Genomic DNA, 144179 nt, shown 5'->3' with positions numbered 1-144179 from the left:
AACCAGGAGGGTCAATATATGACTATCGTGGACTTGAAGGATGCATATCTTCATATTCCTATCTACAAGGATCATCACCAGTTCCTAAGGTTTGCCTTCCTGGACAAACATTTTCAGTTCATGGCTCTTCCCTTCGGGTTGGCCACAGCACCCAGGATCTTCACGAAGGTTCTAGGGTCTCTGCTGGCGGTTCTCAGGCCACGGGGCATTGCAGTGGCACCTTATCTGGACGATATTCTGATGCAGGCGTCGTCTTATCAGCTGACAAGGTCTCATACCGACATTGTCCTATCCTTTCTAAGGACTCACGGGTGGAAGGTGAATCTAGAAAAGAGTTAATTAATTCCACAGACAATGGTTCCTTTCCTGGGAACTCTAATAGACTCTGTATCCATGAAAATCTTTTTGACGGAAGTCAGAAAGTTAAAGATTCTGAATACATGCTGAACCCTTCAGTCCAATCCTCGGCCATCAGTAGCTCAGTGCATGGAGGTAATTGGATTGATGGTGGCGGCTATGGACATCATTCCGTTTGCTCATTTTCATCTCAGACCTCTACAATTGAGCATTCTCAGGCAGTGGAATGGAAATTATGCAAATTTGTCTCCTCAGATAGATCAGGAGACAAAAGACTCTCTTCTTTGGTGGTTGTCGCCGGATCATCTGTCCCAAGGGACGTGCTTCCGCAGACTCTCATGGGTGATAGTGACAACGGACGACAGTCTACTTGGGGGACGGAAAGGGAGGACCCTCCTAGTTTGGTCTCTCTCAGCTTGTCTCTCCTGAAAGCAGGAGTCCAGGTTGATACAAAGTGCAATAAAGACATCCAAAGAAGAAAGGATATCACGATAAGTGAGTTCATCTTTGATGCGTTCATGCAGACCCCTCCTAAAGGCCGCCTTGAGAGCACTGCCATCTGAAGTAGTTTCAAGTGCCAAGGTGCGAAACTCAACGGCAAACAAAGCCATGGTTCTGTTTCCCTGGCGAAGATCCAGGAAGGAATATTCTGCAGCAGAGGTACGACCAGAAGCCCCAAACACAGCAGAAAAAGCAGAAACTAAATCATCAGCATCATGCAGGAGAGGTAGCGTAGTAAGACAGGCAAGGTTTCAGCAAAAAAATATCAGTTCAGCAGATGATCTGTCACTCCCAGGAGCACAAGAAGTAGTATCTATACTTGGGCAGTGACTGATCGTCTGCTGCCTGTTTAAATAGGCAGAGGATTGGCGCCACAGGACTGGCCAGCATCAGGAGCGTGCGGTGATGACGTCAGCGACGCATGCATCCAGAGCCGACACAGCCCTAGGCAACGAGCATGGGGAAGACGCCGCGTCCCTAGCAATGGCGCGGCGTGACATGATCATAGTGTACGGAATCAAAAGTCTTCTCGGCATCTATTGTAATGACATCCGAATACATTGAATTCTTACCTTCCTCTGTGTTTCTGAAATAGTCTATAGTCTATAGTCAGAAAAAGCTCTCTAATTTTAGCTGAGGAATTTCACTTCTTTAGGAAGCCTGTCTGATCCATATGTATAATTCCTTTTAATTCCTTCTGTAATCTCTCAGCCAGAATAGACGTAAATATTTTGTAATCCGTTTTGAGAAGTGCTATCGGCCTATATGACTTTTTAGATGGATCTTTCCCTTGTTTAGGAATTAATGTTGTAAAAGAAGCTGCAAAAGATCTAGGGATTTGGTTATTTTCTATATAAAAATACAGTAGTTAAATAAATAAACTAGATGTATAGCAATCTTAGGGGCAAGGATCTTATAATATTCGTTTGGTAAAGCATCCGGGCCAGGTGCTTTATCTCTCTGTAATGCCTGAATACATCGGGTGACCTCAAGAGCAGTAATAGGAGCATTAATTCTAGCTACTGCTTGATCATTCAGAGTCGGTATTGAGATCCTTCCTCACTATTTAACTTATCCGATGCTTTAAGAGCATAAAGATTTCTTCTGAAGTTTTACATTCCTCATCCTTATCTTTAATTAGATCAATCATGGAGGTTTTCTTCCGATTTCTGACTAAATTAGCTAGTAACTTCCCGCCTTATTCCCATACCTAAAAAACTTCAACTGAAGTTTTAAATCCACATGAGGCATGTTGTTTAACAAAAAGGTATCTCTCAATTTCTTGGCTTTTATATATCTAAGCCAGTTTTCTTCAGTATTTAAAAGATAACGGTTGTAGGAGTTGATCACTGCTTCCGTAACGTCTCTTTCTCTGGTTCTGTTCTTTTTTTTTTAAGCTTACTACATAAGCCGTGATCTCCCGCTAAGAACGGCTTTAGCTGCCTCCCAGAAAATTGATGGTTTATCCAATGATTCTTGGTTAAAATACATATATTCCTTGGTTTTCATATTAAGCCAGTTCTTAAATTTAAGGTTTTTAGATAAGAATTTTGGGAAATAAAAGCATAGGGGTGTAATTTGTGGTTTATACATTGGTATTTTTAATATGATCGGGGCATGGTCTGATATGGATATTGGTGTTATCTTTGTCGTTGCCCCTAACCTCCATGCTTTCTCATTAATCAAGAACATGTCGATTCTGGAAAGGGATTTAAAAGTTTTCGACTGACACGTAAAGTCTCTTGTCTCAAGATGTTGCAACCTCCATACATCCCTTACTGCTAAGTTTTAAAAAAATAGTTTTAAACATTTTAGATTCTAAGGCATCTCTTCTAGTCTTAATTTGCTTTACCTTGGTTCTAAGTCTGTCAAGGGGATGTTGAGGGGACATATTAAAGTCACCGGCAAGTATAAGACAGCCTTCCATAAATTGCAATATGGTTGACTGGAGAGAGGCCCAGAAATTAGCGTTGAAATTATTTGGGCCATATAAATTGCAGAATGTGTAAATAGAGTTTGCTATTTTTACTTTTAAAATTAGAAATCTGCTTTCTGGGTCTAGTAATTTCCCAAATAGAATTGCAAGCCGTCTTTTCCTGTTTAGACTTGGAGTTGCTCGAATTTCCCCAACCCAGGATGTTCTTGGCAGCTTCAGTCATATTTAGATGTGTTTCCTGTAGGAAAGCAATGTTGGTTTTTAACTTTTGAAGATGTGAAATTATTATTTTACGCTTTATTGGGGAAGTAATACTGCCGACGTTCCATGATGTAAGGGTAATATTACCTAACATAGGTAGTATTACCTGACTTAGCCATTACTCATATATATTGTCTATAGTCGACTTGAAAATGTTGGGGAGAGAGAAGGAAAAAAAAAAAAAAAAAAAAAAGGCGGGGGGGGGAATGAGGAGAGATTAGACTTAGAGGAGGGTACAGGATCATCTGATTTATACCTACATTCTAAAAAACCCATATTGGGAAAATACCTGTTATATACATCCCAAAAAGACAGAGAGAAACATTTATTTTTCTACTAATAGTTTATCTTCCTGTAATTTCTTCGCCTCTAATGCTGAATCAAAAAAATGGTTTTGTCCTTTTATCTCTACTCTTAGTTTAGCAGGGTATAAAATTGTAGCTCTAAGTCCCGCTTTGATCATATCCCCACAGACTGGGGATAGCTCTCGCATTTTTAATGAAGTTTCAGCGGAAAAATTCTGAAACAATAAAATTCTAGCTTTATTGAGAACAACTGGTTGATTTTTGCGAAAATACAGTAAAACATTTCTTTATCTGTGAATAGGTCTAGGTTTAGTGGGGCCATTTGTATTATTGAACAATTTCCCCAGTCTATGTACTCTTTCAATAACAATTGGTGCCGGGGGGGGGGGGGATTTAACAGCTGTACAAGTGAGTGAGTTATACATTTTGGAAACAAAGTGTGTGTGAAGGAGTGCTTCACAGGAGGCTGTAGTACGTTACAATGTTAAGCTATATGGTGAACAATTTCAACATTTATATAATAAAACAGATGCTGCATGGGATAGTTATTATACTGAATGCCAAATATTTGACAAATCTATGCCATAGAATAAGTAATAGTTGGTAATGTAATATGCATATATGGGCTACTAAGTAGCAGTTTGGTTCAAAGAGTAAAGTGTGAAAATAAAGATATGTGTCGCAGAATGCTATACACCATTACATTTTTTTATATGTTTACTACAAAGAATTAAAAAATCATAGAAAACAAAGATACAGATTGTACTGGCAAGATACAGTAAAGGCAGAAGGAAACTTTATGTCCTATATAGCTCGAAAATAAGTCTAACATATATATTAATACATGTTATATTCCAGAATAAAAAGTTGTATGTATTATACGTCTCAAAGTGATACAAATATATCTAGAATATTGTAAATATCAATATATCAACTAGTTAAAAAGGTATTGCGCAATCCTTATATAGACCACAAAATATAAAAATATATATAAAAACCAATGTATTAGGCTTGAGGCTTACAATTGTTGTCTCAAAGTTCTATGACTGTTTGGGGAGAGCAGAGCAGTGGTGATCTGAGTCAGGTGTGTGTAAAGTGATCTCTGACTGGTAGTAAATATTAAATAGTGAATGTTAAATAGTGAAACTGTAGCGATGTAACTGATACTTTAGAGATCGTTTTAAAGCGTGTTAAAACAGACTCTTATATCTCTATAAGAGAAAACAATGTTACAACTATAAAAAGAGGTGAACAGATATTGTTTTTTAGGTTAAAAAACTAATAGAGATGTCTCTTTAAAAAATACATAAGTGTGAAGAAAAAATATATATACAATGTGCTAGAGGATATCCTAATATATTAGTATAAGTATATCAAGTGTAGAGGATTGGCCAATCCGTGTGCTAAATACAGTAAAAATATATATCCAAAAGTGATGTCCTTTAAAAAATGTCCTTAAAAAGTGTCCTTAGATGAAGAAATAAAAATCTCTCTTGGATATGTTCAGATGAGTAAAAAGTCTGGTGATTCCAAATATTCTATGAGGTTTGCGTCCCTTATCCAAATTAGAAAAAATATAGAGTGAATATGAAAACCTGTGAAGAAAGACAGCAAAAAAAATATAGCAAACTATATAACTGGTCTGTGCATATATGAAAATAGGCTCACCTTTCAATGCAGAAAACTCATGCTGGTGCAGGGGAGGGAACATGTTCCGGGTTCTATACTACGCGAGCTTTGTAGAAGTAGCTCTGGATATATGTCCGATACAAGGAATTCCCAAAGATTAGAAGGATTAATAGGCAGCACCAGTAGAGTTGTAATAAAATTCCAAGACTTTATTTCTTCGAGTAAAAATGTCCAAGCACACATTACAGTGAATACACCCTAGCACACAGGAGCTGTTCTCCGACGCGTTTCCTGCTTACAAAAAGCACTTCATCATGGTTTTAAATTGCATATGCGATTAATTGTGCAGCCCTAGTGCATATACTAGGCCCTTTTCAGAACTGCTTATTATCGCCTGCTAAAAAATGAGCAAACTTTCCTTTGATTTAGGTCCCCTCCCTGCTTTTGAGGCCAAGAGTTTCTATCCCATTGTGCTGCAGAGCATCATTGCAGTAAATAAATCATATCTTTTTGAATCAATGCAAAAGAAAGAGTCTGTTTGTGGGTTATCTGAGCTATTTCTTCCCAGTCAGCCATGTTGCACACAGTCTCACATCCCTTCGGCTTACCTTACAAATATTAGGTACATTTGTTTGAAAGTTGAGGATTTCTGAATTTAAATAAGGGGTCACACATTTGTCTATTTCTTGTGGGTTGTCACATAAGGGATACCCCAGCCCGCCCCAATGGTTCTGTGAGGTGTTCACTGTTGCCACAGTGATCAGCAGATAGCCAGCCACCTGACCTCTCCATTCAAAGAGCAGCCACTCCCCTTTCAAACGATGGGTTACTTGTAGTGCCGTTTATAATGCCCAGTGTGCTATTTCTATGGCAATTATCTGCTCCCTAAAAGGGTTTGAGACCCCTCATTTGAAAACAGGCAACTCCCTCTTTCATGTAAAGGGGTTATTGTGTGTATGTTTTGTTGTATGCTGTCTTTAGGGGAGAAAGGCTGTTTTGGAGCCACTGCCCTACATACAGTAGTGATATTAGCTTGGCGATTACGTTAAAGGGATATTCCAGCCAAAATTGAAAACCACATGGGTGCATTTCTGTATTGAACATAAGCAAGTTTGTAATATACATGCGTTAGCAAAAATGCTTTTAATAAAAGCTATAGCTCTTTCAAAGGTGTATTTAAGTATGCTCCGTGCACCAGCATTTTAAACACAATACTTGTTCGGAGAACCTATGGTGTATGTACCATCTGGTAATGACTCAATTTGTTAATTGCTGACATGATACAAGCCCTACTGATGATCTGAGCAGCTGCAGTATTTAAAATGTGGGTGCAGTGAAAATATATAGCTATGTTTCACATGCACATGCAGACAAAAATGTAAACACTAAAACAGTGATAACTCTTACTAGAAGCAGTTTTGCCAATACATCTATATTGCAAATATGTTTCTATTCAAATATGTAATAAATCTATGTGCATTTATATTTTGACTGGAATGTCCCTTTAATGCCAATCACCTACTAATGACAGGTGTATAAGACCTCACATAAAAAGAGGGGTACGTGGGGCAAGTGATCAGCATGGTTACAGGGAAAATTTGAGGCGGGTAATTACCCCTCATTTCAAAGAGGGGAATTCTTCCTTTTACATGAGGGATCTCAAACTCATAGTGTTTGTAAACAGAGCTTCCTCTGTAGTGTTTTTAACAGTGGTCAGCTGCATCCTAGAGGGATAAGTGACTCCTCATTTCAAAGACAAAAGTCTGTCATTTCAAATGAGGGGGTCACTTTTCCCTCAAGCCCAGACAAGGGGAAGTTTGCAATACTAGGTGCATTTCTGTATTGCTGTTTCACTAGACAGATACAAGAACATGAAAAATTTGATGCCACAGCTGGATTCAACGACTCGGCTACTGCTTGCATGAATGCAAAGCTTACATCTTTTCCCTAACTTGTCTGATGTTAGACCATTGGCATGATTTTGCTCCATGCTGGTTAGTTTTTGATTATCAGGCATGTAAGCAGTAAAGCGATAACTTGCTCATAATGTTTGAAAAAACAAAAGAAACAAACAAAACAAACCAAAAAAAGTTTTGGACAGCTAGTTATAAAATATGACCAGAAGGACATGCAACGTAAGAAATTGGAAGCCATAGCCGGGCTGAAACTCACAACCTTTGGTTTGTGAGGCAGTTGACCTAACTACTGAGCCACAGCAACCCCCGCAGAGCAAATGCTTGCAGGGTCAGTAGCAATTATTTTGCTGGTTTTACACCAGCAATGCAAGAAACAGTATATGAGTAGCAAAAAGTCTTGCTATTCTAAAAGATGACAGGTCAAACTCCTATTATTCTTCTAATCCAAGAAACAATGTACACATGCAAAGAAGTAAAGAAAGATAATTTACGGCTAGATTACGAGATTTTTACGGTAAGATGAAAAAGCAGCATTAACAGGTCCTAACGCTGCTTTTTCACTACCGCTGCTATTACAAGTCTTGCAGGTTTAGGGGCACCACACACTTTTTTGGCCTTACCGCAAACCGACTTACGTAAACTTCGTAAACCCTTTTTTCTATGGGACTTCTATAGCGCCGGTATTACGAGTTTGTCCTGGGAGGCCAAAAAGTGAGCGGTACACCCTCTACCTCCAAGATTCCTAACGCATTCTAAAGTCAGTAGTTATGAGTTTTACACTACAACGCCGTAGCATAAAACTCATAACTAAAGTGCTAAAAAGTACACTAACACCCATAAACTACCGATTAACCCCTAAACCGAGGCCCTCCCGCATAGCAAACACTATAATAAAAATTTTAACCCCTAATCTGCCTCTACGGACATCACCGCCACTAGAATAAACATATTAACACCTAAACTGCCGCACTCCCGCCTCGCAAACACTAGTTAAATATTATTAACCCCTAATCTGCTGCCCCTAACATCGCCGCCACCTACATTATACTTATTAACCCCTAATTTTCCGCTCCGGACATCGCTGCAACCTACATTATATTTATTTTTCCCTAATCTGCTGCCCCCAACATCGCCGCCACCTACCTACATTTATTAACCCCAAATCTGCCGTCCCCAACGTCGCCGTCACTATTCTAAATGTATTAACCCTTTAAATGTAAGTATAATCTTAACCCTAACACCCCCTAACTTAAATATAATTTAAATAAATCTAAATAAAATTCCTATCATTAACTAAATTATTCCTATTTAAAACTAAATACTTACCTATAAAATAAACCCTAAGCTAGCTACAATATAACTAATAGTTACATTGTATCTAGCTTAGGGTTTATTTTTATTTCACAGGCAAGTTTGTATTTATTTTAACTAGGTAGAATAGTTACTTAATAGTTATTAACTATTTAATAACTACCTAGCTAAAATAAATACAAATTGACCTGTAAAATAAAACCTAACCTATGTTACAATAACACTTAACACTATACTTTAATTAAATAAATTACCTACATTAAATACAATTAAATAAATTAAATTAAATTAGCTAAATCACAACCCCCCCCCACTAAATTACAGAAAATAAAAAACAAATTACAAGATCTTTAAACTAATTACACCTAATCTAATAGCCCTATCAAAATAAAAAAAGCCCCCCCCCAAAATAAAAAAAACCCCTAGGCTAAACTAAACTATCAATAGCCCTTAAAAGGGCCTTTTGCGGGGCATTGCCCCAAATAAATCAGCTCTTTTACCTTTAAAAAAAAAAATACAAACAACCCCCCCAACAGTAAAACCCACCACCCACACAACCAACCCCCCTAAATAAAAGCCTAACTAAAAAAACCTAAGCTCCCCATTGCCATGAAAAGGGCATTTGGATGGGCATTGCATTTAAAAGGGCATTTAGCTCTATTGCAGGCCCAAAGCCCTAACCTAAAAAAATAAACCCACCCAATACACCCTTAAAAAAATCCTAACACTAACCCCCGAAGATTCGCTTACCGGGAGAAGTCTTCATCCAAGCGGCAAGATGTCCTCAAGGAAGCCGGCAGAAGTGGTCCTCCAGACGGGTAGAAGTTGTCCTCCAGACGGGCAGAAGTCTTCATCCAGACGGCATCTTCTATCTTCATCCTTCCAACGTGGAGTGACTCCATCTTCAAGACATCCGGAATGGAGCATCCTCTTCAAACGTTGTCTTCTTCTTCTTCAGAATGAATATCACTTTAAGTGACGTCATCCAAGATGGTGTCCCTTAGATTCCGATTGGCTGATAGAATTTTTTCAGCCAATCGGAATTAAGGTTGAAGAAATCCTATTGGCTGATGCAATCAGCCAATAGGATTGAACTTCAATCCTATTGGCTGATCCAATCAGCCAGTAGGATTGAGCTTGCATTCTATTGGCTGATTGGAACAGCCAATAGAATGTCAGCTCAATCCCATTGGCTGATTGCATCAGCCAATAGGATTTTTTCTACCTTAATTCCGATTAGCTGATAGAATTCTATATCCACCACCAAAAAAATCTTTGGACAGCTAGTTGTGAAATATTACCAGAAGGACATGCAACATAAGAACTTAGTAACTGCAGCCAGATTTATTGAGTTGCATTAATGAACCAAATAAAATAGAATACACTTTTGAATTATTAGCTAAAAATGATGTTACTAAAAGGCCCACGCACCCATAGCTTGTTTCAAAGCCTCTACCTTCCTCTCCAAAAGCAGCTGCGATAACCACTAAGTTGCAACACCATCAAGTAACGGGTGTCGACAGGTCCAGTAAACTTAATTGTTCTCATTTTAGACCATAACAAATAGAATTAGTACATAAGCAGTGAGTTGCTTTAAAGGGACATTCCAGTGAACGGGGGGGAGGACCCAACTATCATCGAGACAAGACGCACATTTCAAAAGCTCCTGATATATACAATAATTTTAAAGGCTTTAATACCTGCTTTCCCCACTTTTGACCTTATTTTGGAGGTGCGCATAGAGAATTAGCTTTTTATTCCTTTCAAGGATCTTTGTAATGCTCAGTGCTCTAATTCTTACAACCCATGCTCTCCAGCTTTCATTGGCCTAAAGTGAGGGTATGAAAAATATGGCCGCGCTCATTTTGAGTCAGATAATTGACTTGCTAGAACACCACAACAAAATTCTCTTGGATGCGGTGGATGAGGCTTTCAATTCTCTCACTACTCATGCTGCCTCTTCAATTGCCCTAACTGCTTGTGAAAAGGAGTGTGACAACACAGAAGGTGCAACAGAGCCCCAGCAGCCGCCATCTTTAATACCAAGACCGGTGCATACTATATTATATTGCGACACACTTGTGGTCAGGAAGATCAATATTCTGGATACCAGTAAGAAGTTGGAAATAGGGGCCGAGCTGCATGACTTGCAATTGGATATGCTGTATAAAAACTTGGGAGCAACGCCACAGGCAGATACACTTCAGTGCACTAAATATGGGATATGGGCGCTGAGACCTTTTATTTTGGGTTCAGAACTCTGGACAGCACTTTTTTATTGGTGGGTGAATTTATCCACCAATCAGCAAGAACAACCCATTTTGTTCACCAAAAATGGGCCGGCATCTAAACTTACATTCTTGCATTTCAAATAAAGATACCAAGAGAATGAAAAAAATTTGATAATAGGAGTAAATTAGAAAGATGCTTAAAAAGTCATGCTCTCTCTGAATCACAAAAGAAAATATTTAGGCTCAGTGTCCCTTTAACCCTTTGAGTGCTAAGCACTTTCCCACCTGGGTGCTAAGCACATTTGAGGGTTTTTTTTAATTTTACATTTTTAATTTATTTATTTTTTTACTTTTTTCTTTTCTTTTCAAATCCCCAAGACTTATACCATTTGAAAGGTTAGGCGAATACCTTTCCAATGGTGGGTCTTGGGGGTCTGTAGCTGCTTAGATGCCTGAGATACAGGCTTCTAAGCAGCATGCCCCCTTTCCCTATTTTGTCCATTGTCTTTTATACATAAAGTTGCGTGGTGACGTCATCACGTCATTACGCGTGACTCACCAAGCAAAACGGAAGCCCCGGTGATGCCTGTCACTCTACAGACACAATCGCCGGGGTAGGAGCGGGTGGGAGCCCCCAGATCTCCCTCAAGGTGGGACAGTGCTAGCGACGGCTCTGAGCCGTCGTTAGCACCTGAGTGAGAAACTCTGCGACGGCTCAGAGCCATCGTTAGCACTCAAGGGGTTAAAGCAAGATAATTCTTGATTTCCTTAAAGCGCCTCAAGTAGCAATCCCTTAAACTTACCACTGGACTGCACTTCCCCTTTTTTAATTGCTTAGCAGCAGGCTAATCGTGTGGATGTCATTGGCAGTTAACGCCACAACTCTTCATCTTATGTTAGTTAGGCTGGTCTATCTTAATATAGTTAAGCTTGTTAATCTTATGCTTATTTATCACAGCTATAAGGTTCTTGGTTACAATTTGAGCTTAAAGGGACACTGAACCCACATTTTTTCTTTCATGATTCAGATATAGCATGCAATTTAAAGCAACTTTCTATTTTACTTCTATTATCAATTTTTCTTCATTCTCTTGGTATCTTTATTTGAAATGCAAGAATGTAAGTTTACATGCCGGCCCATATTTGGTGAACAACCTGGGTTGTTCTTGCTGGTTGGTGGATAAATTCATACACCAATAAAAAAGTGCTGTCCAGAGGTTCTGAAACAAAAAAACGCTTAGATGCCTTCTTTTTAAATAAAGATAGCAAGCGAACGAAGAAAAATTGATAATAGGAGTAAATTACAAAGTTAATTAAAATTGCATGCTCTATTTGAATTACAAAAGAAAAAAATTGGGTTCAGTGTCCCTTTAACTTTATACTGTATTTATATTTCTATCATATAGACAGAGGGTGTTCCCATTTTACAATTTTAATCATCTAGGATAGGGTGTCATATGCACATATTTAAATCTAAGCTATAGCAGGATCCAGTTTCTCATATTCTCCTCTCCCCTGGTAAAATGTGTTAGTGGTATGATATTTCTGTTCCTGGGTGGGGGGGCCCACATCCGGCAGACAGAGTACTCTATTATCCAGAGGGGAGATATTCAACGGTTTAATTAAATACCCTTGCATTTACCTACTTATATTATGTCTTAAACTTGTATAGCCTACTTAATACCCTATTCCTCAGTGCCAATTGAAGACTCGTGATGCTGGTGGATGTCACCTTTATTCTGTTCACCCCGTTCATTTACCATTCAGTACCTTGGCTAACACATGTCCTGATTTAGTGTAAAGTACATGGTATTATCCTCACCCCACATTTAAAAGCTAGAGTTTGTGTGGTTGGCTTCTCACATTACCTTAAAGGAACAGTGAACCCAAATTTTTTCTTTTGTGATTCAGATAGAGCATGCAATTTTAAGAAACTTTCTAATTTACTCCTATTATCAATTTTTCTTCGTTCACTTGCTATCTTTATTTGAAAAAGAAGGCATCTAAGCTTCCTTTTTGGTTCAGCACTATGGACAGCACTTTTTTATTGGTAGATGAATTTATCCACCGATCAGCAAGAATATCTCAGGTTATTCAACAAAAATGGGCCGGCATCTAAACTTACATTCTTGCATTTCAAATAAAGATACCAAAAGAATGAAGAAAATTTGATAATAGGAGTAAATTAGAAAGTTGCTTAAAATTGCATGCTCTGTCTGAATCACAAAAGAAAAAATTTGGGTTTAGTGTCCCTTTAACCCCTTAATGACAACTGACGTACCAGGTACGTCATGCATTAACAAGCAGTTAATGACAATGGACGTACCTGGTACGTCAGTTGTCAAACAGAGTGCTGGAAGCGATCACAAATGCTTCCAGCAGCTCTGAGGGTATTGCAGTGATGCCTCGATATGGAGGCATCCTGCAATACCACTTTACAAGCCTCCGATGCAGAGAGAGCCACTCTGTGGCCCTCTCTGCACCGGTAGCGATAGTGCCGGGTGTGGTAGCGATAGTGCCGGGTGTGAGTGTGCACGTGCGCGCGCGTGCACGTGCACCCATTAGCCACACTGACACCAATGAATGAGGGCAGAAAGGGGAAAAAAAGAGAATTTTTTTAAAAAATTTTTTAAAGGATCTGGGAGGGGGTGGGGGTGGGGGTATTGTGGGGGGCTGCTACACTACAGAAATAGTTTTTTAAATAAAATAAAAATACTTTTTGGGGCCAAACTGGGTACTGGCAGACAGCTGCCAGTACCCAAGATGGCGGTAATTAGGTAGGGGAGAGGGTTAGAGAGCTGGAGGGGGGATCAAGGAGGTTGGGGCTAAGGCAGGGGTCCATCACAGCTAAAATACTTTATTATTTTTATTTTAAAAAAAAAAACCTCTTTTATTTAGTACTGGCAGACTTTCTGCCAGTACTTAAGATGGCGGGAACAATTGTGGGGTGGGGGAGGGAAGAGAGCTGTTTGGGAGGGATCAGGGGGTGGGATGTGTCAGGTGGGAGGCTGATCTCTAAAATTAACCCTGCAAGCTCCCTACAAGCTACCTAATTTAACCCCTTCACTGCTGGGCATAATTAACGTGTGGTGCGCAGCAGCATTTAGCGGCCTTCTAATTACCAAAAAGCAATGCCAAAGCCATATAAGTCTGCTATTTCTGAACAAAGGGGATCCCAGAGAAGCTTTTACAACAATTTCTGCCATAATTGCACAAGCTGTTTGTAAATAATTTCAGTGAGAAACCTAAAATTGTGAAAAAAAAAAATTTTTTTTTTATTTGCTCGCATTTGGCGGTGAAATGGTGGCATAAAATATACCAAAATGGGCCTAGATCAATACTTGGGGTTGTCTACTACACTACACTAAAGCTAAAATTAACCCTACAAGCTCCCTACAAGCTCCCTAATTAACCCCTTCACTCCTGGGCATAAAACACGTGTGGTGCGCAGCGGCATTTAGCGGCCTTCTAATTACCAAAAAGCAACCCCAAAGTCATATAAGTCTGCTATTTCTGAAAAAAGGGGATCCCAGAAAAGCATTTACAACCATTTGTGCCATAATTGCAGAAGCTGTTTGTAAATAATTTCAGTGGGAAACCTAAAGTTTGTGACAAATTTTGTGAAAAAGTGAACTTTTTTTTTTTTTATCGCATTTGGCGGTGAAATGGTGGCATGAAATATACCAAAATGGGCATAAATCAATACTTTGGGTTGTCTTCTAAAAAAAAATATATACATGTCAAGGGATATTCAGGTATTCCTGACAGATATCAGGGTTCCAATGTAACTAGCGCTAATTTTGAAAAAAAAATGGTTTGGAAATAGCGAAGTGCTACTTGTATTTATGGCCCTATAACTTGCAAAAAAAGCAAAGAACCTGTAAACATTGGGTATTTCTAAACTCAGGACAAAATTTAGAAACTATTTAGCATGGGTGTTTTTTGGTGATTGTAGATGTGTAACAGATTTTGGGGGTCAAAGTTAGAAAAAGTGTGTTTTTTTCCATTTTTTCCTCATATTTTATTATTTTTTTTTTAGTAAATTATAAGATATGATGAAAATAATGGTATCTTTAGAAAGTCCATTTAATGGCGAGAAAAACGGTATATAATATGTGTGGGTACAGTAAATGAGTAAGAGGAAAATTACAGCTAAATACAAACACTGCAGAAATGTAAAAATAGCCATTGTCATTAAGGGTAAGAAAATTGAAAAATGGTCCGGTCATTAAGGGGTTAACTAGTTAAATATGACATGGCAAGCTGAATCCAGGCCTTTATGTTAAAAGATGATAGGCGAGTACTCATACTTTATTATTTGTCTCAACTTTAACCCTTTGCATATATAATACTCTGGCACTTCTAGAGGTTGACCAGAGGCTGCTTTTGCAAATTACAATCCCCCCCCCCCCCCCCACACACATAATAAACCTCCTTATTAGGAGGGTTAAATACACGGTTTATCTAGTCTATGCTGCACCTTAACTACCTTTGAACTTAACGCAACGTACCTACATATTTCACTATATTACTCATTCATAGGAAAGCATTCCTCCTGTATAGTACTTTAAACTTTTCAGGATCCATGAGTGGTCCCTTGTGTTATTGAAGGAAATTACACTTGTTAAAAAGAGGTTCTAAATTCATTGCATACTTTAACATTCATGCTGTTCTACATTTTTTCTTTATTGTTAAGATTAGCAATATGTTACTCCTAATATTTGTTGTACATGATTATAATATTGTATTTGTTGAAAACCTTAATAAAAATATAAACAGCTAAAGGGACATTCCAGCCAAAAATGGAATCCACATAAATACGTTTCAGTTTTGAATAGAAGCATTTTTATAATATACATGCATTAGCAAAAATGCTTCTAGTAAAAGTTATAGCTGATTCAAAAGTGTATTTAAGTATGCACCGTGCACAAGCATTTTGAACACACCACTTGTCCAGAGAGGCTAAGGTGCTTGTACCATCTGGTAATGACTCAATTTGTTAATTGCTGACATGATACAAACCCCACTGATGATCTGAGCAGCTGCAGTATTTAAAATAATGGTACACCAAGAATACTAGTTATGCTTCACATGCACGTGCAGAAAAAAATGCTAATACTAAAACATTGATAACTTTTGCTAGAAGCATTTTTGATTATACATGTATATTGCACATATGTTACTAGTCAGAGATGTAATTCAACTATGTGCCTTTATATTTTGACTGGAATGTCCCTTTAAGGAAATAAAATGGAATAAAACCTACAAAGATCCAGCACCCTTAGCAGGAATCAGACACACAACCGCTTGCTTAAAAGAAAATGAACCAAACCAATCCAGCGCAATGGCTAATAGTAAAATGCTAGTAAAAATCAAAGCATAACATCAGCCATATGCTTCCATAGCAGGAATCAAACTCTCTAGCCTATGTTTACAAGGCTGCTGTCTAACCCACTAAACCACAAAGGCAATCTCTGGGCAGGGCTGAAAATGACAGTACCCATTATATCCATCTTTGACAAGGCCAGCCCAGTACACAGTACACCACCAGGAAGCTATGGAGCAGTGGTAAAGTTGGTGGGCTAGCAAGAGTCAGCGGTTTGAGCCTACCCAGTGACATACATGTGTTTCCAAAAATTGGAAACTGGCCTGCTTAAATTATGGGGTTAATCTGCCCATTCTATATGGGGTATGATCCTATAATATGCAAACTAAGGCCTAGATTTGGAGTTTGGCGGTAGCCGTGAAAACCAGCGTTAGAGGCTCCTAACGCTGGTTTTAGGCTACCGCCGGCATTTGGAGTCAGTCAAAAAAGGGTCTAACGCTCACTTTTCAGCCGCGACTTTTCCATACCGCAGATCCCCTTACGTCAATTGCGTATCCTATCTTTTCAATGGGATCTTCCTAACTCCGGTATTTAGAGTCGTGGCTGAAGTGAGCGTTAGAATTCTAACGACAAAACTCCAGCCGCAGAAAAAAGTCAGTAGTTAAGAGCTTTCTGGGCTAACGCCGGTTTATAAAGCTCTTAACTACTGTGCTCTAAAGTACACTAACACCCATAAACTACCTATGTACCCCTAAACCGAGGTCCCCCCACATCGCCGCCACTCGATTAAATTTTTTTAACCCCTAATCTGCCGACCGCCACCTACGTTATCCTTATGTACCCCTAATCTGCTGCCCCTAACACCGCCGACCCCTATATTATATTTATTAACCCCTAATCTGCCCCCCACAACGTCGCCGCCAGCTACCTACACTTATTAACCCCTAATCTGCCGTCCGTCCGCACGCCGCCGCCAGCTTATAGCTATGTACCCCTAATCTGCTGCCCTAACATCGCCGACCCCTATATTATATTTATTAACCCCTAATCTGCCCCCCTCAACGTCGCCTCCACCTGCCTACACTTATTAACCCCTAATCTGCCGACCGCAAAGAGCCGCCACCTACATTATAGCTATGTACGCCTAATCTGCTGCCCCTAACACCGCCGACCCCTATATTATATTTATTAACCCCTAATCTGCCCTCCCTAACATCGCCGACACCTAACTTCAATTATTAACCCCTAATCTGCCGACCGAATCTCGCCGCTATTCTAATAAATGTATTAACCCCTAAAGCTAAGTCTAACCCTAACACTAACACCCCCCTAACTTAAATATAATTTAAATCTAATTAACTCGTATTAAATAAACTATTCCTATTTAAAACTAAATACTTACCTGTAAAATAAACCCTAATATAGCTACAATATAAATCATAATTATATTATAGCTATTTTAGGATTTACAGGGAGTGCAGAATTATTAGGCAAGTTGTATTTTTGAGGATTAATTTTATTATTGAACAACAACCATGTTCTCAATGAACCCAAAAAACTCATTAATATCAAAGCTGAATAGTCTTGGAAGTAGTTTTTAGTTTGTTTTTAGTTATAGCTATTTTAGGGGGATATCTGTGTGTGCAGGTGACTATTGCTGTGCATAATTATTAGGCAACTTAACAAAAAACAAATATATACCCATTTCAATTATTTATTTTTACCATTGAAACCAATATAACATCTCAACATTCACAAATATACATTTCTGACATTCAAAAACAAAACAAAAACAAATCAGTGACCAATATAGCCACCTTTCTTTGCAAGGACACTCAAAAGCCTGCCATCTATGGATTCTGTCAGTGTTTTGATCTGTTCACCATCAACATTGCGTGCAGCAGCAACCACAGCCTCCAAGACACTGTTAAGAGAGGTGTACTGTTTTCCCTCCTTGTAAATCTCACATTTGATGATGGACCACAGGTTCTCAATGGGGTTCAGATCAGGTGAACAAGGAGGCCATGTCATTAGATTTTCTTCTTTTATACCCTTTCTTGCCAGCCACGCTGTGGAGTACTTGGACGCGTGTGATGGAGCATTGTCCTGCATGAAAATCATGTTTTTCTTGAAGGATGCAGACTTCGTCCTGTACCACTGCTTGAAGAAGGTGTCTTCCAGAAACTGGCAGTAGGACTGGGAGTTGAGCTTGACTCCATCCTCAACCCGAAAAGGCCCCACAAGCTCATCTTTGATGATACCAGCCCAAACCAGTACTCCACCTCCACCTTGCTGGCGTCTGAGTCGGACTGGAGCTCTCTGCCCTTTACCAATCCAGCCACGGGCCCATCCATCTGGCCCATCAAGACTCACTCTCATTTCATCAGTCCATAAAACCTTAGAAAAATCAGTCTTGAGATATTTCTTGGCCCAGTCTTGACGTTTCAGCTTGTGTGTCTTGTTCAGTGGTGGTCGTCTTTCATCCTTTCTTACCTTGGCCATGTCTCTGAGTATTGCACACCTTGTGCTTTTGGGCACTCCAGTGATGTTGCAGCTCTGAAATATGGCCAAACTGATGGCAAGTGGCATCTTGGCAGCTGCACGCTTGACTTTTCTCAGTTCATGGGCAGTTATTTTGCACCTTGGTTTTTCCACATGCTTCTTGCGACCCTGTTGACTATTTTGAATGAAACCCTTGATTGTTCGATGATCACGCTTCAGAAGCTTTGCAATTTTAAGAGTGCTGCATCCCTCTGCAAGATATCTCACTATTTTTGACTTTTCTGAGCCTGTCAAGTCCTTCTTTTGACCCATTTTGCCAAAGGAAAGGAAGTTGCCTAATAATTATGCACACCTGATATAGGGTGTTGATGTCATTAGACCACACCCCTAAGACAACATGCATAAAGAGTGGTCAAAATACTCATTTGCCTAATCATTCTGCACTCACTGTATATTTATTTTACAGGTAACTTTGTATTTATTTTAACCAGGTACAATAGCTATTAAATAGTTAAGAACTATTTAATAGCTAAAATAGTTAAAATAATTACAAAATTACCTGTAAAATAAATCCTAACCTAAGTTACAATTAAACCTAACACTACACGATCAATAAATAAATTAAATAAAATACCTACAATTAAACCTAACACTACTCTATCAATAAATTAATTAAATACAATACCTACAAATAACTGCAATGAAATAAACTAACTAAAGTACAAAAAATAAAAAAGAACAATTTTAAACTAATTACACCTACTCTAAGCCCCCTAATAAAATAACAAAGCCCCCCAAAATAAAAAATGTCCTACCCTATTCTAACTTACAAAAGTTCAAAGCTCTTTTACCTTACCAGCCCTGAACAGGGCCCTTTGCGGGGCATGCCCCAAGAAATTCAGCTCTTTTTCCTGTAAAAAAACACATACAATACCACCCCCCAACATTACAACCCACCACCCACATACCCCTAATCTAACCCAAACCCCCATTAAATATACCTAACACTAAGCCCCTGAAGATCTTCCTACCTTGTCTTCACCTCACCGGGTATCACACCGATCCATCCTGGCTCCGATATCTTCATCTAAGCCCAAGCGGGGGCTAGACATCCATCATCCGACGGCTGAAGAAGTCCAGAAGAGGCTCCAAAGTCTTCATCCTATCCGGGAAGAAGAGTAGATCCGGACCGGCAATCATCTTCTTCCAAGCGGCATCTTCTATCTTCATCCGATGAGGACCGGCTCCATCTTGAAGACCTCCTCCGCGGACCCATCTTCTTCCGACGACGACTTCCCGACGAATGACGGTTCCTTTAAGGGACGTCATCCAAGATGGCGTCCCTCGAAGAAATCCATCCTCGGGTTGAAGTCGGAAGTCCATCATCTGGGTGAAGTCTTCTATCAAGCCGCATCTTCAATCTTCTTTCTTCTGGAGCGGAGCGGAACCATCTTCTTCCAAGCCAATCGGATTGAACTTGATTCTGATTGGCTGATTCCATCAGCCAATCAGAATATTCCTACCTTAATTCCGATTGGCTGATAGAATCCTATCAGCCAATCGGAATTCGAGGGACGCCATCTTGGATGACGTCATTTAAAGGAACCGTCATTCGTCGTCTAGTCGTCGGTTGAAGAGGATGTTCCGCGTCGGCTTGGAAGAAGATGGTTCCGCTCCGCTCCAGAAGAAAGAAGATTGAAGATGCGGCTTGATAGAAGACTTCATCCAGATGATGGACTTCCGACTTCAACCCGAGGATGGATTTCTTCAGTCGCCGCTTGGATCCACACTTCAGCCCGAGGATGGACGTCACTCTTCAGCCCCCCGCTTGGGCTTGGATCAACACTTCCGAGGCTTGGATCAAGACTTCCGAGGACGGATCGGTGAACCTGGCAGGGTGAAGATAAGGTAGGAAGATCTTCAGGGGCTTAGTGTTAGGTTTATTTAAGGGGGGTTTGGGTTAGATTAGGGGTATGTGGGTGGTGGGTTGTAATGTTTGGGGGGGGTATTGCATTTTTTTTTTTACAGGCAAAAGAGCTGAATTCTTTGGGGCATGCCCCGCAAAGGGCCCTGTTCAGGGCTGGTAAGGTAAAAGAGCTTTGAACTTTTGTAATTTAGAATAGGGTAGGGCATTTTTTTATTTTGGGGGGCTTAGAGTAGGTGTAATTAGTTTAAAATTGTTGTAATATTTTTCCAATGTTTGTAAATATTTTTTTATTTTTTGTAACTTAGTTCTTTTTTATTTTTTGTACTTTAGTTAGTTTATTTCATTGTATTTATTTGTAGATATTGTATTTAAATAATTTATTGATAGTGTAGTGTTAGGTTTAATTGTAGGTAATTGTTGGTATTTTATTTAATTAATTTATTGATAGTGTAGTGTTAGGTTTAATTGTAACTTAGGTTAGGATTTATTTTACAGGTAATTTTGTAATTATTTTAGCTATTAAATAGTTCTTAACTATTTAATAGCTATTGTACCTGGTTAAAATAAATACAAAGTTACCTGTAAAATAAATATAAATCCTAAAATAGCTATAATATAATTATAATTTATATTGTAGCTATATTAGGATTTATTTTACAGGTAAGTATTTAGCTTTAAATAGGAATAATTTATTTAATAAGAGTTAATTAATTTCGTTAGATTTAAATTATATTTAACTTAGGGGGGTGTTAGGGTTAGACTTAGCTTTAGGGGTTAATACATTTATTAGATTAGCGGTGAGCTCCAGTCGGCAGATTAGGGGTTAATGTTTGAAGTTAGGTGTCGGCGATGTTAGGGAGGGCAGATTAGGGGTTAATACTATTTATTATAGGGTTAGTGAGGCGGATTAGGGGTTAATAACTTTATTATAATAGCGGTGCGGTCCGGTCGGCAGATTAGGGGTTAATAAGTGTAGGCGACGTTGTGGGCGGCAGATTAGGGGTTAATAAATATAATATAGGGGTCGGCGGTGTTAGGGACAGCAGATTAGGGGTACATAGGGATAATGTAAGTAGCGGCGGTTTACGGAGCGGCAGATTAGGGGTTAATAATAATATGCAGGGGTCAGCGATAGCGGGGGCGGCAGAATAGGGGTTAATAAGTGTAAGGTTAGGGGTGTTTAGACTCGGGGTACATGTTAGAGTGTTAGGTGCAGACGTAGGAAGTGTTTCCCCATAGCAAACAATGGGGCTGCATTAGGAGCTGAACGCGGCTTTTTTTCAGGTGTTAGGTTTTTTTTCAGCTCAAACAGCCCCATTGTTTCCTATGGGGGAATCATGCACGAGCACGTTTTTGAGGCTGGCCGCGTCCGTAAGCAACTCTGGTATCGAGAGTTGAAGTTGCGTTAAATATGCTCTACGCTCCTTTTTTGGAGCCTAACGCAGCCATTCTGTGGACTCTCAATACCAGAGTTATTTTAAAGGTGCGGCCAGAAAAAAGCCAGCGTTAGATACGCGGGTCGTTACCGACAAAACTCTAAATCTAGCCGTATGGGATCCTGTAAAATATAGGGATTAGATAGAAGGGGAGGGAAAATAAACTAGGATAGGGAGGAGTTGTAAGAAAGGAGGGGAAAGAAACTAGGATAGGGAGTAGTTGGATAGAAGGGGGAGGAGAAAGAAACTAGGATATAGAGGAGTTGGTAGAAGGGGGAGGGGGATAAATAGTAAGGCAGTGTCTTTTCTTTCATGTAATTAACAAGAGTCCATGAGCTAGTGACGTATGGGATATAAAATCCTACCAGGAGGGGCAAAGTTTCCCAAACCTCAAAATGCCTATAAATACACCCCTCACCACACCCACAATTCAGTTTTACAAACTTTGCCTCCTATGGAGGTGGTGAAGTAAGTTTGTGCTAAGATTTCTACGTTGATATGCGCTTCTCAGCGTTTTGAAGCCCGATTCCTCTCAGAGTACAGTGAATGTCAGAGGGATGTGAAGGGAGTATCACCTATTGAATGCAATGGTTTTCCTCACGGGAGATCTATTTCTTAGGTTCTCTGTTATCCGTCGTAGAAATTCATCTCCTACCTCCCTTTTCAGATTGACAATATACTCTCATATTCCATTACCTCTATTGATAACCGTTTCAGTACTGGTTTGGCTATCTGCTATATGTGGATGGGTGTCTGTTGGTAAGTATATTTTTATTACTTAAGACACTCTCAGCTATGGTTTGGCACTTTATATATTTATATAGAGTTCTAAATATATGTATTGTACTTATATTTGCCAAGATTCAGGTTTTCAGTATATTTACTTTTGCAGATTGTCAGTTTCCTATCTGGGAAATGCATTTTTTAGGAAAAATGTATTTCTTACCTGGGGTATAGTCTTTTTTTCAATTGACTGTCATTTTAAATTCACGGCAGAATTAGGCTTGCGAGGGCGCAAAATGCCAAAGTATATTGCGTCATTTTTTGTGCAAGATTTTTTGGCACGAAGTTACGTTCGATGATGCAAATTCGTCACTTCCGGCATCTTAGTTGAAGCCGAGTCCTTTCACAAGGTTGCGTCTTCAATGATGCTAGTGTGTCATTTCCGGATGTTGTTAGCGCCAAAAAAAAAAATTCTGCTTGTGTTGTACATCATACTTGGCGCCAAATATTTTAATTATTTAAAACCCCATTCCTATATGCCTCTTGCCTTTTTTCTCTATCAGAGGGCTATGCTGTTTGCATTTTTTTCTCATTCCTGAAACTGCCATATAAGGAAATTGATAATTTCGCTTTATATGTTGTTTTTTTCTCTTATATTTGCAAGATGTCTCAATCCTGTCTCAGAATTCACTGTTGGAACCCTGCTGCCTGATAACAGTTCTACCAAAGCTAAGTGCATTTGTTGTAAACTTGTGGAGATTATATCTCCAGCTGTGGTTTGTAATAGTTGTCATGATAAACTTTTACATGCAGATAATGTGTCCATCAGTAATAGTACATTGTCTGTTGCTGTTCCTTCAACATTTAATGTACAAGATATACCTGTGAATTTAAAATACTTTATTGCTGATTCTATTCAGAAGGCTTTGTCTGCCATCCCGCCTTCTAATAAACGTAAAAGGTCCTTTAAAGTTTCTCATAAAGTTGATGAAATTTCAAATGACCGACAACATAATTAATTATCCTCCTCTGATGAGGATCTATCTGATTCAGAAGATCCTTCCTCAGATATTGACCCTGACAAATCTACTTATTTATTTAAAATAGAGTATATTCGTTCTTTGTTAAAAGAAGTGTTGATTACATTGGATATTGAGTCCTCTTGATATTAAAACTAGTAAACGTTTAAATTCTGTTTATAAACCTCCTGTGGTTACTCCAGAGGTTTTTCCAGTTCCTGATGCTATTTCTGATATTATTTCTAAGGAATGGAATAGGCCTGGTACTTCTTTTATTCCTTCTTCAAGGTTTAAAAAATTGTATCCTTTGCCAGTAGTTACATTGGAGTTTTGGGAAACGATCCCCAAAGTTGATGGGGCTATCTCTACTCTTGCTAAATGTACTACTATTCCTATGGAAGATAGTACTTCTTTTAAAGATCCTTTAGATAGGAAACTTGAATCTTATCTAATGAAAGCCTATTTATATTTGGGTCATCTTCACATGCCTGCAATTTCTTTGGCTGATGTTGCAGCTGCATCAACTTTCTGGTTGGAAAATTTAGCGCAACAAGAATTGGATTCTAATTTGTCTGACATTGTTCACTTGCTTCAACATGCTAATCATTTTATTTGTGATGCAATTTTTGATATCATCAAAATTGATGTTAAATCTATGTCTTTAGCTATTTTAGCTAGAAGAGCTTTGTGGCTTAAATCTTGGAACACTGACATGACTTCTAAGTCCAGATTGCTATCCCTTTTTTTCCAAGGTAGTTATTTGGTTCTCAGTTGGATTTGATTATTTCAACTATCACTGGGATGAAGGGATTTTTTTTTGCCTCAGGATAAAAGACCTAAGGGTAAATCTAAAGCTTCTAACCGTTTTCGTTCCTTTCGACAAAAAAAGGAACAATAACCTAATCCTTCCCCCAAAGAATCTGTTTCCAATTTGAAACCTTCTTCAAATTGGAATAAATCCAAGTCATTTAAGGAACCAAAGCCAGCCCCCAAGTCCACATGAAGGTGCGACCCTCATTCCAGCTCAGCTGGTAGGGGGCGGATTTAGATTTTTCAAGGATGTTTGGACAAATTCTGTCCAAAATCAATGGATACTGAGTATTGTCTCTTAGGGGTACCGAATAGGATTCAGAGTAAGACCTCCTGTGAGAAGATATTTTTTCTCACGCATCCCAGCAAATCCAGTCAAGGCTCAGGCTTTCCTGAAGTGTGTTTCAGACCTGGAGTTTTCAGGGGTAATCGTGCCAGTTCCGTTTCAGGAACAGGGTCTGGGGTTTTATTCAAATCTATTCATTGTCCCAAAAAAAGAAAATTCATTCAGACCAGTTCTGGATCTGAAAATTTTGAATTGTTATGTAAGAGTACCAACTTTCAAAATGGTGACTATAAGGACTATTCTGCCTTTTGTTCAGCAAGGGCATTATATGTCCACAATAGACTTACAGGATGCATATCTTCATATTCCGATTCATCCAGATCCTTATCAGTTTTTGAGATTTTCTTTTCTAGACAAGCATTACCAATGTGTTGCTCTTCCTTTTGGCCTAGCGACAGCTCCAAGAATCTTTTCAAAGGTTCTCGGTGCCCTACTCTCTGTAATCAGAGAGCGGGGTATTCCGTTGTTTCCTTATTTGGACGATATCTTGGTACTAGTTCAGTCCTTACGTTCTGCAGAATCTCACATGAATCAACTAGTGTTGTTTCTTCGAAAACATGGTTGGAGGATCAATTTACCAAAATTTTTTTGATTCCCCAGACAAGGGTCACCTTTTTAGGTTTCCAGATAGATTTAGTGTCCATGACTCTGTCTCTAACAGACAAGAGACGTTTAAAATTGGTTGCAGTCTGTCGGAACCTTCAGTCTCAATCATTCCCTTCAGTAGCTATGTGCATAGAAGTTTTAGGTCTCATGACTGCAGCATCGGACGCAATCCACCTCTCCAGCTTTGAATGATAAACCAATGGTGCAGGGATTATACAAGGATATCACAATTAATATCCTTAAATCCCTATGTTCTACTATCTCTGACTTGGTGACCAAGGTTATCCAACCCTGCTCCAGTCACTTATTTGGCACAGAAAGGGTTATCAGACCCCTTCTACTCTCAATAATATGTCACAATCTAGCCACACCAGACCAGCTTGTGATTTAGTTCAGTGGGTGCAAGGGTTAACAACACTCTCCAGTCTATACTAGATGTAAAAGAAATGCCCCAAAACTCCTCTTTAATGCCACCCACACTAAACTAACTACAATATCTCAGCTGCCACCACTTAAAATTTATTAAAGGGAAAATCCTAAGGAAAAACCCAGACTTACACATTAACTCTCTGAGTACAATTTAGCAGAAAATAACCTAAATTATACAGTTCTAATATTCCAGTCTATTTCAGTAACGTGGTTCAATTATTAGACAAAGGCCAAACTTAATAAAATGATTATTTATTATGCCAAAAATATTATGCACAATGCATTATTAATAAAAAGATGTTACAAATAAAATTACACATTAAAAAAGAAGAAAATTAGAAACCTTACACTGTACTAGTCTTTGGAATCTGTTACCAGAGAGATGGCATGGAGAACTTGGGTCCTTACTCTGTGTTGTCACAGCCTCCCTTGTAAGAATGACACTGTTACATGTTGAAACATCAAACTTTATACATATTTTCCAGAGATCACGTTGCCTGACCACACCCTCCTGGGCAGGCTAAGGAACCCCCTGTCCTTTATGACCTTCAATAAACTAAGTTTTTGCCTGACATTATAGAACCCATTATAATTTCTGCTAGGTAACTCTATTTCCATATATACATATAGGGAATCTCTTAGTTTCATTGGGAGAATCGGTTTGATATCAGATATGACATAGGTTGTCATATTTACCTTCATTTAATGTCATAACAGTTTAAAGCACATATATATATATATATATATATATATATATATATATATATATTATACCAATGTCCTTTTAGTGACCTTATCAGTTTCTGTGACTGAGGCCCTGTTTTGCATCATGTTGACAGTACTGACAGTCTAAGCCATAAAACTCTATCCTGTGTATCTCTGGAACTAAAAGCTTTGAGTGGCTTTATGACTCAATGTATACACAATAACATCTGGAGGAGTGAGCCTTAGAAACTTTTTATGAGGCTCCTGGCACTTCATAGAAAACACAAACAAACCCAGTACACAGCTATTTTTTAAAAAACAAACAACTGTTCTTAGTTCACAACTAAACAGAATTAACCCCTTAGCAGCTACATCCTGAGATATTCATGACAATCACCATCGTATAGTTCTAGGGGCCTCTTTTGTTCGTCCAACCTGGACACAACAGATGCGAGTCTTTCAGGTTAGGGAGCTGTTTGGGGATCTCTGACAGCACAAGGGGTTTGGAAATCTCAAGTGGCGAGATTACCAATCAATATTTTGGAACTCTGTGCGATTTTCAGGGCTCTTCAGATTTGGCCTCTGTTGAAGAGAGAACCGTTCATTTGTTTTCAGACAGACAATATCACAACTGTGGCATATGTCAATCATTAGGGTGGGACTCACAGTCCCCAAGCTATGAAAGAAGTATCCCGGATACTTGCTTGGGTGGAATGCAGCTCCTGTCTAATTTCTGCGATTCTTATCCCAGGTATAGACAATTGGGAAGCGGATTATCTCAGCCGTCAGACTTTACATCCGGGGGAGTGGTCCCTCCATCCAGATGTGTTTTCTCAGGTTGTTCAGATGTGGGTTCTTCCAGAAATAGATCTGATGGCTTTTCATCTAAACAAGAAATTTCCCAGGTACCTGTCCAGGTTCAGGGATCCTCAGGCAGAAGCAGTGGATGCGTTGACACTTCCTTGGTGTTATCAACCTGCTTATATTTTCCCGCCTTTAGTTATTCTTCCAAGAGTGATCTCCAAAATCATCATAGAGCAATCGTTTGTGCTGCTGGTGGCTCCTGCATGGCCTCACAGGTTTTGGTATGCGGATCATGTTCGGATGTCCAGTTGCCAACCTTGGCCACTTCCATTAAGGCCGGACCTTCTATCTCAAGGTCCGTTTTTCCATCAGGATCTCAAATCATTACATTTGAAGGTATAGAAATTAGTTTAGCTTAGTGCTTAGTCATATAGGTTTCTCTGATTCTGTGATTAATACTATGTTGCAGGCTCGTATATCTGTTTCTAGAAAGATTTATTATCGAGTTTGGAAGACTTACATTTCATGGTGTTCCTCTCATAAATTCTCTTGGCATTCTTTTAGAATTCCTAGAATTTTACAGTTTCTTCAGGATGGTTTGCATAAGGGTTTGTCTGCAAGTTCCTTGAAGTGACAAATCTCTGCTCTTTCTGTTTTATTTCACAGAAAGATTGCTAAGCTTCCTGATATTCACTGTTTTGTTCAGGCTTTGGTTCGTATCAAGCCTGTCATTAAATCAATCTCTCCTCCTTGGTTTTGAAGGCTTTACAGGCTCCTCCATTTGAGCCTATGCATTCTTTGGACATTAAACTACTTTCTTGGAAAGTGTTGTTTCTTTTGTCCATCTCTTCTGCTAGAATTACCTGCTCTCTCTTGTGAATCTCCTTTTCTGATTTTTCATCAGGATAAGGCAGTTTTGCGGACTTAATTTAAATTCTTTTACCTAAGGTTGTGAATTATAACAACATTAATAGAGAAATTGTTGTCCCTTCCTTGTGTCCTAATCCTAAGAATTCTTTGGAGAGATCCTTACATTCTTTGGATGTTGCAAGAGCTTTGAAATATTATGTTGAAGCTACTAAAGATTTCAGGAAGACTTCTAGTCTATTTGTTGTCTTTTCTGGTTCTAGGAAAGGTCAGAAGGCTTCTGCCATTTCCTTAGCATCTTGGTTAAAGCATTTGATTCATCAGGCTTATTTGGAGTCGGGTCAGGCACCGCCTCAGAGAATTACAGCTCATTCTACTAGATCAGTCTCCACTTGTGGGCTTTTAAGAATGAAGCTTCAGTTGATCAGATTTGCAAAGCAGCAACTTGGTCTTCTTTGCATACATTTACTAAATTCTACTGTTTTGATGTATTTTTGTCTTCGGAAGCAGTTTTTGGTTGAAAAGTTCTTCAGACAGCTGTTTCAGTTTGATTCTTCTGCTTATGTTTTAAGTTTTGTCCTTTCATTTATGAGAATAAACTTATATTTTGGGTTGTGGATTAATTTTCTTCAGCGAAAAAATAGCTGTTTTTTATTTTATCCCTCCCTCTCTTGTGACTCTTGTGTGGAGTTCCACCTCTTGGGTATTGCTATCCCATACGTCACTATGCAAAAAACAAGAAGATAGAGAAGCGCAAAACCGCATCTAACTGCAGACGATAGGTGATATGTATTATAAAGCCCCTTCCAAAGAGTGCTACTTACTAAATTAAAATGTGTACCGTTCACATCAGTTGTATACAACTATGTTACTTGCTTCCTTCAGCGTCTGGCGTGTAAAAGGACCGCCTCCTTCTGACTGCTCCCAGCTGATTGAATCCTCAGCACGTAGACCGTCTGACAGCTTAGTTAGGCTCATAGATACCAGGTGTTCCTGTTGCTTTGGGAGAGATAAGTTTGTCCTTGTTCTTGAAATTTTTGTTGCCACAGATCCTTTGCATAAGCAATTGCTAGTGCAGCTGCATCACCAACTCTTGAACCGTTCTGTCTTTGCCATATGTTACTAGCTCATGGACTCGTGCCAATTACATGAAAGAAAACATAATTTATTTAAGAACTTACCTGATAAATTAATTTCTTTCATATTGGCAAGAGTCCATGAGGCTTACCCTTTCTATGGTGGTTATGATTTTTTTTGTAATAATGCACAATTATTTCCAAATTCCTTTGTTGATGCTTTTTACTCCTTTCTTTAACACCCCACTACTTGGCTATTCGTTAAACTAAATTGTGGGTGTGGTGAGGGGTGTATTTGTAGGCATTTTGAGGTTTGGGAAACTTTGCCCCTCTTGGTAGGATTGTATATCCCATACGTCACTAGCTCATGGACTCTTGCCAATATGAAAGAAATTAATTTATCAGGTAAGTTCTTACATAAATTATGTTTTTCTGCCATCACCTAACCTGACTACTGACCATTAATGCCACTCCACTACTCTCCCTTCCAGTCACAGAAACTATTTTTCCTATCTACAACCCCCACTCTCACCTCCCAGAACCCTCCCTCAAACTATTTAATGGGTACTGTCATTTTTATCCCAGCTCACATAAAGCTATGATGGTTTAGTAAGCAACCTTGTAAACGCAAGGTTTAGAGTTTTAATCCTGCTGGGGGAACAGGTCTATTGTAGTGTATGATCATCCAGGGACATACAACAAATAGCTAAACAATGTTTTTTTTCCTGAAAGCAACTCATTGCTGATATATTATATGTGTGTGTGTGTCTAAAATGAGAAAAATAACATCTACTGGTCTTGTCAGCATGTTGTTTCAGCTGCCTTTGGAGCATGAGGTTGATGGTTCAAATCCAGCTATGCTTGCCTGGTCAAAGTCTTTAGTGCTTAAATACAATTTCTTGCATTAATGGTCTAAAATGATTAAAATAATGGGTAGAGGTCCTGAAATCAGCCTACCAGTGTTCCCCTGTGGGTCAGTGGTTTGAGTGGATAACCCATGAACCGAGAGTTGCAAATTTAAGTCTGCCTGCAGTCGCTCTTTGCTTATGTTGAACAACTAGCTTTCAAAAGAAGCATATACAAGTGATTTTATTAATCATTTTACAAGGAAATTGTTGGATTTAATGTAATTTGAAAAAATATAACAATAATTAATATTTAGCCATTTATTTACAAGACAGCTCTTCAACATATGTAGGTATTAAATATTCAAAGGATGTATAAATCATGTGGAATAATCCACAGTGTCTGCAAATATTTAATTATTTAATTTTGCCTCAAATTTCCTAACATCAATGCTTCATTTTACATATTGTTTTTCGATTTATTTTCCCTATGCACCTATAAAAAGCAGAAATATTGGTATCTGAGAATTTACACGCTATAGAGTGATCTATTTTTAATTTCCCAATTCCAAGAAGGATTTTTTTTACAAACATAGAAACAATAGCCCATTTTTCCTCTCATTCTTTCAATAAAATTGTAAAGAGAAAATCCATGAAATATGGCAAGTTTTTTTTTTTTTTTTAGGACAAGAAAACATTGGTTTATTCAGGACAGGAACAAATGTTTGTTATTTTTTCTTTTTAAAAAACAAACAAACTAAAAAGGAAATATACTTTGACATGTCCTCTTTTAGTTTAAAGAAAGAAAAATATTAATTATAATATCCATTGAAAAGGACATTTCAGTCAAAACTGAACAACCCTTTTTTTTTTTTTCCAAAACAGCTTTATTAGACAAAAAATCCAGTTACAACTTGAAAATGACAATAACAAAAAAAAAAGCTCCATTACACCACGAATTCCAAGTGCAACTATAATAGTATGCTGTTATATTTTACAAATATATGTATCAAATAATAATACAAAAAAGAAAAAACTATATAGCTCGTTCAGTCAGAATAGTTCAACTGTATTCCCTTAGAAAAACATTCTAATGGAAAAGGTTAAGTCACTTAATTTTAGTTTAAGTCACAACTAATATAGAACACTACTAATTCGTGGGGTCTGGGGTATGTTGTTTGGTTGCGTTAGTAATGTAAGTCTCCCAAGTAGCCCTCATCTGAATATAGTTATCTAGCTTATTGCTTTTCATGAAGGCATACTCCTCCAAGTCCAAAATGTAATTCAATTTATGCTGCCACTGAACTAGCGTAGGAACTTCTCTATTCTTCCATCCCCTCGCCACTAATAATTTAAAACTGTTGCTTGCTACGTTTAGTAAACTCTTTTTATGGCCACTAAATTTACCATATGTAATATTAAATAACCAAATTGTCGGGTCCACTGGTACCTCCATTTCTAACATGTTTGAAGTTTCTTTTGCTATCTTCTCCCACATTTTCTGAAGAGGGGGGCATGTCCACCATATGTGTGACATGTTTCCTGGTGAATCCCCGCACCTCCAGCACCTCTCATTACTGGAAGGGAATATTTTATCGATCCTTGAAGGTGTAAAGTACCACCTCTGTATAATCTTCAGATTTAATTCTACTATCCTACTGGAAGCGGAGGTCTTAGTTATTGAGGTGAACATGTGCGACCTATCTGTATGTGACAATTCAATATTAAGTTCCCTTTCCCAACTGTCTATATAGTTTGGTGTGGTCGAGGTCAGTTGTAAGATAGAGTATGTAACTGAAAGAGTTCTCTTAGTCGGAGTAGATGATTTACACAAGGTTTCGAATGGAGTTAAAGGGCGTAGGAGATTCCTTCTATCTTTATGTTTAAAAATATATGAGTGACATTGTCTTAATAGAAACTAGTTGCTAAAAATGGTAAATCCGTCCTCTGTCAATTCTCTGGCGGATTTCAAATTCTGCTCACACCCCAAATGATACATCATTACAGCTCTCTGGTTATTCATGAATTGGGGGTCCCTCGAAATACTATCTCCCAGGGAAAAATCCACATTATCAGTAAAGGGAGTCAAGGGCGAAAACCTCAAGGAGACATGTGGATATTCTATGATGATTCTGTCCCAGATCTTAATTGTTTCCAAAATTATTTCATTTTGGGATATACTGGTTGGCAGCAAGGCCCGTCTCTGCCAACACAAAGTCTCCAGATGTTTCTGCTCAGAGATGTCATGCTCTAGGTTTACCCAAGCTTTGTTATCGAAATTCGGAAACCAGTCTATCACCCTTTGCATAAATACTGCCTGTCTGTACTTTTTAAGATTAGGAACACCTAGTCCTCCATTCTTGATATGTTAATACATGAGTCTTTTGTTAATTCTGGCCCTACGTCTGTCCCAAATGTAGTCAGAATTAGTGTTCTGTAGATTCATCAAATAGTTTGAAGGGAGTGGAATGGGTAGAGTTTGGAATAGATACAGTAGTCGTGGCAGGATGATCATCTTTATCGTATTTATTCTACCTAACCAAGTGATGTGTTGGGACCTCCACAACGACATGTCTACATCAATGGAATTGAATATCTGAAATGCTTGTGTTGGTTCTTATTTTTGATGCCAAGGTCTCCACCACGCAGGCAAATAGCAGAGGCGATAATGGGCACCCCTGCCTGGTCCCATTAGAAATATGAAATGACTCTGATAGTATACCAATCACTCTCACCCTTGCCATTGGGGCCGTGTAGAGAGCAAAGATCTTAGATATGAAGGATTTGTCTATTCCAAATTTTTGTAATGTTTGGCGTAAGAATGTCCAACCGACACAGTCAAAAGCTTTTTTTCTGCGTCGGTTGAGACCACCACTGCTGGTATCTTATGTGTTTGTAAATGGTTAATTAAGTGGAAAGCCCTCACTGTGTTATCTTTCGCTTCCCGTGAGTAGATAAAGCCCACTTGATCATTGGAGATTATATGGGGGAGTATATTAACTTAAATCTGTTTGCAAGGACTTTTGCATAGATTTTTATGTCCGCATTAAGCAGATATATAGGGCGGAAATTTTCAGCCCTATCTGGGGGTTTGCATATACAAGTGATTTTAACTCTTGCAATGCTGTGGAAGCTAAATTGTAGAGTTTGGAGCAGTCAGGGGAAGTGTATACAAGTGATTGTAATCTTTGAAATGCTGCAGAAGCAATATGGGGGGGGTGGACCAAATCTGATGAAAATAGGCAATTTGTTATCAGAATCCTTATCACCTGGACAAAAAGGGTCTGAGGAGAGAAGGAACAGTGTGGTGTTGTAGCCATGTGTGGCACAATCAGGGAAAGTAAATAAAATGATGTTTAACCCTTGAAAAGCTGTTGCAAAAAAACAAAAACTTGAGACTGTCAAAATGTTTGTTCAGTTTGTGTATTTTGTGTTTGAATGTGGGAGATATGATAGTATAGTGATATGGGTTGCTTCCTGGCAGACACACAAACATAAATATATATATGAATAGATATATTTGTAAAGATTTCTATATTTATATTTTGGAGTTGTATGGCTTATAGATATGAGCCAGAATGCAAGTCAATTTACGGTGTGGTAACAGATTATGTATCTCCATCAAATCCTGGCTCGTGCACTAGCGTTCAAAGCTCAACCTGTCTCTTTCTTAGTCTCTGGATATTTATTTAAGGAGGTAATTCATGCACATACATACAAATATATTATAAAGATGTCTTTTTTTATTTTAAATCGGGTACATCCTTATTTTTTTCATTTTAAAGGGCCATAATACCCAAATGTTTAAACACTTGAAAGTGATGCAGTATAGCTGTAAAAAGCTGACTAGAAAATATCTCCTGAACATCTCTATGTAAAAAAGAAAGAAATTTTACCTCAAAAGTTCCTCAGTAGCCACATCCCATTGTAAAGGATTTCTAAGCAGCATTTTAGTGTGTCTGTCCTGGGACAGCTTAGGGGACTCGTGCACTCTCATATTATTTCCCTATTCAGCTTACTATCAAATCTCATGAGATTACAGTAAAAGAGTTCATGACCTCAGCACTGCTGATTCTGATTGGCTGCTGTTCATTTCTTCATTTATTTATTTTTTTACCTGCAGCTGGGAGCAGCTGAGTATAACTTTTTACACAGAACTTACTCTGCTGAGCTGAGGAGATTGTGAGGTAAAATATCTTCCTTTTTTACATAGAGATGCTCAGGTGATATTTTCCTGTCAGCTTTTTACAGTTATACTGCATCAGTTTCAAGTGATTTAGCATATGAGTATTATGTCCCTTTAAGTAAAGGAGATCCATACTTTTATAAACATGCATGTTTCATTAGAAATGTATTAAACAGTTATTTAGTAAGATAAGATGTTTTTATTTTTTTATTTATCTTTATTAGTTCCAGCGACAAAATAAACACATATCAGGTGATACTTCATTACGCCACACAGGGCATTCATAAATGTACTAGGATATATAAAAAAAATAACAATAATAAATAATACCAAAAAAGCAGGACAAGTATATACCAATAACTGACATTCAAAATATAGCTAAATACATTGCTCGAAATGTTATGGATATTAAACAACTACTAAACAAACTAGCAATAAAACAAGACAAAACAAAACAAAACAAAACAACACCAAAAAAAATAAAAAAATCCTGTGTCCATATACTTTCTCTCCTTTCTCTCTTTCTCCCCCCCACTCTGCTGCTTCCTTCTCTTTCCTGTCCTACCCCCTCTCTTTCTCTCCTACTATTCCTTCATTCCTATCTCATATAGATATCTCCCGAGAACCGGATACCCACATTGAAGGAAATAATTCCAATATAACCAGTTCTAAGAAAGCTAAAGTATTTAAAAAGGGCTGCAAAATACGCCTTTGAATCTGAAGTGGGTAAGACGTAATCAACGGAAGCCAATCCAGAAGGAAAGCTCTGACTCTAGATTCAGCTGAGAATTTAGTATGAAAAGATTCAAATAAAATTTGAAACTGAATTTCTTTAAGGAACCCTATAACCCTGGGAGCTGTATGATCTTTCCAACCCTTAGCAATTAATTGTCTTGCAGTTATAATAATTGTATTAAATATCTTTATCACTCGTTTAGGACGTAAATCAACATTAGTTAAAAATACTATCTCATCAACAGTAAATGGAGCCATATCTTTGTAATGTTTACTATACCAATATCTTATCTTTTGCCAATATTGTTGGATCTTAGGACAAGACCAAAATATATGAAGAATATCTGCTCTATCCAAAGAACACCGTGGACAGGCATAATTCTGGGAAGGATAAAATCTAGCCATTTTATCTGGAGAAAGATAATAATTGTTGACTAATTTCAGGTGTGCTTCTTTCCATGATATAGAAACTTGTAATTTTTCTAACTCTAGGAAGCTTCGCTCAATCCTATTCTCCTCCAGTTGAGGAAAGTATCTCTTCCAATAGTTGTATAATTTATCTACACATAATTCCCCTTGTCTAGACAAATATCCTCCTCTGAGATGGGTCTATTGAGCTCTAATAAATTCTCCTCCGTAACACTAGGGAGATTAACACTCGCCCAAAAATTTGATGCATTATCCAAATTAACCTCTGTCTCTGAATAAAGCCGTTGAAATACATTAAAAAAAACCTGGCTAATATCCTCTGTATTAGAATACTTTACGTTGTCCACTTTAATAGCCGATATAAGATTCTTACTTTTCGTCACCTTCACTACTCTAGCCAAAAATTTGTCTGAGTTCCCATAATGTCCTCTAAATTGGTAATTTATTTTCAATTCTTCTTCTTGTGACCTTTGTTTTAGATAAATGTCTCTTTCCCTTTTCAATTTACAATATCTATCCCAATTATCCCTTGTCTTATCTGTATAAAACTTCCTAAGAGCATTTCTTACTTGAGCTGCTAATTGTAATTCCTGCTCCAACATTTTCTTCTTCCAAGTAGATAGATAAAGTTTAATTTCCCCCCTTAATACGCTGCCTCCCAAAACACCTTTGGTTTACTAAATTGCCCTATGTTAAAAGTAACATAATCCTTCCACTTCTGTTTTAACCAATTGCTGAAACTTGGACTGTCAGTCATGAACCGCGGGGAAAAAAAATGACGTATTCGGGGTCTTGGGGGGGGGGAGATAGCCATCAATGTGAAAGAGATTACTGCATGGTCAGAAATAACAATATCATAGATATTCGCTTCTGATCTACAAAGAGGAAGTGGTTTAGAGATTAAGAACATATCTATTCTCGAAAATGTCATGTGAGATTTAGACTCACAAGAGAAACTACGTTGCTCTGGATTTTTAAACCTCCATATATCAATTAATTTTAATTCATGACAAAAGGATTTAAAGTATTTTGCTACTTTGTAGTTTTCGCGTAAATTTTTTGTAGACAATCTATCCAATATAGGGCACAGCATCATATTAAAATCTCCCCCTAAAACTAAATTAGCTGCTGATGATAGAAACAATTACTTCTAATAGTATCCCAAAAGACAGGAGAGAAAGAATTGGGGCCGTATATGTTACAAATGACAAAATTACAATTATTAATCTGAATATGTAGTATCAGATATCTTCCCTCTGGATCGGCCTCCGTCTTCACAATGTTATAATCTAAATTTTTGTGTAGCAAGACTGCTACTCCTGATTTTCTTTTAACCCCTGGAGCTGCGACACATTCACCCACCCATTTGCACTTCAGTTTCGTAGCTTCTGCCATATTAAGATGTGTTTCCTGTAACATCACAATATCAGGATTAAATTTCGCAAGATATTTAATAATTAACTTACGTTTTCTGGGGGACGTAATGCCCCCTACATTCCAAGAGAGAATATTAATCCTAGCTGTCATCAGATAGATTTAAGATATTATTAACATCTTTAAACTAAGTATATACCCAGCGGTGGGAGGAGAGAGAAGAGAAGGAGAAAAAAAAAAAAAGATACTGCCCATCCTAAACCTGGGAAATATTTAAACTTAAAATAGTAAATAATCAACTCTAATATAAATTCTTTTTCCCTTTTAACTCTATTAATGCACATTATATCCAACCAGCACACATCTAAAGTAATAAAAATGAAAACAAGCAAACAGCACATCAGTCTCATTTAAAACAAATTTTTCATTCTGGTATGAATTAGTTTCCCTAATATACTACAGGGTACTAATAAATTTGTGGGCCTCTTGGGGATTATTAAGAGCTCGTCTAACCCCATTCTCTTCTAACATGATCTTTGCAGGGTACACAACCCAGGCTTTAAACCCTTTATCGATAATCTTAGTGCATAACGGGATCATCTGTTTTCTTTTAGTAGATGTCTCTATTGAGAAATCTTGAAACATTAATAACTTGTTTTTTTTTCAAAAACGAATTCCCCCATCTTTCTATATGCTTTTAACAAATCTACTTTGTCCTGGAATCTAAGTAGCTTAAAAATGCACATTCTGCTTCTATTACCCGTAGACGTATTTGTTCTGCTATATCCAACCCTATGAGCTCTTTCAACCGCCAGGGGAAGTTGTTGTTCAGGGAAGCCTAGCGCTTTAGGCAGTAGTAAAGAAGTAACTTTTCTGAGATCCTCGTACTCAGGGGACTCAGGAAGTCCAATAATTCTAATATTATTCCGTCTGGAGCGATCCTCAAGATCCTCCAGACGGGATTGTATACCAGAAATCTTGCCTTCATGATCTTGAATTACTTTGTCTTGGACATTAACCCGGTCCTCCAAGTCAGAGATCCTATTTTCCGCCTCCACTATCCTTGAGGCAAATTGCTTGACCTCATTTGATAAAGAAATAATGTCTGTAGAAATACTGCTAAGCTCCTTCTTGATAATATCGAATTGAGGGGTAAATACATCAATTAATTGAGATACTAAACTGCCTATGTCTAGATGAGCTATACCCCCCTCCAGAGCGGGATCCAATGAGGTGTCTGCACTCCTAACCTTTTTATCCTTACTTTTAGGTGGCATTATGGGGGAACCCTGTTTCATGTGTATAATGAATCTTTCCATATACCCTGTGATTGCAAAAAGTGAGTGTGAAAAATAAGACAAATACAAAAAAAGTGATCAAAACTAAGGGGAACTTGTATCCCTCACGAAAAAAGAGAAACTATTAATCAAATTTCGATTTGTGTAAGTGATATATGTGTTTTTTTGTTTGTTTTTTTTCCCTTTTTTTTTAAGTGACTATTTTAAGCTATAAGTGTAGACTTAGAATGGTTAGTGATATTACGGCCTGTTGGCTTAGACAATTTATAGTTATGGAAAGCGGACACCTATATAGATAAGCAGTTACAATGTACAGATAAAAATTAATAGGGGTTATATCCTTTAACCTCACATGTTTTAACCAGTATATCTTTGGCAATATGATATATCATTTCTCAAAAAAAAAAAAAAAAAAAAAGCAGAAAAATTGCATATACAGATCTATGCCAACATGGAAAAGCATCAATTTGCTGAGTTAACATTAAGCAGTCACTTAACAAATTATGTCCCTCTTTTTCCCTTCTTTTCTCCCCTCCTCTCTCCACTTCTTCTTTTCTTCTTTTTTGCTTTCTAAGAGGTTAGAAAGACAATAATAGCACAGGGAGGAAACAGACTGTTAAGCGAGCAACAGATATATAATCCACGGCACATATGATGCAAAACATAGGAAAAGTAAAATTGCACAGGCCCAGCCTCTAGCTCACTGTAGGCCTCCAAATAGCATGGGGGTAATCTAGAGAATGGGAACGCCAACTCCAAAGCAAACAATAACCAAAATGCTGTTGCTCCTTGTATCTCAAAACAAAGGTCCCTTTTATGCAGTAATTAGGGCAGCTCTAGATACAGTCAGCTCTGCCATACTGTAGTATCCGTTGCAAACATACGCCATATTCATTCTTAAAAAGTACTTCTGCCACTTATTGCCCAGAAAACATTCGAAAAGAAATAGGCAAAAAGGAGAGGGCAAAATAGAGATTCGCAATAAGCCACTTCTCACTGGCTTACTTCCACTCAGTCCCCTGAGAGAACCACTAGCACCATAGACTCCCTGCAGATCTTCAACTCCCAAAAACAGGAATACCCAATGTATAAGGGCTGTACATATAGGCCAGGTATGTCTTACCAGCTGTAAACAAACTTTTGGCAGTCCGCCTAAGAAACCATAGAAAGGTAGAGCAGGAGTTTCTTCCCACCTTCGATCAGACAAGCGTGACGCTCTTCACCGCGAGGAGGGAGCGCTGTCCACAGATCTCTCTGCAGCCAAACTACCCCCTCCTACAAGCGGTTACTCCAGTCAGCGGGGCCAACCACTTCACGGGTGATGTCTTGCTTACCCGTCTTTATTACCCCTCTCCTCCGATCCGCCGGCTTCTTTTGCGGTAGTTTGCGGTATCCACCGCCGGGCTTTACCGCCAATAAAGGGCTTCCACTGCTCAGACGTAGACTCCGTCTAGAAACCTGCAACCAGTCCCCGAAATTCCGGGTAACGCAGGCAAATGTGCTGGGGGAGATTTCCTAGCTCCTTCTCTCCAGAGCGCCGTGAGCTGTGCAGCGTGTCTAACAGCTCCGTCCCCACCGGAAGTCCCAAAAAAGTAGTATTCCCAAGATAAGATTTACTTGTAAGCACTTATACATAAATAAATATATACTGGGTCCACAGAGAAATCAAAATGAACCAGTTGATTACCAGTGTGTTGCAAATGGGGAGTGGGAAAATGCTAGTTCAGGGAATGGGTATTAGATAAAATGCAATGAATGGCAATAATGCTGTCCCCTAAGCCTTAATTTGGACAACACAGATCTATAACAAACCTTTAAAGGGACAGTATACACTCATTTTCATATAACTGCATGTAATAGACACTACTATAAAGAATACAATGCACAGATACTGATATAAAAATCCATTATAAAACTGTTTAAAAACTTACTTAGAAGCTCTCTGTTTAGCTCTGTTGAAAAGCTACAAGTGGGAAATAAGACACTCCCCCCTCCCCCTTCTTTTGCATATGAAAAAACCCTTTACACAAACAGGATCAAGCTAAAGTAGGTAGCTGACGGTATTCTCATAAAACTTTGGGGCTTGGTTAGGAGCCTGAAAATCAGAGCAATGTTATTTAAAAATAAGCAAAACTATACATCTAAAAAAACAAAACTTTATGGGCTATATAAATAGATCATCTACAAAACATTTATGCATAGAAAAAATGAGTGTATAATGTCCCTTTAAATAATTATAAGGAAGCTCTACCCCTGGATACATTGAACTTTTTGGTAGCCAAATCTAAATGTAAAATTGATGTGAAAAATATTCTCGAAGCAAAACTAAGATCTATAAACATAATTTAAGATGTATAGACTGTTTGATGAGCTCTATGTTCCTATCATCTCTCTTGTACTTTCTGATGACTTTGTGTACTATACTATAATGCAATAGGTCAGAGATTATAAATAGGTTCTCTTGTACCAGGGTTTATATTAAATCCAGATGAAAATATCCTGCTAACAATGTTCTGGCGTTTATCAGTTTATCAAATATTGAGTGTAATAAGTGTCCCCTATGACAATAGTGATTATGATCTACAAGGTACCAACTATAAACTATATATATATATATATATATATATATATATATATATATATATATATATATATATATATATATATATATATACTGTATATATATGACCCAACACCCGAGACAACAGTTTTCTCTTGATTTAGCTATAAGAGAAAGTAGCTTTAGTTGCTTAATAACATTTGTGATGAAACAGAGTATTGAAGTATGCACTGATGCTAGTCCAATAAAAAAGTACCCCTACATACGTCAATACTCTATATAGGTTCCTGAGCTAACGTCTGATCCAGCTAATCCACCTTTACTGACAAACACCTAGATTACAAGTTTTGCACTATAGAGGGTGCGAAACGAACACAACAAAAGTTGAGTTATTTCACCCTCCATAGGGCTGCCATTACAAGTTTTTGAAAAGCCGCCTTGTGCGTGTGATATGGTTGCGATGAGCTCCATACCACACAAAATCCAAGGGCTGCTTTGATGTGCTCGTGCGCTTTCCACATAGACATCAATGGGGAGAGCGTGTTAGAAAAAAACCTAACACCTGAAGTGCGGAATGACGATCGCCGTAACGCAACCCCATTAATGTATATGGGGAAAAACATAAACCCCACGTCTAAGTACCCCTAATCTGCCGCTCCCGACATTGCCGACACCGAAATAAAGTTATTAACCCCTAATCTGCCGCTCCCGACATCGCCAGCACCTAAATAAAGTTATTAACCCCTAAACCTCTGGCCTCCCACATCACTGCCACTAAATAAACCTATTAACCCCTAAACCACCAGCCCCCCACATCGCAAAAAACTAAATTAAACTATTAATCCCTAAACCTAACAACCCCCTAACTTTAAATTAAAGTAAATAAAAACTTACCTGCGAAATAAAAAAAAACTAAGTTTAAACTATATATTAAACAAACAACCTATAGACAATCATTCTGAAGACGAAACATTTTGCAGCTTTCTTGTTCTTAAAGGGACACTGTACCCAATTTTTTTCTTTTGTGATTTAGATAGAGCATGCAATTTTAAGTAACTTTCTAAGTTACTCCTACTATCAAATTTTCTTCATTCTCTTGGTATCTTCATTTGAAAAGCAAGAATGTAAGTTTAGATGCCAGCCCATTTTTGGTGAACAACCTGGGTTGTCCTTGCTGATTGGACAGCACCAATAAACATGTGCTCTCCAGGGTTCTGAAACAACAATTGGCTGGCTCCTTAGCTTAGATGCCTTCTTTTTTAAATAAAGATAACAAGAGAACGAAGAAAAATTGATAATAGGAGTAAATTAGAAAGTTGCTTAAATTTGCATGCTCTATATGAACCAAGAAAGAAAAAAATTGGGTTCAGTGTCCCTTTAATGTTCACTCACAGTGGTTTATGCTGATTGTCATTTATAAGGTAACCACTGTGAATAAGAAACAAGAAAGCTGCAAAATGTACAAGGCTGAAGTTGGATTCTTATTTAGTCAGCTTCTTATTTTGCAACTGATTGCAATTTGCAAAATAAAGATTTATAAACAAAATATCATTATTTTTATTCTAAATAAAATAATACACTTTCCAAAAACTTAAACAAACTTACATTTTATAAAAAAAAAATCATCCTATATTGCAATAAACAGATGGCAAACATGGCATAATTTTGAGTAACTGATATTTTAAATGGGTTAAAATCCTGTGGGCCACTCATTTATATGTGGATATATACAGGGTGTGAACCCCATCATACAACAGACATGTTAACAGCCTGCCCCAACGCTCTTTATGGCAAACAAATTGGTGACAACCTTGTCACTTCATATATTTTGTAATCCCCCCCAAAAAATAAAAATAAAACCACTATTTGGCACACACTTAAACACATAGGTAGATCCTCAGAAAGGGAGCAAAAAAAATAAAACTTAACTTTTACTGTCAAATTGTTGAGGCTCTAAGAAAGCCCAGGAGAAACGTGCGTAAGGCGTTCGCCTGTCTGTGAGTAATCTGGACATGGTTATACTTTATTTGTGTGCTGTCTGTGATTGATATACAGGTAATTCTGGTCATTCCTTAGTCACTGCAAGCCCTTACTTTTTCACAATAGCAGCTGCCTACCAAGAGATAGTCTGATAACCCCACCCTTCACCCACCTTTGTGGGAAGCACCAAATCATAGTCAGTAGTTTATTAGGGATTTTTTTCTATTTCGGTGGACATCTTACAAAGGGCCTCTGACAGTGTTGGAATCTTAGAGCCTCAACGATTATTGTCTTATTTTGAAATATACAATTGTAGTGTGTTTAATCCAGATGCTCCAATATTTGTATTTTAATATTTGACAGTAAAAGTTGTTTTATTTTTTTGGCTCCCTTTCTGCGGATCTACCTATGTCTTTAAGTGTGTGCCAAATAGTGGTTTTCTTATTTCTTTTTCTTTGGGATTACACTGTATACCAACCACTAGGAACCCCCTGAACTCCCCTATGGAATATGAGTGTATGGGTTATAGATGGAACCATCATTTGATGAATAAGGCAGTTCTATACATATCTCATTGATATACCCTTCATATATTTTACCTTTTCTGAATAACTAACTGGTATTTTAAAAGAGTTAAAATCCTTTGGGCCATTAATTTCTACGTGGATACATACAGGGCGTGAAACCCTTCATAGGATAAACATGTTTTCAGCCTGGCCCAATGGATTATATGGCAAAAAAACTATTGCCAACCTTGCCACTTCATATATTTGACCTTTTCTAAATAAATGACTGGCGTTTCAAATGGCTTAAAATCCTTTGGACCACTCTTTACTGTGTGGAAATATACCGGGAGTGAGCCCCTTCATAGGATAAATATGTTCTTAGCCTGGCCCAACGCTTTTTGTAGCAAACAAACAGGTGACAACCTTGCCACCTCATATATTTTACCTTTTTCTAAATAAGGAATCAGATATTTTAAAAGGGTTGAATTCCTTTGGGTCCTTATTACTGTGTGGATATATACAAGGAGTGAGCCCCCTTCATAGGATAAACATGTTTTCAGCCTAGCCCAAAACTTTGTGTAGAAAACAAACGTGCCAATATGGGCATCTCATACATTTGACCTTTTCTGAATAAGTAACTGGTATTTTGAAAGGGTAAAAATACTTTGGGTCACTCATTTCTGTGTGGATATATACAGAACGTGAGCCCCATCATAGGAGAGACATGTTCTCAGCCTGGCCAAACGCTATTTATGGCAAATAAACTGGTGCCAACCTTGCCACTTTATATATTTTACCTTTTCTAAGTAAGTAAATAGTACTTTAAAACGGTTAAAATCCTTTGGGCCACTGATTTCTGTGTGGTTATATAGGGCGTGAGCCCCTTTTATACAATCCACATGTTTTCAGACTGTCCCAAAGATTTATATGGCAAAGAAATCCTTTCAAAATAGCAGTAACTTATTTAGAAAAAAGAAAATATGTGATTTGACAAGGTCGGCACCAGTTTCTTTGTCATAAAAAGCGTTGGGCCTGGCTGAGAACATGTCTGTCCTATGTAGGGGCTCACGCCCTGTATATATCCACACAGAAATGAGTGGCCCACAGGATTTTAACCCTTTTAAAATACCACTTATTCAGAAAATGTAAAATATATGAGATGTCAATTTTGGCACAAGTTTGTTTGCTATAAAAAGCATTGGGCCGTGCTAAAAACATGCTTATCCTATGAAGGGCTTCATGCCGTATATGTATCACACAAAAATTAGTGGCCCAAAGGATTTTAACCCTTTTAAAATACCAGTTACTTATTCAGAAAAGGTAAAATATATGAAATGGCAAGTCTGGCACCAATTTGTTTGCCATAAATAGCATTGGGACAGGCTGATAACATGTCTATCCTATGATGGGTTCAGCGTAGGGTTGCCACCTCAGCCATGTTTTCCTGCACACTTATGAGTTACACATGCTGCAGGGTGTGCAGGGAGGAGCATGTATTGTGTTTCTGGACAGCACTTTTTATATACATTATTCATATTCCTCCCTGCACACCCTGCAGCATGTGTAACTTATAAGTGTTCTGTATTTTAAGGGACAGGTGGCAACCCCCTTGTATATATGCACACATAAATGAGTGTCTCAAAGGATTTTATCCTTTTTTAAATACCAATGACTTATTTAGAAAAGGTAAAATATATAAAGTGGCAAGGTTGGCACCAATTTGTTTGCCATAAAGAGCGTTAGGACAGGCTTATAACATGTCTGTCCTATGGTGGGTTCACACCTTGTATATATACACACATAAATGAGTGTTTTAAAGGATTTTATGCTTTTTTTTAAATACCAATGACTTATTTAGAAAAGGTAAAATATATAAAGTGGCAAGGTTGGCACCAATTTGTTTGCCATAAAGAGCATTGGACAAGGCTGATAACGTCTGTCCCATGAAGAGGCTCACACCTTGTATATATCCACACATAAATGAGTGGCACAAAGGATTTTAACCCTTTTATATTATCAGTTACTTATTCATAACAATCAGAATTATGCCATGTTTGCCATCTGTTTGTTGCAATATAAGATGATTTTTTTTTTTTATAAAATGTAAGTTTCTTTAGGTTTTTGGAAAGTGTATTATTTTATTTAAAATAAAAATAATGCTAGATATTTTGTTTATAAATCTTTATTTTGAAAATTGCAATCAGTTGCAGAATAAGAAGCTGACTGAATAAGAATCAGCATAAACCACTGTGAGTGAAAAAGAAAGCTGCAAAATGTTTAGTTTTCAGAATGATTGTCTAACTATAGGCTGTTTGTTACATTAAAGTTGATTTAAAAAAAAACTTTGAGTGGAGGTCACATGTTTCCTGTCTAGAGTGGAGCTCCAGTCTGCAGCCAGCTAGACTCCTTTGGTGTAGGTGACGTTCTCAGTCTCATGTGATGCGGAAGAATGGGGGGAGGATTGTGAGTGACAGCAAGATGGGGCCAGAGTAAAGAAAGGTATGAACTGACTGCTGAATAGATTGTGCAAAAGAGGTTAACGCTAGGATGATGTGCTTGGGAATAAGATGAACAGAAAAGACGGAAAAAAAATGCACAGAGAGAATGTGCATTAATAAGCTGTGAATGAATGGGAGGGATATTTTTGGATGCAAGGTGTTATGTTTTAATTGTGTCATTAAAAACTACTTGGACAATGGTGAAAAGGAAGTGAATAGCATTAATGATTTGGGAGTGGAGAAAACGTGTGATATCTAATTGTCACTTAAAAATAAGCTGGGGGAAAATTAGTAGATACAATGTGATAGAAAAGTTCTAGTAGTAGGGGGTGGAGGGCATGTGAAAGGGAAGATATAAGGAAATACAATTGTTGCAGGAGAATACCTGAAAGGGAAATGCAAGTAATTAATAAAGAGATCAATGCTAATAGTTCAGGAAATAACTTCAGGACAGGGAGAGGTTATAAAGCAGTAAAAGGAGTTAAAGGGAGTGGTTGCAGTGTAACAGGAAGATTGAAAAATCAAGTGATGATGAGTTGTAGAAAGTGGGAATCATGGGAAGATGCTATATGGGCAATACTATTATGTATTGTATATATTACAATACACTATTAATAATTGTATATATTTATATAAATATTTAAAGGAATAGTCTGGTCAAAATTAATCTTTCATGATTCAGATAGAGCATGCAATTTGAAGCAACTTTCTGTTTTACTCCTATTATCATTTTTTCTTTGTTCTCTTGGTATCTTTATTTAAATGTAAGCTTAGGAGCCGGCCCATTTTTGGTTCAGCACCTGGGTAGCGCTTGCTGATTGGTGGCTACATTTAGACACCAATCAAGAAATGCTACCCAGGTGCTGAACCAAAAATGGGCCGACTTCCATGCTTACAGTCTTGCTTTTTAAAATAAAGAGAACAAAGAAAAATGTATAATAGGAGTAAATTAGAAAGTTGCTTAAAACTGCATGCTCTCTCTGAATCATGAAAGATTAATTTTGACTAGACTATCCCTTTAAAGGGCTATTATACTATAAAAACATTTTTTATATGCGCCAATCCTTTAGAGTATGTCATTTTAAGATTATCAACCCTAGACTACTGTGTGTTTAATAGGTATGGGCAAAATTTGTTATTCGCATAATAATTTGCCATACAAATTCCAAATATGACCACAGGTTGCAGCATTTGTCTATTTTCGGCATCAGATATATTCATGTTAAAGTGCAACTCACAAAGATCTGGATTTCCACTTTAACACTAATATAGCCGGCATATGAAAATAGCCAAATGCTGCCAACCCCGGCTGTATTTGCAATTCGTTTAACAAATAATTTTGCTCATACCTAGTGTTTAACCCCGACAAAGTGGTTAAACACATAGTAGAAATGCTACTAAGGACCTGTAGAGCACTGCTGGTCCCAAGCAGAAAACAACGCTGATCCAATCAACAGCGCTAGCTCCACCTCTGAGTCTTGCAGCTGGTTCTGCTTATTGGATCGCTGCGAGTCCCAAACAGTATTTCTACTGTGTGGTTATAAACACAGTAATCTAGGGTCGATAGTCTTTAAAATTACATGCTCTAACGCATGTCATTTATTTTTAGTATAATGGCCCTGCAATAGCTAGAAGCAGTATTGCAAAATATAACGTAAAGGACACAAGAAATGTTATGCATGTATGACTGATATTGAGTGTATTTATGTTGAACAGAGTTAAATTATAGGGCCATTATAGTCGATAAATTATATTCTCTAATCCATTAGAACATGTAATTTTATGATTATCAACCCTGCAATACTGTCTGCTTAGCCCACTGCAAAGGAGTTAAACACACAGTAGAAATGCTGCTTGAAATCCACAGAGCACTGCAGGTCCCGAGTGAGACTTGCTGCTGATCCAATCAGATGTGCAACTAGCCCTGCTGATTGGATCAGTGGCGGATTCCATTCGGGACTTGCAGTGCACTGCAGGTCCTGAGCGGCACCTCTACTTTGTGTTTAACACCTTTGCAAGGTTTAAGCACACAGTACTGCAGAGTCAATAATTTTAAAATGACATGCTCTAACAGGTAATTTTTTTTTACTATAATGGCCATTTAAATTATAGTGAGAGATGATATGGGGAATTATAAACAAATAAAGTGGGAATAATTTAGTACATTTGGAGGTGTTATAGGAATAAGTTATACAGAGTAATAGGAAGAGTTATAGCTAGTGGTTATATAGAGTAATGGGTTAGTTAGAGAGCGATTAAGGGGTATAGGGAACAGTTTTATGCAGCACTAGGATTTGCTACAGGGTGTAATGTAAAAAATAATTTAATAATAATAAAAAAAATATATATATATATATACATACATACATACAAAACCAATTATCCAAACTTGGGACCAGAAAAGGTTTGGATTTTGGAATATTTGCATCTTTAATAAGAGATAGTTTGGAGAGTGTATTGAACCAAGTGTAAACAAATATCTTATGTTATTTAGGCAATATTTACATATCATAATACAGATTATACATGTAACCTAAAGGTAGTTTTATAACATTTTTAATACTTTTGTATAAATGGTACCCTCAAAAAGATAGTACTGTAATCAGAAAGCTAATATCTGTTGTTTTAAATAAATATAGACTAGTATTTGCATTTAAGAACTCAAGAAAAAGAAACCAGACACAGGCAGGGAAGATTTTTGATCATTTTATTTGTTTTAAATATATTAATTCAAAAGTTTGGGGAACAGTTACATGCAGCGTTAGGGTGAGCATATATATATATATATATATATATATATATATATATATATACACACATATATATATATACTGGTAGAAAACCATTTATCCAAACTGCTTGGGGACAGAAAAGGTTGGTTTGGATTTTGGAATATTTGCATCTTTAAAATGAAACAGCTTGGAGAAGGGATGGAACAAAGTGTAAACAACAATATCTTATGTCTTTTATGCAATATAAACATGTCATTATGCAGCGTATACATATAACCTAAAGGTAGTTTAATATCATATTTAATATTTTTGTACAGTACTATAATCAGGTAATATTTGTTGTTTTAGATAAATATAGACTATTATTTGCATTTTAGAACACAAAAAAAAAAAAAATAAGCCAAAGACATAGGCAGAGAAGATTGGCTGCTTACAGGCAGGGGGAAATAGTAATTTTTGATCATTTTATTAAAAATATTAATTAAAAAGTTTTGGATTTTGGCATTCTGGATTTGTGTATATATACATATGTGTGTGTGTATATCTATACTATAATCGCGTTTGTAATGTGCCCGTCGCAGGTTGTGCGCAGCCAAATCCCTGCAGCGCAAGACGGTTTCAAGAAGCTCCAGCACTCTCAGCTGTTATGTTACAGCCGAGAGCGGGAGCTCCTGAAGCTTCAGGCATCTTCCGCATATGAAGCCAGAGCGCGATCGGTGCTCTACCTCCATATGAGAGCAGATGCATGATCGTTACAGACGGTGACACTGTGCGTTTCACCGTCTGTAAAGATCTTCTGCTGGTGACGGACCAGGTGGGAGGTGTGGGCGGGAGGGGGTAGGGAGTGGGAGGGCCCTAGGCTACAGAAATTAAAGGAACAGGGAGGGATGGGGCAGCTACACTACACAAAAAGGATGCGGGTGGACTAAATGGTAATCGCGGGAGGGGGGGAGGTGATGGGACCATTATACTACAGAAATTTAAAATAAAAAAAGGGGGTTATAGGTACTGGCAGACAGCTGCCAGTAGCTAAGATGGCGGCAATAGTTAGAGGGGGGTGTTAAAGAGCTGTTTGAGGGTGGATAGAGGGATAGGGACAGAGGTATAGGGATAGATGATAGGATAGGTACATTTCTTTAATTAAAGGGATACTAAACCCACATTTTTTCTTTCATGATTCAGATAGAGCATGACATTTTAAGCAACTATCTAATTTACTCCTATTATCAAATTTTCTTCATTCTCTTACTATCTTCATTTAAAAAAGAAGGCATCTAAGCTAAGGAACCAGACAATTTTTGGTTCAGAACAATGGACAACACTTGTTTAATGGTGGTTGACATTTAGCAATCAATTAGCAAAAAAAAAACAACCTAGGTTGTGAACCAAAAATGAGCAGACATCTAAACTAACATTCTTGCTTTTCAAATAAAAATAGCAAGAGAATGAAGAAAAAATGATAATAGGAGTAAACTAGAAAGTTGCTTAACATTGCATGCTCTATCTGAATCACAAAAGAAAAAATTTGGGTTCAGTGTCCCTTTAAACATTTTGGCCCGTGTACACGGGCTTCATACTGGACCGGGTACACATCCCATTATATATATATACAGCATATTTTAAGACTGTAGATAACTTGTATAGAATTAATAAGAGTTCTCCTTTTTCCCCCTTACACTGCCAGCTGTCTCGTTCAGTTATTTTCCTTTCTTTACAATGCCGGAGCATAACGATGCCAGTCTGCCCCCTGAGGAGAGGGTCCGAGCCCTTGGCCTGCTTGGAACATCGGTAGATGTATCTGATGATATTCCCCCTAAACGATATTATCGATCTGGAGTGGAGCTGATCCGCATGGCCAATGTGTATGCAGGAGAAGGAAATGTTGAACATGCGTATATCTTATACAACAAATATATAACGTAAGAGAAAGTCTGACAGTATTGTGTTGTACGATATAACCATAGAATGGTATCTAGAAATAGCTATGGTTTTCTGTAAAATCATTAAAGGGACTTTCCAGTCCAAATTTAAATGCTCATAGATTAATTACATCTTTGATTAGAAACATATTTGCAATATACATGTGTTGGTAAAAATGCTTCTAGCAAAAGTTATCACTGTTTTAGTGTTCACAATTTTATCTGCACGTGCATGTGAAGCGTAGCTAGATATTCTCAGTGTGTCAGCATTTTATATACTGCAGCTGCTCAGAGCGCCAGTGGGGCTTGTATCATGTCGGCAATTAACAAATTGAGTCATTACCAGATGGAACTAGCACCTTAGGCTCTCTGAGCATGTGCTGTGTTGAAAATGCTGTTGCACGGTGCTTACTTAAAGTGAAGGTAAAGTTACCTTATTGTCGATGTATTATAGCATTCTTTTTGTCAAATCAATATGACTTTCATTCATCATTTTTCATATCATTGTGTGTATATATGAAGTTATTCCCGTTATAAAGCAATTCATAATTGAACCACCAATTCAACCGTTTTTTGTGTTGATTCTATTCCAATTAAAATTCTGGCCGTTATGCGGCTGTCAATTCAATACTTTTACTATGGGTTTAAAAACGTAGCATTGCAGGGTCACTATTTCTAAAATTACATTCTCTAACAAATGGCCAGATTAGGATTGGGGCTCCAACGTTTGCGTGCGAGGGATAAGGGGATTATAACGGGTGTTTGCGTGCATCAGGTTTATCGCTTGTATTACAAGTTGAAAGTAAACGCGATTGCTTGAGTGCAATTCAAGTTGACGCTCTTCGGGTTAGCGTGTCCTCAGCGCTCTGGTTAACTGTTTTGTGAAACAAAGAAATCTCACAAAACACATGAAAAATACATTCAAAAGTACAGCTACAATCATAACACCATTTAATAAAAATTATTATTAAAAAAAATATTGCACACAAGTTATAAGGGCTCAAAAATGTGAGGTCTCATATATATATATATATATATATATATATAAATATATATATATATATACACACATATATAAATACATGTACACATATATAGACGTGTGTGTATATCTATATATAAAAAAAAAAGCAATAGTTGTGGGATTAGCACTCTCGCCTCCTCAATGAAAGGCTAGGGTGTCAGGAACAGTGGTTATCAATAGTACAAAATAGATCTGCACTCACTGGACTTTGAAAAACAAAACGTGGTTTATTGTTGAGACGTTTCGGAGCTCAAACTGTCCCCTTCATCAGACCAAATGAAGGGGACGGTTTGACCCCCGAAACGTCTCAACAATAAACCACGTTTAGTTTTTCTAAAAAAAAGTCCAGTGATCTATTTTGTAATATAACATTTTCTTTCATGATTTTATTAGACCATATCGTTTTAAAAAAAATTCCAATTTACTTCTATTATTAAATTTGCTTCATTCTCTTGTTATCCTTTGCTGAAGAAACAGCATTGAACTACTGGTAGCTAGCTAAACTCATCTTTTAGCCAATCACAAAAGAAAAATATGTGCTGGCACCAATCAGCAACTAGCTCCCACTAGTGTAGGATATGTGTGTATTCTTTTTTTCAACAAGGAAAACCAAGAGAACAAAGCACATTTAAAAATAGAAGTGCATTTAAAAGTGTCTTAAAATTACATGCGATATCTAAATCATGAAAATGGATATTCCTATATCTATCTATCTATCTATCTATCTATCTATCTATCTATCTATCTATCTATCTATCTATCTATCTATCTATATCTTTGTATATATCTATATATAATCAGTTTACTTTCAAGTCATAATACGAGCACAACCCGACGAACGCAAAAAGCTTTTATCGCAGTTAACACTCGAATGGGAGCTTCATTTTTGCAAAATAATGTGCCTTTAAGTCTTAGAATGGGCTGGTCTCATCTAAATTGTCACTGCCTTTGGTCTTCATTGATTCTTAAAAAGGAAATCCTAGTTTGGTTATTATCTAAAATAAAATGTTTCAAAAAGATACAATAAAATCAACAGAATGAATCAGAATAATACAAAATAGCCAATGTACTAGAGTATTTGAGAGCATTAATAGGATTGCTAATTGCAAAAAATACATAAAATGGTTTCTATTCATAAAAAGGATTAAAGGGACAGGAAAAACACAATTAAACTTGCATGATTTAGATAGAGCATGTCATTTTAAGACCCTTAAATTCACTTCTATTTTCAAATGTGCTTTGTTCTCATGGTATCCCTTGTTGAAAAAGAATACACACATATTCTACACTAGTGGGAGCTAGCTGCTTATTGGTGCCTGCACACATTTCTCTTGTGATTGGCTGACTAGATGTTTTCAGCTAGCAAAGGATAACAAGATAATGAAGTAAATTTGTATGTTCTATCCAAACCATAAAAGAAAATTTTGGGGTTTCCTATCCCTTTAACTCTGTCCAATATCTTGAGTAAATCTTTGAACAACTTTTATATAAGGAATCAGTACCTCAAAAGAAAATCAAATAAAGGGCAATATTGCCAACTCACACATTCTTGAGCTACAGTAAGCTTGTGACTATAAACGCACACAAACACAACTTTTTATCAGAGATAAAACTATCTTCAAATGTGGTAAAAGAAAATCAAACTTCTTTATTGAAATTTTTATCACTGACAATGACCGATAGAAACATAAAAAATATTCTTATAAGTTATTCAGGGCTAAAGTTTCCAGTCCTCTGAGAGCATTAAAGTCACGTGAAACCCAACATTTATCTTTTTATGTTTCAGATAGAGCACACAATTTAAAAAAAAACCACCTTTCCATTTTAACTTCCGTTATCAAATGTGCTTCATTATCCTGGTATCCTTGGTTGAAAGTTCAGCAATACACTACTGGGAGCTAGTTAACCCTTTCGTGACTGGGTTAAAGTGTCTACATCAGAAACAACTGTTCCGATGTGGACAAATTGAAATCACGCGATCGTGCACACGATCGCAAGATTTCAATTATTGGATCAGATCTGGGAGGGCGTCCCTGTAACCCTAGGAACGCCCTCCAGACCGCGATCAAATCCAGGAAGCACAGAAGGTTTCAGGACAGCCGTTGGCTATGACGTTCTATTCCGTCATAACGGCTCTAAAGCCCAGTGTAATTATGACGGATTCGAACGGCATAACGGCATTAAAAGGTTAAAGGACCAGTAAATACAGTAAATTTGCATAATCAACAAATGCATGAGAAAAAGACAATGCAATAGCACTTAGTCAACTTCAAATGAGTAATAGGTTTTTTTTTTCCTGACAATATTTCGGTTATGTCTATTTCCACTCCCGCTGTACCATGTGACAGCCATCAGCCAATCACAAATGCACATACGTATAGTCTGTGAATTCTTGCACATGCTCAGTAGGAGCTGGTGACTCAAAAAGTGTAAATATTAAGACTAGACATTGTGTTAATGAAAGTAAATTGGAAAGTTTAAGATTGCTGCTGTTTAATTTTGACTTGAGTGTGTGTCCCTTTTAAATTACAAGTTGATGCAATGACAAGAAGCCTTTATGTGCAGCCACCAATCAGCAGCTAGATACTAGTAGTGCATTACTGCTCCTGTGAACCTACGTTGGTATGCTTTTCAACAAAGGATACAAAAAGAACACAGCAAATTAGATAACCGAAATATATTGAAAAGTAAAAAATCTTTATCTGAATCCATGAAATAAAAAAAAATTGTGTTTCATGTGCTTTCTCCTTTGTTTTGGTCTGGCTCTTCCTCCTTACCATAACTTGTATCTCTGCTATAAAAGCAAACAAGAGTCAGCAAGAATGCTTTTTAAAGGTACCACAACTACAGGCCAAATTATGCTTGGGTGGGAAATAAATATAGGTGCCCTTTTAATGCATAACAAATGTTCATTTTGCTGTACAAGTGTAGTTCGCTAATTTACAAGTAGAAAAAATGTTTTCAGGTCTTGTGGTGTAGTGGAAAATAAAGGGTCACTAAACCCAATTTTTATCTCTTTCATGATTCAGATAGAGCAGGCAATTTTAAGCAACTTTCTAATTTACTCCTATTGTCAAATTTTCTTTGCTCTCTTGCTATCTATATTTGAAAAAGCCAGAATGTAAGCTTAGGAGCCTGCCCAATTTTTGGTGCAGAACCCTGGGTAGCGTTTGCTGATTGGTCCCTACATTTAGTCATGAAAAATGTGGGTTTAGTATCCCTATAACTAAATATGTTAATTCTAGGTGTTGAGTTCTCTATCTGACAAATAAAAAAAACAATAACAAAAAAAAACATGACTTTGAGTACTCACTAATGTTAATTATCTCTGCAGGCTATACCTAACCTTTGTTGCTTAACCGGTCAAGAGGGTTTTTTCTTCTTCTTGTCTATGCATGTAGCATATACAGGGGAAAATTCCGAGTTTAAAGGGACATTATACATTTGATTTTTCTTTGCATAAATGTTTTGGAGATGATCTATTTATATAGCCTATGCGGCTTTATTTAAATGTTTTTTTATAGTTTAGCTTTTTTTTTTTTATTTTTTATTTAAATAACGTTGCGCTGATATTCAGACTCCTAACCAAGCCCCAAAGTTTTAGTAGAATACCAACATATACCCACTTACCCTGTTTGTGTAAAGAGTTTTTTCATATGCAGAGGGGTGTCTGAATATTTCCCAGTTTCAGTGGGTGTTCAGTGGATTTTTAGATCAGTATCTGTGCATATTATTCTTTATAGTAGTGTCTATTACATGCAGTTATATGAAAATGTGTGTTTACTGTCCCTTTAAAGGCATAGGACAGTCATAATTAAATAGAGCATGTTATTTTAAGACACTTTAAAATTCCCTTCTATTTTCAAATGTACTTTGTTCTCTTGGAATCCATTGTTGAAAAAAGAATATGTACACATCCCACACTAATGGGAGCTAGCTGGTAGTTGGTGCCTGCACACATTTGTCTCTTGTAACTGGCTGACTAGATGTGTTCAGCTAGCTCTCAGTAGTGCATTGCTGCTGCTGCTTCTTCAGCAAAGGATATCAAAAGAATGAAACAGATTTGATAATAGAAGCAAACCGTAAAGTTATTTAAAATTATATGTTCTATCTGAATCCTGAAAAAAAAATAATGGGTTTCATGTCCCTTTAAGTTAAGAAATTCCGTCAGTGAACTTTCAAAGCCAGTAGTTCCCTTGCCTTTTTCATGTTTGAGTGAAAACTGAACCTTTAAAGTCCTGTATGTCTTACTGATTAAACGCCATAGTCATTACACTATAGTTTTAGTTAACTTAAAACAAAACATATGTTAAGAATTCTCTTATTAAAGTTAAATATAAAGAATTTTTTTTTTTACTCTTCCTAGATTGTTTCTGGAAAAGCTTCCAAAACACCGGGACTACAAAACCTCTTGCCACCAGGAGAAGAAGGATACAGTGAAGGTGAAACTGTTTTTTTAAACTGAATCATGCAGAATGCCCGTACATTACAACTGCTAGATATTTTGAGGCAATTCTGTTATTTTAAAAAGGGGTTTAGCACATAGGTAAAATTCCATTTTGGAGCGACAAGCATTGTGGCTCTTGAGCATAAACATGGACAATGATTGGTGGATGTGTGCAACTACTGCTCCTGATTGGCTTACAAGTGGTTTCCAGCTTGGGAGCTGCAATGTTTGAGTCTTCCACACAGGACTTTTATCTATGTGTTTAACCCCTTTGTTAGTATTAAAAACACGGCAAGCTAGGGTCAGTAATGTAAAACAAATCTGAGCATCTCACTTTTGCATGTGTCTTTAAAAGGCCAATATAGTGGGAAAATATAATGCACTGATTCATTAGAGCATGTCATTTTAACACTATTGACCTTGTAATGCTATGTATCTAACCCTTACAAATGGGTTAAGCACATAGTTAAAGTACCACCCGGTAGCTGCAGAGAATTAATTGTCCTGACCAGAATCTGCCATTGACCCAGTCAGCAGCAGTAGTGTAAATATTATATTCTCTGACAAATTAAAGCATTTAATATTTCCATTATAACAGCCCTTTAAAGGGACAGTCAACACCAGTATTTTTGTGGTTTTAAAAGATAGCTAATCCCTTAATTACCCATACCTTAGTTTTGCATAACCAACACAGTTATAATAATACATGTTTTACCTCTGTGATGACCTTGTATCTAAGCTTCTGCAGACTGCCCCCTTATTACAGTTCTTTTGACAGACTTTCATTTTAGCCAATCAGTCCTCACTTCTCGGTAAATTCCCATACATGAGCTCAATGTTATCTATATGAAACACATGAACTAACGTCCTCTAGTGGTGAAAAACTGTCAAATGCAGAGGCAGCCTTCAAGGTCTAAGAAATTAGCATATGAACCTCCTAGGTTTAGTTTTCAACTATAAATACCAAGAGAACAAAGCAAAATTGGTGATAAAAGTAAATTGGAAAGTTGTTTAAAATGACATGCCCTATTTGAATCATGAAAGTTTTTTTTTGTTGGACTTGACTGTCCCTTTAAATTGAATGTGCAAAATATCTTAGAGATTTTATTGGACACTAATATATTTTTCAGAAAAAAATTTTCTAGATTACGTTTGGGTTAGTTTGGAGGGTTCTACTTTTTGAGCATGTTTTTATTATTTTAAATGTTTCACATTTTTGCATGTAATAAATGCTTTATACTTTTTTTTTTTAACTGCCTTTAAAGGGACATAAAAGAGGTTGAGCTCTGTGCATATCCTAAAAGGACTAATTAAGTAAAAAAATAGTTTGCATTAAACAATTATTTAAAAATTGCTGGCAAGTATTTTAAAACAAGTTTAAAAAATAAGCAAAATGATTTCCATAGCCATGCTGCCTGGAGAAGTCTGCTCCACCCCCCTTATCAGTATTTAGCCTCAGAAACACAGGCTCTGTATTTCACAACAACTTATTTGCTTCTAGGCATGCTCCAGCAGATAATCACGGTGCACTTCTGCATTCTACCAAAGCATGGTAGATATAGATACAGCCAGAGAAGGAAATGTGGAGGGGGGGAGTTAGAGCTGTACAATTCAGAAACTTAAAAGAAAGGGTTAATAGAGAGGCACTGCTGTATTATATTTGCAGATAAAGTAATAAAAGTACATATTATATTTTGTCTCTATCCCAACTTGTTTTATGTCCCTTTAACATCTATCTTTCAGAAGCTGAAGGAAGTTGCATTTCCAAAGGCAGAGGAGCTGAAAATTGAATTACGTAAAAGATATACCAGAGAGTATGAAGAGTATAGAGAGAAAAAGGCAAGTTTTTAAAGAGTGATTTTGTGTCCATAGTGTCACATTAAGGCCAAAAATTAAGACGTCAGCACATAACCTGTATAAGGTTAAACACCTGTCGCTTTAAAAAAAATATATGCTTTTCCCATGTTCCCTTGAGAGGTCAAAAAGAAAATTATGAAACCTGCAAAATCAAAGCACTTGAAAACCTAGGTGACAGATTTTATATTTTGGCCTCTTTAGGAAGCATAGGACAAAGCACAATTGTTGTACAAAAGCAAGAGGTATTTAATGTCCCTTTAAAGGGAAACTATAGTAAACGTTTTCTTTGTTTTGTCGAATTTGTTTCAACGTATTCATTTTTTTTTTTATATAAACTCATGTTCCTGTCCAGTCACACTTAGAGGTGTGTCCTTCTCTACCAGAAAAGCAGTGGCAGTTGTTATCAGCCGATGTGTATATACATTGCTACAGTGATTACCTAGCTATTCAGACTAAATGTTTTTTTAAAGGGGTTTAACTATAAAATAAACTTTATTGCTGGTCAATAATTTTTTTTGGGGGGGGGTGCTTGGTGCATTTCAAGACCACCATAGATTTGAAAGAGCAGTTAAAATAAATTCCTCCCTTCCATCTACCTTGCAGCTGTCTTGACTCCTCCCCTTTGTGACAGCCCCACATATTTGTGGCATTCCCATTAATCGGCTATCCTACTGCATGATGAGAACAGCTTGTCATGCATATTAAATCAGTTAAATAATTCTCTGGGAATCCTTTGTTGAAGGAGCAGCAATGCTTTACTTGGAGGTATATATGTGCAGCCACCAATCGGCAGCTAGCTCACAGTAGTGCTTTGCTGTTCCTGAGCCTACCTAGGTATACTTATTTTTTGTTAACAAAGGTTACTAAGCAAAGCAAATAAATTAGATAATAGAATTAAATTGGAAAGCTGTTTAACACTTTAACTGCTGAGCCTTTTCTACCCCTGTGATGAGCTGTTTTGCAGTTTTTAGAAGCTCTACTCTAGGCCATTTTTCTTCTTAAACTGGAAGAGTCCACAGCTGCATTCATTACTTTTGGGAATTCAGAACCTGGCTACCAGGAGGAGGCAAAGACACCCCAACCAAAGGCTTAAATACTTCTCCCACTTCCCTCATCCCCCAGTCATTCTTTGCATTTCGTCACAGAAGGTTGGCAGAGAAGTGTCGGAAGATTTAATTATATAGTCTCTTATGGAGGGTAGTACTCTTCGAAATGGGACTGGAGTTTTAAGTAGTCCTGTCAGCCTCTCAGTGAGAGCTTGGATGAATGTTAGAGTCCGGAGATGCAGGGAGAGTCTTCCTGCGAAACTATCCCAACTGATGTTAACAGCTCCTTAGCAATTAGTGTTGATGAGTTTTGCTGCCTACTTTATTCTCTCAAGTCAATGTCAGAAGCGAGGCTACTATCTGTCACACTTGAAGGGCCGTGTTCCTGTTCTACTGTGTTGATTCCGGTAAGATCGTTTCATTTTACTTCGATGATGTGAAAAAGTAATGTAAACAAAGAAGTCAGGGTCTCAGTGGGACTCCTTTATCTTTATAAGGAATCAAGGGTTAATATCTCCTGAGGGGTGTTATTGAACAGGGGGGACTTTAATCATGTTTGTTATGTGATTCTGTCTGCTAATGTGTAGTGTTACTTGGGCTCGTGGCTAGATCGGAACATAACGGCCTTTTCTTGTCAGGCTGCGTAGCCCTTGTAGGCCTTGGCGCACTTTTCTATGGCCTGCACAGTGCACCTTGTGACGAGGCGTGGTCACGCTTCTTTGCTCCATTTCCATATTCCTGACTGCGTGGCGACAGAGATAGTCTGTTTCGCTAGCTGTCTGGGTCTCAGGAGGTGGTGAGTGCCCCAGCCATTGGGGGTGTAAGGTGCCATTTTTTTAATTTTCTGTCCATAATTTCTATATACCAAGTTATGGAGGATTTTTACTTTTTGGAGACAGATGTCTTGATTCAGATTCTACTTCTTGTGAAAAGTATGAAATGGCCTGGGTAATCCATGCCCATCAGTTATGTCCCGAATGCTGCTCTAGAGTGCTCTCTTCTCCCGTTACAGGGAACTTAGAGTCTGCCGAGCCATCCGCCCCTGGGGATCCCATATCCCATGCGGCGCTTCCCCTAGAACCTTCTTTGGCTATGCAATCATGTGGCCCTAATGCCGTTACCCCTTCTCCGGAAGGCGGCTTGTTTCCTCCAGAGGTTACGACACGGTTCCGTGTATCTTCCAGGGGAGGTGTTGCTGAGATACTGTCCGTGTTATGCTAACCGGGGCTTGTCAGGTGTGGGAACGCCTGGGTCAGATCAGCCATCTGGTGAAGTGGTCTCCTCTAAAGCTTCAGGGGCCCAACCCTCAGTGTCGGGGTTGTCAGTTGCCCCGGCGGAGTTAACTCTTGCTTTTTGTTATAGACTTGCGCGCCTCCATGTCCTGCTACGGCATGTTTTGGCGTTGCTGGAGGATCCCAGTACTAATAGGTTAAGGGATCCTTGGTCTTCTCTTCCAGACGGCAAGCTGGGTTAGACGTGTGTGGATGAGGTTAATCTCCTGGTCGTCTTCAGTTTTCCTTTCTTTTTTGGGTATCTTATTCCAGTTCTGAGCTGTGGAAGAATGGGGTTTCTGATTAGCTGGTCCCGTTGGTGTACCCATTAATCCTGGGTCTTCACCTGCGGGTGCTGCTCTTCTTTTATTTAATCCGGTTAGGATGTATTTTATTTATTTTTTAAGAAGCTCATGTCTGTTATGATTTCTCTGTTGGTTAATATTTCTTCTCTGGAATTTGATACTAGCGATTTTGTGATCGCTTGGGCACTTTCCCGGAAGTAGCATGTTAAGGTGTTAGTACATTGTTATGTCTTTAAATCCTATTATCAAATCATTGTGAGGGTCTCAAATTTTTGTGGCCTGGTTCAGTTTGGAGTACCTTATGTAGCAGACTGGTCCTTATAGGGCACTATTTCTGTTCCTTACGGTCTATTTCTTCCACGTGGTGCCGGAGTAGCTGGCTGACCTGGCTGGGTGGTGAGTTGCTCTCTCGGATAAAGAGTTTGTTATCTTGGTGTCTCTTCAGATCGAATAATGCTTTTTGCTAAGAGTTTCGTGAAGTTAACCTTCCATGAGCTCCACACATTTTTTTTTTTGTGGCTCTGCCCTTGCAGGGCTAAAACATGGTAGAGGAATTATGCTTACCTGATAATTTTCTTTTCCTCTGACGGGAAGAGTCAATAGCTCCCCCGCCTGTGTTCTATCATAAGGGGCGGCTGTATTTTTTGTTCTTCTGGCATTTTTTTCACCCTGATATTTCTCCTACTGTTCCTTGTTCCATCGGCAGAATGACTGGGGGATGAGGGAAGTGGGGGAGGTATTTAAGCCTTTGGCTGGGGTGTCTTTGCCTCCTCCTGGTGGCCAGGTTCTGAATTCCCAAAAGTAATGAATGCAGCTGTGGACTCTTCCCGACAGAAGAAAAGAAAATTATCAGGTAAGCATAATTTAAGTTTTTCAGAGAAAAACCCACACAAATAACAAAATATTATTTTTTTCTCAGGAGACCCAGCAGATTCAAACTAAACAATTTTTTTATGTATATATCATGACGTGTAAGAAACCTGCAACAAAAAGTGTGAACAAAATGCGTTTTTAAAAAAAAAAAAAAAATGTATTACAATTTAAAAAAAACAAGGTTATAAACATTAGTGTTTGTGTTTTTATCCCATAAACTCTATAGTAAAAAGAAGGGGTTATCCTCATATAAATAAGGGCCTTTCAGTATAGTTGTATGTACATTTATTCACTCCAGGCGACCACTATTACCACAGTGATCACCTGACTATTAAAATTTATATTGGCGGCTTTATTTTGAAAATAGGGTTTTAAAACAGCAGGTCTTAAGAGGTCTCTAGGCCTTTTTGATGGCCTATTTGAAGGGTATTTTATATGTGTAGTGAACTAAAACAAGTGCTTTTTTATTTTTAAAAAGTGCTTAAATTTTAACCCCCAAGACACACACCATTTGAAAGAGCATGTGAGTTTTTTTAAACAGTGGGTCTTGGGGGTTTCTAGAGCTTAAAGGGATATGAAACCCAAAACGTTACATACCATTCTAAAAAAAAAAAAAACTTGCTTCGTTCCCATGATATTCTTTGTTGAAGATATGCTTAGGTGGGTGTCTGAAACACAACATGGCAGGAAATAGTGCTGCCATCTAGTGTTCTTGCAAATGTATAATGTGGATCTAGTGCTCTTGCAAAACTGCTTCCATATAGTGATTGATGCACATGCATCCCTGTTTTTCAATAATAGGTACCAAGAGAATGATAACATTTGATAATAGAAGTAAATTAGAAAGTTGCATGATGTACCTAAATCATGAAAGAAAATTTTGGGGTTTCATATCACTTTAAGGGAGTTGAGATCAAGGGGTTTGAATACTAACCGCTCCCTTAAAGGGATACTAAACCCACATTTTTTCTTTCATGATTCAGATAGAGCATGCAAATTTGAAGCAACTTTCTAATTTACTCCTATTATTAATTTTTCTTCATTCTTTTGCTATCTTTATTTGAAAAAGAAGGTATCTTTATTTGAAAAAGAAGGCATCTAAGCTAAGGAGTCAGACAATTTTTGGTTTAGAACACTGGACACCACTTTATTGGTTGGTGCATTTCGCCACCAATCAGCAAGCATGTGAACCAAAAATAGGCCGGCTTTTAAACGTACATTCTTGCTTTTCAAATAAAGATAGTAAGAGAATGAAGAAAACTTGATAATAGGAGTAAATTAGAAAGTTGCTTAAAATTGCATGCTCTATCAGAATCATGAAAGAAAAAAAAATTGGGTTCAGTGTCCCTTTAAGCACTACTGTCCTTTTCCGGCAATTTTGTGGTGACGTTACCACATCCTCGGATTCTGGGCAATGCCGGAGCCCAAGAAAGTGGCTCCCCTGGATGACATGTGGTCGTCGTCTGCACTAAATACATTATGCAGATGACAACCATGCTCTCTCGGAATCAAGATAGAAACAATTGGGGTTTTTATATCCCTTTAAAGGGACAGTAAACACAAAACAATTATCCATTTTCTAGAATTAAATATTTTTTGCCAATATCAAATCTTACATTAAATAATTTTTTATTATTATATTGATTGCACAGTGAGCCTTACAATCGCGATCCACAGTTTATATGTGGTTTCTATTAGAAAGAGTAAAGGTAATTTTGATTAATCCTTTGTGACATTAAAACAAGCAAAACTTTATTAAAACACTAAAAGGTAATTATTAACCAGCAATCATGCATGCATGGGAAATGGATGTAGGGCTCCTTTCTCGTGGGCTGTGCCACTCAGCAAACTTTTATGGGAGGTCTAATAATGCTGACCGGCATCAAGTTTAGAGTAAATTTCATTAAAATATATTGGTTAAGTTTTTTATTTTTTTAAACATTTATGTGTGTAATGCAGTACTTTTTACATACATACCTTGTATTAATTGTCTACTGCCACCTTTTTGTTGTTCATATGCAGAAGCGCGATGAGGAAGAGAATGTCCGGCGACTTGCCTTACAGCAGCAGTTGGAAGCTGAAAGGCAACGAGTGGCTCTCTTGAAGCAGCAGAAGGAGCAGCAAGAGCAAATCTTGGCCTTCGAGGAGATGATTCGCAAGAAGGAGCTAGAGGGAGAGCGACTCCGTATCATGCATCAGTTTTCCAAAGAAGTACCCAGCCCTCCGTTTTCCGAGGGGCCCTTAATTCCAGGAGTAAATGAGCCACCTATCAATCCTCCACCCCCATCCTTTGACTCTGTCCTTCCAAAACCACCTGTTGTAGATAGGTCCCTGAAACCAGCTACTGTCAACAACCATGGAGTCTGTAAGTACATTGTGAGCAGTGTTGTGTTCACACGGTCCTCAATAAGTTAAGTCCGTATTCATTCTAAAAGAGTTTGTAGCCTTTACATGATTAAAAAAAAAAGTCAGATTGAAATGAGTTTGGCATAAACATTTGCTTGCTCCAAAAAAATAGAGAGAAATGTATTTACAAAAGTGATGAAAGTGTGATTCATACAAATGCAGTAAATAAATTAACAACAATTTTTTTTTTTTTTTTTTTTTTAATAGAATAATTTTTATTGAGGTATTCAAAATCACATACAGCTTATGCATTATGAGTTGAGGACATAACATTATAACATCATAACATTAAAACATAAACTTTGTTTCTAGAGATGTAACAGCACCTCTATTCTCATTGTAACCTCGTTTTTACAGAGGCCGTTATTCAGGAACTCTTCAGGCTTTACCAAAACTTATGATTCATCTTAGTAACAATATAATTGAGACGGCCATTAAATTAGCGGATCTGTCCGCTAGGGTATCTTGATAATCAAACACCATAGACCTTGCTGGGCCACAAATAATGAAGGTTCTTATGGCTTACTAGGAGAGACGCGGGGTTCAAGAGAGACCGTGTATATTCATCCGGGGGCCTCTCTCTCGCCCCTAGGGGCGTGGTCGAATTCTGTGTTAATCAGGGTAGTGGGGGAGAGGGGAATCAGTCTTCCAAGCTGCCCCTGTCTCGTTAGACTAGTCCATTTACGTGGGTTTGTGAGTCCAATAGGAGTCCCATGGATCCCATGTTAGGCAAAAATCAGTCAGTTGTCTGCGTTCTCTGTATACATAATTTTTCATATTTTTGATATGGTCAACACAGTCTATTACCCCTTGCCACCTTGGGGGTTGTTTTTTTTTTCCAGTTCCTGGCCACGAGTACCTTGGTGGAAGTAAGGATGCCTATAAGCAAATTTCGTTTGAATCTGGAGAGAGAGTCTACTCCCAGGTGTAGTATTGCGAGGGCTGGGTAAAGCGTTTCTACCAGGCCTAGATCTCTGCACAGTGCCTCCACTCTCTGCCACAGACTATTCAATTTCGGACAGGCCCACCAGATGTGAAGTGGGGTGCCCTGCTCTCCACAGTCCCTCCAACAAATAGGGGAATGGTCAGGATATAGTTTCTGGAGTTTAGTAGGAACAAGATGCCACCTCGTGATAATTTTAAAGTGTAGCTCATAAAGAGTGACACAATGGGTAGCTTTTTTTTGTGTGGCTAATTGCTTCCTCCCAAGCATCAAGGGGGTATACAAGCTGTAGGTCGCTTTCCCAGGCCTCCATGTGGATTGTTTTGGAAGGGATATTATCCTCAATTAAACATTTATAGTGCGCTGAGAGGGGCTTATATAGCTGAAGATTTGCTTTCCAGCGGGATTCCCAAGGGGATAGATTGCAAAGTTGATCTTCCAGTAATCCCCGGGATCTCATTAGAGATCGGATTCGCAGTAGGTCAAAATTAAACCTTGGAGTCAGCGAGGGTGAAGCTAGCATAGCAAGATGTGTCTTTAATTGTTTATTTTCGTAAAAGTCTTGCAAGGAGCCGATATCCGTGGTGGGCCACGAACTGGTGTGGGCATCGGGCAGTCCAAAGAGAAGCCCTCGCATAGAGTGTACTGGTGAGGGATGAGGGGCGATAAGCCTGCTGTGTCTTAGTTTCAGCCATCTCTCCTGACACCTCTTAACTATGTTATTGGAGATACAGATTTTTGACTGTCAATGCGGGGGCAGCCAGAGGAGGTCCTCCAGATCCACAAATGCCAGTAGCGAAGCCTGCTCTAGCTCTTTCCATCTAGTTGCAGGGAGGCCATTACCCTATGCCGAGGTGTGGGTAATCATCGCGGCTTCATGGTATTTCCAAACACTTGGAAGGCCTATACCACCTCTTTCGACTGGGGCCTGGAGGATGTGAGCCGCAACTCGAGGTCTCTTGTTGTGCCAGGTGTAGGCATTAAAGAGGGTCTGGAACTTTCGAATCAGGGGCATAGAGATTGTGATAGGGATACAACGGAAAAAATACGTAAGCTTGGGCAGCACCATCATTTTGAGGGCTGCCACTCTGCCCAGCCAGTAGATCTCACCGAACCTCTTGGAGTTAAGATCCAATGTAATCTCTTTCAGCAGGTTCTCGTAGTTTTTCTTTAATGGTTATAGTTTTGGAATGGGAGAGGAACACTCCTAGGTGTCGCACACCTCTAGTGGACCATTTAAAGGAATAAAGGAGTTGAATTTTGTTTTTGTCTTCAACAGGGATGTTTATAGAATATACTTCAGTTTTACTGACGTTAATTTTGTAGTATGAGAGTTCGCCAAATCGCCTTAATAGCCGGAACAATGGGGGAAGGGAATCTAGGGGGTCCTTGAGGAAGACTGTAAGGTCATCCGCGAACAGGGCTAATTTCTGAACAGTGTCGTGAAGTTGGAGTCCCTGAATTGCAGGGCATCTCCTGATGGCTGCCCCAAGGGGCTCGATTGCTAGAACAAATAGGAGAGGGGACAGGGGGGGCACCCCTGTCGAGTCCTGTTTATCTTTATTTGGGGGGAGCAAAACCCTAGTCCCCTAACCACAGCGGTTGGAGAAGAATATAGTGCCATGGCAGCCCTGACATAAGTGTCAGGCATACCGAATGCTGTGAGAGTTTGGAATAGATATTCCCACCTCACCCTGTCAAACGCCTTCTCGGCATCGAGCGACAGAGTGAGCATGGGGAGACCCAGGTCGGCTGCCTCTGTGTAGATATTTAAGAGGCGACGGGTGTTATCTGAGCCTTGTCTATTAATAACAAATCCCACCTGGTCAAGATGGATAAGGGTCTGAAGATTGGAATTTGAAAAGATACCAATGGCACTACTAACGTATGAGACCTTGATTCCTACACTTATTCAATAGTTTGTCAGGATGTGGGTGCTGTGTATAAAACCGTATTTAGCAAAGAAAGAGAAAGTATACACTTCTAGCACTCCTAGGTCTAAAAGTAAATTAAATCTAACTGGATGATACAAATTATTCCCTAAGGAATAAGTGGAAGGGGAGAAAACAGATTGCAAATTAAAATATAACTTTTATTGGGTTACGTTTAAAATAGGAATACACTTAAAATCACACTTAAGCACCGATTTTATTGATGTCAGCAAATAAGTACAAGTTAGGGTTATTGCTCCTAGTACTTTAGTGTTAAATGTGGGCTGGAGTAAGGACTGCTATATACTTGTATCTGCAGATCTGATACACCAAATTATGTAAGAATTAAGTATATAATGTATTCTTTATGTCTCCATAGTAATATATCTTTCTATGCGAAGCTTGATTAGAATTGAACAGTGGGTATATAATTTTAAATATTTCTGCTTGTTTCCAGCTGAGATTATATATACCCCACTTATTATTAGGATTCTAAATAAAATCTCTTAACTTGTTCAAAATAACTCCGCTTTTGTATTAGCAGTTGCCTACCAAAAGATTAAAGTGTAGGCTATTCCCTCCACAGTATCAAAAGCTAACTTACATAAGTGCTTTTAGATTGTATATAAATAATTGAACTGAATTATAATACAATTGATGTTTATTGAAACAATGTATATCGTTGTTCAACTTAATAGACTTTTATGTGTTTGGTTTCTCTGCTAAAGCTGTAGTTCAGGATATGCCTGAGTGGTATATTACACGACTTGTGAATCATACATAGTTTTGATGTTATGAACGAACTTCGGTGAAATTTATCTGCTCACAGTTTCTTTTAATGCCAGTTTAAGTAGCTCTCTGTGATGCGGCAGTTAAATAATCTTATATGTTACAACAATGGAGCTTATTTGTTCCTATCATCACAGATTTAATTGAGTACCTATTTGGATAACTCACAGCAGTGATGTGCAGTCACTAGAGGCAGGTGAGGCAGTGCTTCACCTCTCATATGGGCAAAAATATATATTTTTTTTATTGGCTTTAAAAAAAATTTTTAATTTTTTTCCCCCAGCATTTTTTTTTCTCACAGCTACATGTTGTGCAATGGAGAGGCACAAGCAGGTCTGCCCACCATTACACAACATGCTGCGCCATCTACTGGATGAAGTGGTTAAGATCATTGCATGGCCCATTAACTGCTTATTTGAGGCAGTCCTATTTGGGCTGAACCAATCCAGCGAGAGGCATTAGTAAGTGGAACATAGGGTTGGGGCTGGATGTTAAATCATATAAAACAAAACAAAACCGGAAAAAAACAACTTTCATATATTTTGTTGCTGTCCTGTGAACCTGCTAGCTTTGCTAAAGTGAAAAAGAGAGTTCTGTTCTTCCCCTCTAAGTGCAGTGGAATCCTTACAGAGCAGGAAAAGAGGCACAGAGAGCACTGCAGTGTTTCAGCCACATCTTATTAAAGTAAGATTTTACTGAAAAGGATTCTGTTAGTGAAAATGATAATTTAATGAATGTGGTTTAGTGTTTTTTTACTCTTTTACAGCAGGGTCATTTTTGTATTTTGTTTACTCAAACTTTACACCCACTAACTTAGCAGCTTGCCTCTGTACTTCACACTAAATTATAGACTAATTTTCTGAACTCTCTGTAGCTCTGCTGTTTTATTACTTTAAAATGCAGTGGCCCCTCCCCCCTTGTGTGTGTGTGTCTCTCTCTCTCTCTATCCATCTCTCTCCTTATGTTTTGTTCTCCCCCATGGTCTCTTTCTCTCTCTGTCTCTCTTCCTCCCCCTCTGACTCTCATCCCTTATGTAATGAAAGAATCTATAAGCATAATTTGCAGCATTAAAGTAAAATGTATGTTTTAAACATATTTTAATGGGCATGGATTTCTAGATCTCATAATCAGAGCAAGCATTGTGTTATCTGGCAAGAGTTTCTGTTACAATCCTTTTAGACTAAAATCAGATGTTTACTAAGTTGACCAGTTTTCCAAGACACTATTTAAAGGGACATGAAACCCATATGAAACCCATATGCAAATTTAAATAACTTTCCAATTTACATCTAATATCTAATTTTCTTCATTCTTTTGATGTCCTTTGTTGAAAATCATATCTAAATATGCTCAGTAGCTGCTGATTGGTGGCTGCACATAGATACCTCATGTGATTGGCTCACCCATGTGCATTGCTATTTCTTCAACAAAGGATATCTAAAGAATGAAGGTGTATCCTAGCCACTGCCTCACCAGCCTCTGACATCACTGCACGTCACTGACTCACAGTGTACCGGTGATTAAATAGTGTAGTTTCTTAGTACAATGAGACGTATCTGTTCTCAGTGACACCAGAGTTTTAGCAGATAGATGTACAAAAGTTCCGCTTGTATTGTGAGTCTATGGAGTTAAACCTACTGTTCGTTTGAATTTCCACACTCGCAGCTAATTGTACTAGTCTGTGTACATTCCACCTTGCATACAAACAGGATTACCACAGATTAGGTTTATGCACTGCTCTGTTGTATAAGCCGTATTAACGGCGGAAATTATGCTTACGTGATCAAGCTGCACTTAATAATCTAACCCAAGGCTAATATAATAGCGCTCTAAATATACTTTGTGCACCTTGGTTTTATAAAATAGAGCTATCTTACAACAAGCGGTATTGTGAATGTATACCCAGTGCACCTCGAGGTTGATTTTAAATTATTAGGAAATAGCCCCAAACAAAATTCTATTATTCAGTGTTTGTGTATTTTACATATTAAAGTTAGCTATTATAGGAGGGATAGTACTTGCAACAATATTCGGTACCAGCACCATATATTAACACGATTAAATCTGAGCGTCCATTATTAAGTGAAACCGTGGCTGACTACAGTAATTTGCGGTAGCTTAAGGCTGTCTAAAAACACAGGAGCTCCTAGGACTCCTCACCATTGCCCTATCGTCCCTAACATGTTTTGCAACTTAACATTGCTTTTTCAAAGGGTCTGAAGATGTTTGTTCAACCTATTGGCTAGGATTTTGGCATAAATGTTGGCGTCTACGTTGATAAGGGAAATAGGCCTATAGCTTGGGCACAGAGTAGGGTCTTTGCCTTCTTTGTGTATTGTAATAATATTGGCTTCAAGGAATTCCGGTAGGAATCTGCCTGTCTGAGCCACGCTCACGAAAAATCGGAGCAAAATTGGAGATAGTGCAGAACCCAGGGCCCGGTAGAAGGTGACTGTAAACCCGTCTGGTTCTGGGGCTTTGTGGGGGTATAAACCAGCTATGGCAGCCTTAACTTCCTCTATTGTGAATTGTTTCGCCAGTGAGGTTTTGGCTTCCACCGATAATGTGGGTAGATCTAGACTCTCTAAAAGCTTACTAATGTCTCCAGAGCTGGCTCTATCTGTTGTTTCTGATGTTGCGATATTATATAGGGAGGAACAATATTTTTCGAAGGCTACTCCTTTTTCTTTGGGCGAGTGGACTGGGCCCTTTTGTGTGTTGATGGAGGCTATCCTACTCTGTTGTGTGCGTTTTCGTAATTTATTTGCTAGCAATCTATCTGCCCTGTTGCCTTTGTAGTAATATAGCTGCTTGAGCCTGTGTAAGTTATCTTGTACTTTCAGAGTTTCCCTTTTAGCAATTTCCTCTCTGATTAGTCCTATCTGTTGGGCTATTTGGGGTTCAGGGCATGACTTATTAGCGGTCTCCATTTTTCGTAGATCTCCGTACAGTTTGGCAAGCGGGTGGCCTCCTGATTTGCGGAGGTGGGCCGATTTTTTGAGAAAATATCCCCTAAGGTAAGCTTTGAGCGCTGTCCAAACTGTGTCCAAGTCTGTGGCGCCATTGTCATTATGCGTCAAAAAGTCGGTAATTGTCCTAGTGAGCGCTGGGAGTTCTCCCTCAGCTAAGAGCTGTTCAGGAAGTCTCCAGGGGGGTCTGGTGGTTAGGGACTGCAGTTCGAAGAAGTCTATGTATACCATATCGTGGTCTGACCACGTACATGGTTGGATTCACGCACTTATCTAGGGACCATGAGTCACATAGAATATAATCAATTCTCGAGTAAGAATTGTGAGCTTTAGAGTAATGCGTGAAATCTTTTTGGGTGGGTGCTAAACATCGCCATGCATCATATAGGCGGAGTTAAGCAGAGAAAGGTCATGCTTCCCGCCAGTCTTAGAAAACATTAACAATTTTGCAATATAAACATTAATATAGCATACTTAGTAACATTAACAGTACATTAAACAATGAACGAGACTGAAATGTCAAACCAGGGAGGGATTCTAAGCTGTCAGTGAAATAGGGTGCTCTATCTTTGAGAAGATGGGGTGTGACGAAGCAGTCTTATTCTACAGAGACACCAGTCTTTGATAATCAATGGTGGAAATAGCGGCGTCAACCACTGCACCTGGATGAATGTAGACGGTCCGTTCAGGCTGTTAACTATGGTCATGGCTTGTTTGATGAGTCGTTAGTAGGTTGGACTAGTCGTGGATTTGGTTGGGCTATGTTAGTATGTGAGGGCTAAGCTGAAAAATAGTCCTTTGGTCAGAGTAGTGTGGAGGTAATCTGGGGGTACCGTTTAGAGCCAGGTCAGGACCTAAAGGTGACGTCTACTAGTCAATAGGTAAGATATTTCCTCTGATAGCTTACAAAAAAGAAGACAACAGATTTCAAATGTACAGTTTCTTTAGGCTGCTTACTTAATCTTAAACATGTCTAAACTTAAACAAACCTAGTCATAACATGTCATATCTAGCAATATTCTAAACATTAATCTGAGCCATCAGAGGAGAAAGCAATTAAATCTGGTGCTGGTGAGGTTGCATGAATAACAATTAATATCTAATCTGCTGAGCGCAGAAATATAAAGTCATTTTGGGGTTGACCATAAAAGTTCTATAAATCTCACCCGTCTTCTTCTGTGTTCTTGAATCCTCTCTGGGGGGATGTGCGGGATTATCCCACAAGTGTCTCTAAATTTACAATAGGGGTTCAGTTGGACTGTGATCTGATAACTATGATCTATAAGCAGGTTCCCTATGTGTCTTCAGATACGGATACTTCTCTGGGTTCCAGAGACCTTTTTGATGTGGGAGCAGGTCTTTGTGGGAGTGGTTTCCATACTGGTGCTGAGGCCCTGAGTCCGTTCCCTCTATCTGTTTCAGAGGTTGTATCTTCTGGATCCGCTGGAAGCAGGCCCCATCTCTGTAGTAGCTCCCATACTTGTTGTGGCGAGGTGGCTATAAATTGTTGACTGTCCTTGGTTATGAATAATCTCACTGGGAATCCCCATCTGTATTTCAGGCCCTTTTATCTTAGTAATCTTGTGAACGGTTGGTAGTGCCTGCGTAATTGGAGCGTGTGTGGTGAAAGGTCTGGGAAAGTCTGCAGTTCCGCATACTTGCCCGGTAGAGACTTTTCCTTAGCTAGAGCTCTGAGGATCTTTTCCCTGAACGTGTAGTAGTGAAGTTTGGCTATGACATCTCTGGGTTTCCCCTTATCTGCAGATCTGGGTCGGAGCGCTCTGTGTGCTCTATCAATGAGGGTTTCGCTAGTCGGTTCTGATCCCAGTATTTCTTTGAATAGGCCTTGTAGATATACTTCTAGATCCTGAAATGTGACCGACTCTGGGATCCCTTTGATCCGTAGGTTGTTGCGGCGTGAGCGGTCTTCTAGATCCGCTAGCTTAAGTTCTAGATCTGAGATCTGGCCCGCCAGACTTTGTGAATAGGAAAGGAGGATTGAATGGTCTATGGTGAGATCTTCTTGTCTGCGTTCCAACGCATCCGTGCGCTCTCCAATGATACCAATGTCTCTCTTTAAGTCAGCATGAGATATCTCAAATTTCTTTGACAGAGAGTCGTGGTGAGACTTCAACAGTGATTCAATAGAGTCCATTAGATTGTTGGAAGTGCTATCCATTGCTGGTAGACAAGAGATCCGTTGAGTGAGAGACTTGTCGGGTTGATTATCTGAAAGACTCCCCGTGTCAGAGCCTTCATCTTCGGATCTCACGTGGGCCGGCCTGGCCGGGTGTTGGAAATGATCTACCACTGTTCTCTTTGGTGTATTGTGGGGTTTTTGTTTCCTTTTGTGAGGTTGAGACATTCTGAGATGAGGTCGGCAACTTTGGTCACAGATGGCTCTGTTTTATATCGGTGGGAACCTGCTTACTCCTGGTATGGTACCAGAGTTTAATCGACTGACTGGAGCACACACCTTGTTGTGTTAGTTTACATGTTGAGGTTCATCAGGAGATCCAGATAAAAAAAAAAAAAAAAAAAGGACACACCTTGGGTTATAGAGAAGCTCAGACCGCTATTCTTTCATAGGGGGTCTGTTAATTATTCTCACAGAATGGAGCAAGTGGAATCTCTCAGGCTCTAGATCCCTCTCCTGGAGAGTTGCCCCCTCTGGGCGATGCTGGAAAAAGGTATCTGGGATATGACCGCAGGCAAGAGGGCCGGCGGGAAAGGGAGGAGAGGGACCTAACTTCTGTTCTTGCTGGATAGGATTAGTTTTGATACCTTATACGAGGAGAATATGGACTACAGTTCACCCCCTATTAGGTGCTTGGAGCACTGGGGACCTAGGTTGGAAGTAGGAAAAACTTTATTGGGCAAAAGGCTCCCCTAAAATGCTCTTTTTGGTAGATCCTGCATCAGCAGATCAAGGGGCACTGGATGTGGTGCAGGTGTTGTAAGAGTTATGAGGAACCTGGCTTCAGCTAGTACTCAGTCCTAATAATCCCTCTGTCTTTAGTTATTCACTTTTGTTACCATGGGGGGGGGGGGGGTGTGGCAGGTCTGTTCCTAGGAGGCAAACAGGGGTCGCCTCTGACCACTATTTCAAGCGTTGTTAGCCTGGTGACAGGTCTCTAAGTGGGATCTGTAGTGCTGCTTTGTTGGTCTCCTTTAAGCTCTCCTCTTACACTTTCCCTGCTGCCGTATACTGTATATTCGCCAGGGCCCACAATTTGTACCTAAAGGACCCCCCTCTGATATTGGGTTTGAAAAGTCCAGGATTAATTGCCCAAAACTGCCGATACTCTTAATGTGTCTCTAACTGTGCTCTGTGCGCTCTGTAAACTGCCCCTTAATCGCTCTCTCAGAAACCCTTTGCGGTATGGAGTAAAGAGGCCTGTCTCCGTCTTTCACTTCCTATCCCCACAGGATCAACAGGATTTTGTACTATGGTGTGGGCGGGAGGCAGTTTAATGATTAATAATGCCCTAGGTGTGCGTTGGACATGCACAGAAGTGTGCGTGTGAGACCGGACAGTCTAAGTTTATGCAGGAGGGTAGTTGGGGTGTGCATGCTACAACAGCGTCTTACCGGTGAGCAGTTAAGAGGTGGGTAAGCCCAGGTTGCTCTTTCTGTGATTGCTTCTTGTACCATCCGTTGTCCTTGCAGCTTTCTTTGCAGGGATATGGCGCCCCTAACAATTTTTATAATGCTTCTCTCCGGTCTGGACAAGGTATTATTAAATCACAAGTAAAAGTTATTATACTTAAAGGGACACTGAACCCAATTTTTTTTTTCTTTTGTGATTCAGATAGAGCATGACATTTTAAGCAACTTTCTAATTTACTCCTATTATCAAATTTTCTTTATTCTCTTGGTATCTTTATTTGAAATGCAAGAAAGTAAGTTTAGATGCCGGCCCATTTTTGGTGAACAACCTGGGTTGTCCTTGGTGATTGGTGGATAAATTCATCCACCAATCAAAAAAAAAGTGCTGTCCAGAGTGCTGAACCAAGAAAAAAAGCTTAGATGCCTTCTTTTTCAAATAAAGATAGCAAGAGAACGAAGAAAAATTGATAATAGGAGTAAATTAGAAAGTTGCTTAAAATTGCCCTTTAAAGCAACATACATATTACTTACTAAAAAAAACTTAATACTATTCCTCATTTATAACTAGTTTAACCCCTTCCTGTCTGTACTTATTTGTAACAACAAAGTTCTGATGTAAACAAATAAGTAAAGAATTGAAATCGCGCAGTCGTACATGTGATAGGGCGATTTCAGTGATGGGATCGTGTTTGGGGGGAGTGCCTATGACACCAGGCACGCCCTCCAGCAAGCAATCCCAGTTGGGAAGCTGCAGAGGCTTTAGGACAGCAGAATGGCTAGGGCATTCCATGCCGTCCTAATGGCGCTAAAGCCCAGCACGGTTAGGACGTCATGGAACGTCCTAACTGCTAGAAGGGGTTAAAAGACTGAATTTATTTTTGTTTGCTCTTTATTTTATACAGAGAGAGAATTTCTTAGATGAACAATTATCCTGTTATAAAAAATATTTCCCTGGCCATTTTAAAAAGACAGGGGTTATGGGTTGACTGTAGTTAAATGGCTGGTGGTAACATTAGATATTTATAAAAATGTGTTTATACCAAATCAATAATAATAATCTATTATACAGACCAAGAATTGGAATAGAAAGTGTTAGTCCTTAATGAGGAGTCCAATTCAATCTTTATTGGGAATTCTAATCAGGATCAACCTCAAAGAGAACAAGAAACAGATACATCCATAGCGTGATTCTGCTTTCAATATCATTCAGCACACTTTTACTTTGCAGTGTCTCTACTCACGTGGTGCAGAGCTCCCATCACCTCTTTATAGCGCTCTATTTAAAAAAAAAACTCCAGCTAACAAGTTTATTAAAATATACAAAGGTATATTAATCACTTAGGGAATTACAGCAAGCAAAAACAGCTACTGAACATCTGCAATGTGTGAGTCTCTATTGTAAAGCACTTTTAATCCACACAGTGTCCGAGCTGCTGCTGTCATGTAGTGCAGACCCTTCCTTGTGATTCATCTGCTGACAACTACAACAATCATTTCACTATTTGTTTATCCTTGATAAAGCTATAATAAATAGGGAAACTATTGTTTAACCATTTCATGACAGGTTTAATTTGTCTACATTGGCACAACATTCTGATGTAAACAAATTGAAATCCTGCGATCGCGAGGTTTCAATGATGGGATTGGGTCAGGGGCCGTCCCTATGATGCTAGGCACACCCTCCAGACAACGATCGCATTCTGGAAGCGCCGTTGGCTTCAGGGCAGCCAAACGGTTAGGATGTTCTATTCCGTCCTAACTGCGCTAAATCCCGGCACGGTTAGAATGGAATAGAAGGTCAGAACGGCCTTAAAAGGTTAAATAGAGTGCTATAACCAGAGCTGATTATTATACTTTATTTATAAAGCGCCAACATATTCTGCAGTGCTGCCCATGCATACAATTCATTTAAATGAAACAATGATACAAAACTTGTAAGAGACAAGACAAAATTTGACATACAAATACAGGAGGAATTGAGGGCCCTATTCCTGTGGAAACTTACAATCTAGAAGGATAGGAGGGTGAGGACTGCAAGGGTGAGAATGATAAAAACTTTTATTGTAAATTGGATTCAATTTTATGAAAATCTATGTAGAATGTTTTTTCTTCTTCTTCTTAAAGGGACAGTCTACTCCAGAATTTTTATTTTTAAAAAGATAGATAAACCCTTTATTACCCATTCCACCGTTTTGCATAACCAACACTGTTGTATTAATATACTTTTTACCTCTGTGATTACCTTGTATCTAAGCCTCTGCAGACTGACTCCTTATTTCAGTTCTTTTGACAGGCTTGCATTTTAGCCTAGCAGTGCTAACTCATAAATGACTCCACGGGAGTGAGCACAATGTTATCTATATGGCACACATCAACTAGCGCTGTCTAGCCATGAAAAACTGTCAAAACTCACTGCCATAAAAGGCGGCCTTTAAGGGCTTAGAAATTAGCATATGAGCCTACCTAGATTTAGCTTTCAACAAATAATACCAAGGGAACAAATCAAATTTTGATGATAAAAGTACATTGAAAAGTTGATTCAAATTGCTTGCCCTATCTGAATCATGAAAGTTTGATTTTTGACTAGACTGTCCCTTTAATACACACTGATCTGCCACCTATTTGTGTAGTTTTAAAATTCATCTCATATTTGTTGTTAGAGTATGATCTACTTATTTTCTGTATGAATCACATAGTGGTGCAAATGATTTTCGTTTTACCAATGTTTATTGAAAAGCATATGTACACAATGATAAATGTAGATCATAGTGTTTTGTTTGACATCTACTCACATGATTTTTACTTTGGATGCAGTAGAATATTGCAAACAAAAAAGTAACATTTTGCATTTCACATTTGTGGACTTTAGCAAATTAAAGTATATGTCAGTAACTTATTGAAAATGATGTTTAAATGCCCCGGAGTGTGTGAGAGTCACACGTGTTTTACCTTTTCTCAGATGAGTCTTCTGGAGGCTTACGTCATGTTAGAATTCCTAGGGATTTATGCCTGAAGTTCCTGAAACTAGCACAAAATAACACCCAGAGAGCGGTGGAGACCTGCGGAATCCTGTGTGGGAAGCTGGTACGTGTGAGAGATCAATTGCATCTGCCTCATTTGGTGGAAAATATACCATAGTTATCATTTATTAAGAATAAAGGATTTTTCAGCATAAATGTCAGACGTTACAATATGATTACATGAGTGTATTTCATCTGCCCTATCCCACACGGTTTCTGGCTCTTGTAAACTACAGATTGCTCCTTTGCAGAAGACCAATTCCTGATCTCTATTCCAGTATACTTGTTTATGCACAATTATGTTTGTTGCACTTACTGTTCTCAGTTTATTAAAGGGAAATTGTACTGTAAAATAGTTTTTTTACTATAATACATTCCTAATTATGACTTCTTATAGTGCCTGCAGAGTAATAGATGCTTGTCATTTAGGTTTATTTGTATATATTTAATAGCTGTTTTGCTGATTGAAGACTCAATCAATTGTTCTCAAGAACCTGCCAATATTAATGGCTGAGCCTGCAGAAATAGCAGACCTCCTTATCGTATCTATCTCTTTATACATTAAAAGGACAGTTTACCCAAAAACTTTCCTTTAATTTGTTGCCAATGGTCCATTTTACCTGCTGGAGTGTATTAAATTGTTTACAAATAGCTCCTTAGCCTTTATATTGACATTAGAAATAGCTAATTTAACCTGTAGTATCCCTAACTATACTGAAAATGTATATACCTATTCAGAAACGTAAACACAGCAAGCAGAAGAAATTACTCAGTGGGAGGTGGAAGAGATAAAGCTCTAAATGTTCATTTTCAATTGTTCTATCTAAGTATTGTACAGAGACAGAGATAAGAAATGGAAGCATTTGAGTGATAAGATCTGTCCGCAAGCCAAGCCTATTTTGATGGGCTCTGGTTTCAAAGAGCAAATTCCACTGTTTCTTTTGCAAAAGTCATGGAGAACACATTCAATGAAAAACAATTTTACAGTGAACTGTCCTTTTAAAGGGACAGTCAACACCAGAATTTTTGTTGTTTAAAAAGATAGATAATCCCTTTACTACCCATTCCCCAGTTTTGCAAAACCGACACTGTTATATTAATACACTTTTTACTTCTGTGACTAACTTGTATCTAAGCATCTTCTGACCGCCCCTAATTTCATGACTTTTAGTTATTATCTATTGACTTGCATTTTAGCCAATTAGTGCAGTGTCTGCCACTAGCCACAAGCGTGATCACAATGCTATCTATATGGCCTACATGAGCTTGCTCTCCCCTGCTGTGAAAAGTAAATAAAATAGAGGCGGCCTTCAAGGGCTTAGAAATTATCACATGTGCTTTCCTAGGTTTGCTTTCAACTAGAATACCAAGAGAACAAAGCAAAATTGTTGATAAAAGTAAATTGGAAAGTTGTTTAAAATTACATGCCCTATTTGAAAAATTAAAGTTTTTTTTGGACTTGACTGTCCCTTTAAGGACTCCTTATCTAATCTCTATCTTTACACAATGGCCAGTACCATGCTATATCATTTTCCTTTTCAAATTCTCTATCTACCCCCACTGGGAACTTGATTGCTGCCTCTTTAAATAACAAAATGACAGTAAATTAGCAATTTCTAAATAATTACATACTTCAGATTGTAAAATTGTAAAACAGATGGGGCTAGATTACAAGTTGAGCGCAATGGTTTGCAAGCGAGTGATATTGGGTTTTCGAGGCAGTTTGCACTCCAGTTAAATTCTGCCCGTATTACAAGTTGAAAGTAAACGCGAAGGCGCAAGTGCAATCACGATTTACGCTAGAATGATTACAGTGACATAAAAAATACAATAAGAGTACAGTTACACTCATAATAACAATATCTTATAAAAAGTATTTTTTTTAAAATTGCACTAAAATGTTATAAGGATTCAAAGGTCTCAGGTGTTAGAATAAAAAGGCCGGCAAAATGCTTTAACATTGAGATACATACATATACTTGTCTTAATATATATGTGTTTGTGTGTATGTCCTTGGTCCTTGCACTGTACTTAAAGTCCCATTGTAGGTTAGGAATTTAGCTCTGATGAAGCGTGCGAAACGCGTCAGTTGGCAGGGAAGTAACACCCCTCTGTATTCCATGGCTCAGAGCCAATAAACATATGGATAGAATTTACTAAGGGACTCAGTGTTTTTTTTCACTTTCTCTTCCTCTTCATGTGTGTGTGTGTGTGTGTGTGTATTATATATATATATATATATATATATATATCGGTACATATATACATGCACATTAACTTCTTTCTGTAATCCTATAAGGGACAAAGCAATGTCAAATTTTCACTGTCTATGATGGTCACACTATTGTGGAAGGGGCTTCTTATATGGTGCTCTGTTGGACAGTTCGGGTTACTGTGCCAAAGCTCAAAGGGTGGTGGGTTAAATAGCAAATATGTCTTCTCACCACTACTCCTTCTTTTTTTTTTTTATCACATTTTTATTGTCTCTCTCCTTCCAGATGCAGAACGAGTTCACAGTGACACATGTCCTCGTTCCCAAACAGTCAGGTGGGCCAGATTACTGCAATACTGAGAACGAAGAGGACCTGTTCCTTATCCAGGACCAACATGGGCTTCTCACACTCGGCTGGATACATGTATGTCACTGTCACACATGATGCTCCTTAATGATAAAATCATCTTGGACAGCACACAAACATGATTGATTGCGTAATGTATCTGAGTGACTGCAGAAACATTGAATGTCTCTATTTTCTCATCCTACAGACTCACCCGACTCAGACGGCCTTCCTCTCTAGTGTGGACCTGCACACTCACTGCTCCTACCAGATGATACTTCCAGAATCCATCGCTATTGTCTGTTCTCCTAAATTTCAGGAGTGTGTACCAGTTTCTCCTTTTATTGTTGTTCAGTGTATGGTGGCTAGAAGGGTCTGCAAATCATATTTGTCCTGTTTTACAATTTTTTTAAAGGGACGTAGAGGTCAAAAGGCAACTTTCATGAGCATACAATTAGAAAAAAATCTTTTTTTTTTTTTTTTTACTCTGTATAATTATTTAAAACTTAGCTCTTTTCTATGAGAATATACTGAGGTAGGCTCAAAAGCGTGCACCTGTATTGAGCTCTATTGAGCAATGTTTGGATCCATCTTTGTAAAAATTTACATATAGTCCTTAAGACAATTGCATGTTCCTGGCCCTATCTCTGTATATCCTCACTGAATGAAAATATGGTTCAACAAAGGATACCAAGAAAGAGATTTACAATTGATAAAATTATGATTCTGATAAAAAATAATAATAATTTTATTGACTCCCATATCCCTTTAAATTTGCAATAATATCTGCATGCATAATATAAATTCTGAACCCTGCTCAATGGCATATATCTACTAATGATATATAAACAGGATTTTTTTTTTTACTGTATCTAAAATGGGTGAGCCATTTACATTTTACAGGTCTATGTGTATATTCAGTCTAACAAATGTAAATATTTTTAATATCCTTAAAGTGATACAAAACCCAGATTTTTTTTCTTTCATGATTCAGATCAAGCATGCAATTTTAAGCAACTTTCTTATTTACTCCTATTATCAATTTGTCTTTGTTCACTTGCTATCTTTATTTGAAAAGCAGAGATGTAAGGTTTAGGAGCCGACCCATTTTAGGTTCAGCACCCTGGATAGCGCTTGCTTATTAGTGGCTACATTTAGCCACCAATAAGCAAGTGTAACCCATGTTCTAAACCAAAAACGGTCTGGCTCCTAAGCTTTTACATTCCTGCTTTTCAAATAAAGATAGCAAGAGAACAAAACATATTAGTAAATTAGAAAGTTGCTTAAAATTGCATGCTCTATCTGAATCATGAAAGAAAAAAAATGTGAGTTTAGTATCCCTTTAAAGTGATGGTAAACTTTAGATCTTTTAAAATCAGGTCCGGAATCTAAGCAATATTTTAGATGAAGATGCGCTGTAATTTACTGTTTAATCTAGCCATACCATTCTAATCACACCCCGGCCGCCCACTTTAAAACTTTTTTTTTTTTGTGAGCTAATAGTTGGAACTGTTCTCCAATTGGCCCTCTAGCTACAAAAAAGTGTTGTATGGATAGATGGTCAATTGTAGAACAGTTCAAACCGTTAGCTCACAAAACATATGAGTTTTCAAGTGGACAGCCGGAGCGTAGGCATTAGATTGGCCCATCTAGATTAAAAAGTATGTTACAGCTCATCTTCATTAGAAGTGATCAATTAAAGTCCATCTGAAATACTGCTTAGATTCCGGATGTGATTTTAAAACATGTTAAGTTTACCATCACTTTAACGTTTGCTAAATTCTTATCCAATTACTTTTATATAAATTATGTTTATATAATTGTTTACGAATTCTAATTCTTGCTATTAAGATTTTAATTTCAGTGATTTTCATTTTTCTAAACATTCCTGGTTGTAACCTAGATCCAAATCTTTCCTTGCAGAACAGGATTCTTTAAGCTAACAGATCATGGCATGGAAGAAATTTCTGCTTGTCGCCAGAAAGGATTTCATCCTCACTGTAAAGACCCCCCTCTGTTTTGTGTGAGTATATGATAGTCTTTATGGCTATGGTCGTGGTTATCTATGTTGTTTATAAATATAGAATTATGGGTCTTGACAAAAGCATGTGTTAAGGTTGTGACAAGATACTGATATTAAGTTGTAAAAAGAATTCTGCATTAAATGATTGTTCAAAAGTGATAGTATCAAAGCGCACTGTCAATACTAATACAAATAAGAAACATAGTTATTATAAACTCAGACATATAACACAAGAACGCCTGCTTAATAAATGTTTATGTAAGTATATAACGTTTGTCGGATATAATTGCAACAGCTGCATAGCATGAAGAAGCAGAAGCCACATATTTTCTTTTATTTTTTTTTAAATTCCTCTTCCAATTATATCCGACAATTGGAAACCAAAGTCAAGCTGGTGGTTTGCATTTTTCGGTAGTGTTGTTTTTTTATTTTCTGTTATGTTAGTTTTTTATTGTTTGTTATTTTTTTGAAATTTAGGGGGTTTTAGATTACAGGTGGGGGAGTGTTAGGTAGTTAAATACTGTAGTTTGCATTGGTGGGTTGTGGCGGTGTAGGGGTTAATAGGTTAGGGGTTTATTGTGTTGGTGGGTTGTGGCAGTGTAGGGGTTAATAGGTAAGGGGGCTTATTGCATTGGTGGGTTGTGGAGGTGTAGGGTTTAATAGGTTAGGGGGTGGTTAGGTCTTTGGTTAATAGGGAAGTTTCCCTGGGGGTGAGGGTGCATAAGGGGTTAATAGTTTATTTTAATATCTGTATCCGATGTAAAAATGATATGCATTGTCATGTATAATGCATATTCATTTCAGTGTTGTATATAATTTGATATGTAGTTATTTAGTATTGTTCATTTTATTATGTTAAAGGGACATTAAACCCGTTTTTTTTTTCTTTCATGATTCAGATAGTGAATACAATTTTAAACAACATCCCAATTTACTTGTATTATCTAATTTGCTTCATTCTTTAGATTTCCTTTGTTGAGGAAAAAGCAATGCACATGGCTGAGCCAATCACATGAGGCATCTATTGTGCAGCCACCAATTAGCAGCTACTGGGCCTATCTAGATATGCTTTTCAGCCAAGGATATCAAGAGATTAAAGCAAAGTAGATTATAGAAGTAAATTAGAAAGTTGTTTAAAAGTGCATGCTCTTTCTAAATCATGAAGAAAATTGGGTCTCGTGTCCCTTTACACAGAAATATATATTTTAAATTACATATTTAAGTTTAAAATAATAAAATGAACAAGCCAGATTAAGTATATATAAAATGATATACAAAACTTAAAATAATATGCATTATACATGACAAAGCATATAATTTTAACATTGTATATAAATGTAGCGACATAGCTCCTATAGTTATCATAGGGAGTTTTTTGGTTCTTTTTTGTATACTTTATTAGTCAGGTAGATTGCATTACGTAGGTGTAGCCGTTCTGTGGGAGTTAGCCGTCCTTTCCAGGGGGAGTATAAGGAAGACATGATGTAGGTGTAGGCGTTGTGTGGGAGTAAGTTGGGTGTTTCAGCGGAGGGAAGCCAACATATATATTACGTAGGTGTAAGTGGTATTAGGGAGTTAGCTGGGCGTTCAAGAGGGAGTATAGCTAGAGTATGACAAAGGTGTAGGCGTTATAAGGGAGTTAGCTGGGCTTTCCAGGATGAGTAACCTGTACTTTGTAATATATCGCACTGCTGGCGATGTATCCTAATCAGTCTCCGAAGTACAGGTTGCGTGCGAGTAGGGTGTCAGCCATGTTTGTCTTGCCACCTTTTCAGTGGTGAGACTTTACAGCATTAGACAGTTAGTTATGTCGTAAAGGCATTATTTGAAGTGTTTAAACACAGAAACCTTGTTTGGTTTTAGTGAGTGCACTTTCTGCGCTCTGAAGGAACACTTCAAATATGTCCCCTGCCCGCTGAAAGTGCAGATAAGTGGCAATGTTGGTGATGTTTCGCGGACATAGCACGCCCTATTATATCCTATGGGAGACACATCGCCACTTGCCAGCACTTTGTGGGTCCGCACCCTTTTTTAGCATATATTAACAGACCAACGGACTGCAAGGCTGACGAGGCCAGAAAGGCAGTTTCTTGACGGTATGTCGATGCTTTGAATATTGGGGCTTTAGTCTTGTTCTCAAAGCAATTCAGAATCACTCTGAGGCTGTGTTCCATTTGATATATATATATATAATCCTTAAACCACAGACCAGCTCTCTCAACTTGATAGCAGCTTCCAGGGTGCTCTTTAACATCCAAATAAGTCAATTCAATAGAAAGGTACTCACCGGTATTGATGCAATACACCGTACATTTCTTTATTAGTGACGTTTCTGAGAGTTTAACCCCTTCCTCAGACCATAAAAAACATGTTGCATGTTATAGACTTACCCCATATTTATACCCCACACCGTGCAGTGACAATCCGAAGTGAGAATGCACACCGGCGTTCCAATGGCGCAACTGCGCATGCGCCAATGGTCAGTGATGGCATCCCACCAGGGACAGACTAAAAAGCAAAGTGATATGTGTTAAATTGCGGCTGAGCGTAACCCAGGGTAACATACACCTGTCAGATTATAATAATCCACCACATAATTACTAGCTTATCTTCGTTATTAAGATCATATAGTAGCAATGCTAAAATGGATAAAGAAGCAGTTAAACACAGCCTACGTGTGTAATAAACTTGTACTTTCCGTGCGTAAATACAATGCGTGACAGTAAGCAGTAGTCAATTGAATATTATTAACATTCCTCATACTAGAGGATCACTCAACCTATTCAGCATATGTGATATCGCTCACGATGGGAATCACTGTGTTGTAAGGTGTATCTGATAGGACTTTGCTATGTCCTGTAGGCACATCATTATGTTAAGTGGAAAATATGAGCAATAAAGACAGCCAATTTGTGTTATTGGAACCAGCTGATGTGTGTTAATGCAAACATGTCAGTGAGCCGTAGCCAATTACCCCAACTGTTATTACTAATTCTCATAATCATAAATCACTCAACCCACGTACCAGATATATGTGTCAAACAACGAGAAAGGAGGGTGTACTAAGGCACTACTATATATAGTAATACAGGGATTTTATTTTCTCTGAATAAGCCAGCTAAATATTGTCGCTGGGTTATAAAATAAAGAGAGAGGTGGGGTGCTATGTACTTTAATTACAAACTAGAACCAATCAGTATTGTACTGACAAAAATTGTACATCTGATTAGCACTCACATTCCTGTGATAGAATTTTATTGGATATAGACTTGGATGAGACTCCTAGATGGAGTTCAGAGCTAGATTTTAAAATTTAACTTTTATTCAAAATTATTAAACTATATTACAAACACATAAAGACAAAGACTTTTAAAATTACCGTCTGCTGTTGATACAGTTATCTTTATTAAAGGTAAGGTAAAGTTGAGCACACTACTTAACGCTATGTTTACTATTTTTAAGTTTCATTCATCATTCGAGTAATATTTCACATAATTACATATTTTTCTAACGTTGAACTATTGTTCCGACACCAATCTTTTGTCCGCCCGACATTTTGGCAACTTTGATTGACAGTCGCTACCGATATTATAGACCAATCCGCTGTTTCCCCTTCAGGGGTTTAGCCCATCCATTCCGACGTCACTCGATGACTGAGCGCATGCGTCGGACTAAACCTACTTCCACCCGTGCTCGTTCGTGAGTCGCGCATGCTCAGTGTAAGTTCTGTAGCGATTGCTTTATTATCTTTATGCCTGCGATCGACGGAACTCTTAGGCTCAATGAATCAATTGTTACAATCTCAACAATGTATCTGGCAGTGGGGGAAGTGGCGCTTGCGCATAAGATCTATAGAGTCTGTGAACGCGCATTGAGCTGACGTAAGCAGAGGGGTGAGACCGCTCGCTGAAATAACATATAGAAACACGGAAGTGGCATGGGGGAGGAGAATTGAATACAACGTTAGGAATTATAAACTTTGGATTTCAGGTAAACAACATAATATAACAAAAAACAAAGTAAGCGACTAGCTTATGGTTAATTAGTACTTTGATTATATGGATTCAATAGCCCTAAACTTTACCTTACCTTTAAGCAAATTCTCAGTAGGATTAAGCTCGTAACATATATGTCACAAACTATAATAATAGAATTGTCTATAGTTTAATGTTTCATTGCTAGGAATGATCACTGGTTTTTCTTAAGGTCTGAGTGGATAGTGAGTTAGTGTAGGTTCTTGGGTTACTCATATAATAATTGTCTTAATGTAATGCTGGGGTTAGAGTTAAATGAGTATTACTCCTTTTCACCCTATATTGAATTGGATACAATATCTAAGAGTGTGTCACCACTTTTAATGCGATCTACAACTCCTATTTTTAAAAATTTAAATTAATTTTTCTTCGTTTTCTTCGTTCTTTTGCTATCTTTATTTGAAAAAGGCATCTAAGCTTTTTTTGTTTCAAAACTCTGGACAGCACTTTTTGATTGGTGGATGAATTTATCCACTAATCAGCAAGGACAACCCAGGTTGTTCCGCATAAATGGGCCGGCATCTAAACTTACATTCTTGCATTTCAAATAAAGATACTAAGAGAACGAAGAAAAATTGATAATAGGAGTAAATTAGAAAGTTGCTTAAAATGTCATGCTCTATCTGAATCACAAAAGAAAAAATTTGGGTTCAGTGTCCCTTTAAGGTACATATCTTCCGTTGTAGGTACTGTCAATAAGGAGAGCTCTACACATAGAGTAGGGGGTATATATTAGTTTCTAAAGCATTCCTGATACCACACCTGTGATTGGCCATACGTCTTCTAAGATCATCATTGGTTTTACCAACATAATAACAGCTACAGTGTAAGAGATAGACCACCTATCTGGTGGTACAGGTCAATCGGTACCTTTGATTCGTCCAAGGGTGTGTGAAAAACTTGCCTTGAGTCAGGCCGTTGCATGTTGTACACCCACTGCATCTGTAGCATCCATTCTTTGGTACTCCCAGCCAAGTTCTTGGAGCTCTACACATAGAGTAGAGGGTATATATATGTATAAGCCAGCTAGGTTGGAAGTTCATGGCTTGATATGCGCCTAATGAGAGTAGACACTCAGCACTACATACATATAATTAGCGCTGATAGACTGACACACGTATATGACATATAACAGCCATATTAGATATAATTGTACTGTCTTTAGTGAGAGCCAGCTGTTTTACATATACTTCTATAGGGCGCAAGATTGTCCAATTATATACATTTAGTGTGATAGTGAGTTCTCCTTGAATAGATACACGTACATTATGATGTTGGATCACCAGTTAATGATACTAGCACTCAATATGAACACACATATATCTGGTACGTGGGTTGAGTAATTTATGATTATGAGAAATAGTAATAACAGTTGGGGTAATCGGTTACAGCTTACTGACATGTTTGCATTAACACACATCAGCTGGTTCCAATAACACAAATTGGCTGTCTTTATTGCTCATATTTTCCACTTAACATAATGATGTGCCTACAGGACATAGCAAAGTCCTATCAGATACACCTTACAACACAGTGATTCCCATCGTGAGCGATATCACATACGCTGAATAGGTTGAGTGATCCTCTAGTATGAGGAATGTTAATAATATTCAATTGACTACTGCTTACTGTCACGCATTGTATTTACGCACGGAAAGTACAAGTTTATTACACACGTAGGCTGTGTTTAACGGCTACTTTATCCGTTTTAGCATTGCTACTATAAGATCTTAATAACGAAGATAAGCTAGTAATTATGTGGTGGATTATTATAATCTGACAGGTGTATGTTACCCTGGGTTACGCTCACCTGCAATTTAACATATATAACTTTGCTTTTTAGTCTGTCCCTGGTGGGATGCCATCACTGACTGTTGGCGCATGCGCAGTTGCGCCATTGGAACGCTGGTGTGCATTCTCACTTCGGATTGTCACTGCACGGTGTGGGGTATAAATATGGGGTAGGTCTATAACATTCGGGGAACAAAACTCCCCTTCTTCAGAACACAAATAAAACACACAAACCGTGCTTAAATAGAGTGAAACACAAACAGGTATTTCCTTCCTGTCAAAAAAAGGCGCCAAACTGACATAATTTCAGGTTTAGGTTAATTACAACATCCACTTTCGGGTTATTACAACAATTGTGAACAAAAAGGGGAATCACTTGTATCTCCAGTGGCTCTGTGTATTTAAACAACTCACCATTAATAAACCTAGTTCTACATTGTATTTTAAAGCACAATGTACAATGTACCTCGTTCCATATATTTCTTATATGAATCAGTGTGTGCAATACTTCACTATACGTGTTTACTTATACCGGAAGTTGCTTCACTTCCGGTTCCGGTTGCACTGGAACTCTACCATCGTGACGTCACTTCCATGACAAATATTTACAATATCACACGTGCAATGCGGTGTCAGTGTTTACATAACAAGTAAGCCTAAACCATAGCGATGTCAGACGACAATTAGAACAGCCAGTAAGAATATACCAACAAACATTACGTGGTCAACCATTTTTACATTTCAAAAAAACGGACAATACAACAGTAAGTTAATGCTCAGAGGGGGTTTAGTGTGTGTGTGTATATATATATATATATATATACACATACACACACATACATATATATATATATATATATATATATATATATATATATATATATGTATATATATATATGTGTGTGTATGTGTGTATATATATATATATATATATATATATATATATATATATATATATATATACACACACACACACACATCATTCTTAGTTGCAGATAATAATCAATAGGTCACATTAACACCCATCATTATAGCAATTTTATTGGCAATGGTGCATACCTTGTAAAACCATTTCACTGTCATGTGTTAGTCACCTATAAGGGTGGGGAACTCAATACTGGTCTAGGGGGTACTGTGGCGATAGCACAAATTATCGCTAATCCGCGTCATCGCCCACACCTACCATAGACAATGGCCAGTGGTGCATCCCTTGTCCAAAGGCGAGAGGAGCACCCTCAGCCAGTCCCCATCGACAGCCATCCAGTGTTCCATCCCAATAGTGACACATTACAAGGATATGCTATGTTAATGCACCAAAATCAGGCACAGAGTTCAGTCCCTTAGGATATATGGTATCCAGCCTGTACATCCATTCCGCCTCCCTTTTGAGAAGCAGCTTATTTCTATCTCCACCTTGTGATAGTTTAGGGATATGATCAATGAGAATCACTTTGATTGAAGATACAGGATGTTTGGCGTGCCTCCGGTTGGTCGGATTCTCCTTTTCTTTATGGCCTGCCTAATAGCCATACAATGCTTGGTCATTCTTTCTCTGATCGTCCCCTGGGCATATCAACATATAGACAACATGGGTAGTTGTGCACGTTATGGAGTGATTGATGGTGTACTTCTGATTACCATGTGGGTGGTTACATTTTTTGTAGCTATCATTCCATTGCAGGTGGTGCAGTTAGGGCACTGGAAGCAGCCCTTCCGTGTTGCCTTCATATCATCATCTGAGTAACACTTTATGGGATCTGAAATGACCAGAAGGTCCCTGAGATTCGTATTGCGTCTGTAGCCTACTATGGGGTTAGTGTTCTTGGCAAATTTTAGCTTAGGATCCGAGAGTAGGATGTGCCAGTGTTCTTTCATGGATTGTCCAACCCTGGACATGTTGGGGGCAAAAGTAGTGGTAAAGATGATGCTGTTCTCAGTGTTTTGCGGTCTTATTTTCTTTCGCAATAGTGTCTCTTGTGTGACATCTTTTTAACTTGTTCCTTCACTATGTCCAGAAAAGTCGGTGAGTATCCCCTCTTCATGAATCTATTTTGCATCTTCTGCACTTGTGACTGCCCCTTCTCTCTGCTAGAATTATTCCTTATCACTCTGATGAATTATGATTTTATAATACCTCTAACCATGGATGGGGGATGGCAGCTATTGGATATAAGTAAGAAGTTCTGGTCCGTGGGTTTGGAATACAAGGTCGTTTCAAGTCCCATCCGACCCATTACAATAAGTAGTTCCAAGAATTCAATTTGTTTATCAATGTACGACATCTTGCTTATCACTGTACGACACTTTTGAGTCCTTGTCATATACCATATACCTTTTTAAACCCTTTTTAAACAATTATTCCAATAATAAACATATTTTACATCTAATATATATATATATCTATGATTGTAATACTTTTATTTTAATGTTTTCCATGTGTTTTGTTAAACTTTTTTTCATAGCCCTAACATCTTACTTCAGGTCTCAAGACACGCTAAAATTTTTAGTGCTGTTATTTGTTGCTCTCGAGCGCCACACATAACTTTTAACTTGTAAGATGAGCAATGTTTAGTGCAGTCACGATATCCATTGAAAGATTAAGGCAAGCTGAATGGATGTTGGTCAAGCTAAATATTTTCTGGTTATTCTTTTTCTTTTTAATGACACGATGAGTCCACGGATCATCTTAATTACTAATGGGATATTCACCTCCTGGTCAGCAGGAGGCGGCAAAGAGCACCACAGCAAAACTGTTAAATAGCTCCTCCCTTCCCTCCCACTCCAGTCCTTCTCTTTGCCTACGTTTGTGATAGGAAGTGGTAAAGTGAGGTGTTAGAAAAGATTCTTCAATCAAGAGTTTATTGTTTTTAAAGTAGTGCAAGATTGTGCTGCTTTGTTCTAGGGTGTAGCCGTAGTCCATATCAGTCTCTTCAGTAGAGCAGTGGTGGCTTTAGAGCAATGGGATCTTGTGGGACATAATTCTCACTGCGCCTCCCATATTTTTATGTTGCCCTAATCCCGATAGCCTAAGCAAGATTACTCAGGCTTTATCCTTTTTCCACAGGGCTATGTGAGGGAGAGGACTCTCAAACCTGCTGAGCTGCCCTGCTGTCGGACAGATTTTAAAGGTAAGTGCTAACTTTTTATTCTGGGTCTGGCAAAGATCTCAGAGGAAGTGGAGCACTTTATTGGGACATAACTCAACTCTTATCTATATAGAGGGAGGGAATCCTGTGACAGCACTTTGTTAGCAGGCACTGGGGCTGAGGAGACTAGAAGGTGGCCTTTACTCTAGGGGACTCAATCACTTGGACTGAGCAAAAGTAAAATGGACTCAGGAGGAGGTGTTTGTTTGAGTCACACATATGGGCTATAGTGCTACTTAACATGCGGTAGCACAATTTGTCCCCAAGTTCGCAACAAGGTTTGCAGAAAGGGTTCAGTTAGCTCCCGATGGCATATCTCTAATACATAATAATGGCGACCGGGAGATTGTTGATTGTTACGCCCACGATGGGCGGAGCTAGTTTTGGCGCCGTTTTTGGCTGCACTATCTATCTCTAAGCACAATAATAATGGTGACCGGGAGATGGAGTGTTATGCCCACGAGGGGCGGAACTAAGCTAGAGCAACTATCTAGTTCTAGCACAGTCTTTAGTATTTTTTCTTTCATGTAATTAGCAAGAGTCTATGAGCTAGTGACGTATGGGATATACATTCCTACCAGGAGGGGCAAAGTTTCCCAAACCTTAAAATGCCTATAAATACACCCCTCACCACACCCACAATTCAGTTTTACAAACTTTGCCTCCGATGGAGGTGGTGAAGTAAGTTTGTGCTAGATTCTACGTTGAAATGCGCTCCGCAGCAAGTTGGAGCCCGGTTTTCCTCTCAGCGTGGAGTGAATGTCAGAGGGATGTGAGGAGAGTATTGCCTATTTGAATGCAGTGATCTCCTTCTACGGGGTCTATTTCATAGGTTCTCTGTTATCGGTCGTAGAGATTCATCTCTTACCTCCCTTTTCAGATCGACGATATACTCTTATATATACCATTACCTCTGCTGATTCTCGTTTCAGTACTGGTTTGGCTTTCTACAAACATGTAGATGAGTGTCCTGGGGTAAGTAAATCTTATTTTCTGTGACACTCTAAAGCTATGGTTGGGCACTTTTTTATAAGTTCTAAATATATGTATTCAAACATTTATTTGCCTTGACTCAGAATGTTCAACTTTCCTTATTTTTCAGACAGTCAGTTTCATATTTGGGATAATGCATTTGAATTAATCATTTTTTCTTACCTTCAAAAATTTGACTCTTTTTTTCCCTGTGGGCTGTTAGGCTCGCGGGGGCTGAAAATGCTTCATTTTATTGCGTCATTCTTGGCGCGGATTTTTTTGGCGCAAAAATTCTTTTCCGTTTCCGGCGTCATACGTGTCGCCGGAAGTTGCGTCATTTTTTTGACGTTATTTTGCGCCAAAAATGTCGGCGTTCCGGATGTGGCGTCATTTTTTGGCGCCAAAAGGCATTTCGGCGCCAAATAATGTGGGCGTCTTGTTTGGCGCTAAAAAAATATGGGCGTCGCTTTTGTCTCCACATTATTTAAGTGTCATTATTTATTGCTTCTGGTTGCTAGAAGCTTGTTCACTGGCATTTTTTTCCCATTCCTGAAACTGTCATTTAAGGATTTTGATCAATTTGCTTTATATGTTGTTTTTTCTATTACATATTGCAAGATGTTCTACGTTGCAACTGAGTCAGAAGTTACTTGAGGAAAATCACTACCCGGGGCTGGAGCTACCAAGCTAAGTGTATCTGCTATAAATTTTTGGTACCTGTTTCTTAAGCTGTTGTTTGTATTGCATGTCATGACAAACTTATTAATGCAGATAAAATTTCCTTTAGTACTGTTATATTACCTGTTGCTGTTCCGTCAACATTTAATTTTCAGAGTGTTCCTGATAAACATAAGAGATTTTATTTTTTAAATCCATTTAGAAGGCTATGTCTGTTATTTCTCCTTCTAGTTTACATAAAAGTCTTTTAAAACTTCTCTTTTTTTTCAGATGAATTTTTAAATGAACATCATCGTTCTGATACTGATAATGGTTCTTCTGGTTCAGAAGTTTCTGTCTCAGAGGTTGATGCTGTTATATCTTTTTATTTGTTCAAGATGGAATTTATTCGTTCTTTATTTAAAGACGTATTAATTGCTTTAGATATAGAGGATTCTAGTCCTCTTGATACTAAATCTAAACGTTTAAATAGGGTTTTTTTAAAATCTCCTGTATTTATTCCAGAAGTGTTTGATCTCCCTGATGCTTTTTCTGAAGTAATTTCCAGGGAATGGAATAATTTGGGTAATTCTTTTGCTCCTTCTAAACGTTTAAGCAATTATATTCTGTGCCATCTGACAGATTAGAGTTTTTTGGGACAAAATCCCTAAGGTTTGGGGCTGTCTCTATTCCTGCTAAAATGTACTTCTATTCTTACGGCAGATAGTACTAAATTTAAGGATCCTTTAGATAAGAAAATTGAATCCTTTCTAAGAAAAGTTTACTTATGTTTAGGTAATCTTCTTAGACCTGCTATATTTTTACCAGATGTTGCTGCAGCTTCATCTTTTTGGTTAGAAGTTTTAGCGCAACAAATAACAGATCATAATTTTATAGCATTATTTTTATTCTATAACATGCTAATAATTTTATTGGTGATACCATCTTTTGATATCATTTGAGTTGATGTCAGGTATATGTCTCTAGCTATTTTAGCTAGAAAAGCTTTATGGATTTAACTTGGAATGCTGATATGTCTTCTAAGTTAACTTTGTTTTTCCCTTTCTTTCCAGGGTAATATTCATTTTTTCGTTCTTTTTCTCATAATAAGGAACAAAAGCCTGATCCTTCATCCTCAGGAGCGGATTCAGTTTGGAAACTATTTCCAGTTTGGAATATATCCAAGCCTTATAGAAACCTATAGTCAGCTCCTAAGTACCCATGAAGGTGCGGCCCTTTTTTCCAGTTCAGCTGGTATGGGGCAGATTACGTTTTATTCAAAAGAGTTTGGATCAATTCCGTTCTCAATCTCTGGTTTCAGAACATTGTTTCAGAAAGGTACAGAATTGGCTTCAGTTAAGGCCTCCTGCTAAGAGATTTTTTTCTTCCCGTGTCCCAGTTAACACAGCAAGGCTCAGCATTTCTGAAATGTGTTTCAGATCTAGAGTTGGCTGGAGTAATTATGCCAGTTCCAGTTTTGGAACAGGGGCTAGGGTTTTATTTTATCTCTTCATTGTACCAAAGAAGGTCAATTCCTTCAGACCAGTTCCGGATCTATTGAATCGTTATGTATACCAACATTAAAGATGGTTTCTGTAGGACTATTCTGCCTTTTGTTTAGCAAGGGCATTTTATGTCTACAAAAGTTTTGCAGGATGTGTATCTGCATATTCCGATTCATTCAGATCACTTTTAGTGTTTGAGATTCTCTTTTTAGACAAGCATTACCAGTTTTGTGGCTCTACTGTTTGGCCTAGCCTCAGTTCCAAGAATTTTTTTCAAAGATTCTCGGTGCCCTTCTTTCTGTATTCAGAGAACAGGGTTTTTTCCTTATTTGGACGATTATCTTGGTATTTGCTCAGTCTTCTCATTCAAAGAATCTCATGCGATTCGACTTGTGTTGTTGGGTAACCTTTCTGGGTTTCCAGATAGATTCAGTGTCCATGACTCTGTCTTTAACAGACAAGAGACGTCTAAATTGTTTTCAGCTTGTCGAAACCTTCAGTCATAATCATTTCCTTCGGTAACCATATGCATGGAAATTCTAGGTCTTATGACTGCTGCATTGGACGCAATCCCCTTTGCTTGTTTTTCACATGCGACCTCTTCAGCTCTGTATGCTGAATCAATGGTGCAAGGATTACACAAAGATATTTCAATTTATATCTTTAAAACCGATTGTTCAACACTCTCTAACGTGGTGGACAGATCACCATCGTTTAATTCAGGGGGCTTCTTTTGTGCTTCCGACCTGGACTGTAATTTCAACAGATACAAGTCTCACAGGTTGGGGAGCTGTGTGGGGATCTCTGTCGGCACAAGGAGTTTGGGAATCTCAGGAGGTGAGATTACCGATAAATATTTTGGAACTCCGTGCAGTTTTCAGAGCTCTTCAGTTTTGGCCTCTTCTGTAGAGAGAATCGTTCATTTGTTTTCAGACAGACAATGTCACAACTGTGGCATACATCATCAAGGAGCGACTCACAGTCCTCTGGCTATGAAAGAAGTATCTCAATTTTTTTGGTTTGGGCGGATTCCAGCTCCTGTCTAATCTCTGCGGTTCATATCCCAGGTGTAGACAATTGGGAAGCGGATTATTTCGGTCGCCAAACGTTGCATCCGGGCGAATGGTTCTTCACCCAGAGGTATTTCTTCAGGTTGTTCAAATGTGGGAACTTCCAGAAATAGATCTGATGGCGTCTCATCTAAACAAGAAACTTCCCAGATATCTGTCCAGATCCGGGATCCTTAGGCAGAGGCAGTGGATGCATTATCACTTCCTTGGAAGTATCATCCTGTCTATATCTTTCCGCCTCTAGTTCTTCTTCCAAGAGTAATCTCCAAGATTCTGAAGGAATGCTCGTTGTTCTGCTGGTAGCTCCGGCATGGCCTTACAGGTTTGGTATGCGGATCTTGTCCGGATGGCCTCTTGCCAGCCGTGGACTCTTCCGTTAAGACCAGACCTTTCGTCGCAAGGTCCTTTTTTCCATCAGGATCTCAAATCCTTAAATTTTAAGGTATGGAGATTGAACGCTTGATTCCTGGTCAAAGAGGTTTCTCTGACTCTGTGATTAATCCTATGTTACAGGCTCGTAATTCTGTATCTAGAGAGATATATTTTAGAGTCTGGAAGACTTATATTTTTTGGTGTCTTTCTCATCTTTTTTCTTGGCATTCTTTTAGAATACCGAGAATTTTACAGTTTCTTCAGGATGGTTTAGATAAGGGTTTGTCTGCAAGTTCCTTGAAAGGACAAATCTCTGCTCTTTCTGTTCTTTTTCACAGAAAGATTGCTATTCTTCCTGATATTTATTGTTTTATACAAGCTTTGGTTCGTATAAAACCTGTCATTAAGTCAATTTCTCCTCCTTGGAGTTTGAATTTGGTTCTGGGAGCTCTTCAAGCTCCTCCCTTTGAACCTATGCATTCATTGGTCATTAAATTACTTTCTTGGAAAAGTTTTGTTCCTTTTGGCCATCTCTTCTGCCAGAAGAGTTTCTGATTTATCTGCTCTTTCTTGTGAGTCTCCTTTTCTGATTTTTCATCAGGATGAGGCGGTGTTGCGAACTTCTTCTGAATTTTTACCTAAAGTTGTGTATTCCAACAACATTAGTAGAGAAATTGTGGTTCCTTCATTATGTCCTTATCCTAAGAATTCTAAGGAGAAATCTTTGCATTCTTTGGATGTTGTTAGAGCTTTGAAATATTATGTTGAAGCTACTAAGTCTTTCCGAAAGACTTCTAGTCTATTTGTTATCTTTTCCGGTTCTAGAAAAGGCCAGATAGCTTCTGCCATTTCTTTGGCATCTTGGTTGAAATCTTTAATTCATCTTGCCTATGTTGAGTCGGGTAAAACTCCGCCTCAGAGGATTACAGCTCATTCTACCAGGTCAGTTTCTACTTCCTGGGCGTTTAAGAATGAAGTTTCGGTTGATCACATTTGCAAAGTTGCAACTTGGTCCTCTTTGCATATTTTTACTAAATTCTACCATTTTGATGTAATTCCTTCTTCTGAAGCAGTTTTCGGTAGAAAAGTATTTCAGGCAGCAGTTTCAGTATGAATCTTCTGCTTATGTTTTTTATTATACTTTATTTTGGGTGTGGATTATTTTCAGCAGGAATTGGCTGTCTTTATTTTATCCCTCCCTCTCTAGTGACTCTTGTGTGGAAAGATCCACATCTTGGGTAGTCATTATCCCATACGTCACTAGCTCATGGACTCTTGCTAATTACATGAAAGAAAACATAATTTATGTAAGAACTTACCTGATAAATTCATTTCTTTCATATTAGCAAGAGTCCATGAGGCCCACCCTTTTTTGTGGTGGTTATGATTTTTTTGTATAAAGCACAATTATTCCAATTCCTTATTTTATATGCTTTCGCACTTTTTTATCACCCCACTTCTTGGCTATTCGTTAAACTGAATTGTGGGTGTGGTGAGGGGTGTATTTATAGGCATTTTAAGGTTTGGGAAACTTTGCCCCTCCTGGTAGGAATGTATATCCCATACGTCACTAGCTCATGGACTCTTGCTAATATGAAAGAAATGAATTTATCAGGTAAGTTCTTACATAAATTATGTTTTCCTATATGTGGGTCCGGTCAGCGCTATATAAAAAAAGTTGCGTTCTGGATCGGTTTATGAATAAAGAAGTAACGTTTATTTTAAGTGCATTTTTGAGAAAATAAACAAAGTTTGCAATGTATTTTCCTGATGGCCAGATGACACCTCAGCAAGATTAAACTGAGGTGTAGATAGGTTCTGCAATATTGGCATGCTAATCTAACTTCTGCACAAAAAAATAAAAAGTTACAGTTTAAAATTTAAAGAGACAGTAAAAAAATTTTAATGTAAATTTTTATTAAAAAATTCCAACTGTTTATTTGTGTAATTCATCCTTTGTGACTCAGGATGGACCAGGAGGCCCTGCTAGGGGTCTCTTGTTTTAGGGTTGGATACCAATGTGGTACTACGAATCCTCTTCTATTTCTCATTTATTGAGAGATCTTTAATTGATAAAGATAAACTTGTTCTGAACCTACTCTTTAGGCACATGCTGCTTAGGAGTCTATTGACAATGGTCAAGATATGTCACAAATTTCTCCTAAGGTGTCCCAAAAAATTTATAGCCCACATGCAGTTCCCTGCGTTTCCTCTCACACTCCACCTGGAGTTACCTTGTGTTTAATACATGGTCTGTTTTTCCCACGCTGTAGGGAAAAAGTACAAGCGGACATATTCTCTCAGAATCGTGTTTTTGATTCAGTTGTAGCTTTTCTGAATGTTTCTTCCCTGTAAGGAAGATACTTCAGTAGTATCGCATAAGGAATTCTCAGTCTCTGATGAGGTAATACCTTTATTTGATCCTGAGTTTATTTTCTCTGTGTTTTAGCTTGATTATCTCCATTTGCTAACTTGAGGAGGTTTTAGCTACTCTGGGTGACCCCGACACCAGTGGGTTATACTAATATTGTGATGTGCCCTTCATGGTGGAAGTATTTCCTGTTCCAGATAGGGTTATAGGGTTACCCCTTTTTCTATATAACTTAGAAAGAAGACGATACTCGGGGGGGATTGAGAATTTCTCTTGTTAAGTGTGTTCAGTCCACGGGTCATCCATTACTTATGGGATATATTCTCCTTCCCAACAGGAAGTTGCAAGAGGATCACCCAAGCAGAGCTGCTATATAGCTCCTCCCCTCACATGTCATATCCAGTCATTCTCTTGCAACCCTCAACAAAGAAGGAGGTCGCGAGAGGAGCTGGAGTTTTTACTTAACTATTCTTCAATCAAAAGTTTGTTATTTTAAATGGCACCGGAGTGTGCTGTTTTTTCTATCTCAGGCAGTATTTGGAAGAAGAAACTGCCTGCGTTTTTTATCTATGATCTTAGCAGGCGTAACTAAGATCCACTGGCTGTTCTCGACATTCTGAGGAGTGGGGTAACTTCAGAAACTGGGAATAGCATGCGGGGTCCTCCGCAAATGAGGTATGTGCAGTACTTTATTTTCTGGGAATGGAATTGACTAAGAAAATACTGCTGTTACCATATGATGTAAGTACAGCCTTAAATGCAGTAGTAGCAACTGGTATCAGGCTGATAAATGTATGCGCAGTCGAGTTATATTCTAGGGACTAGAATTTGACTGAGAAAATACTGTTAACACTGAAATAATACTTAAGCCTTCTCTGCAGTGGTAGCGACTGGTAGCAGGCTTAGTGATAGCTTTGCATGACATTGAAAAATGTTGTTTTTTAATAAAACGTTTACTGGCATGTTATTCGTTTTTGTGAGGTACTTTGGTGATAAATCGCTTTGGGCATGATTTTTTTCCACATGGCTAACATATTTTTCTGCATGGAAACCGTTATATCAGGGCTCCCACTGTTGTGATTGGAGTGGGAGGGCCCTTGTTTTAGCGCCTTGTTGCGCAGTTAAAATTATTGCACAGTCTTTCTGCTTCTTCCTCCTTGATCCAGGACGTCTCTAGAGAGCTCAGGGGTCTGCAAATTTAATTTGTGAGGGAGGTAATCAGTCACAGCAGATCTGTGACAGTGTGCTGACTGTGATTAAAAGCGTCAAATCTTAATTGATATCTGTTATCCGTTTTGGGTATTGAGGGGTTAATCATCCTTTTGCTAATGGGTGCAATCCTCTGCTAATAATACACTTCTTGTTAAGAATTGTTTAATTATATCTGTATTTTTGAAGCGCTGCAGCGTTTTTTATATTGCTTGTAAACTTATTGAAAGTGATTTCCAAGCTTGTTAGTTTCATTGCTAAGTCTGTTTTAAACATGTCTGATTCAGAGGAAACTTTGTTCATCATGTTCAAAAGCCAATGTGGAGCCCAATAGAACAATGTGTACCAATTGTATTGATATTGCTTTGAATAAAAGTCAATCTGTACCGATAAAGAAGCTATCACCAGACAACGAGGGGGAAGTTATGCCGCCTAACTCTCCTCACTTGTCAGTACCTGCGTCTCCCACTCGGGAGATGCGTAGGATTGAGACACCTAGTACATCTAGGCCCTTACAAATCACTTTACATGATATGGCTAATGTTATGAAAGAAGTATAATATAATATGCCCGAATTAAGGGGCAAACGCGATAGCTCTGGGTTAAGGACAGAGCGCGCTGATGACACGAGAGCCATGTCTGATACTGCGTCACAATTTGCAGAACATGAGGACGGTGAGCTTCATTCTGTCGGTGACGGTTCTGATCCGGGGAGACCGGATTCAGAAATTTCAAATTTTAAATTTAAGCTTGAGAACCTCCGTGTGTTACTAGGGGAGGTATTAGCGGCTCTGAATGATTGCGACACGGTGGCAATTCCAGAGAAATTGTGTAGGTTGGATAGATACTATGCGGTACCGGTGTGTACTGACGTTTTTCCTATACCAAAAAGACTTACAGAAATTATAAGTAAGGAGTGGGATAGACCCGGTGTGCCTTTTTCCCTATAGACGCCACCACACGAGACTTATGGCAGACGGTCCCTAAGGTGGAGGGAGCAGTTTCTACGTTAGCCAAGCGTACCACTATCCCGGTGGAGGAAAGCTGTGCTTTCTCAGATCCAATGGATAAAAAATTAGAGGGTTATCTTAAGAAAATGTTTGTTCAACAGGGTTTTATATTGCAGCCTCTTGCATGCATTGCGCCTGTCACGGCTGCAGCGGCATTCTGGTTTGAGTCTCTGGAAGAGGCAATTCGCACAGAGCCGTTGGATGAGGCCTTGAGCAAAGTTAGAACCCTTAAGCAAGCTAATGCGTTTGTTTCTGATGCCGTAGTACATCTAACCAAACTTACGGCTAAAAATTCTGGATTCGCCATACAGGCGCGCAGAGCGCTCTGGCTTAAATCCTGGTCAGCGGATGTAACTTCCAAGTCTAAACTACTTAACATTCCTTTCAAAGGGCAGACCTTATTCGGGCCCGGCTTGAAGGAAATTATTGCTGACATTACGGGAGGTAAGGGCCACGCCCTTCCTCAGGACAGGGCCAAACCAAAGGCCAAACAGTCTAATTTTCGTGCCTTTCGTAACTTCAAGGCAGGAGCAGCATCGACTTCCTCCGCTCCAAAACAGGAAGGAACTACTGCTCGTTACAGACAAGGTTGGAAAGGCAACCAGTCATGGAACAAGGGCAAGCAGGCCAGAAAGCCTACTCCCGCCCCTAAGACAGCATGAAGTCAGGGCCCCCTATCCAGAGACGGATTTAGTGGGGGGTAGACTTTCTCTCTTTGCCCAGGCTTGGGCAAGAGATGTGCAGGATCCCTGGACGTTAAAGATTATATCTCAGGGATACCTTCTGGATTTCAAAACCTCTCCTCCACAAGGGAGGTTCCATCTTTCGAGGTTATCGACAAACCTAGTAAAGAGAGAGGCATTTCTACAATGTGTACAAGACCTCTTAATCATGGGGGTGATCCACTCAGTTCCGCGATCGGAACAGGGACAAGGATTTTACTCAAATCTATTTGTGGTTCCCAAAAAAGAGGGAACGTTCAGACCAATCTTGGACTTAAAGATCTTAAACAAATTCCTAAGGGTACCATCGTTCAAGATGGAAACCATTCGAACCATCCTACCCATGATCCAAGAGGGTCAATATATGACCACGGTGGACTTAAAGGATGCTTACCTTCATATAGCGATTCACAAAGATCATTATCGGTACCTGAGGATTGCCTTTCTAGACAGGCATTACCAGTTTGTGGCTCTTCCCTTCGGGTTAGCCACGGCCCCGAGAATTTTTACGAAGGTTCTGGGCTCACTTCTGGCGGTACTACGACCATGAGGCATAGCGGTGGCTCCGTACCTAGACGACATTCTGATACAAGCGTCAAGTTTTCAGAATGCAAAGTCTCATACAGAGATAGTTCTAGCATTTCTGAGGTCGCATGGGTGGAAAGTGAACGTGGAAAAGAGTTCTCTGTTACCACTCACAAGGGTTCCTTTTCTAGGGACTCTTATAGATTCTGTAGAGATGAAGATTTACCTGACGGAGTCCAGGTTATCAAAGATTCTCAATGCTTGCCGTGTCCTTCATTCCGTTCCAAGCCCATCAGTAGCTCAGTGCATGGAGGTAATCGGCTTAATGGTCGCGGCAATGGACATAGTGCCATTTGCGCGCCTGCATCTCAGACCGCTGCAACTATGCATGCTCAGTCAATGGAACGGGGATTACTCAGATCTTTCCCCTTTGCTAAATCTGGACCAGGAGACCAGAGATTCGCTTCTCTGGTGGTTGTCACCGGTTCATCTGTCCAAAGGAATGACCTTTCGCAGGCCAGATTGGACGATTGTAACAACGGATGCCAGCCTTCTAGGCTGGGGAGCAGTCTGGAATTCCCTGAAGGCTCAGGGATCGTGGACTCAGGAGGAGAAACTCCTCCCAATAAACATTCTAGAATTAAGAGCAATATTCAATGCTCTTCTAGCTTGGCCTCAGTTAGCAAAGCTGAGGTTCATCAGATTTCAGTCGGACAATATCACGACTGTGGCTTACATCAATCATCAAGGGGGAACCAGGAGTTCCCTAGCGATGTTGAAAGTCTCGAAGATAATTCGCTGGGCAGAGTCTCACTCTTGCCACCTGTCAGCGATTCACATCCCAGGCGTAGAGAACTGGGAGGCGGATTTCCTAAGTCGCCAGACTTTTCATCCGGGAGAGTGGGAACTTCACCCGGAGGTATTTGCTCAACTGATTCGTCGTTGGGGCAAACCGGATCTGGATCTCATGGCATCTCGCCAGAACGCGAAGCTTCCTTGTTACGGATCCAGGTCCAGGGACCCGGGAGCGGTGCTGGTAGATGCATTAGCAGCCCCTTGGGTTTTCAACATAGCTTATGTGTTTCCACCATTTCCGTTGCTACCTCAGCTGATTGCCAGGATCAAACAGGAGAGGGAATCGGTAATTCTGATAGCGCCTGCGTGGCCACGCAGGACCTGGTATGCAGACCTAGTGGACATGTCGTCCTGTCCACCATGGTCTCTTCCTCTGAGGCAGGACCTTCTAATTCAGGGTCCTTTCAACCATCCAAACCTAATTTCTCTGAGGCTGACTGCCTGGAAATTGAACGCTTGATTCTATCAAAGCGTAGGTTTTCGGATTCGGTTATTGATACATTAATACAGGCTCGGAAACCTGTGACAAGAAAAATTTACCATAAGATATGGCGTAAATATTTATATTGGTGCGAATCCAAGAGTTACTCATGGAGTAAGGTTAGGATTCCTAGGATATTAGCTTTTCTACAAGAGGGTTTAGAAAAGGGTTTATCCGCTAGTTCGCTAAAGGGACAGATTTCAGCTCTGTCTATTCTTTTACACAAACGTCTGGCAGAGCATCCAGACGTCCAGGCCTTTTGTCAGGCTTTGGCTAGAATTAAGCCTGTGTTTAAAGCTGTTGCTCCTCCGTGGAGCTTAAACTTGGTTCTTAAAGTTCTTCAGGGTGTTCCGTTTGAACCCCTTCATTCCATTGATATTAAGCTTTTATCTTGGAAAGTTTTGTTTTTGATGGCTATTTCCTCGGCTCGAAGAGTCTCTGAGTTATCTGCCTTACATTGTGATTCTCCTTATCTGATCTTTCATTCAGACAAGGTAGTTCTGCGTACTAAACCTGGGTTTTTACCTAAGGTTGTTTCTAACAGGAATATCAATCAAGAGATTGTTGTTCCATCATTATGTCCTAATCCTTCTTCAAAGAAGGAACGTCTTTTGCATAATCTAGACGTGGTCCGTGCTCTGAAGTTCTACTTACAGGCAACTAAAGATTTTAGACAAACTTCTTCTCTGTTTGTCGTTTACTCTGGACAGAGGAGAGGTCAAAAGGCTTCGGCTACCTCTCTCTCTTTTTGGCTTCGTAGCATAATACGTTTAGCCTATGAGACTGCTGGACAGCAGCCTCCTGAAAGAATTACAGCTCATTCCACCAGAGCTGTGGCTTCCACCTGGGCCTTTAAGAATGAGGCCTCTGTTGAACAGATTTGCAAGGCTGCAACTTGGTCTTCACTTCATACTTTTTCCAAATTTTACAAATTTGACACTTTCGCTTCTTCGGAGGCTGGTTTTGGGAGAAAGGTTCTTCAGGCAGTGGTTCCTTCTGTTTAATGTTCCTGCCTTGTCCCTCCCATCATCCGTGTACTTAGCTTTGGTATTGGTATCCCATAAGTAATGGATGACCCGTGGACTGAACACATAATTTATGCTTACCTGATAAATTTATTTCTCTTGTAGTGTGTTCAGTCCACGGCCCGCCCTGTCTTTTTCAGGCAGGTTCTAAATTTTAAAATTATAACTCCAGTCACCACTGCACCTTATAGTTTCTCCTTTCTCGTCTTGTTTCGGTCGAATGACTGGATATGACATGTGAGGGGAGGAGCTATATAGCAGCTCTGCTTGGGTGATCCTCTTGCAACTTCCTGTTGGGAAGGAGAATATATCCCATAAGTAATGGATGACCCGTGGACTGAACACACTACAAGAGAAATAAATTTATCAGGTAAGCATAAATTATGTTTTCCACGCTAGCCTAGGGAGATGCTATTCGCATGGGGGATAGTAGTTCCTTAAGGACTCTATGCAGGTGAAGAACCCTATAGTTAGAAGTTAGAGGGTGTACATTGTGAGCCTGCGGTTGGTATGCCTACTGTTTCCAGTGCGGCGACGTACTGGTTTGATGAGTTGTCTGTTTCTATTGGACAGACACCCCTCTCGCAGGGATAGTAGAAGGGCTTTTAAGTTAGTAGACAACTTTAAATACAGAATAGCGAAAAGGAAGTATGGGATAATTTCGTTCCTTTCGAGATTTCTAGGAATATCCTTCCACTCCTCCCAAGTAGAAGCAGTTCAAGCCTTCTGGAGACCCTATCTGGCTTAGAATAGGGGAAAATGGTCCAAGAGGTCTGCTGTTGAATAAAGGATAGCATGAGGAGCGTGCACCCGATCTGTAAGGGGGCAGCTTCTCCTTTTTCAATCTTGTTTGGTTTTTGTGATTATGTTCCCTGGGGGGTGTACATTGTGTCCTAGGAATACACATTTGAGCTCAAGTATTTCCTTCTAGGGGCAGGTTACTGCTTCAAGATTATTGGCAGACCAGACAAAAGGAGAGGCTTTCTTACACTGTGTAAGAGATCTTCCCTACCTGGAATTGATGGTTCCCGTTCCATTACTGGAACAGGGTCAGAGTTTTTATTCCAATCAGACCAATTTTAGATCTCAAGGGTCTCAACAAATTTCTCAAAGTAGCGTCCTTCAAGATGGAAACTATTCGTTCCATTCTTCCTTTGATCCAAGAGGGTCATTTTATGACAACAGTGGTTTTGGACGCGTACCTGCATGTTCCCATTCACAGGGATCATCACAAGTTCTGGGATCACTGTTGGCGGTGCTTCATTTTCGGGGCATTGCAGTGGCGCCCTATCTGGAAGACATCCTAGTCCAGGCACAATTATTACAACAAACAAGATCCCACACGGACATGGTGCTATCCTTCCTGCGATCTCAAGGGTGGAAGGTAAATTTGGAAAAGAGTTCCTTAGTCCCAAATACAAGGGTAACTTTCTTAGGAACTATATTAGATTCCCTTTCAATGAAGATTTTTCTGACAGTAGTCAGGAAATCAAAGATTATTGATTCTTGTCTAGTGCTTCAGTCCACTCCTCGGCCTTCAGTGGCTCAGTGCATGGAGGTAATCGGGCTGATGGTGGTGGCAATGGACATCATCCCATTTGCTTGGTTCCACCTCAGACCACTGCATTTAAGTATGCTCAGACAATGGAACGGAGATTATGCGGATTTGTCACCTCGAATACTATTGGATCAGGAGACGAGGGATTCTCTTCAATGGTGGTTGTCTCTGGATCATCTCTCCCAGGGAACCTGCTTTTGCAGACCATCTTGGGTGATTGTGACAACAGACACCAGCCTTCTAGGGTGGGGAGCAGTCTGGGGTTCCCTAAAGGCTCAGGGAGTTTGGACTCAGTCAGAGTCTGTTCTTCCTATAAACATCCTGGAGCTGAGAGCGATCTTTAATGCTCTTCAGGCCTGGCCTCAGTTAGCCTCGGTTCAGTTTATCAAGTTCCAGTCGGACAACATAACTTCAGTGGCTTACATCAATCATCAGCGAGGAACGAGGCGTTCCTTAGCGAGGACAGAGGTATCCAAGACAATTCAGTGGGGGGAGGCCCATTCTTGCTGCCTGTCGGCGATCCACATCCCAGGGGTGGACAACTGGGAGGCAGACTTCCTGAGCAGGCAGACCTTTCATCCGGGGGAGGGGGATCTCCATCCGGAAGTTTTCTCCAGCCTGATTCTCAAGTGGGGTCAGCCGGAATTAGATCTCATGACATCTTGACAGAATGCCAAGCTCCCAAGATACAGGTCGAGGTCCAGGGACCCCCAGGCGGGACTGATAGATGCTCTGGGGGTTCCTTGGACTTTCAGTCTAGCATACCTATTTCCTCCATTTGCGCTTCTTCCTAGGGTCATTGCTCGAATCAAGCAGGAGAGGGCATCAGTGATTCTCATTGCACCTGCATGGCCTCACAGGATTTGGTATGCAAATCTGGTGGACATGTCATCTCTGCCTCCTTGGAGAATTCCGTTGAGGAAGGACCTTCTAATCAAGGGCCTTTCCTTTACCCAAATCTAATTTCTTTGAAACTGACTGCCTGGAGATTGAACGCTTAATTTTATCCAAGCGGGGTTTTTCTTCCTCGGTCATAGAAACCATGATTCAGGCTCGTAAACCTGTAACTAGTAGGTTTTACCATAAGATATGGCGTAAATATCTCTATTGGTGTGAATCCAAGGGCTACTCATGGAGTAAAGTTAGGATTCCTAGAATTCTGTCTTTTCTCCAAGAAGGTTTGGAGAAAGGTTTCTCGACAAGTTCCCTAAAGGGTCAAATCTTGGCCTTATCTGTTTTGTTACACAAACATCTGGCAGATGTTCCAGATGTACAATCATTTTGTCAGGCCTTGGTCAGGATCAGGCCTTTGTTCAAACCAGTTACTCCTCCATGGAGTCTGAATTGAATTTTCAAAGTTCTTCAAGGGGCTCCGTTTGAGCCTATGCATTCCTTAGATATTAGGTTGTTATGTTGGAAAGCTTTGTTTCTTGTTGCTATTTCTTCTGCTCGTAGAGTGTCAAAACTCTCTGCATTATTTTCCATTCAGATAAGGTAGTTTTACATGCTAAATTAGGATTTCTTCCTAAGGTTGTTTCTGATCGGAACATTAATCAGGAGATTGTTGTTCTTTCCTTGTCCTAATCCTACTTTTCAGAAGGAACGGCTTCTGCACAATTTGGACGTTGTCCGTGCTTTAAGGTTTTACCTACAGGCGACTAAAGATTTTCTCCAATCTTCTGCTTTGTTTGTGGTTTTCGCTACTTCTCTTTCTTTCTGGCTGAAGAGTATCATACGTTTTGCATATGAGACTGCTGGACAGCAGCCTCCCGAGAGAGTTATGGCTCATTCCACGAGGGCCGTTGTTTCCTCATGGGCATTCAAAAATGAAGCTTCTGTGGAACAGATTTGCAAGGCCGCAACTTGGTCCTCTCTTCACACTTTTTCAAAGTTCTATAAATTTGACACTTTTGCTTCGGCTGAGGCGGCTTTTGGGAGAAAGGTTCTTCAAGCAGTGGTGCCTTCCGTTTAGGTTCCCTGTCTTGTCCCTCCCGTATCATCTGTGTACGCTAGCTTGGGTATTGAATCCCATTAGTAATTAAGATGATCCGTGGACTCATTGTGTCATTAAAAATAAAATTTATGCTTACCTGATACATTTATTTCTTTTTTGACACAATGAGTCCACGGCCCGCCCTGTTATTTAGACAGGTTATTTGTATGTTATAAACTTCAGACACCTCTGCACCTTGTTTCTTCCTTTCTCACCTTAACTTCGGCCGAATGACTGGAGTGGGAGGGAAGGGAGGAGCTATTTAACAACTTTGCTGTGATGCTCTTTGCCGCCTCCTGCTGACCAGGAGGTGAATATCCCATTAGTAATTAAGATGATCCGTGGACTCATCGTGTTTAAAAAATAAATAAATTTATCAGGTAAGCATAAATTTTCTTTTTTACCATGGACTTGTAATATCAATATCGATTTGTGGGCTAATCCTAGTGCTGTTCAGAGATATTGACAGTGCACCCTGCTTGCGGCCAATCAGGATCACACAGTGAAATCCATATTGCATTTTTTATTTGACTTCTTGTAAGTCTGTTTTTATTCTTGCGCTTTTAATTGTTTAATAACTTTTACTCTTAGGCCCATATTTATCAACAGCGACAGTGTGGATCAGGTCTGACAGACCTCGCTGAATACGGCGAGCAATACGCTCGCCGTATTCAACATTGCACCAGCATCTCACAAGAGCTGCTGGTGCAACGCCGCCCCCTGTAGACTCGCGGCCAATAGGCCGCCAGCAGGGGGTGTCAATCAACCCGATCGTACTCGATCGGGTTGATTTCCGGCGATGTCTGTCCGCCTGCTCAGAGCAGGCGGACAGGTTATGGAGCAGCGGGAAATACGGGGATAAATATGCCCCTTAGAGTGGTTTGCGCTTGTGTCCCCTTTTTGTCTTTTCTACAGCAATTCATCCAGGGGCGTATCACAGTCATTCCCCTTTACTACACAGAGCAGCACCCACTATTTGGCTGATTATGATTCACCTTTCCACAGGATGATTTTTTTCCCAGTCACTCTGGACATCAATGGTATAGTTGTATGATCCTGTGATCAAATTAATGTGCTTTTGGGAGAGTTTGCTCTGTTATAGGAAACATTTGTATTCACAGAATTATTGATTTTAATTGCCCTGTCTTGCATTATACAGCAAAGGTGGTTGTTTGAAGGTGTAGCTATTCCTTCAATTTTATCATACTTATCCATTTGCCGATATTTTATATATGTATATATTCTATCACATGTATTAACCACATATGTCTAAGTTCAATACTTAATACAGGTGGCCTTCGTTTTACAACGGTTCAATTTACACCGTTTCAGAATAACAACCTTTTTTCCCAGTCATGTGACTGCTATTGAAAAGCATCGAGAAGCAGTGCATTTATTAAAATAGCCAGTAGGTGGAGCTGTCCACTTGTTTTGCAGCAAAGCCAAGCAAGCTGAAATTAATCAGTTTAACCAGATCTGAGCTATCGAGCAGATTTCAAAGGAACAAGATCTTTCTGTCTATAAATCAGTCCAGATTGGAATGCATAGAAAGAACTGTTTGTAGAAAAATGCAAGTGAAGTCTGTGTTGTGTGATTATTTTATTAGGTTTATAATGCTGTTTAGCAAATGTTTTTGTTCATTTAACTTAGTTTAATTATATATTCTGTGTTGTGTGATTATTTTATTAGGTTTATAATGCTGTTTAGCATTTAAAATCTTCATTTCAAAGCTTTAAAAATAATGTATTAGGTGTTACTTATGACAATTTTGAGAGGGCCCTGGAACCTATCTCCCTCACTTCCCATTGACTTACATTATAAACTGGGTTTCAATTTACAACGGTTTCGATTTACAACCATTCCTTCTGGAACCTAACCCCGGCGTAAACTGAGGGCTACCTGTATATGTAAACATTTGAGAAGCGTAGTGTTTTATGTAAATTGTTTGTGCGGCCTGCATGATGCCTTGTTCAAACAGTATTTTATATATGTATATATTCTATCACATGTATTAACCACATATGTATAAGTTCATTACTTAGTATATGTAAACATTTGTAAATTGTTTGTGCGGCCTGCATGATGCCTTGTTTAAACAGTTGTGAAAAGCAAACATTTTCAAAATGTGATATTTTCAATGAGGCAGCCAACAGGAGAAAAGTTTTACAGTCTGAAATTTCTCAATGCTGGCTGATCTTATCCTGTTTCTAGGTATATTATGGTTTTGGTTTTTGTTTGTCACCAGACCAATATACTTTCCAAAATAATACAGCATTAATGTAAAGATGTGTCTTCAATGGAAGTTGTCCTCAAGTTCTATATACATTCTGGAACTAAGAGCTGTGCTTCTGACTCTGAAGATGTGGCAGTCACTTCCTTTTTAAGTATCATGTTCTGAATCAGTCTTAAAACATGACCGTGGTAGCATTTAGCAACAAAGGGTAGTGTGCAGCAGATCTGCAATGGCAAATGCAGGTCACTGTCTCAAATGGATAGATACCAGTGTCAATGTGGTTTTAACCTTTTGCATTTAGTCTTAAGAATACAGAAATAAAATGTGTCAACAAAACAATCTTGTAGGGACATTATATCTTATACTTGCTTTTATAAATATTTCCCTGAGGTTGATAAATTCAGGAATGGATTTTATGGTGACAAAGAATAATTAGAGATCAATTTGCTCTGCTCCTTTGTACCTTTCAGAAGACCAATAAAGAAAGATTGAGATCCTACTAAATGCACAATTCTATAAAAGGTCCATCACTTGTGTGCAAGCTATACGGTCACTGCACTGACACCAGTCATCCAAACAATACAGAACAAAAGCTGCACCATCAAGTTGTTGATGCCAAAAGGATGTATTTAGTATACTTGAGACATGATTAAGGGCTTTGTACCAACATGTCCAGTGCTTTTGATGCATGCTAAATATATCCTTTTTTGCATCTTACAGTTGGTTGGTGTGGTAGTTATTAGTGATCCTATTAAAAACAGTGTGGCCACCCAAATGATTTCTTTTTTTCTCACTTGGTCTTTCTGGCAGGACACAATCTTCTTTTTTCCGGGACCCATTCCTTTTCAAAATTCTATTGCGCTTGTACAGATTGCTGCTAATTTGTAATAATATGGGTTTGTAGTCTTTTTAAAGGGATTGTAAAGTTAAATGACTTAAAACCCAATATTTAAAAATAATCTTAAAAACATGGGCACTTTTAAGTCATTAAAGGGACAGTTAACACCAGAAGTTTTGTTGTTTAAAACGAAAGAAAATCCCTTTATTACCCATTCCCCAGTTTTGCATAACCAACACTGTTATATTAATATACTTTTAACCTCTGTAATTACCTTGTTTCTAAGCTTCTGCTGACTGCCCCCTTATTTCAGTTTTTTTGACAGACTTGCATTTTAGCCAATCAGTGCTCACTCCTGGGTCACTTCACGTGCATGAGCTCAATGTTCTCTATATGAAACACATGAACTAATGCCCTCTAGTGGTCAAAAGGCATTCAAATTAGAGACAGTCTTCAAGGTCTAAGAAATTACATATGAACCTCCTAGGTTTAGCTTTCAACTAAGAACAACAAGAGAACAAAGCAAAATTGGTGATAAAAGTAAATTGGCAAGTTGTTTAAAATTACATGCCCTATTTAAACTTTACAATTACTTTTCTTTTTTTAAAATTCTTACCTTTTTTGTTACTGTAAACGTACCGCTGATCCGCCGCATGCATTTCCTTCAGTAGTTCGCATATCGATGACGATCCCACTTCCTCCAATCGTTGTGTACTTCATGAGCTGGACGCCAAAGAGGGCACACGACGACTGAAGGAAGCCGGATTTGTCATCGATCGGCGGTAAGTTTACAGCAATAAAAAGTATTTTAAAAAGCGTAATTGGAAAGTTTAATGACTTAAAGTGTCCATGTTTTTATGATTATTTTTAAATATTGGGCTTTAAGTCATTTGTTACGGTTGCCTCCAGGCTGGCTGGAAGTTGGACCGTAGAAAAGGATGCTCCTAGCGCTCACCAAAGGAGCAGCAGCACCGTGGACACTATAACTGCTGCGTAGCCACCATAAGTAATGCAGACTCTACGAACCACCGCTGCTGGGCTGGTATCTCGCCGTCTGCTCTGCGCCCTGGACCTATGACCAGGCTCCAGTAGGTGAACCTCTTCCTTCTGTAGCAATCCCTGTAGCTAAGGGAGTATGAAGAGCATAGCAATCCCTGTAGTGATTATAAGCTGTATCCTACAAACATGAGTCAAAGCTTCAAGTTAGAGGGTCAACATAGGTCTGATGTGCTGGAGCACACAGCCTGCTTTTATTCAGGTTACATGCAAACAGGACACTCTCAGGGGGAGGCATAAAATCCCCCATCACACATTTGATATTAGATAGAGAGACACTCCCTTTGACAGGCCACAACATTTACTTCAGCAGATAACATTACACACAATAAAACAATGCAGTCCACCTTATCAATACTAGTCTGATTAGACAATGGGAAAGTTGATCACTAAACCTAATTAGAGCTAATCCCAGCAGACTTGTATTTAGAATAGGTTTCTTGAAGCTGAACAAAATTTAACTCTTAATGGCACACAATGAAACTGAACCAAGTGGGAGAAAGCCAGGGACAAGTCATTTCACAGGTCTGGGGACATAGTCTTAAAGGGGCATTGTTCATCAACGTCACAATATGTCCCCAGATGGTTCTTAAAGGGCCACACACACCCAACAAAAGTCAATATGTCCTCAGGGGCACAATCTTCCTGGGGCCATAGTCATGTGGAAGGAGGCTGGCAAATAGGCTTCTCCAAAATCCAGGGAAGCAGGGCAATTTTTCATTTAAAGGGCCAGTTACAAACAGCAGTTTGTAACATATCTCCCCTTTTGGAGGGAGACTAACCAGGCACCTGACCTTCTGTCGGTCAGTGCCTAAGTTAGTCTCGCAACCCACCCACAAATAAACATTAGCAGCAAAGTAGCCCCCCCCACAATAAGTAGTACTGGCCTGTAGGTTCCAGGTTGTAGGATGAAAGTGTAGCATCCTCGGCCTTCCTGGAGCAGCTGGGCAAATAGCTGGTGGTACTTGGGGGGCAGAGGCCAGCGGCACTCTGCCCTGGTGCCAGCGCTTCTGCTGGGGTGAGGGGTTTGCAGGCCAGTCCTGTAACAAGGGGGTCTGTAGGGCAGAGGCCAGCAGCGCTCTGTCCTGATGCCAGCTCTTCTGCTGTGGGAATTGGGGCATAGTCCTGCCCGGTGGAAAAGAGAACGTGGGGGTCAGTGGGGGTTAACATCTCCACTGTTAACCCTGGGCCCAAGTTAGGAGTTAGCTGGGGAGGGGGAGATTAGCTTACCTCCTCCTCCTGATACTCCGGTGGCCGTTGGGAAGGGAGGTCGATGCTCTCCGCTTCCTGTGGAACATGCTGCGGCTGGGGAGAGAGACCGGTTGTCTCCTCTCCCTGGAGGGCACACTCCGGCTGGGGAGGGAGGTCGATGCTCTCCCCTCCCTGTAGCTGGGTCTGTCGCTGGGGATCTGGGCCGCCTGCCCAGCATCCCTGTAGGGCCGGTAGAGAGACTGCGGTCCCATCTCCACCTGCCTGCTGGGGGTCCTCCCAGGACCAGTCTATGAGGCCTGCTTCCTCTGGTATCTCTGGCTGGGGAAGGGGACTGGTTGTCTCTTCCCTCTGCACGGTATACTGCCGCTGGGGAGGGCGGTCGCTGCTCTCCTCTCCCTGTAACTCTGGCTGCCGCTGGGAAGGGAGGTCGTTGCTCTCCGCTCCCTGTGACTCACTTTCTCGCTGGAGACCAGGTGTCCAGACCCTCAAACTCCACAGTTGGCGCTCAAAGGCTCGTGCCGCTTTGTTCTCCGTATCCAATTCCCGGATGATGCGACTGACTACCTCCTGTGCAGGGTCTGGACCATATCGGACTAGCCGCCTCTTTACCTCTGGAACGAAATCCGCGCCCTCATAGCGACGGATCAGGTTGAGGTGCTCTTCACAGGGTTCTGAATAGTGTCTTGTCAGCTCCATGCTGCTGTAGGTAGGGACGCTGCGCAGTGGCTAGCGTTGCCCTCAATAACTTTCCTACAATACCAGTGCTGTTGTGGTGCTGCTCCTTGCGCTAGGACGCCAATCCCACCGCTGCCGCCAAATGTTACGGTTGCCTCCAGGCTGGCTGGAAGTTGGACCGTAGAAAAGGATGCTCCTAGCGCTCACCAAAGGAGCAGCAGCACCGTGGACACTATAACTGCTGCGTAGCCACCATAAGTAATGCAGACTCTATGAACCACCGCTGCTGGGCTGGTATCTCGCCGTCTGCTCTGCGCCCTGGACCTATGACCAGGCTCCAGTAGGTGAACCTCTTCCTTCTGTAGCAATCCCTGTAGCTAAGGGAGTATGAAGAGCATAGCAATCCCTGTAGTGATTATAAGCTGTATCCTACAAACATGAGTCAAAGCTTCAAGTTAGAGGGTCAACATAGGTCTGATGTGCTGGAGCACACAGCCTGCTTTTATTCAGGTTACATGCAAACAGGACACTCTCAGGGGGAGGCATAAAATCCCCCATCACACATTTGATATTAGATAGAGAGACACTCCCTTTGACAGGCCACAACATTTACTTCAGCAGATAACATTACACACAATAAAACAATGCAGTCCACCTTATCAATACTAGTCTGATTAGACAATGGGAAAGTTGATCACTAAACCTAATTAGAGCTAATCCCAGCAGACTTGTATTTAGAATAGGTTTCTTGAAGCTGAACAAAATTTAACTCTTAATGGCACACAATGAAACTGAACCAAGTGGGAGAAAGCCAGGGACAAGTCATTTCACAGGTCTGGGGACATAGTCTTAAAGGGGCATTGTTCATCAACGTCACAATATGTCCCCAGATGGTTCTTAAAGGGCCACACACACCCAACAAAAGTCAATATGTCCTCAGGGGCACAATCTTCCTGGGGCCATAGTCATGTGGAAGGAGGCTGGCAAATAGGCTTCTCCAAAATCCAGGGAAGCAGGGCAATTTTTCATTTAAAGGGCCAGTTACAAACAGCAGTTTGTAACATCATTCAACTTTACAATCCCTTTTAAATTGGTTATGGTTAAAGTTTATTATTGTATTTGGGCTATTTTTTCCATATTGTGTAGATAAATTTGTTCATCTCAGAACTGGATATAAATAAAGTATATATGTTAAAATGACAACATTCCTGTATTTACATAGGTGAGACGACCAGAAAATAGTGTATATGGCTTAACCAATATAAATCCAATGTAAGATTTGAAAATAAATAGATACCCGTGCAGTGTTCTCCACAAAACATTTTGCTAGCCGGGTGGCATTATGAAGTAGCTGGTTAGAAGTAGTTTAATACTTTGCAATATTACAACTTTTTGGTTATTTATAAATATTAAGCTATCCAAAACACTAATTACTTGCATAATTTTACAACTTGATGTAATGATAATTTGCGCAACAAACATTTAAAGAAAACAAATGTAATAGCTAATTTTATCTTAAACTAAACCCACATTTTTTCTTTCATGATTCAGATGCATGCAATTTTAAACAACTTTCTAATTTACTCCTATTATCAATTTTTCTTCATTCTCTTGTTATCTTGATTTAAAAAGCAGGAATGTAAATCTTAGCAGCTAGCCCATTTTAGGTTCAGCACCATGGATAGCGCTTGCTTATTGGTGGCTGACATTTATCCACCAATAAGCAAGCATAACCCAGGTTCTCAACCAAAAATGGGCCGACTCCTATGCATCACATTCCTTTTTTTTTTAAATAAAGATAGCAAGAGAACAAAGAAAAAATGATCATAGGAGTAAATTAGAAAGTTGCTTAAAATTGCATGCTCTATCTGAATCATGAAAGAAAAAAATTGGGTTTAGTGTCCCTTTTAATATTGCCTTAAATTGCAGTCTGTAAAATCAGCCGAATGCTGTACACATTAAATAGGTCCTGAGGAGAACACTTCCAGTATCCAGCCACTTCATCGCGGCAAGACATAGTGTGAGTCAATTAAGATGGCAGCTATAGAGCATATAGAAATACCGGGAAATAGGGAAAATGTTGAAGCAGGGGGAGGCATTTTGGATTTACAAACTAGACACCATGCAAGAGGGAATTAGATGTCATTCTTTTTATAAATTATTGTGTGAAAATGTATGTCTTTATATTAAGGGGTAGTCTGTTACTGGAAAAGTAGTTAGTTTATTATGCAGTACGACTTGTTTAGTGTACATTAATGGTTTTCATTATGCACATAATTATACTATGTAGACACCACTAGGTGGTGTTTTCTTTGTTGGTGATCATTTGTATCTCTTTAGTGATTTATGTTTGACACAAAAATAGAGCACTTTAGAGGTCTCTGTGATATTATTTGCGCGGGTTAAACACATAGGATTAATGTCTCGCCATTCTTAAAATGATATTCTCTAACAAACTAGAGCATGTGATTTCTTGACTATAATGGCACTTTAATTTCAGCTCATTTATTTCTGGGTATTTTATTTCACATTCTATCCTTTTTTATATTACCAATATACTATGACTATTTTTCTCTCTTAATGCATTTCTCTTCTTTTATTGTGTGCCCTTTTTTTTCCCTGTCCCTAGGCCTGCAGCCATTCGTCCGTGTGTGATCTGGATGTCACTGTGCTGGACCTCCGATAATTCTCAAGAAAAAAATGCCAAATTTCCTCCGAATTCCTCTTCACCTGTTAGCTCCTCAGTGACCAGATTGCCATTAAAGCCTAGGAGAAGAGCTAAACATATGCAACCTGTTTCTGACCATGTATTTATCACTTGTGTAATTTGCAAGACACAAGTCAAGATGGAGAGTATTGAAAACCATAATTTCCTACAACCTAGGAAAATCTACAATGCTCGTTACACACCCTAATAGCCATACAATGGCTAATTTTTTTTTTTTATTATTATTATTTTTAAATATGAGACCAGCATTGAAATTTAAACTTTGTTGTTTATGGTTTTCTTTTTGCCAAGCTATTAATTGCTACTCCTTGTAGTGCTAAAAACTAGAAACAAATTCTAGATGGTAAATAGTAGAATGAGGGTTTATTAAATTTAACAGACAACATGCTATTTTTAACATAACACTGAGTTGATGTCTCTTAACCTCTCTTTCTCAAAGCATTGCTCAATCTTATTAATATTCTCCAATTATTATTATTATTATTTTTTTTTTTTTTAAGAAAATGTTCATAAATTAATTTATTTGATACTTAAATGGGCCTTATATGAGACACTAGCTTGATATTGGATATGATATGAGAATATGGTATGATGTTTATTTTCTTTAAGTAACAATAAAATATTTGGGATGTTCCCTGAAAAAAAGTCTCAGAATTCTAATTGTGACGAAGAAAATGAAAAAGTTCTAAATAGGGGGAAAAAATATTCTGAGTAGTATGAAAAGTGAGCATTTCATAGGGGATGGTTGGTTAGCTGTAAGCTAACCCTTTTTGTCTCCTTACATTGACATTCAGGGCTGATACAATGAAAGGAAAGGGAGGCATTAAAGGGACATGATACCCAAATGTTGAAGTACTTGAAAGTGATATAGCATAGCTGTAAAAAGCTGACTAGAAAATAAGGAAGATATTTTACCTCAATATTTCCTCAGTAGCCACATCCCATTGTAAAGATACATTAGGCAGCCAATCAGATTGCTAGGCCCAGGACTTCCAAGGTAGTGTGCATCTGGCATGTGCAGGTGTCATGTTATTTCCCTACTAATTTTAATGACGTTTACTATAAAATCTTGAAAGATTTCACTGAAAATCACATGAGATCACATAGTGGGACATCAGCATTTACAAAGCTAATTGGCTGTTTTATAATTATTATTTCTTTTATGTATTTGGCAAGAGTCCATGAGCTAGTGACGTATGGGATATACAATCTTACCAGGAGGGGCAAAGTTTCCCAAACCTCAAAATGCCTATAAATACACCCCTCCCACAATTTCAGTTTTACAAAATTTGCCTCCTATGGAGGTGGTGAAGTAAGTTTGTGCTTGATTTTTATGATTTCTTCTATGATAAGCGCTTCTAAGCATTCTGAAGCCCAATTCCTCTCAGAGTAAAGTGTTTGTCAGAGGGATGTGAAGGGAGTATCTCCTATTGATTTTATGGTTTCTCTCACGGGAAATCTTTTCAAGGGTTCTCTGTTATCAGTCGTAGGGATTCATCTCCTACCTCCCTTTTCAGATCGACAATATACTCTTATATACCATTATCTCTGCTGATAGGTTTCAGTACTGGTTTGGCTATCTGCTATATGTGGATGGGTGTCTTTCGGTAAGTATGTAACTTTATTTAAGACGCTCTCAGCTATGGTTTGGTGCTTTATGTATTAATATAAAGTTTTAAATATATGTATTTTAGTTATATTTGCCATGAGTCAGGTCTATGTGTATTTCCCTTTGCAGTCTAAACAGTTTCAGTATAGGAATCATGTTTGGGAAGTTTATTAAAACTTTTTTTTCTTACCTGGGGTTCAGTCTTTTTCTAATTTGACTTTAATTTTTTCGCAGGCAAATCTAGGCTTGCGAGAACTCAAAATGCTGTTTTTTATTACTTTTTTTTGCTGCGAAGTTGCGCCTTTGGCGCAAATTTCGTTATTTCCTGAGTCTTTGTTGATGCTAGTTGTTTTGGCGCGAAATTGCGTTTATGACGCAAGGTGTGTTATTTCCTGGTGTTAGTTTTGCGCCAACATTTTTTAACTTCTTTTGCGTAATGCGTCATTCTTGGTGCCAAATTTTAGTTATTATACCCTTTCCCTCGAATGCTCCCTGTTTTCATGAACTTATGACTACTTTTGTTTTTTCTCTACTGAAACGGTTACATTGTGGAAATTGAATGTTTGGCCTAATGTTATTTTTCTTTTTCTGTTACGTTTTGCGAAATGTCTCATTCTGATCCTGACTCTGATGTTACTGTTGTCAGTATATGGCCGGGTTATAATACAATATATTTAATAATTATTCTTTAAAACAAACCCCCAATAAAATGCATATACTAAACAAAATTAATGTAAATTCCTAAATTCTTTATATTGGTTAAAATTTATAGACACATTGAATTATATTTATAGAAAACCAGATATGAATCAAACTATACAAGTTTAAAACTGTTATAATATTTTTTACAAAGCAAACCAAATATACCTTTAGAATTAACCTTATTCACAATTGAATTGCATTAAAATACCACAATGAAATATCACAGTATGGGTCCCTAGCTACCAGACAAATATACTTAAGCTATTAAGCCCACAAATGATTCTATACAACCCTAATTAAAACAATAGAATTTTTATATATATATATACTTACTGAAATAAATTCTTAATTATCTACAATTAAGACAAATTCTAATATATATATATATATATATATATATATATATATATATATATATATATATTAGGGTTGCACCGATACCAAGTACTTGTACTCGTGCAAATGCACCGATACTTAAACCGATACCTCCACTTCCTACCCATATGCTATCTTGTGGTGTTTTTTCAAACTGCATGTTCTCATTTTATTTTAAACTGGAGTGGAGACTAAACAAAAAATTGTTTACTACTCGTTCAGACAAACCCCTGAAGTACTGGTCAGTTAATAAACAGATTTCCAGCTCTGGCTAAAATGGCCCAAAAATATCTTTCTGCACCATGCAGTAGTGTGGAAAGTGAAAGACTGTTCAGCTTAGAGTCGAACCTCCATACAAATGTCAGATTGATGTTATATAACATCCCTACAACCCAATTGCATCACCCCTTTAAATGTAATATTTTATTGTAATATTTTTTATTTATAAACATGTTCAGTGAACTTTGTGACAAATAAAACTTTTATTATTTCATAATGTCTTTTGAATTACAGCCCTTTATAATTATAAAGAAGGATTCATGACATTAAAAAAAAAAAGTATTGGTAATTGGTATCGGCGAGTATTTGAAAACAAGTATCGGTACTTGTACTCGGTCATAAAAAAATGGTATCGGTGCAACCTATATATATATATATATATATATATATATATATATTTGCAAAGATAAATTACATACCAGAAAGATTTACTTACAATAATGGGCCTGACTAAAATATATTCAACACAAAGGATATTTTTCTAGCAAATACATTAATTACTTAGCATACAAGAGTGACTAGTTAAGACTACACAGGACTATGAATGCAAGCTAAAATACAAAGTACCCTTTTAAAATGACTAACTGCAATTTAGTTATAGTTACCAAATACCTTTGATTTAAATATTATACATATATTTATCAATCGCGTATACTTCACCAAAAATAACCAAATCGATATTTCAGCTTCCAATATTTTTAGTTTCACCTCATATGAAATAAAGGTATTGCAATGTGGATAAGAAAAAGTAGCCCAATTTGCTTAAAGTGACTGTGTCCCAACGCAGCAAATTATCAGTCCAGAGTTTAGCAAAAAGTTTGCCTGCCTCTCCTCTTGCATTTAGCTTATATTATCTTAATCATTGGTGAAACTATATGATAGGCCCTTCGGAAGCTTGTCTGTGATTCATCCTTGGATCTGAACATCTCATTGGTCACCTGGGAGACGCCTCCCTGACTGGCTCTGCATGTGTTCTAATAGACAATTTATTTGGCTGTCATACCAGTTCCATTCCCCTAGGGGGCAGCAGACAACCAGCAAATAGTCTCACCATCAATCACTGCTAATCCAAATATCTCCCTATATTGTGATTATTTAACATACTATAACTTTTTGCATTAATCACTTATAATTTTAAGTATAGATGGGCTAATATAATTTCATTTTTTGATTACTCTAATATTAAATACAAACATGTTTCTAGCAATCATACCAATTTTCAATTACATTGTCAATCATTTGCTTTCCCCAGAATCATCTTAATATGATATACATACCTTGACATCAGCAAACATGTCATTTTCATATAATTATATCTACATTGGATTACTATCCCATACAGATTAATATTTCTTATCTGTATATCTCTTTGAGAGTACAAAACACATACGCCTAGATTACGAGTCTTGCGTTAGCCTTAAAAAGCAGCGTTGAGGGGTCCCAACGCTGCTTTTTAATGCCCGCTGGTATTACGAGTCTGGCAGGTACAGGTGTACCACTCACTTTTCTTGCGCGACTCGAGCATACAGCAAATCGCCTTACGTCAATTGCGTATCCTATCTTTTTAATGGGATTTTATTAACGCCGGTATTACGAGTCTTGGAGAAAGTGAGCGGTACACCCTCTCCTGTCAAGAATCCTACTGCATTTAAAAGTCGGTAGTTAAGAGTTTTATGTGTTAAAATAAACTACCTATTAACCCCTAAACCGAGGCGCCCCCCCATCGCAAACACTTAAATAAAGTTTTTAACCCCTAATCTGCCGACCGGACATCGCCGCCACTTAAATAAATATATTAACCCCTAAACCGCCGCACTCCTGCCTCGCAAACACTAGTTTAATTTTATTTACCCCTAATCTGCCCCCCCATCCCCATCCTTAACATCGCCGCCACCTACCTACATTTATTAACCCCTAATCTGCCACCCCCAACGTCGCCGCAACTATATTAAAGGCATTAACTCCTAAACCTAAGTCTAACCCTAACACCCCCTAACTTAAATATAATTTAAATAAATATAAATAAAATTACTACAATTAACTAAATTATTCCTATTTAAAAATAAATACCTATAAAATAAACCCTAAGCTAGCTACAATATAACTAATAGTTACATTGTAGCTATCAGGATTTATTTTTATTTTACAGGCAACTTTGTATTTATTTTAACTAGGTACAATAGTTATTAAATAGTTATTAACTATTTAATAACTACCTAGCTACAAATTGACCTGTAAAATAAACCCTAACCTAAGTTACAATTGCACCTAACACTACACTATAATTAAATTCATTCCCTAAACTAACTACAATTAATTACAATTAAATTAAATAAACTAAAGTACGAAAAACAACAAACACTAAATTACAGAAAATAAAAAAATAATTACAATTTTTTTAAACTAATTACACCTACTCTAATCCCCCTAATAAAATAAAAAATACCCCCAAAATAATAAAATTCCCTACCCTATACTAAATTACAAATAGCCCTTAAAAGGGCCTTTTGTGGGGCATTGCCCCAAAGTAATCAGCTCTTTAACCTGTAAAAAAAAAAATACAATACCCCCCCCAACATTATAACCCACACACCTAACCCTACTCTAAAACCCACCCAATCCCCCCTTAATAAAACCTAACACTAACCCCTTGAAGATCACCCTACCTTGAGACGTCTTCACCCAGCCGGGCACAAGTGGTCCTCCAGAGGGGCCGAAGTCTTCATCCGATCCGGGCAGAAGAGGACATCCAGACAGACGTCTTCATCCAGACGGCATCTTCTATCTTCATCCATCCGGAGCAGAGCGGGTCCATCTTCAATCCAGCCGACGTGGAGCATCCTCTTCAAACGAAGTCCAACTGAAGAATGAAGGTTCCTTTAAATGATGTCATCCAAGATACCGACCCTTCGATTCCGATTGGCTGATAGAATTCTATCAGCCAATCGGATTTAAGGTAGGAAAAATCCTATTGGCTGATGCAATCAGCCAATAGAATTGAGGTTCAATCCTATTGGCTGATCCAATCAGCCAGTAGTATTGAGCTTGCATTCTATTGGCTTAATTTCCTACCTTAATTCCGATTGGCTTATAGAATTCTATCAGCCAATCTTCAGGCAGCTGTTTGAGATTGATTCCTCTTTTTTAAGTTTCTTATTTGCATTTATGAGAAAAAAATATTCTTTAGGGTGTGGATTTAATTTTTTCAGTGGAAAATGGCTGTTTTTATTTTTATCCCTCCCTCTCTAGTGACTCTTCTGTGGAGTTCCACATCTTGGGTATTGCTATCCCATACATCACTAGCTCATGGACTCTTGCCAATTACATGAAAGAAAACATAATTTATATAAGAACTTATCTGATAATTTCATTTATTTCATATTGGCAAGAGTCCATGAGACCCACCTTTTTTATGGTGCTTATGATTTTTTGTATAAAGCACAATTATATTTCCAGTTCCTTTTTGATGCTTTCTACTCCTTTTTCTATCACCCCACTACTTGGCTAATCATTAAACTGAATTGTGGGTGTGGTTAGGGGTGTATTTAAAGGCATTTTGAGGTTTGGGAAACTTTGCCCCTCCTGGTAGGATTGTATATCCCATACGTCACTAGCTCATGGACTCTTGCCAATATGAAAGAAATTAATTTATCAGGTAAGTTCTTACATAAATTGTTTTTTTTTTCAATTGAGATTTGTGCTGTTAGTCTTTTATATATATAAATCCTATATTTTTTTTAAAAAAAAGTTTTTTCTCAATGTTAAGAAAAAACAAATGTAAAATATGGGTAACGTGTTCCTGTTTGCACACTTTAGGTCTAACGCGCATGAAGAATGAGTTATCTTAAGGCACGTTTTGTAAATATTAAATATAAAATATTTTAATATTTTATATTTAATAAATACATAACGCACCTTAATATAACTCATGTCGGATTAGCGCAGATGAAGAATTAGTGTATTCCTGCCGGGTTAAATATTTATAGTAAATACACAGTAAACACATTATTAGATATTATTATAGAATTATTATTTAGACACACTCTAAATAATCTCTCAGCTCTTTCAGGCTTGATGTATTGATTCTCTGTTAAAGTAACATTGTCTGTTTAAGTATAATAGCTAACCAAGCTATTTTATAAATTATTTGCTTTGCAAGGGTTGCATTTTTAATTTAAAAAAAGGAAATAACTAAATAACTTTATTTCTAGCATTCCATTTTTTTTTAATTTTTTTTTTTCTGTCTGTGTGGGTAATTAGGGGTGGGATTATTTTCACCTGTGTGGGCCTTGCAAGCCTATAAATTTAGCACATTTACTCTGTGAGCTTGCTCTTTCAGGCTTGCTGTATTGACTCTCTGTTAAAGTAACATTGTCTGTTTAAGTATAATAGCTAACCAAGCTATTTTATAAATTATTTGCTTTGCAAGGGTTGCATTTTTAATTTAAAAAAAGGAAATAACTAAATAACTTTATTTCTAGCATTCCATTTTTTTTATTTATTTTTTTCTGTCTGTGTGGGTAATTAGGGGTGGGATTATTTTCACCTGTGTGGGCCTTGCAAGCCTATAAATTTAGCACATTTACTCTGTGAGCTTGCTCTTTCAGGCTTGCTGTATTGATTCTCTGTTAAAGTAACATTGTCTGTTTAAGTATAATAGCTAACCAAGCTATTTTATAAATTATTTGCTTTGCAAGGGTTGCATTTTTAATTTAAAAAAAGGAAATAACTAAATAACTTTATTTCTAGCATTCCATTTTTAAAAAAAAAAAAAATTCTGTCTGTGTGGGTAATTAGGGGTGGGATTATTTTCACCTGTGTGGGCCTTGCAAGCCTATAAATTTAGCACATTTACTCTGTGAGCTTGCTCTTTCAGGCTTGCTGTATTGATTCTCTGTTAAAGTAACATTGTCTGTTTAAGTATAATAGCTAACCAAGCTATTTTATAAATTATTTGCTTTGCAAGGGTTGCATTTTTAATTTAAAAAAAGGAAATAACTAAATAACTTTATTTCTAGCATTCCTTTTTTTTAATTTTTTTTTTTCTCTCTGTGTGGGTAATTAGGGGTGGGATTATTTTCACCTGTGTGGGCCTTGCAAGCCTATAAATTTAGCACATTTACTCTGAGCTTGCTCTTTCAGGCTTGCTGTATTGATTCTCTGTTAAAGTAACATTGTCTGTTTAAGTATAATAGCTAACCAAGCTATTTTATAAATTATTTGCTTTGCAAGGGTTGCATTTTTAATTTAAAAAAAGGAAATAACTAAATAACTTTATTTCTAGCATTCCATTTTTTTTTTTTTTTTTTTTTTATGTCTGTGTGGGTAATTAGGGGTGGGATTATTTTCACCTGCGTGGGCCTTGCAAGCCTATAAATTTAGCACATTTACTCTGTGAGCTTGCTCTTTTAGGCTTGCTGTATTGATTCTCTGTTAAAGTAACATTGTCTGTTTAAGTATAATAGCTAACCAAGCTATTTTATAAATTATTTGCTTTGCAAGGGTTGCATTTTTAATTTAAAAAAAGGAAATAACTAAATAACTTTATTTCTAGCATTCCATTTTTTTTTAAATTTTTTTTTTCTGTCTGTGTGGGTAATTAGGGGTGGGATTATTTTCACCTGTGTGGGCCTTGCAAGCCTATAAATTTAGCACATTTACTCTGTGAGCTTGCTCTTTCAGGCTTGCTGTATTGATTCTCTGTTAAAGTAACATTGTCTGTTTAAGTATAATAGCTAACCAAGCTATTTTATAAATTATTTGCTTTGCAAGGGTTGCATTTTTAATTTAAAAAAAGGAAATAACTAAATAACTTTATTTCTAGCATTCCTTTTTTTTTTTTTTTTCTGTCTGTGTGGGTAATTAGGGGTGGGATTATTTTCACCTGTGTGGGCCTTGCAAGCCTATAAATTTAGCACATTTACTCTGTGAGCTTGCTCTTTCAGGCTTGCTATATTGATTCTCTGTTAAAGTAACATTGTCTGTTTAAGTATAATAGCTAACCAAGCTATTTTATAAATTATTTGCTTTGCAAGGGTTGCATTTTTAATTTAAAAAAAGGAAATAACTAAATAACTTTATTTCTAGCATTCCATTTTTTTTTTATTTTTTTTTCTGTCTGTGTGGGTAATTAGGGGTGGGATTATTTTCACCTGTGTGGGCCTTGCAAGCCTATAAATTTAGCACATTTACTCTGTGAGCTTGCTCTTTCAGGCTTGCTGTATTGATTCTCTGTTAAAGTAACATTGTCTGTTTAAGTATAATAGCTAACCAAGCTATTTTATAAATTATTTGCTTTGCAAGGATTGCATTTTTAATTTAAAAAAAGGAAATAACTAAATAACTTTATTTCTAGCATTCCATTTTTTTTAATTTATTTTTTTCTGTCTGTGTGGGTAATTAGGGGTGGGATTATTTTCACCTGTGTGGGCCTTGCAAGCCTATAAATTTAGCACATTTACTCTGTGAGCTTGCTCTTTCAGGCTTGCTGTATTGATTCTCTGTTAAAGTAACATTGTCTGTTTAAGTATAATAGCTAACCAAGCTATTTTATAAATTATTTGCTTTGCAAGGGTTGCATTTTTAATTTAAAAAAAGGAAATAACTAAATAACTTTATTTCTAGCATTCCATTTTTTTTATTTATTTTTTTCTGTCTGTGTGGGTAATTAGGGGTGGGATTATTTTCACCTGTGTGGGCCTTGCAAGCCTATAAATTTAGCACATTTACTCTGTGAGCTTGCTCTTTCAGGCTTGCTGTATTGACTCTCTGTTAAAGTAACATTGTCTGTTTAAGTATAATAGTTAGCTAACCAAGGTAGTTAGGCAACCAAGGTTTTGGGGTAACCAAGGGGAAATATATTTATTTAATACTTTTAAGTTAAACCTTTTATTAAGAATGTGTGAGAATCTCATTCAGTGTACAGCTTGCCACATGTTTGCATCACTGGAGCAGCCGCTTCAGGGATTATATGTTTGTGGCAAGTGCAAGCATATTGTCTCTTTAGAAACTCGTATTGGGGATCTGGAGGAACGAATTGCAACACTGCATGAAATTCAGACACTTGAAAGGGAAATGGATAGGACTGAGCTGGTTGTTAATGGTTCCAGCAGTGGGAATGGGGAGGATTCAGATGAGGAGACTCCAGGATGTAGCTGGGTCACAGTTAGAGGGCGAGGTAAATGTAAGCGGAAGAGACAGGCCAGTTCTGAGCTGGTACACCCCAATAGATTTGCCAGATTAAGTGAAGATGTTGGGGATATCAGTTCAGGGGTGGCAGTGTCAGAGAGGGCTGTGTTGCCTAGTATAGTGAACAGTCCTTTAGCTGTGGAAGAGGAGCATACTATGGTGGGCAGTCCTTCAGTCATGGAAGAGGGGCATACAAGTCAGGGCCAGAGGCAGATGTTGGTGGTAGGAGACTCTATTATAAGGAAGGTTGATAGGGTAATTTGTCATCCAGACCCTTTACATAGAACAGTTTGCTGTCTTCCAGGGGCTCGTGTTAGGCATATTGTGGAGCGTATTGATAGATTGTTAGTGGGATGTGGGTCTGATCCTGCAGTCATGGTGCATATTGGTACTAATGAAGGAATCGGCGGGAGATGGAGAGTCCTAAAAAATGACTTCAGCGAGTTAGGTAGCAAGCTTAAAGCAAGGACCTCCAAAGTAATATTTTCTGAGATATTACCAGTGCCGTGTGCTAACTCAGTAAGGCAGAAGGAGCTAAGGTCTGTTAATTCATGGCTAAAAACATGGTGTAAAAATGAGGGGTTTGACTTTTTAGAACACTGGGCTGATTTTTCACTAGGGTACAATTTGTACAGTAAGGATGGATTGCACCTGAATTACATGGGTGCAGGTGTGTTGGGGGAAAGGATGGTAGCAAGTTTAGAGAACCTTTTAAACTAGGCAAAGGGGGGGAGGGTCAATTAGAACAAAATAGAACAGAGAGATCAGTCTCTGAATATGTCACTCCCTTAATATCTCAAGGAAGGGATGACTTAAGAAATGTCACATTAGAAAGTATAGAGGAAAGTACACCAAGTAGCAGCAGAAAGCACATGAAAATTAAATGTATGACAACAAATGCAAGAAGCATGACAGGTAAAATGGGGGAGCTTGACGCTCTTAGTTGCAGAAGAGGACTATGATGTTATCAGTATAACTGAAACTTGGTGGGATGATTCACATGACTGGGCAGTTAACTTAGAGGGGTATACATTATTTAGGAGGGACAGGAATAATAAAAGGGGTGGAGGAATTTGCATGTATATTAAACCTGACCTTAAACCTACAATAAGGGAAGATATTTATGATACAAGTGACAATGTAGAGACCCTGTGGGTTGAAATAAAGAGTGGGGGAAAAAAAAAAATATATTACTAGGAACATGCTACAAGCCTCCCAACATTAGTGACCCGGAGGAAACTCAACTACTTATCCAAATAGGTAAGGCTGCTAATAACAGTGCTGTAATTATGGGAGATTTTAACTACCCTGATATAAACTGGGCCAATGAAACTAGTAATTCAGCTAAGGGGGATAGATTTTTAAATGTTCTCAGGGATAACTTCTTGTCACAATTAATAGAGGAGCCAACTAGGAGTAAAGCTATATTGGATTTAGTGCTATCAAACAATACAGATATAATATCAAACATAGAAGTTAAAGAACATTTGGGTAACATTGATCATAACATGGTTACATTTGAAATCTCTTTTCATATGCAGTGTTTTAAAGGCTTAACTAAGACTTTTAATTTCAAGAAAGCAAAATTCAACGATTTAAGGAAATCATTAAATATAAATTGGGACAATGTATTTTCTAATAAAAATATAGAGGATAAATGGATAATATTTAAAAATTTGTTAAATAAATATACATATCAATACATACCATATGGTTATAAAAATAAAAATAAAAAAACTAAGCCGTTATGGCTAAATAAAAATGTGTTAAGAGAAATTAGGAAAAAACGTAGGGCATTTAAATTATTAAAAGAAAATAGTACAGACTCAGCATACAATATTTATAAGGAATGTAACAAAGCATGCAAAAAAGCAATCAAATTAGCCAAAATTAAAAATTAATTAATTAATTAATTAAAGTCTAACCCTAAAAGGTTCTTTATGTACATAAATAGCAAAAAATCTAAGAAGGATAATATAGGTACATTAAAATGTGTGGAGGGTAGCATGATAAATAATGACAGGGAGAAGGCTGAGGTACTAAACCAGTTTTTTTCTTCAGTATACACGAGAGGAACAATTGAATGATACTTTGGAACAGAATAGAACATGCCAGTCCATACCACTAACTGGGTTTTGTTTAGAGGATATCAGGAAAAAACTAAAAAATATTAAGGTAAATAAAACTCCAGGCCCAGATGGAATACACCCAAGGGTGTTAAGTGAACTTAGCACTGTTATAGACAAACCTTTACTCTTAATTTTTCAAGACTCATTATCCTCAGGCATGGTACCCCAGGATTGGCGTAAAGCTGATGTGGTGCCACTCTTCAAAAAGGGAAGCAGGGATGATCCAGGAAGCTATAGACCAGTTAGTCTGACATCAATAGTGGGGAAGATATTTGAAGGGATTATAATAGATTATATTGATGAGCATATTCGTGTAAACAAGATTATGAGTTCTAATCAGCATGGCTTTAGGAGAAATAGATCATGTCAAACTAATCTAATTAGATTCTACGAGGAAGTAAGTAAAAATATAGATAAAGGGGAATCAGTTGATGTGATATACTTAGATTTTGCAAAGGCATTTGATACAGTGCCACATGAGAGATTAATGCACAAAATTAAGGGACTGGGAATAGCTGAAAATGTTAGCTCATGGATAAATAACTGGATAAAAGATAGGGAGCAACGAGTAGTAGTAAATGGATCATACTCATCTTGGACAAAGGTAATCAGTGGCGTCCCCCAGGGATCAGTACTGGGCCCTGTTCTTTTTAATATTTTTATAAATGACTTGGAGCAAGGATTAAATAGCGACATCTCTATTTTTGCAGATGATATTAAGTTAAGTAAGGTCATTAGGTCAGAGCAGGACGAACTCTCTTTACAAAGGGATTTGCTAAAATTAGAACTATGGGCAAGTGAATGGAAAATGAGATTTAATACGGAAAAATGTAAGGTTCTACATTTTGGAAGTAAAAATAAGCAGGCTACGTATTTTTTAAATGGGACAAGACTTAGCCAAACACAGGAGGAAAGGGATTTGGGAGTAGTAATAGATAACAAGCTAAAGATGAGTGCACAATGCAGGGCAGCGGCTTCAAAGGCTAATAAGATACTAGCATGTATTAAAAGAGGCATTGATTCAAGGGAGGAAAGCATAATTCTGTCATTATATAAAGCCCTGGTAAGACCTCACCTTGAGTTTGGAGTGCAGTTCTGGGGACCGATTGCTAAAAAAGATATTGCAGAACTAGAAAAAGTTCAGAGAAGGGCCACAAAGCTAATAAGGGGATTGGAGAAATTAACCTATGAGGAGAGGCTAGCCAAACTGGGTCTGTTCTCTTTAGAAAAAAGGCGCTTGAGAGGTGACATGATTACTTTATATAAATATATTCAAGGCCCATATACAGAGATGGCAGAAGCTCTTTTTATTCCAAGAAAATAGTTTCTGACAAGAGGTCATAATTTAAGGTTGGAGGAAAGGAGATTTAATCTCCTGCAACGGAAACGTTTTTTCACTGTAAGAGCAATAAAATTGTGGAACTCATTACCAAAGGAGGTAGTGAATGCCAATACCATAGATACATTTAAAAAATAGTCTGGATAAATTTCTGTATATAAACAAAATTCATAGATATGATTGCTAGTATTAAATGGGTCACATTTTAATGGGGTTATTTAAGCTTGACTGGAGCTTTTTGTAAGTATTTTAGATTTGTATAGGTTGAACTCGATGGACTTCAGTCTTTTTTCAACCTTATCTACTATGTTACTATGTTACACACAATATATATATATATTCCACTGAAATAAGTGCACTCCTACAAACAGTAAGTTTCAATTCGGCCAGTTAAAATATCCAAGTTATAACACAAGCACTCATTGGACTTGATATACAGGTGAAATAAAAAGTGTTTTATTCCATATAAACAAGTGACATTTCGGGGGGTGTTCACCGTTGGTCTGATGAAGGGGTGAACACCCCAAAACTTCACTTGTTTATATGGCATAAAAAACTTTATATTTCACCTGTATCAAGTCCAGTGAGTGCTTGTGTTATAACTTGGACATATATATATATATAATGGGACGTGCAGTCAGGAGGCAGGGGAGGCACTGCTTACCCTGCCATAGAAAGAAAAAAACAAATTTTAATTAAAATTTAAAAAGTGAAAACATTTTTTTTACTTGACATTCATGGAGAGAGGCAGTCACCAGCTCAGTCTCCGATGCTGTATAATGGAGCGCCGGAGTGCCCACCCCACTCTGTGAGTCACATTGTTGTATTTTAACCAAATCAATTAGAGCACAGTTAAGGCTGCTCTCTAGCAGCCTTATGGGGTGGGGCTGATGTCAGTTGAGACTATGGACATATGATTGGCGAAGCACTCTCTTGTCTCGCCCACATTGTTAACAACCAGGATTGAAGCTGTCTGTGTTGGTATTACCATGCCTGGCTGGCCGTGGCTTCAGCCTGACAGCCTCCAGAGTCAGGACCGAAGGTATTGAAGGAGTGGAATGTGACTATTCACTCATGGAGTGAGTTGATACAGCCCTGTTGAGTGCTGGAGGACGTTTCAGCAGATAGTTAAAGGGCCACTAAACCCAAAATCTTTCTTTCATGATTCAGATAGAGAATAGAAATTTAAACAACATTACAATTTACTTCCATTATTTATTTTGCTTCATTTTTTAAATATCCTTAGTTGAAGAAAAAGCAATGCACATGGTGAGCCAATCACACGAGGCTTCTATGTGCAGCAACCAAACAGCAGCTAGTGAGCATATCTAGATATGCTTTTGATCAAAGAATATCAAGAGAATAAAACAAATTAGATAATATAAGTAAATTAGAAAGATGTTTAAAATTGCATTCTCTTTCTAAATCATAAAAGAAAAAATGTGGGTGGCATTTCCCTTTAAGGTTAGTGTGTGTTATCACGTTGGAGTGGGGATTAGAGCAGGAAGGTTGCTGTGCTGAAGCTGTGTGGTCTTTTATTGCAAATGCTCTTTGCTTTAACATAAGCAAGAAACTATGAGACACAAAAAAAGAACTAAAGGAGTAGTGTGCATTGAACTGTCTGCCCTGCAAAGGTAAAGGGAAATGCTGCTTTTGTATTTTGCGTGGAGTCAGGGCTGCCATCAGGGGGTCATGGGTGACGGGTTACTACAGGAGCCAGACAGGTCTGAGATAGCACTGTAACTTTTTGTAAGGAGTTGAGCAGCACTTAGTTCTGTAAAAAAACGATTGAATCCAACATTGCATTTTAAAACTTTTTATTTATTTAAAAAAAAAAAATGGGATGGGAGGGTTGGGCGCTTCAGACCTGGGTCTGACTGTCAATCAAATTTTCATAACCAGTGATATGTGCCGCCACAAGTGCTGACCACTCACAGAGCGCAGGTTTCAAACTTCTAGGCTCTGAGTGTAATGTGTGACTTGTGAACTGCCTCTGCAATTTCTCTGGGCTGCTGCTAGAAGCTTGCCGTTTCCTTCCCTCCCACTCTTACCTCCCCAATGAAGTGCCGCCAGCCTCTGCACACAGTACACTAGAGAGAATTCAGTGAACAATAAGGTAAAGGAGAAAGGCTGTTTTATCTAAGTTATGCTGCCGTGACACTGACAGGACATAAATCTCCCATACTCCAGTTCACAGCAGAACACAAACTTTTTTTTTTAACCCCTGCTGTGCTTAGCATAGTGTTTTCTTTTCTACTCCTCTTTTTTCCTTTATTCTATGGTGCATATATTGTGTTTTACAGTAACAGTGCACCCTGGATGATGCAGAAGAGTAATGAGCTGTAGGAATGCCTGTGTGTGTTTAAGTATATAAATACTCTTAGGTCCCTACTATTTCACACTTGTAATGTTCCTCTAAAACTTAAGAATTCTGACATTTTTGCTTTATATTTCTTATTTTATCTAGCAATGTATTTAACTCTTTAGTGAGACATGTTTTTTTGTGTGCCTGAGTGTTTCTGCAGACTTTTAAAAGGGACAGTCTACATTTTTTTTTTTAAAGATAGATAATCCTTTTATTACACATTCCCCACTTTTGCATAACCAAACCAGTTATATTAATACACTTTTCACCTCTGCGATTACCTTATATCTAAGCATCTTCTGACAGCCCCCTGATCACATGACTTTTATTTATTATCTATTGACTTGCATTTAGTGCTGTTGTTCTAACTCTTAAATAACTCCTTGAGCGTGAACAAAATGTTATCTATATGGCCCACGTGAACTAGCAGTCTCCTGTTGTGAAAAGCAAATAAAAAAGCATGTGATAAAAGGCTATCTGTAGTGGCTTAGAAACAGGCAGAAATTTAGAGGTTTAAATGTTATAAAGTGTATTAATATGTCAATGTTGGTTGTGCAAAGCTGGGAATGGGTAGTAAAGGCATTATCTATCTTTTTAAGCATATAACAATTTTAGTGTAGATTGTCCCTTTAAGTATCCAACAATTGAACCTCTATTGGGTTCATGTGTGTGTTTATCTGGATGTGATACTAGCCATTGCCTCACTAGCCACTGACCTCACCGCTGACCTCCTCTCAACAGATCAACCAACCGGTGTCAGCTGCCTGGGTGCAGAAATACAGAACAATAGCCTCTCAAATAAATGCACTCTCAGGACTTTTATATGGAATAATGAAGTTATTTTTTATTGGAAAGTTTTCGGGTATACACTACCAGATGCTGATGGAAGGGTAGTGTATACCCGAAAACGTTCCAATAAAAAATAACTTTGTTATTCCATATAAAAGTCCTGAGAGTGCATTTATTTGAGAGGAGATATATATATATATATATCTATTTTATTATTATTTAGAATCGGAGGGAGGAGTTAATACTATTATGCTTAACAAAACCTGGTGCAACCCTTTAAAGAATTCTTTTATAGAAAGACACAGAAATAATCAAGTGGCATACATAACTGTCACTTTAAAGAAAGGGATTACTGCACACAGAATTCTTAATCAAATTGTAATTTATTAAGTTGCGATTATAAAAAGATATCATTGACTGGGTAGTATCCAGTGTCCTGAACAAACCAACAAAAAACATACAACATCTAACAAAAACAAACAAAACCTAAATAAAGCAAGAAAAACCTTTATGCCTTTAAACATATACAAAGTACACATAGAGTCCTTAAAGCGAGGATCAAAAGCATCTGGCTAAATATCACTAGTCAGAGTTACTCACACAGTCCACAAATGATATTGAAGGCTTGCAAGCTTGGAATCCGGAGGTATACCTCTGTTTGTGGCAGCGTTTAAACAAACCGTCATTCAGCTTCAGCTCTCAGACATGCCGATACCTTAGATGACGTCATGAGGGGGCAGGTTAGTGATCTTACACGCCTCTCCTCTGGTTGGTTAGATTCCAGAAAATCTTTGTCTCATAGGCTGTCATGCCTGTCAAGTGTAAGGCTTGTATAGCAGCTTCTATGTGGTTAAAGTGGGAAAATACCAATATACCAATCACTGGATGTGGAGGGTCTATACTCTTCTTTTCCCCACAAAGTAGGTTTGAAAGCCATCGAAAGTTTTCTCAACCCCTTAATGACCACAATGTACCCTGTATGTCACTGGTCGTTAAGGTTTTTTTCAGGCCATAATAGCACAAGTCTAGCAAGAACACGCTATTAATGCCCTCCCTCCAGCAGGCTTTGTGGAATTGAGCAGTCTCAACGCTGGTGGCAAGACCACGTTATAAAACAATCAAGTCCCAAAAAAAGGCCAGCGACATTCAGGGTACGTCGCTGGTCCTTAGGGGTCCAGAGTATAAAGGACACACTGAATTTGTAGTATCACTACTGAGATTCATTCTAGAAAATAATGTCTTCATGTTTGATGGCAAAGTGTACCGTCAACTAATGGGCACAGCGATGGGGGCGGTTTGCGCCCCGACATATGCCTGTTTACATCTGGGGGCTTGGGAGCACGGTGAGGTCTTTGAGAACTACAGCGACATTGCTGATGAGCATATCTAGATGTGGATACGGTATGTGGACGATGTGCTTATCTTGTGGGATGGCACAATCAATGAATTTAAAGAATTTGTTACCATTTTGAATCGGAATAACAGAAATATTTTTTTAACCTTTGAAACCAGTAATATAGGACTCTCCTTTCTTGATCTACAAATTAAGAAGGAGGGACAGTCTATTATTGCAGAGAACTATAGAAAAGAAAACGTGACTAACAGTGTTTTACACACTGGAAGTGGCCATCCAGAGCACCTTAAGAGGGCTATTTCGTATGGCCAATTCCTGCGTCTAAGAAGGAATTGCTCCTCTCTCTCTGTTTGACTGCCATGCATTACAAATGAAGGAGGGCTTTCTGAAAAGGGGGTATTCAAATAAGTGTGTGAAAAAGGCCCTTTGGAAGGCAAGAAGTATGTCAAGAGATGATATTTTGTATAAAGAGAAAGAGAACCAGAACCAGATTAGATTCATTTCCACGTTTAATAACCAGTGTGAGGAGGTCAGGTCAATTATGAAAAAGAATTGGCACCTTCTCACAATGGATGAGAAAATTGGAGAAGTTGTGGGGACTGACCCTGCAATGGTGGCTAGAAAGGCTCCAAGTCTGAAAGATAAACTTGTTAGGAGCCATTTTAAAAGAGGTCACTCAGACTGTGATTGGTTACGTAAGAATAAAGGAATGAAAGGTAGCTTTCCGTGTGGTCACTGTGTGTACTGTATACACATGGAAAGTACAAAGAAGTTTTCAGTTGATGGATCAAAAATATATGACATTAGGTTCTTTTTCAATTGCAACTCTGTGGGGGTTATATACCTCCTGCGATGCTCGTGCCCGGTTTTTTATGTTGGAAAAACAAAAATAGCCATAAAGGACCGGGTACAAGAGCAATAGAGATGATATCACTAAACTGAGAGACACTAATGTAGCAAGGCATTTTGCTTGTGCACACAATAGTGATGCACAGTCTCTGAGGTTTGTGGTTATAGATAATGGCATCTCCTCCGGGAGAGAAGGTGACAATAATAAAGTTTTACTTCAAAAGGAAGCCAAGTGGATTTTTAGACTGAAGACTAGATTTCCTCTTGGCTTAAATGATAGATTGGAATATGCCTGTTTTTTGTAAATTCTGTTTAAAAGTTCCCTTTCTATCTGAGTTTCTCTGTTTTCTCAATTGTATAAAATATGTGAGATTGAGCACCATATTGACAGAGTAGCACTGAATATGCAACACTGTGGCAGTAGTGACGTATATAAATGTATATTATCAACTAGGAATTATGTTATAATATTGTTACTAACTGCATAGGAAGATGGGCAGTCTGTTTACATGTTTAAAATCTTTAAGATGGTATAGTCCACCTTAAGGAGACGCCCTGTGTGGATCACCTGAGCACATACAGGTGCTATTAAAGAGGTGGTTCTGGGAGATTAATTATGCCCTGATGAAGCCCCTGACACACAAGTCTATGATGGGGGTGAAACGTACGTGACGTTGGCACTCAGTGTGTTATACCATTTGCAACAATGTGGCTTTTGGATACTTTGCTATGAACCTTTTTTGCAAGATTAACCTGTTATCTGCTATATGTGGCTCTTTCAGCAAACAAACAACCAGTAGGAGGAGTTTCTGGACATCCGTGGTACACCCTGAATTTGGACTGGTGTGTGTGCACAGAACTGTGTTTTATGGGACTTTGCTGTATTGGTATTTTCCCACTGGAAGTTAACCTCATAGAAGCTGCTATACACCTTACACTTGACAGGTGGTATGACAGCCTATGAGACAAAGATTTTCTGGAATCTAACCAACCAGAGGAGAGGTGTGTAAGATCACTAACCTGCCCCCTCATGACGTCATCTAAGGTATCGGCATGTCTGAGAGCTGAAGCTGAATGACGGTTTGTTTAAACGCTGCCGCAATATGATATTGCGGACTGTGTGAGTAACTTTGAGTAGTGATATATAGCCAGATGCTTTTGATCCTCGCTTTAAGGACTCCATGTGTACTTTGTATATGTTTATATGCATAAAGGTTTTTCTTAGATCAATATGGGTGGTCTAGGAGTTAAGTCAAAAACAGTATTGGCCAAACCCACTAAAACACACTCCTCACAAAGTTTGAAATTACAAACAATTACAAAAAACAAAGGGTGTGGGTGGCACCAGAAAGGCAGACTGTTAATAAATGAAAGTTCACTTGTATTAGTAAAAAGAATATTTTATTTTTAAATTGAACAATTATTGGATTTCTAAGTAAGAGGATTCAATATACCAATCGATTTAAAAATATCAACCTAAAAACATCAGCCTAAAAACAAACTGTATGACACCGGTGTCTGTTAAAATAAGTCTAAATAACCTGAAAGATATACTAGTACAAAGCAGCAATATAAGTGTACAATTGTCAACAACGTTGGCTACTCATATATCTATACAATTCCTGACAATATTAGCTCTTATACATCTACAACTTGATACAGTGTAAACAGGTTGATTGCACACCCCTGATTAACCTTTTATTAATTGGGTAAGATGTTTAAAAATCAAAACAGTATTTTACTTGCTTCTATCTCAATTAAATTTGTTCAGCTCTCTATAAGAGCTAATATTGTCAGGAATTGTATAGATATATGAGTAGCCAACATTGTTGACAATTGTACACTTATATTGCTGCTCTGTACTAGTATATCTTTTATTAACAGTCTGCCTTTCTGGTGCCACCCACACCCTTTGTTTTTTATAAAGGTTTTTCTTGCTTTATTTAGGTTTTTTTTTTTTTTTGGTTAGATGGACACTGGACACTACCCGGTCAATGATATCTTTTTATAATCGCAACTTAATAAATTACAATTTGATTAAGGATTCTGTGTGCAGTAATCCCTTTCTTTAAAGTGACAGTAATGTATGCCACTTGATTCTTTCTATGTCTTTCTATAATATATATATATATATATATATATATATATATATATATATATATATATATATATATATATATATACATACATATACGGAGTTAGGATCCAGCACTCACAATGTCATCAACCTCCGGGTGCGCTTCAAAAATAGTGCATAGACATAGAAGTAAAGAAGGCACTCGCCGTTTTGCAGCTTACAATTTATTAAACGTTTTCGTGGTCTCCCCCGTCATTGCAACACGGATTTTGGCAAGTAAGTATTTCTTTAGACTGCTGCCTCCTGTCGTCTTTAAGCTGCATAAAGACAACAGGAGGCAACAGTCTAAAGAAATCCGTGTTGCAACAAGTATATAATCTTTCCCAACAACAACTACAGCAGTCAGTGATTTGCATGGTGAGAGGGAGGAAGAGGAACTACATATGCTGAGTGAGTAAACTCCGGGTAGCCAAAGTATATTGCGGAGGACCGCACAGTGAATGGAGTATTGTTCCACTATTAACTAATTGACTTCCTCCCTGTAACCGACAATGTTTTCTACCTATGGGTCATGTACTTTCAAGAGAAGAGTTGCCATAAGATTACTTACTTGCCAATGAAGGGATCACTCTACTGAGAGCTGATATTTACGAGTAGTAACTGGGAGTAAAGCCATTTAATTCACAAGCTATAATTGTTTGCAAACAGAAATTGGCCATACATCAATATGATATAGACTTCTGGTTTCTAAGGAATCATTTTTTCCTCCCTTTTTTGCCCATACTTCATTGTCAGCTCTTGGGATCCCCAGTTCCTAGTGGAACATTATATTTGAGCAGATCTTTATAATCACATATGTGCTTAGGATATAGGGTTAACATATTATTGCTTTGGTACATTAAATGTTATTTTGTTCTATCTGCTATAGTGTTACATTTGTTTTTTTATTTAGCAGTACATCTCTGCTGTTGATAGTATATTCTTGTTTCCCTTGAGGGATGTTACTTTTTATTTGCAACAATTGTCTTAGTGCTGGTAAAGATTGAATTTTTCTTCTTTTTTCTTTCTTCTCTATACTTTTTTTTTCTTCATAAATTCTAACTTTATAAGATTTATTAATTAATTATACAATCTCCGTGCACCTTTTTCCTGCCAATAATTCACAATGAGGAGCAGGAACAAGAGGACATGTCAATCATAATATCTTTAGTGCTGCTAGTTTATAAATATATATATATATATATATATATATATATACATACACTGTATATATATCATAGCCCCTTGCAGTCAAATACATGGCCAATTACCATATACCTTTTGATCCCTTTTAAAAATATTTTATTAATTTTGATCAGATAGTGTTTATATGAGTGTAACAGTTTATTTTACTGTATTTATGTTGTGTTTGGTGCAACTTTTCTTTTAGCCTTAACCCTTATGCAAGGTCTTCAGTTGTGCTAACCTGACGCGCGCTAAATTCAATTGCTCTCGAGCAAACACATTTACTTTCAACTTGTAATACATGCGTAAATTAACACGCCTGCAGTAGTCCTACATCGCTTGAGCGCAAACGTTAGTGCACCACTTGTAATCTAGCCCTCAGATACTTTATCAATTCATTTTGCAGCATAAAAGCTCAGATCTCATTTCAATTAATGTTTTTGATATATATATATATATATATATATATATATATATATACAATAGCCCCTTGCAGTCAAATACATGGCCAATTACCATATACCTTTGATCCCTTATAAAAATATTTTATTAATTTCTTCTGTTATGTGTGATCAGTCCACGGGTCATCATTACTTCTGGGATATAACTCCTCCCCAACAGGAAATGCAAGAGGATTCACCCAGCAGAGCTGCATATAGCTCCTCCCCTCTACGTCAGTCCCAGTCATTCTCTTGCACCCAACGACTAGATAGGATGTGTGAGAGGACTATGGTGATTATACTTAGTTTTTATGACTTCAATCAAAAGTTTGTTATTTTACAATAGCACCGGAGCGTGTTATTACTTCTCTGGCAGAGTTTGAGGAAGAATCTGCCAGAGTTTTTTACTATGATTTTAACCGGAGTTGTTAAGATCATATTGCTGTTCTCGGCCATCTGAGGGAGGTAAAGGCTTCAGATCAGGGGACAGCGGGCAGATGAATCTGCATTGAGGTATGTAGCAGTTTTTATTTTCTGAATGGAATTGATGAGAAAATCCTGCCATACCGTTAAAATGACATGTATGTATACACTTCAGTATTCTGGGGATGGTATTTCACCGGAACTACTCTGTTAAAGGTCACTAATCCTTTTAATAACTATTTATCATGTTAAACGTTTTTGCTGGAATGTAGAATCGTTTACATTGCTGAGGTACTGTGTGAATAAATATTTGGGCATTATTTTCCACTTGGCAGCCTTTTTTGCTTTTATTTGTGACAGTTTCGTTTCTCTTCACTGCTGTGTGGGAGAGGGAGGGGCCGTTTTTGGCGCTCTTTGCTACGCATCAAAAAATTCCAGTCAGTTACTTTTATATTTCCTGCATGATCCGGTTCATCTCTGACAGATCTCAGGGGTCTTCAAACTTCTTTGAAGGGAGGTAAATTCTCTCAGCAGAGCTGTGAGAATTCTTATAGTGACTGTGAATAAAAACGTTGCTTTGTATTTTTTATGTCAAATTTAATTATTGTTATTTTACTAATGGGAACAAACCTTTGCTAAAAGTTGTGTTGTTTTAAAGTTTGATGCTATAACTGTTTTTCAGTTCATTATTTCAACTGTCATTTAATCGTTTAGTACCTCTTTGAGGCACAGTACGTTTTTGCTAAAAAAGATTATAACCAAGTTGTAAGTTTTTTTGCTAGTGTGTTAAACATGTCTGACTCAGAGGAAGATATCTGTGTCATTTGTTCCAATGCCAAGGTGGAGCCCAATAGAAATTTATGTACTAACTGTATTGATGCTACTTTAAATAAAAGTCAATCTGTACAATGTGAACAAATTTCACCAAACAGCGAGGGGAGAGTTATGCCGACTAACTCGCCTCACGCGGCAGTACCTGCATCTCCCGCCCGGGAGGTGCGTGATATTATGGCGCCTAGTACATCTGGGCGGCCATTACAGATAACATTACAAGATATGGCTACTGTTATGACTGAAGTTTTGTCTAAATTACCAGAACTAAGAGGCAAGCGTGATCACTCTGGGGTGAGAACAGAGTGCGCTGACAATACTAGGGCCATGTCTGATACTGCGTCACAGCTCGCAGAGCATGAGGACGGAGAGCTTCATTCTGTGGGTGACGGTTCTGATCCAAACAGATTGGATTCAGATATTTCAAATTTTAAATTTAAATTGGAAAACCTCCGTGTATTACTAGGGGAGGTCTTAGCAGCTCTTAATGATTGTAACACCGTTGCAATACCAGAGAAACTGTGTAGGTTGGATAAATACTTTGCGGTACCCGGCGAGTACTGACGTTTTTCCTATACCTAAGAGACTAACTGAAATTGTTACTAAGGAGTGGGATAGACCCGGTGTGCCGTTCTCACCCCCTCCAATATTTAGAAAGATGTTTCCAATAGACGCCACCACTCGGGACTTATGGCAAACGGTCCCTAAGGTGGAGGGAGCAGTTTCTACTTTAGCTAAGCGTACCACTATCCCGGTGGAGGATAGCTGTGCTTTTTCAGATCCAATGGATAAAAAATTAGAGGGTTACCTTAAGAAAATGTTTGTTCAACAAGGTTTTATATTGCAACCCCTTGCATGTATCGCGCCGATTACGGCTGCGGCAGCATTTTGGATTGAGTCTCTGGAAGAGAACCTTAGTTCATCTACGCTAGACGACATTACGGACAGGCTTAGAGTCCTTAAACTAGCTAATTCTTTCATTTCGGAGGCCGTAGTACATTTAACCAAACTTACGGCTAAGAACTCAGGATTCGCCATACAGGCACGTAGGGCGCTGTGGCTAAAATCCTGGTCAGCCGATGTTACTTCTAAGTCCAAATTACTTAATATACCTTTCAAGGGGCAGTCTTTATTTGGGCCCGGTTTGAAAGAAATTATCGCTGACATTACAGGAGGTAAGGGCCACGCCCTACCTCAAGACAAAGCCAAAGCTAAGGCTAGACAGTCTAATTTTCGTCCCTTTCGGAATTTCAAAACAGGAGCAGCATCAACCTCCACTGCACCAAAACAGGAGGGAGCTGTTGCTCGTTACAGGCAAGGCTGGAAGCCTAACCAGTCCTGGAACAAGAGCAAGCAGGCCAGGAAACCTGCTGCTGCCCCAAAGACAGCATGAATCGAGAGCCCCCGATCCGGGACCGGATCTAGTGGGGGGCAGACTTTCTCTCTTCGCCCAGGCCTGGGCAAGAGATGTTCAGGATCCCTGGGCACTAGAGATCATATCTCAGGGATACCTTCTAGACTTCAAATTATCTCCCCCAAGAGGGAGATTTCATCTGTCAAGGTTGTCAACAAACCAGATAAAGAAAGAGGCGTTTCTACGCTGTGTACAAGATCTGTTATTAATGGGAGTGATCCATCCGGTTCCGCGGTCGGAACAAGGACAAGGGTTCTACTCAAACCTGTTTGTGGTTCCCAAAAAAGAGGGAACTTTCAGGCCAATCTTAGATTTAAAGATTCTAAACAAATTCCTAAGAGTTCCATCCTTCAAAATGGAAACTATTCGGACAATCTTACCCATGATCCAAAAGGGTCAGTACATGACCACAGTGGATTTAAAAGATGCTTACCTTCACATACCGATCCACAAAGATCATCACCGGTATCTAAGGTTTGCCTTCTTAGACAGGCACTACCAGTTTGTAGCTCTTCCATTCGGATTGGCTACGGCTCCAAGAATCTTCACAAAGGTTCTGGGTGCCCTTCTGGCGGTACTAAGACCGCGAGGGATTTCGGTAGCTCCGTACCTAGACGACATTCTAATACAAGCTTCAAGCTTTCAGACTGCCAAGTCTCATACAGAGTTAGTTCTGGCATTTCTAAGGTCGCATGGATGGAAAGTGAACGAAAAGAAGAGTTCTCTTTTTCCTCTCACAAGAGTTCCATTCTTGGGGACTCTTATAGATTCTGTAGAAATGAAGATTTACCTGACAGAAGACAGGTTAACAAAGCTTCAAAATGCATGCCGTGTCCTTCATTCCATTCAACACCCGTCAGTAGCTCAATGCATGGAGGTGATCGGCTTAATGGTAGCGGCAATGGACATAGTACCTTTTGCACGCCTACACCTCAGACCGCTGCAATTGTGCATGCTAAGTCAGTGGAATGGGGATTACTCAGATTTGTCCCCTACTCTGAATCTGAATCAAGAGACCAGAAATTCTCTTCTATGGTGGCTTTATCGGCCACACCTGTCCAGGGGGATGCCATTCAGCAGGCCAGACTGGACAATTGTAACAACAGACGCCAGCCTACTAGGTTGGGGCGCTGTCTGGAATTCTCTGAAGGCTCAGGGACTATGGAATCAGGAGGAGAGTCTCCTTCCAATAAACATTCTGGAATTGAGAGCAGTTCTCAATGCCCTTCTGGCTTGGCCCCAATTAACAACTCGGGGGTTCATCAGGTTTCAGTCGGACAACATCACGACTGTAGCTTACATCAACCATCAGGGAGGGACAAGAAGCTCCCTAGCAATGATGGAAGTATCAAAGATAATTCGCTGGGCAGAGTCTCACTCTTGCCACCTGTCAGCAATCCACATCCCGGGAGTGGAGAACTGGGAGGCGGATTTCTTGAGTCGCCAGACTTTTCATCCGGGGGAGTGGGAACTTCATCCGGAGGTCTTTGCCCAAATACTTCGACGTTGGGGCAAACCAGAGATAGATCTCATGGCGTCTCGCCAGAACGCCAAACTTCCTCACTACGGGTCCAGATCCAGGGATCCGGGAGCGGTTCTGATAGATGCTTTGACAGCACCTTGGAACTTCGGGATGGCTTATGTGTTTCCACCCTTCCCGCTGCTTCCTCGATTGATTGCCAAAATCAAACAGGAGAGAGCATCAGTGATTCTAATAGCGCCTGCATGGCCACGCAGGACTTGGTATGCAGATCTAGTGGACATGTCATCCTGTCCGCCTTGGTCTCTACCTCTAAGACAGGACCTTCTGATACAGGGTCCATTCAAACATCAAAATCTAACTTCTCTGAAGCTGACTGCTTGGAAATTGAACGCTTGATTTTATCAAAACGGGGTTTTTCTGAGTCGGTTATTGATACCCTGATACAGGCTAGGAAGCCTGTTACCAGAAGGATTTACCATAAAATATGGCGTAAATACCTATACTGGTGCGAATCCAAAGGTTACTCCTGGAGTAAGGTTAGGATCGCTAGGATATTGTCTTTTCTACAAGAAGGTTTAGAAAAGGGTTTATCAGCTAGTTCATTAAAGGGACAGATTTCAGCTCTGTCCATCTTGTTACACAGGCGTCTGTCAGAAAATCCAGACATCCAGGCCTTTTGTCAGGCTTTAGCTAGGATCAAGCCTGTGTTTAAAGCTGTTGCTCCGCCATGGAGTTTAAACTTAGTTCTTAACGTTTTACAAGGTGTTCCGTTTGAACCCCTTCATTCCATTGATATAAAATTGTTATCTTGGAAAGTTCTGTTTTTAATGGCTATTTCCTCGGCTCGAAGAGTCTCTGAGTTATCAGCCTTACATTGTGATTCTCCTTATCTGATTTTTCACTCAGACAAGGTAGTTCTGCGTACTAAACCTGGGTTCTTACCTAAGGTAGTCACTAACAGGAATATCAATCAAGAGATTGTTGTTCCATCCTTGTGTCCAAATCCTTCTTCAAAGAAGGAACGTCTTCTACACAATCTGGATGTAGTTCGTGCCCTCAAGTTCTACTTGCAGGCAACTAAAGATTTTCGCCAAACTTCTTCCCTGTTTGTCGTTTATTCTGGACAGAGGAGAGGTCAAAAAGCTTCTGCTACCTCTCTCTCTTTTTGGCTTCGTAGCATAATACGTTTAGCCTATGAGACTGCTGGACAGCAGCCTCCTGAAAGAATTACAGCCCACTCCACTAGAGCTGTGGCTTCCACTTGGGCCTTTAAGAATGAGGCCTCTGTTGAACAGATTTGCAAGGCTGCAACTTGGTCTTCGCTTCATACTTTTTCCAAATTTTACAAATTTGACACTTTTGCTTCTTCGGAGGCTATTTTTGGGAGAAAGGTTCTTCAGGCAGTGGTTCCTTCTGTATAATGAGCCTGCCTATCCCTCCCGTCATCCGTGTACTTTTGCTTTGGTATTGGTATCCCAGAAGTAATGATGACCCGTGGACTGATCACACATAACAGAAGAAAACATAATTTATGCTTACCTGATAAATTCCTTTCTTCTGTTGTGTGATCAGTCCACGGCCCGCCCTGTTTTAAGGCAGGTAAATATTTTTTAAATTATACTCCAGTCACCACTTCACCCTTGGTTACTCCTTTCTCGTTGATTCTTGGTCGAATGACTGGGACTGACGTAGAGGGGAGGAGCTATATGCAGCTCTGCTGGGTGAATCCTCTTGCATTTCCTGTTGGGGAGGAGTTATATCCCAGAAGTAATGATGACCCGTGGACTGATCACACAACAGAAGAAAGGAATTTATCAGGTAAGCATAAATTATGTTTTTGATCACTAACAAGGTTTTTTAGACAAACCGCCATTGAATTTTGCGCCATTATGGGGAAAAGATGCCCAGTATCTTCCCCAAAGGCCCAACCAAGGGATACAAAGATCATACGGCCAAGGGGGAGAAGAGGTAGAGGAGACTCCACAAACTAAAGTAAAGGTATCCACAAACTAAGTAAAGGTATCTTTAATCTGTCTAGCCATAAATTGAGCAATGACGAAATCAGAGTCCTGGGCAAAGGACTCTCTTATTGCCCTTCTAATACTCATAACACGT

At 38.6% G+C, this 144179-nt stretch overlaps 1 protein-coding gene across 1 annotated transcript; it reads left to right on the top strand.

Annotated features, from left to right (window-relative positions):
- Positions 1–45334: 45334 nt before the first annotated feature.
- STAMBP (STAM binding protein) lies at positions 45335–115839 on the top strand. The gene is made up of 10 exons (XM_053718130.1): positions 45335–45435; positions 49851–50085; positions 55476–55551; positions 57300–57395; positions 62931–63273; positions 76515–76639; positions 79074–79211; positions 79342–79454; positions 81057–81156; positions 115096–115839. The coding sequence occupies exons 2-10, from the start codon at positions 49883–49885 to the stop codon at positions 115150–115152; spliced, it is 1251 nt and encodes a 416-aa protein (XP_053574105.1). The 5' UTR covers positions 45335–45435; positions 49851–49882; the 3' UTR covers positions 115153–115839.
- Positions 115840–144179: the final 28340 nt, after the last annotated feature.

Source organism: Bombina bombina, chromosome 6 (genome assembly GCF_027579735.1).
Source record: "Bombina bombina isolate aBomBom1 chromosome 6, aBomBom1.pri, whole genome shotgun sequence".
Lineage (NCBI taxonomy): Eukaryota > Metazoa > Chordata > Amphibia > Anura > Bombinatoridae > Bombina > Bombina bombina.
This window is presented reverse-complemented; position numbering and strand designations above follow the sequence as displayed.

Bases quoted from the DNA above. Each gene is read 5' to 3' on its own strand.
- STAMBP (XM_053718130.1), top strand. From the start codon at position 49,883: ATGCCGGAGCATAACGATGCCAGTCTGCCCCCTGAGGAGAGGGTCCGA. The intron at 50,086-55,475 runs GTAAGAGAAAGT...TACTCTTCCTAG, and splicing joins TTATACAACAAATATATAAC to ATTGTTTCTGGAAAAGCTTC. The intron at 55,552-57,299 runs GTGAAACTGTTT...TCTATCTTTCAG, and splicing joins AGAAGAAGGATACAGTGAAG to AAGCTGAAGGAAGTTGCATT.